This window comes from Mesocricetus auratus, unplaced genomic scaffold, assembly GCF_017639785.1.
Source record: "Mesocricetus auratus isolate SY011 unplaced genomic scaffold, BCM_Maur_2.0 Super-Scaffold_100676, whole genome shotgun sequence".
In the NCBI taxonomy this organism is placed as follows: Eukaryota; Metazoa; Chordata; class Mammalia; order Rodentia; family Cricetidae; genus Mesocricetus; species Mesocricetus auratus.
In genome coordinates this window covers 148,188,604-148,331,521 of record NW_024429266.1, presented here as the reverse complement: position 1 = coordinate 148,331,521, position 142,918 = coordinate 148,188,604, and the positions used below count along the sequence as shown (strand labels likewise).

The following is a 142,918-nucleotide window of genomic DNA, read 5'->3' as shown; positions in this document are numbered from 1 at the left end:
GGAATCCTTCAGTTGTGGATCCAGGGGTGGGAGAGCTGGAGGGTTGCATTTCCATTTACAGCATCTCTGAGAGCAAACTGGTTGGATTTTGACCACCAGACTTTTAAAAAGTTATCTATTGATCCTGTGTCCACTGGTCATTCATCAGCACTCACACGCTGTATATGTCTGCCTTAGGTAAGAGAGGGCCAGGTCCAAGGTCGCCTCTGACAGCGGCCAGTTACTACCCTCACTCTGCTGCAGGAATTCCCGTCATGTGAGCCTCTTTCTTTGTGGCTTTTAAATCCTCCTCTCTCTCACCCAGCCCAGTGGTAATTGTACTCTCTCACTAGTCTCCAGGGTCCCCCTAGAATTTCATTAGAATAAGAAATGAAAATGTAAAAAGACACACGTTTTTGTGCGATAAAGCTATGTGGGTCTAAAATGTACCTACAAACATAATTTATTCAAAAACCTGCTGTTTGTTTATACTCTGTTCTTGCCTCCAGTACCCCTTGCTGCCCTCTTTCTCCTTGTCTCAGTTGGAAGCAGCCTTGTTGCTTTCTCCTATGCTGCCCCGAGGCTTTCCCTCCACTCTGAGCCTGTGTTCGCTGCCATTTCCCATCCATAGAGACACAGACTCTTCTCCTGAGCAGTGACGACATGGATGCCTCCTTAAGATGATCTTCCCGGGTCACTGAGCTTAGAACCAGGGCTCCCACATACTTGAGTGCATACCTGCGAAGCAGCTCCCTAGAAAGGGACATTGCAACCCTGGGACTAGCACTTCAGAGTTCTGCAAACCTGCTGTAGTTTAAGGACAAGGCTGGAACCATGGCTCAGAGCTTTAAGGTGGTCTGTTATGTAATTAACCAACTTTACTATTAAACAGCATTAAAAACCATGGCAACGTCCAGACAAGAGTGTGACATGGTGCGGAACACTGCCTGTCCTCCCTCCCTCCCTCCCTCCCTCCCTCCCTTCCTCCCTCCCTTTCTTTTATAGGTGTTTCTATTCTCTCTCTCTCTCTCTCTCTCTCTCTCTCTCTCTCTCTCTCTCTCTCTCTCTCTCTCTCTCTCTCTCTCTCTCTCTCCATACTCTTGCCCTGTGGCACATGGCTTTAATCTCAGCACTCTTGAGGCAGAGGTAGTTGAATTGTTGAATTTCTGAGTTCTGGCCATCCTGGTTGGTCTACATACAGAGCGAATTCCAGCACAACATGGCTAGGACTACACAGAGAAAGAAACCCTGTCTCAGAAAAAAAAGGAAGAAGGAAAGAAAAGAAACAGGTCTTTGCACATCCCAGGCGTTTCCAAACTTGCTGCTGAAGATGACCTTGAGTGTCTGGTCACCCTGCTTCCACTTACTAATGCCGGGCTTTCAAGCAAGTACTTCCATGAGGTGCCAGAGATTGAACTCACGACCCTCTGCTTGCTACACACGTTCTTCACCACCTGAGCTACACCCCCAGCCCCTCTTCTGTGTTTTGTTTTATTGACAGGGTCTTACTGTGTAGCCCTGGCTGCCATGGAGATCTGCCTGCCTCTGTCTCCCCTGGGCTGGGATTGTAGTTGCCATTTGCTTCTTTGTGACATTTTTCCCTAAAACACATTTCCTGAACATCTTGAAAAACATATATAATTTAAGCAGCAGCTGTAATCTTACCCGGCAGATGGTGTTACTGTCATATTTGGAGCATATCCCCAAGCTTATTGTCACATTTTATGGGTATCATATTACTTTTTATTTTCTGCTTGACATTTTTATCAAGGGCAGATTTCACTGACTTTATATTTTAATATCATTAAATAACTATAAAGTATCCCATCAACTCATAAACATAATGAGTACTGCTTAAAGGATTTAAATTTTAATTACATGTATGTGTATGTAGACTTGTGCATGTGTGAGTGCAGGCTTCACATAGTCCAGAAGAGGATGCGGGTCCCCTGGAGCTGGAGCTGCAGGTGCTTATGAACAACCCGATGTGGATGCTGGGTACTGAACTCAGAGCCTCTGCAAGAGCAGTAAAGTTCTTAGTTGCTGAGCCCTCTCCCCAGTCCCGGGTTCTCTTTTAATAGGTTGTAATTTGTCTAGGATTTTATCATTATAGGTAGTAATTATGAAGAAATCCACATGCGTGTATGAAGACTATATACAGAACTCTTACAAATAAATCATTAGAGAAATAACCCAGACTTTAAAATGGTGAAAACAAGGCATCCGGTGCGGTGGCACAAATTCTTAATACAGCACTAGGAAGAGGAGGGCCAGGGGTTCAAGGTCAGTCTACACTACATAGTAAGAACCTATTTCAACACCCCTCCAAGCATCTCCACCCCCCCAATTCCCCTAAAATGTGAGAAGATAGTTTGCCAAAGAAAATATATTTGGGTCAAATAAACAAATATAAATACACCCAATCAGTTACCCAGGACATACAATAGCATTAAGAAAATGTTGCATAGCCACTAGAATAGATATTTTTTACTTTTATTTATATTGACATTTATTTATTGATTGATTCATTTATTATTGAGACAGGGCCTCACTATGTAGTCCCAACTGGCCTGGAATTCACAGAGACTCATCCTCCTCAGCTTCCCAAGAGCTGGGTTGAATATAGGTACTGCCATTGCCAGCTTAGAATGGCATTTATTTATTTATTTATTTATTTATTTATTTGTTGTGTTTGTGTGTATGTGCCAGCATGTTTAATGTTTGTATGGAAGTCAGAAGTCAACCTTGGGTGTTGTTACATAGACACTGCCCACCTTGTTTTTGTGCAACGTTTTACGTCTTGTACAGCTTTGCTGAAATGAAACCTGGACATTTAAAATGGGGCACCTTTAGAATATACATTAGCTCGATAATTCTGAGCTTCCAGATTTTGGTTTTTAGTTTTTTGTTTTTTTAGTTTTTTTTGTTTTTTTTTTTTTTTTACTTTTTTGGCTTGTGCCACTGCCCTGAAGGAGAACTTGAGAACAGATTGGAAAATTCAAGAAGACACAGAGGGCTCAAAGAGTGCGGGGGATGGTGTCAGGAACGCGGTCTGGTTTGGGAAGTGTTATGAGGTTGAGTTAATTAGCCAGGCACAAAGAGAGAAGAGTAAAAAATGGCGATAGCCAAGCAGAAGGATGGGAAATGAGAGATGGGAATTTTGGCAGGTTCCATTTATGTGTAGGAGAGGTTTTTTTCCTCTTTATTCTCTTGTCTCTCCCCTTTTAGAATTATTATTATTGTTATTATCATTATGTGTTGGGGAAATCTTACACACCATGGGTAATGATCAATCTCGATTGTCAACTTGGTGAGAACCAAAAAGCATCCGGAAGAGGGTCCTCTGGGCGTGTCTGTGGGGTTCTCCTGTTTGGGAGAGGGCCCTCTGGGCGTGTCTGTGGGGTTCTCCTGTTTGGGAGAGGGTCCTCTGGGCGTGTCTGTGGGGTTCTCCTGTTTGGGAGAGGGTCCTCTGGGCGTGTCTGTGGGGTTCTCCTGTTTGGGAGAGGGCCCTCTGGGCGTGTCTGTGGGGTTCTCCTGTTTGGGAGAGGGCCCTCTGGGCGTGTCTGTGGGGTTCTCCTGTTTGGGAGAGGGCCCTCTGGGTGTGTCTGTGGGGTTCTCCTGTTTGGGAGAGGGTCCTCTGGGCGTGTCTGTGGGGTTCTCCTGTTTGGGAGAGGGTCCTCTGGGCGTGTCTGTGGGGTTCTCCTGTTTGGGAGAGGGTCCTCTGGGCGTGTCTGTGGGGTTCTCCTGTTTGGGAGAGGGCCCTCTGGGCGTGTCTGTGGGGTTCTCCTGTTTGGGAGAGGGTCCTCTGGGCGTGTCTGTGGGGTTCTCCTGTTTGGGAGAGGGCCCTCTGGGCGTGTCTGTGGGGTTCTCCTGTTTGGGAGAGGGCCCTCTGGGTGTGTCTGTGGGGTTCTCCTGTTTGGGAGAGGGTCCTCTGGGTGTGTCTGTGGGGTTCTCCTGTTTGGGTGAACTGAGGGAAAAAGGCCTGGCCACTGTGGCAGCCGCTGTTCTCTAGGTTGTGACCCTGGACTGTATAAGGAGGAAGGGAGCTGGGCACAGGCACTCATCACTCTCTGTCTCCTCGCCCCATGGGTGGACACAATGCAACTCCAGCTCTGCTGTGTGACTCCCTGCCATGTGGACTGGGACTCGGAGCCAAAGAAGTCCTTCCTCCCTTGTTTCCCAGGTGTTTATCACAGAGAGAGGGAGACACCAGTGTCAAACTCTGCTTCCAATGCTCCGCTGAGCAAATCTCTCTCTCTCTCTCATGCATGCACACATGTGCGCTCACGCACAGACACACAGAAACACACACACACAGAGAAATAGAAATTAAAAATTAAGAAAAATAAGATCTGTGAGAGCCTCGTACAGGCTTCTCCCCAGGTGCACACCACCATCCGCTTGACCCCCACCATGGAACAGGGGGATCAGGGCAGGCTGGACCCTGGCAGTCAGGCTTTGAAGTCTTGCTCTCAACTTCCCCATTCTGTTTCCGCCCACATCCTTTTCTGAAATTTCCAGTGTGAGTATTATTGTGAGATTCAAATGGAGAAGAAAAAAAGGGAAGGAAAGCAGAGGAGCCCCGTCTTGCCATTTCCGTATATTTATACGTGGAGCTTCATCCTGTTTCTAGTGGAGAACACTTTCAGTGTCACACACCCTGGGTCTGTCTCTTGCCCCTGTCACTCATCCGCCCCTGGGAAGGAGCCATTCGCGTAAGGGTAAGCCTAGGTCAAAGGTCACTCATGCTCAGTGCTGAGCTGGCAATGTTGAGTGGTGGCTCTGAGGCTGGGGAGGGACCCTGAGCTCTCCATGAGCCCCCTCCATGGTGTGAGCGCTCCACTAGACTGGATGCCAGGCTCCCAAAGCAGAGGAACAGTTTGCAGAATTCCTGAAAATGCAGCCTTCCTCTCCACCATCTGTTCTGTGCTGGCTGTAGCCACAGGACACCCACATAACACAGCCACACGGGTCAAGCTCCCCGCTGTTCCCAAACCTAGATTCTTGTCCTCATTTGGGACTCTGATAAGGGAACATCGTACTGGCTGCTTTTTTCATAGCTGCGACCAAATGTCTGACAAGAAGCAACTTAGGAATTATTAATTTTCCCTTCCTTCCCTCCTCTTCCTCCCTCCTTGTTCCCTCCCCCTCCTCTCTCTCCTTTTTTTTTAAGATTTATTTATTTATTATGAATATAACATTCTGCCTCCATTTATGTCTGCATGCCAGAAGAAGGCACCAGATCTCATTACGGATGGTTGTGAGCCACCATGTGGTTGCTGGGAATTGAACTCAGGACCTCTGGAAGAGCACTCTGTGCTCTTAACCTCTGAGCCATCTCTCCAGCCCCTCTCCCTCTCTTCTTTCTTTGACAAGATCTCATGTAGCACAGGCTGGCCTTGAATTCCCTATGCTTAGGAGGATGGCCTTGAGGTCCTCCTGCCTCCGCCTCCCAAGTCTGGGGTTCTAGGCAGAGGCCACTGAAGCAGATATTTAGGGAGTTCATTTTGGCTTACAGTTTCGAGGCTGTATAGCCCACCACAGCAGGAAGGCTTGCTGGCAGGGACATAAGGCCATTGATCACATTGCATCTGAAAGCAGAGGATAGGCAGGTAGTGGGAGTAGGCTGCCCACTTCCCCCAGCCGGGCTTCTTCCAAACAGATCCAGCAGCTGGGCCCAAGTGTTCAAACACAGGAGCCCTGGGGGGTCACCTTCACCTTCAAACTGTCTGCCTTGCACAGGACCAACAGAAGGAGGTTCTGATGCAGAGAGACCCTCACATCCCACTGCCTGTCTTCCAGAGGAGAAGAGGGTGAATAAAGATGGTGTCCACCTCTGTCCCACAGCAGTGCCCAGCGGATGGTTCAGATCAGACCCCAGGTCCAGATCACGTTCCTGGCACCCTTCTTCAGAGGCACTTTTCTTCAAGGTTGGCCTTCTCACAGGGCCTGGCTCTTCTCTGCCCTGTGGTGGGCTGTGCCCAGGCCTGGGGTCAGTGTGGACACACAAATGGGCCGTGGTAGGCATGCAGGAGAGAACTGAGCTTCCCTAGAAGGGGCTGGCCTGTTGTCAGAAGAAGGAAGGGTACCATGAGCACTTGGGGCCCACACAGGATTCCAGGTCCAAACACAACCACAGTGCGGGGCAGCCTAAGACAGGCTATCAGGCCTCTGAGCAGGAGTGTAACTGAGCCTCCAGCCTTCTCCAGCACCATGATGTGTATGGTACACAAGTCCATTTACACCACCCCACGACCATGTTTTTTACTTAGTTCTTGCTAATGATGTCTCTGGAGACACATGACTTTTTTCTTAGGTGGAAAAACAGGAAGATGAGGATTACATTGAGATACTACCCCTGAACCCATCTACAGTGTGCCCCTTGATGCCCCTGTGCCACCCCATGAGTCACAGACTGCATCTGACATCAACACCTTGCTTCCTGGGACCCAGGCAGAGCTGAGAATCCAGCCAGACTCCCCCTGAACTTGTGTTGCCTATTGGGTCCTAGGCAGGGGAGACTGCCTCACTGGGGCTCTTTGTTTGTAGTTAGATGGCCTGTAAGGCAACCATGCTTCAGCCTGAGCTCAGTAAATAGCCAGGTACCTGGCCCAGAGGGACTTGGGACACCTGGTGAGACGCTAGCCTGCCCTGGACACTAGGTTCAAAATCATCGCAGTGTCCTTGATCTGCTAGGGCTTTTCTACAGCGCCCCCTGCTGCCCATTACTTTTATTTATTTTTATTTTTATTTTTACTAATTTTGCGTCATGGCTCCCTGGTCAGTTCTGCTTATGAAGCCTAGTGGAGTCCCCTCCTCTACAATGACACAGTGAGACCAAGTAACAGATACAGACAGACTCTGGAGAGCTCGAGATAAGAGGATCAAGGCAGGTATGGTGATCAGAACGCCTATAATGCCATCGTTTGGCAAGTAGAGACAAGAGGATCAGAAGTTCAAGGTCACCCCCAGCTACAAAGAGAATTCAAATGATGTGCTACCTGAGGTCCTATCTCAAAAGAAAAAATAGGAGGAGGAGGGAGGGGAGGAGAACGAAGAGAGTTATATAGATACAAGAGACCATTGTAAAGCCAAGAACTGTCTCCCTCATCCTCAAAACCTGCCTGACAATTGGCCCATTTCAGTGTCAGGAACACATCTAAGATATGCATAAACTCTGCTGTTACAACTGAGTTTTATTGAGCCTAGAGAACTGTTAATAACAGCATCTACTGTGTGTCAAATGCTTCAGTTGTCTTCAAATTCCTCAAAGATGGTACCAATGAAAGAGCCCAGGGAGGCTTCAGCCTTTCCCATGGTCACCTAGTCCCTAGAAATCCAATAATTAAATCTATGACCCTCTGACTCCAAAACCTATCTACTCCATGCCTAAGGGAACAGGATGGGCGTGGAGTGCACAGTTGAAGGCGGTTGTTACTGCTATCCGAAATCACTACTTTTCCTGATAACTGCCCTCCCATTTATCCAAGAACCACTCACTGAAAAGTAGAGTGCCCACTATCCCTTCCCAGGTCCAGAACGCCGGGCCAACACCTGGCTGATGACTCTAGCCACTGGTCACAGGTCAAGCATCGGGCTCATGGCTCCTCCCAATTCCCCAACAAGACCAAACTCATAAGCTGAGGCTTCCTGGTGTTGTGGAATATTACTTTAATTAGTGTGTTACATTTGTTTGTGCTACTTTTGTTTGACATGTAAGGGTGTGTCTTTAATTGTGTAAAGATGTATTGCCTCTGTTTCACCTTGCCTGTCTGAGGCACCTGATTGTTTTTAATAAAGAGCTGAATGGCCAATATCTAGGCAGAGAAAAGATAGGCAGAGCTGACAGGCAGAGAGAATAAATAGAACTCTAGGCTCGAGACAACGAGGGACATATGGCAAGTGCCGTCTTCTCAATGATTCCACCAGACTGGCTAGACTGGCTGCTCAGGGATGCTCCGGTCTCTCCTGCCCAGTGCCGAGGGTACAGCCTCATCCCACCACGCCTGACTTTTCCATGTGAGCCCTCAGAATCAGACTCAGGACCTTGTCACCCTGAGCCACTTCCCAGCCCTTATGCCCCCCTCTTACTGAAGCTGTCTGTGTGGGTTTTCACTCTTGAAGACTGAGAGTCCTGGGAAACACACACTGCTGAGCAGTGAGAATGAAGTGAGTCAGGGGTTTGCCAAGGCAACCTGCAGAGAAGTGGGGGCAGGGGGGTGGAGCAACTGCTGACGGTTCAGATGCCTGGAGCCCAGCCACACAGCTGGAGAGAGGGAAGACTCCATCAGAGAAAGGACAGTGGGGAGCCGCCAGGAGTTCACGCATTGATGTGACCTGATCAAATTTGCAATTCCGTTCTTGTTTTTAGTTGTGTGTGTGGTATGCGATGAGACAGGGTCTAGACATTTAGCCCTGGCTGGTCTGCAACTAACTACATGGACCAGTCTGTCCTCAAATTCGCAGCAATTCTCCTGCCTCTGCCTCCCAGGTAGTGCGATTACAAACATACACCATCAAGTCCAGGCAAGACAATGGATTTATTGACAGTGACCTTGAAGTTTTGACCAGGCTAGTGACCCTGAAGTTTTGACCAGGCTAGAGAAAGCCAGACTGGATGCCTTTAGGACTTTCCTTACCCTTCTGCTTGGGTTTTCTGTTTGTTTGTTTTTGTTTTTTCCCCCAGTACCAGGACTTGAACCTAGTGCCCCAGGAACGCTAGGCAAGCTGTCTACCACTAAGCTACACCTCCATCCTGCATCTTGCTACCTGTGATTCCTCAGCCTCCAGCCTTCCCCTCACCCCCCCCATCCTCCCTTTATCCAGCTCATCTCAAGTGCAACCTTCACTGTGACCTACATCTCTGTGGCTTCATGATAAGTGACAAGCAGGCTGAGGAATACGCACAGTTCACTAGATCCCATCCCTCTGGGGCGGGGGTACGGGAACTAACTGGAGTCTTCCTGTGAGAAAACTGTAAGTAAATGGAGTAGTTTTCATCATGGAGATACTGACCAGGGCTATGCTCAACCAAGTCTCCCAAAGCACAACTGGGCATGAGTCGTGTGCTCGGTGTTTCGTAGCAGATGTCTTATGTGACCCCAAGTGTCGTCTCACCATGGGACCCCACTGTGGGAAGACAGCGCATCACATTCCCCAAATGTCTAGCTCATGCTGTGAGTGACACAGAAGGACCTTGCTTGCTCTGTACATGACAGAAGAGCAATGTCCCACCCTCATCTGCTGCTGAGGTCTGATGCCCCAAGAAGGTCACTACGGGAAGGGAAAGCACAGGAAGATGTCACCCCTTTCTGACGTTTGATCTTCCTAACGGTCTCTTGGAAACCCTTAAAAGGGCTTTAAGACTCTTGCTGGGAACTTTCTCAGTTCCATGTTATTTCCTTGGGAAATTCTTAGTCTTGATCAGAGGAGGTCACAGTCTCTCTCTCTCTCTCTCTCTCTCTCTCTCTCTCTCTCTCTCTCTCTCTCTCTCTCTCTCTGTGTGTGTGTGTGTGTGTGAGTGTGTATGTCTGTTTGTGTGTGTGTGTGTGTGTGTGTCTTGTTGCTGTGACAGATGGAACCCCGAGACAAGCTTTCGTCTACAGAGTTATGTCCCCATCTCTACATTTTCTAACCATTGACAGTTCTCCACTGTTAGCTATTGGCAACAACTGGTTGCTGTTACAGTGCCCATGAGGCAGGCACCCACTGCAGGATGGGTAAATAGTACTGTGTCTGAGCAGATATGTAGGTTACCAGTGTTGCCACTGCACCATGGAGGACAGAGCCTCTTCTCAGAACCAAGCTCACTGGGGAGTGCTTCCTGGGAACAGAATTTCAATTCCAGTAGGAACTTTTACAGTTAGGACGTGCTCTTCCGAGGACTAGGGGTGGGGTTAGGGGTGACCACAGTCACACAGTTCTTCCACCTGCTGGCAGCGAGTACAACACATCTTGGGATATTTCAGAAACGCATTGGCAGGGAGGGATGGGGCTGGAAAGCCCAACGGGGACCAAAGCGTGCACGCATCCCAGCCACAGAGCTATTCTTTTGACAGGTACAGCCATGGGGAGCTTCTGAGTAAGGCTGTGACAGGTTCATGTAGGCTTTGTTATTGTGTTGAGACAGGATTTCAAGCATCCCAGATTAGCCTTCAACTCCTGATCCTCCGGCTGCCACCTCCCAAGAGCTGGACTTACAGGCCTGAGACACCACAGTCAGCTAAGTTTGTTTTCAAGGTTCCTCTGGTTTGTGGTGCACACCCACCCAAGGGTGCCAGGCTGGAGTCAGGAAGTCTTAGGTAATAGCATACACTCAGTCTGGCTGCATAGGAAAAACACCTGGACTGCTTCAAAGTATCGTGGGGAAGCGGCGCTGACATCATCCTCCCCTGTAACTCGGCAGGGATGATTATTACTGCAGTCAGGCTGAGGACTGCACTGGAGCCTCTGGAAGACACCCCAGCAGCTAGTGAGAGCTTAGCAGGACCAGGCTAGTCAGCAGTTGGGGTCGGGGAGCAGGGGGCAGGGGCGGGCCCCTTGATAGCTCCCGGCTTGTCTGTTTTCTCTGAGCCACACTACTGTTGGTCCAGCTGTTTGTGTGCTTGAATCTTTTGTCCGCATGCACATCTGTGCATCCTGTGAATCTCTGGTGCCAGTGGAGGCCAGAAGAGGGAGTCAGATTCCATGGAGTCAGCTTACATGTGAGCCAGCATGTGGGTGTGGGGAATTGAATGCAGGTCCTTTGGAGGAGCAGCCAGTGTTCTTAACTGCTGGGCCACCTATCCATCTGTTTAAGTTTGCATTTATTGCCAGGACCAAAAAGTCGGTAGACTAGGAGCTGAAGAGATGGCTCAGTTGTTAAAAGCACATACATACTGCTCTTATAGAGGACCTGGGTTTGGTTCCCAGAATCCATGTCAGGAAGCTCACAGCTTCCTCCAACTCTAACTCTAGGGGATATAATGCCCTCTTTGGTCCTCTGTGGGCCTTATACATGCATGCGCATGAGCGCGCGTGCGCGCGTGCGCGCGCGCGCGCGCACACACACACACACACACTACTGAAAATAAAGTCCTAAGGAAAGTTAAAAATGACAGAATAATTAAAAGCAAACATTCATGAAATGGAAAAAGAAATGATAGAGGGATTCAGCAAAAAATGACTTGGGGGGAGAGGAGAGCTAAGAAAAAATCAACATATGTAGTAAATATACTAGCTGCAGTAAGAGCTGAGGGAGACTGGCTCGTGGGTAGTAAGAGGTTCTTTGCTGGAGAGTGAGACGGGACAACAGCCGTAAAGATCAGCTTCTGGACTGTGAGCTCGGGAAAGCAGGCATGTTCTAGATGACACAAGGCAGGGTGCAGAAGAGCCAGCATGTTCTAGATAACACAAGGTGGGATGCAAAAGAGCTGGCATGTTCTAGATGACACAAGGCAAGATGCAGAAGAGACAGCATGTTCTAGATGACACAAGGCAGGATGCAGAAGAACCAGAATGTTCTAGATGGGTCAGGGAGGGGTCCGACAGGCAGAGGTGACTTGCTCCAGTCTCCACTGTTCCCTCCTAGCCTGGGAGCATCCATCCACGAATACCAGGCACTTAAGAAATGTCACCACAAATGAACACACCCTCCCTGTCAGTTCTGAAGTGTTTGTCCATGAATTCAAAGTGTGACATTTTCTACACTTTTGATTTGTCCAGCTCCACACTGAAGTCTATAATGAGAAGCTGTGCAGTAGCTATTCCCCTGGAACACAACACTGGGAGTTCCCAGGCTTTCCCCCCACATCACCTGAAGGAGACCGTCAACACCTATGATAGAAAGCTAAATTTTAAAAATTAATTGCATTTATGCATTCCTTATGTGTAGGGGGGAGCATATATGTGTAGGTGGGATTGGGTTCTTCTGTTATATGGGTTTGGGGATCAAACTCAGGTGATCAGGCTTGGCTGCAAGAGCCTTTATCCACTGAACCATCCCACCCACACAGAAAGCTAAAACTGATGGTGCTTGTTGAAAACTATCTGTAAGAGCACCATAAACCTATGAAGGCAGCAGTGTCCTTTGTGTCCCTCTTTTAGGAATATAGGTTTGTGGAGGGGGTGGGAGTGGCTATGGAAATTCTAAGAGGAAGATTGTTGCAGTACTAGGGCTGCAGGCAAGGCAGTGCAGGTTGGTCACTGTACAAGAGCTCCTGGCAGAGATTTAAGTTTACCAAGCTCCACGCATGTAGGGGCTCTGTCTACCCACACCAAATACTTTCCAGTGGCATAAATGCATGAAGAAGTTGGCTTTAAGGGAGCGCTTTCAATTCTCTTTAATTTCAAAGTGTTTTTTCCCAGGATCCTGCAGCACAGCTGGAATGTCACCTGCGGAGAAACCTGAGCTCTGGGAAAAGGAGATGAGCTCATTGCTCTAAGTGGCGCCCATCGCTGCAGTTTCCTCTCTGGTCACTAGGTGGCCGCACCGACCAGGCACCAGGGAGGAGGGTGGGAATTGAGATTACAAACTGCAGGCTGTTTTAGGGAAAGGACACTAGCTTTGCTGGCTCCGCAGCACACACCCAGCAAAGCTCTTCTTGTCCAAGAATCCAGCGGTTGTTCGGTCCACGAAGCTGATGTCTCAGCTGGTCTCCAGTAGATGCCAGAATCCGGAAGAAGTAAGCTCTAATGCCCGTGAAGGGATGGACTTGCCAGCGAGAGCAAGCAGGCATAGAGAAAGATTCCTTCTTCCCTGTCCTACATACCGGCTTCCAGCAGAAGGCATGGGCCGTATTAAAGGTGGATCTTCCCAACTCAAAGATCTGGATTAGAAGTGGATCTTGGGACACACATTTGTTGGGCTTTACCTGATGTTGCTATGCTAGGCCTGGTACAAGTCATACTCTTAAGAGCAGCATGTGATAAGTCATTCCAGTCTCACACGAGAAATACCGGCCCCTCTCACTTTTGACATTCTGGTGTGTGTGTGTGTGTGTGTGTGTGTGTGTGTGTGTGTGTGTGTGCCGATCCCACCAAACCTCTGGCTTACATTTGTCTGAAGACTGGTGGAGAAAGTTTTCTTTCCCGGGCCATTTTGAAATAATGTAAGACTTTAGTAAATAAGAATATTAAAAATAAATGTCCAGAGCCGGGCGTGGTGGCACACACCTTTAATCCCAGCACTCGGGAGGCAGAGGCAGGTGGATCTCTGTTAGTTCAAGGCCAGCCTGGTCTATCGAGCGAGTTCCAGGACAGGCTCCAAAAACAATACAGAGAAACCCTTTCTCGAAAAACCAAAAAAATAAAATAAAATAAATAAATGTCCAGGAGATCGAAGAGATGGCTCAGAGGTTAAAAGTGTGTATTGCTCTTCTGGAAGACTTCACATAATTCCTGTCAGATGACTCACAACCTCCCATAACTCCAGCTCCAGGGAACCTGACATCCTGGCCTCTGCAACACACACATACACACACACGCACACACACACACACACACACGTTAAAAAGATAATAAATCTTTAAAAACAACTTTCCCGGGGCTGGAGAGATGGCTCAGTGGTTAAGAGCAGTGGTTGTTCTTCCAGAGGTCCTGAGTACAATTCCCAGCACCCACATGGTGGCTCACAAATGTCTGTCACTCCAGTTCCAAAGGATCTGGCACCCTCATACAGATATGCATGCTGGCAAAACATCAACACACATAAGATAAATAAATAAATAACTTTAAAAACAACTTTCCCACACTGCAGATGTAGCTTAGTTGGTAGAGTAATTGCCTGGGGAAGGTGGTACACACCTGTAATCCCAGCTGAGGTACATCCAAGCTCTCTGAGAATTTATTTCTAAAATTGGTCATAGGATCAGCAAGATGGTAAAGGTCCTTGCCACCAGGACCCACATAGTAGGAGGAAACTGACTCCAGATTGTTGTTCCTGATCCTCACTTGAGCTTTCCAGATAAGTTAGTATTTTTTATTTTTTAAATGCTTGCATAAGAAGAGAATAGCGAAGAAGTAGCTCTCAGTGGGGGTTATCTTGTTCCCTGTGACACCACGGCACTGCCTGGAGATACATTATTTTTGCCACAGCCGGGGCATGTTGTGGAATAGAATATTTGTTTAACTATGTAAAGATGTGTTGCTTTAGTTTATGCTGCATTTGTTTAATTATGTAGAGATGTGTTGCTGTTTCACCTTGCCTGCTTAAGGTACCTGATTGATCTAATAGGAAGCTGAATGGCCAATAGTTACGGAAAGGAGGGATAGGCAGGGCTGGTGGCCGAAGAGAGAGGGGGAACCAGCCAGCCAGGGGCCAGCAAACCAGAAACAGAGGAAGCAGGAAAACAGATAGACAGTGTGTAGATGAGGTAAACGAGCCTTGGGCAGCACATAGATTAATAGAAATGGGTTAAGTAAAAAAAAAAAAAAGCTAGCTAGAAGCAAGCCGAAGATAAGGCTGAACATTCATAATAAGTCTCTGTGTCATGATTTGGGGCTGGAGGTCCAAGCAGCCTGCTACAGGGGCAGAGACGCTGGCATCAGATGGGTAGTCAGGGATGCTGGTGAATACTCTCCAAAGGCAAGATAGTCTCCCAACACACCCACTAACCCAACCAAGGCCTCTCCAGTCCAACCCCAGTGTGGATCAAGTTTTTCCTGTACTCATCATTTTTATTCATTGTTCATGGATTTTCATATTTCATATGACGTCATGATCTACAACGACATTTTCATGATATTAAAAGTTAGTCTTAAAAAATGAATCTTTATTTCTGGCCCATGAATCAAATCTGACATTTCAAAAGCTTAAAATAAGGGGTTACCACTGTCGAGAGAGAATTCCTCATCCAAGCAAGAGACACCAGTTTTGTTCAAAGTTGTCTGTGTTACCAGTCGGCCTTGGGGTGAAGCAGCAGCTCTGTGATATAGGCTGCAGCCATGTGTGGATGTGTATTGTTGACACGGGCACAGTCATATCCGGGACTCCGATGCCTCAGCCCCGTGGGAATGGGGAGCCTTACGAGGGTGAGGCTCGGGGAGATGGCAAAGCTTTCCTCAGGAGTCCAAGTGAATGAGTGAGCAGTGTGTGCAAAGACTAGCAGCCGAAGCTTCCTCCTCCTCCCTGATGCTTAGGGCTGAGGCTGCTCACCTACAGAGATCTTCTACCCAGAGTACAGTATATAACCCTTCCCGAGTGCTGTGCCTAACAAACCTGCTGAGGCTCAAGTTGCTGCTGTAGTGGACACCCTCATCAGAATGGGGGTACCTCTCCTTATCCCAGCTTACTTGTGTGTATGTCTCTTCTTTGTTCTCTCTGCCCCTGGTCAGGGTTCCAGAATCCAAACCACAGGGATCTTCAGCTTTGTCAAAGAAAAATATCCAACCAGGCAGTGGTGGCACATGCCTTTAACCCCAGCACTGGGGAGGCAGAAGCCAGCAGATCTATGAGTTCCAGGCCAGCTTGGTTTAAAGAGCGAGTTCTAGGACAACCAAGGCTACACAGAGGAAAATATCCAAAACTGCTGGTAGCAATGCCTTTAATCCAAGGATGCAGGCAAGTGGATCTTGGTGAGTTAAAGGCCAACCTGATCCACATAGTGAATTCCAGGCCAGCCAGTGCTACACAGAGAGTCCCTATCTCCAAAATGAGGATAAAAAAGTATTTCTCTTAGCTTCTGGGAAAACGGCAATGACTGGGTCTTAGTTATCCAAGGTTGAAGTGGTTGGTTCCTTCCTTTCCTCTTGCATGGTCACTTTTAGACTTCCCATAGACTCCCTGTTTACTGGACACACTCAGACTCACCTGACCCCAGCAGGGTCCCACCCTACAGCTCAAGGTGAAGTCTCTGTACAAAAATAAGCATTTAAAAGATGGATTATTCAGCCTGTCCTAGGTCTGAACTATTGTAGCCACTGGCTTAACAGCTGAACTGCAGTCACTACTTCAGGGCAAACCATACCCACCTGGAGCATTTGTGCAAACAAATGAGGCCACGTTTGTCTCTATAGTCTGGACTCGTTTTCATAATGATGGCTGGATTCCCAGGGCCTCGTATGTAGCTGCAGCTCAGCAGCAGGAGAGGAGTGAGCTAGGAGAGCAGGGGGGCTTGGTCGAAGTGCACTTGCCTAGTTTCTGTTGCTAGGATAAAAATAAACCTCCCAAAAAGCAGCTTAGGGAAGAAGGAATTCATTTCAGTTCGCAGGTCAAGGTTTTAGCCCATCACTGTTAGGAAGTCGCAATGGCAGGAACTTGAAGACAACTGGTCACAGCGAGGGGCAGAGAAATGAATGCACAACCATTTGCTTGCTAGTTTTCCCGCGCTCAGCTTGAGCTCCCCACCCTGACACAAGCCAGGACGCCCTCCCCCGTGTACAGAATGTTGCCACCCACAGTGTGCTTTCCCATATCAGACTTATTAAAACCGCATGACCACAGGCTAACCCAATACAGACAATTCCTCATTTAGACTTTCTTAGGTGACCCTAGGTTTTGCCAAGTTGACAACAAAAGTTAGTCATTCCAATTAGCATGCCCAGGCCTGGCTTCTGCCCCCCAGCACTGCAGCATAAACAGAAGAGCAAAAACAGTTCATAGGTAGAGGGACAGTGCTGTCCTTGCTGGCTGTCAAACTTCCAGGTAGGGAAAGGGGCTGGGCTGGAAAAGGGGCATGGTGGTGCAAAGGGCAGGGTAGCCCCCTTGCTGAGGGCAGCTGTCAGCAAGTGCAATTCATTTACATAATCATCAAACTTTGCTGAGGGGTTACTACAGTGCAACCTGTGGTCTCCCCTGGGTGAAGCAGGTTAGCTGAATTACAGCAGGTCATGGCATCCCAAATAGGTTTTTGTTGTGCTTTTGTTGTGGGTTTTGTTTGTAGGTGAGGGATGGGCAGAAAAGAAAAACAAAGTAGCAAATGCTGCTTTGAACTTTATCTTCTGGAGTTGAGTTCAGTGGCACAGTGCTTGCAGGGCATGCACCTTACCGCCAGCAAATCAAGTTGATTCCTGGGGAGGTAGGCGTATCTCATTGGCAGAGCCCGGAGTCATCGTGTGCAGGGGCCTACGTCCCGCCCCGAGCACTACACAGTCTCTGTAGATTATCCTTGCTTGCTGGTGGGCACTCACCAGCAATCTCTGATATTTAAGGATCCTGATGGAGAATGAGGTTGGGGAAGGGTGTGTGCACGCAAACCCGGAAGTCCTGAGGTCTTGATACTGGGCAGTGAAGAACAGTCTGCTATATCTTCTTTCCAACAGCAGGGGCGCACGGGTTGCTGATTATTACAGCACCTGTCAGCAAACATGCTCACTGATGACTGCAGTGCTGGGTTGAGCTTCAGGGTGCTTGGGGAAGCCTGGCTGAAGGGAAGTTAGCTGCCACACCAGGTCTCCACAAAGCAACCAGGACCTTCTCATTCCAGTCAGAGCGGCATGAGGCGGAGGAATAGCAGGAGGTTGGCTCTGGTCACAAAAGGCACACTTCCTCTGCCACTGGACCTGTGGAGGAGCTGCTCCAGACAGAACAAAATTCCTGTCTGATATAGCTCTGGCTGTCCTGGAACTCACTGTATAGACCGGCCTGGCCTTGAACTCGCAGATTTGCCTGGCTCTTCCTCCCCAGTGCTGAGATTTAAAGTGTTCGTCTCTGCTCTCAGCTGTTTCTTGCTTTTTATGAGATTTGAACCGACACTTCAGCATCCCTAACATACCGCTGTGACATGTGACAGGACACACTGTCACTCCTAGGGGACTGATAGTTTCATGGTTCCCAGGTGGGCTGGTGTGGAAATTAGTGTGAGCTACAGAGAGGAGGTGGAAGGCAATCTCTCTCCCTCCCTCCTTTCTCCCCCTCTCCTCCCCCCTCTCCTTCCCCTCTCCTTTCCCCTCTCCCTCCCCCTCTCCTTTCTCCCCCTCTTCTTCCCCCTCTTCTTCCCCCTCTCCTTCCCCCTCTCCTTTCCTCTCTCTCTCCCTCCTTCTCTCCCTCCTTCCCTCTCTCTCCCTCCCCCTCTCCTTTCTCCTCCTCTCCTTCCCCCTCTCCTTCCCCCTCCCTCTCTCCCTCCTCTCTCTCTCTCCCTCCCCCTCTTCTTCCCCCTCTCCTTCCCTCTCCCTCCCCCTCTCCTTTCCTCTCTCTCTCCCTCCTTCCCTCTCTCTCCCTCCCTCTCTCCTTCCCTCTCTCTCCTCTCCCTCTCCTTCCCTCTCCCCCCCTCTCTCTCTCCCTCCCTCTTTCTCTCTCCCTCTCTTTCTCATCTCTAAGTTTTCATTTTATTAATCCTGTTATTAAAAATTCACATGAAAGTCAGGGAGATGACTCAGTCAAGAGTGCATACAGCTCTTGCAAAGGACCTGAGTAGGGTGTTAGGAAGTTAGAAAACACTGAAAGACCACCCGACTCTATCCAGTTGTAATTAGCTGAATTGTTATTTTTATGCTGTAGCTGTACTCAGTTTTCATAGTAGAAGTTGGAACTGAGGCCCAGCTTAAAGGGGCGTCTTTTGAAGGCAGGTCACAATTACTTTATTCCTGTCAAATTTACAGCTAGGTGAGGAACGGCCTCACTTCTGTCCACAACAATAATGGAGTTTACAGAAACCAGAATACGCAGTTAATCATCTCTCAACAGTTTTAAAATTCTGGGGAGGAGGGCAGGGAGTCAGAGTTGCCAGGGGCTTGCTTGTCTTTCATGAATTTAGAATGGGTGTCTAGCACAAAGTGAAGTATTTCTGAGCCATAGCAAGTGCTCAGCACGCTTGTCAGGAGACTCACAGTCACCTCAGCTCCAGGGATCCAACACCATCCTCTGGATTCTGGGAGCCCCTGCACTCACGTGCACATGCTTGCAGACTTGCACGTTCATATAAATAAATCTCTTAGAAATCCACACAGCCCCCGACAGGCACCGCAGCTATGGGGTCCTTACTCTAGCTTTTGGCATCCACACTGACCTTCAGAGTCCCCGACCTTCTTCACACTGTCCCAGTCTCCCTTTCACTTTTTTGTGGTGTCACTTCTGTCCTGTAAACCCATGTATGGATTCACTTTTCTTTCCGTAATCCAAGAGATCGTGAGCCATGCCAAAGCCAGGCACCTCGCCACCACCATAAGAACCCTGAAGCCAAATGCAATCATGATGCTCATGTGGTCTTGCATGTTCTGGCTTTTTCTTCCTGAACTCCTGTCTTAGACTCAGTGTTCAGAGTCTCTAGACGTGCCGTTGCGTTACTGGTAACAATGAATACTGATGGTCGGGGTGGGGTGGGTAGATGGAAGCTTTATTAGGGTGGCAGAGACGCACAGTGGATAAGGGCAGGAGAGGTGGCTCAGGGGGTCCAGCACTTGTTGTTCACGCTTGAGGACCGGCATCTCAGTCCACACAAGAGCTGGACAGGGATGTGTGTGCTTGTAACCCCAGCTCTGGGTGCACAGAAACAGGCAGACCTGGCAGCTTGCTGTTCTGTGAGAGACCCTGTCTCAAAAAATAAGGGGAAGAGTGACACAGGAGAAAACAGATGTCACCTGGCCTCCACAGTCACATCTGCACAGCACACACACATACACACACACACACACACACACACCACACTATGCACATACACAATACGCATACAACATAGTTTTATTGTTAAATTTTTATTTTCTTTAACTGTGCCCAGAATAAAAGGCCACAGTAACAGAGTTTAGAATTTATCAAATTCTTCTCCAAAAGTCTTACAAGGTCATTTAATTCCCCACAGAGTCATGCCTATAAGGCAGGTGCTACCACTGTTCCCCTTATGCAAGTGAGGAAGTCTCCGTCCAGGAAAGACAAAAGCCTTTCTGACGGCTGCCAGAGAACATTGGAGCATGAATTTATTTTTTCAGTTCTGGGTGTTGAACCCACAGTCTTTTCCCATGCCAAGGCAGCTCTGTACCACTGAGCCACATCTCAAGATCTGTTTTGGATGTTTCTTTTTCTCTCCTAAAAAAAAAAGGCCGAGGGGCGGTGGTGGTGCACGCCTTTAATCCCAGCACTGGGGAGGCAGAGGCAGGCGGATCTCTGTGAGTTCGAGGCTGGGCTGGACCGACAGCCTCCAAAACAATACAGAGAAACCCTGTCTCGTAAAAAAAAAAAAAAGGCCTTACTATGTAGACCAGGCTGGCCTGGAACCCACTATATAGCCCTGGCTGGCCTTTAAGTCACAGAGATCCACTTGCCTCTGCCTCCCAAGTGCTGTGATTAAGGGTGTGTGCCTTCATGCACAGCTGAGGTTTCCTTTGAAATAAATATTTTATCAGTTTTTGTAAGTGTCCTGTAGATTATGGTCTCTGGCTCATAACTATTAATTTTACTTTATGAACAGGGTCACTCATATTAGTTCATGCCTTTGGCCTATTTCATCCACACAGGATAAACCAGAGGCTGTTTAAACTGACTTCTTCATATTATAAAACTTTTAAAAAGTTACTTCCACTTTGTGCTATATTTCTTTGTCATCAACTACCTCCTCCCTCTCCCTTCCTCCTCTTCTACCTTTCTTCCTTTTTCAAAATAATATTTTATGTTTAATTATGTGTGTGCATCTCCCTCTCTGTGTGTGTGTGTGTGTGTGTGTTTGTGCACACACGCGCATGCTCAGGTGTGTCACAAGAGGGCATCATATCCCCTAAAACTGGAGTTTCATGCTGCTGATAGCTGCCTGAGGTGTGCCTAGAATCAGCCTGACTCCTCTGCAAGAGCAGCGCCTGCTCACAGCATTCCAGGTTGCTTCTTGGTTTCTCTAAGGCAGAGTTGCATGTAACCCAGGTTTGTCTCAAGCTCAGTATGCAACCAAGGATAACCATAAACACTTCATTCTGTTCTCTTGTCTTCACTTTCCAAGTCCTGGAGTTCACTTTCATGTCTGGCAGGTGTTACATTGTCCAGATTCTAGAATTTTCTATTGTGCATGTGTATTTTTTCATGCTTACTCATCCTTAAAGGTGAAAGTTTTAAACATGCCTTGCATTTGTTCCCAAACAGGATGATGTCATTCTTTCCTGGCCCCTGCCTGTCCTTGTAGATTCTGCAGGAATCTTCCTCTCATGTTTTAACTGTAGCGTGGTCACCTTCCAGCAGCCTAAGCATTGTTTGGAAAATGCCATCCATAGAGGTTACCTCTGCAAGGTTCCTCTCTATGCTTTGTGAAGCCACTGTCCCTGGGAGCCAAAGGCTGCCTGGCCTCTAACCTTACTTCCTGGCTAGTAATCAGAATGGTTGTAGCTTGGCCATTGTCCCGGAACGTTGAAGAAGAGGATTGTCACTCAAGGTAAAAATCCTCTCTTCATATGCCTGGTACCATTTCAGTGACTATTGGAAGAGAAGACTTAACTCTGACCCGAAGTGTCCTTCATGTGGAGGTGTTCTAGTTGTCCTCAATACAAAAGTTATCCTAGATTTCATGGTGCGAAAAGGTCATTTATTACAATTATTTTGTTTTTGACATAGGGTCTCATGTAGCCCAAGCTATCCTCAAAACTGATATGTAGCCGAGGCTGACCTAGAAGGTCTTGATCCTGCTGCCTCTACCTCCCACATGCTGGGATTGCAGGTTACACCATTATGCCTGACTTGTTGTTAATTGAGGAGCCAGAGCCAGTCAAATCTAGTGCCTCACACATGCAGGCAAGCACTCTGCCATGGAGCTGTAGCACCAGTCACACATGTCACCCATGTCACCACAGCACACAGCATCACCACCTGGGGACCAGTGTACAGATGCAGGAGCCTATGGGGGACATTCTCATTCAAGCCAACACAGCCATCTCACTGCAACTGCCCATAATAATGTTTTTGACGCCTATGAAGATATCTAACGCAAGCCGAGTTAGATGACTGGCTGGTACTGTATATGGACAGTGCTGTGCCAAGTGGCTGTGAGAGATCCCAACTCAACATTTTTAGACCCCTAGTGACTAGCCCATCACAGAGTGACTTGCCCTTCTGCCCTCTCCTGAGAAACCGGAGACCTCAAGATAAACTTAAAAGATAACACTCCCTGATCCAGGAACTAGCTCGCCACATTCCTGCTCAATGTTTAACTGTACAATGCCCAAAGAATGCTTGCTTGAGATAACCTGTTAAGACATAAGCTATCATTTAACTTCTCATCCTTTATGATGTTTGCCTAACTCCCTGATTTGGTTTTTCCCTTTTAAAAACCCCCGACTGCAGCGACTAGGGGTCAATCTCCTTTGCCCCTGCAAGAGTCATGAGCTTGGCCCTGGTGCACTGGTTCCCCGAATAAACCTCGTGTGCTTGCATCAAGAACGGTCTCTCTTGAATTATTGGGGCATCGGCTTATCCCGAGACTTCAGTGAGGGTCTCCCCACTCTGGGGGTCTTTCAGCTGGAACACAGTAAGTCTTGTAGAAATGGTAGCTTGTCCCATGAGGTACCTGATTTTAATTATATGCACACCCAGTTATTCATAGGCATAAAACGGTGAATAGATTTTTTTCTATAAAAGTTCATTCAGAGGACACAGTTTAGCTTACTGTGAGTATACCCAAAATTAGTTCAGGATAGATCAACTCCCTGCATCCCTTACCCAGATGAATCCTGAAATATGTTTAAGTAAAACTAACCACGAAAGGAAGTTGTTAAAGGTTGCTAGGGAGGAACAACTTATTCTGTTTGAAGTATATGAAACCTGAAGTCTGATGTAGTGATGGGGAGGGGTGTCCATTGTTAAGAGAAGGGTGTGTTTATAGCCCAAGCTAAGTGGAGGCCCAGGTTTCTAAATTATCCCTAATCTCGTCTGCCTCAGGGCCACACCTAGCTTCTGTATGTTCTGCCTCTGCAGGTGGTCCTCTTCATCTGTGAGTTCACCGCTTGTAGAAATTATATAGTTTGTAGTTACAGACATATGTTCCTTGTTCTTGTTTCCCAAACGATACAGAATAGCAACTATTTACACTGCTCCTTGCAGTATAAGTAATCTAGAGATGGCTCACATCCAATGGGAGAGCAGGTTTAGGTATACAAATCCGTATCAGCACAAACAGGGTGAGGCAGGGGTATTACTATTTTGAGATAGGTTAGGCCACATAGTAATGTAGTGACCAGTGCCCCATTTTAGCAGCCATTACAGGCTAACATGTACTTGTATGACCTTGCCGCTCCTGTCCTGGTCACTAAGGTCAGATGCCCTCCTCGTGGCAAGGAGCCAATCAAAAGTTAGCTGGTGGGGCTGTGCTTTACGACTCTGGGTGTGCTTTATGGACAGTACACAACAGTGAGGTACAGAGCATAGCAACCGCCCTGGGAGGGCCTATGGGCCATAACAATCAGTTGACCAATCAACACAGGGCAGGTCACCCAAACCTGGAAGCACACCAATCCTGAGACTGTTTCATACCCCTAGACACTCCCCTTACGCTGCCCTTTAAGGTCCTTGCCTCAAGGTTGCTTGGGGTCTTTCTCCAGCCATCTGCCATGATGGTGGGGTGAAGGGCCCGAGCTAATGGAGTTAGCTCGTTAAACATCTACAATAAAAGACTCTTTGCTTTTGCATCAAAATGGGCCTCTTGGTGATTTTGGGGTTCAGAATTTGGCCACAACAGTAAGACTATGTTCCGACAAAAAAAAAAAAGAAAAAGAAAAAGAAAAAAAAAAAGAAAAGAAAAGGCAAAAAACAAAGATAGGCAAGGAGACACTGCGCTACATGCAGATATTATGCCATTGGAATAAGAGACTTGGAGGACTGGCAAGATGGCTCAGAGGGTAAAAGGGCTTGTCCCCAAGCCTGATAACCTGACTTCAGCCTCCAGGTCCTATATGGTAGAAAGACAAAACCAGCTCCTGCAATTGCACACACAGATAAACAGGCAACCAAACTAAATAAATAAATGTGATGAAATAAGGGAGGCTGAGCGTGGTGGCACATGTCTTTAGTTCCAGCACTCAGGAGGGCAGGGGCAAGCTGATCTCTATGAGTTCAAGGCCTTCCTGGCTTACATGGTGAGTTCCATAACAGTCAGAGCTACAAAGTGGAACCCTGTCTCAAAAACATCAAAATAAACAAATAAGTAAAATAAGGGACTGAGAAATCAAGAGATTTTAGTGTGACCTAGGTTCTGGAGAAAATCTCATGAGAGACTAGAGGATGATAGCATTTCTTTTTTTTATTAATTTATTTTTTACATTCTAATCCCAGTTCTGTCTCCCTCCTCTCCTCCCGATCCCCCCACTTTCTCCCAATTCCATCTCCCATCTGCTTCTTGGAGAGGGTAAGGCCTTCCCTAGGAAGTCTACTAAGTCTGTCCCATCATCTTCTTGAGGCAGGACCAAGGAACCTCTCCACCCCCCACACCCATGTGTCTAGGCCAAGCAGGGCATCTCTCCATAAAGAATGGGCTCCACTAAGTTTGTGCATTAGAGTTAGGTCTTGGACCCACTGCCAGTAGCCTCATATGTTGTCCCAACCTTACCATACCATTGTCACTTATACTAAAGGAGTCTAGTTTGGTCTTTTTATTTATTTGTTTTTGGTTTCTCAAGACAGGGTTTCTCTGTGGCTTTGGAGGCTGTCCTGGAACTAGCTCTTGTAGACCAGGCTGGCCTTGAACTCACTGAGATCCTCCTGCCTCTGCCTCCCGAGTACTGGGATTAAAGGCGTGTGCCGCCGCCGCCGCCGCCGCCACCACCACCACCACCACCACCACCACCACCACCCAGTGTGTCTAGTTTGGCCTATATGTCAGACCTGAGTCAGTGATCTCTCACTAGCTCTGGTCAGCTGACTCTGTGGGTTTCCCCATCATGGTCTTGACTCCTTTGTTCATGCTATTGCTTCTCCCTCACTTCAGTTGTACTCCAGGAGCTTGGCCCATGGTTAGTTGTGGATTCTGCATCTGGCTGCATTTCCTAATGAGACTATTTCTTAATGCTCCCTTCTCCCTTCTACTGAGTTTCCCTTTACAATTTCAATTTATTTATTTAAATTATGCATTTATTTATGTGTGTGTGCTCCAATCACAGCATTCGTGCACATGGAGGTCAGGGAACAACTTCCAGGAGTCATTTTTCTTTATCATGCTGGTCCCGAAAATCCAACTTGAGCCATCAAGCTTGGTGGCAGGTGCCTTCAGCTAATTCATCTCACTGGCCTCTTTTGTTTTCATAGTTTTTAATTTAAAAGATCTTGTTCTTTAAAACATGAAAGATCTGGTTTAGTTCCATGACTACCTTCTTAAAGGATGTCTATTCTACTTTTATTCTAACTTTATTTCCCAGAGATTAGTGATTGATCCTCTGAGTTTTCTTCTCTCTCTGAGTCTGCTTCTTCCCAGCTCCTTCCTTTCCTGTTTGTGTGTTTTGGGGTGTGTCTTTCATGTTAGACCCTTCCATTAAATTCTGATGGCCTTCACCTGCTCTTAAGCATGTAAAATTTAGTAAAGCAAAACAGGAAACCTACTTAAGTTGGGATTTTAGATGAACAGCAAATAATGTTTAGCATAAGTTATCCCATACGGAATTTAAGATTTTTTATGATATACAAATATGCTATACTTTGTAAAAAATGTTTGTCATTCATCTGAAATTCAATTTTTTTCTTTTTTGAAATAGGGTTTTATGTAGCTCAGGCTGGCTTTGAGTTTGTTATGTAGCCCAGGCTGGCCTTGAACTTCTGGTCCTCCTGCCTCTGCCTCACAAATGCTGGGATTACTGGCAAGTACCACCATGTCTAGCTGAAATTCCAGTTTAACTAAGTGTCCTAGATTTTGTTCAACCATCACACAAGCAAGATTAGCAGGCAGCCTGCCCTTGTAAGTGGGTGGAACTTGACAGCATGCCTTTATTAACCTTAGCATCGCCTTCAGTTGCTCTCAGTAACTGATGCCAGTGTCTTTATGTTTTTCATTTTAGATTCCCCGGAGTCTCCAGCCTCCCTGCTTGGTGGGTATAATGCCTGCACCAGCGTGTGAGGCACACTGAACAGGAGCAGTTCGATATTCACCATCTTAATGTCAATAGAGTAGCCCTAGGCTTGTGTACATCTCCTACCCTAGATTAAACATGGCCATATGCTCTCTCTCTCTCTCTCTCTCTCTCTCTCTCTCTCTCTCTCTCTCTCTCTCTCTCTCACACACACACACACACACACACACACACTCAGCAATGGAGACTAAAGTGGAACCATGAAGCCAGGTGGCCTTAGTGACTCTGTGTGTAAAGATCACAACAGGCGTGTCTGAGCTCCTTGCAGCCCTAGGCAGTTAGTTGCTAGATCTCCTACAATGTTCTTTCTAGAAACTTCCACAGGAAATCTGACTTTGGGTTGAGATGACTTATGCAGGTTGCCACTGGAGGTCAGTTTTCCATGTTTTGCCATAGCACCATACTGCCCAACACACACTGAATCTCCAGGTTGGTGACTACAGTTATCCGGCTACTCCAATCAGCCTTCATTGATGCCATACGGATAGAAAGCGTTGGGCATGCCAAGCCCAGTTCTGTCCAAATTCAGACCCACAAGATCATGAATTACAATGAGACAGAAATAAAGTGGTCATTGTTTTAAATCACCAAGTATTAGGCTGCCTTTGACAACCAGACACCCCGACCCCAAATACCCTTCTCCTACCCCTTTTGGAGAAGGCCTTTCCAACCTTCCAGCCCTCTACCTGGGTGAAAGAGGAGAGGAGGAGACAGAGAACACCAGCTGCTACCTGAAAAGATTCTGAGGAACCGCTTGACTTCAGTCTTACCTGAAGATCTACTTTCAGAGGCACCTGGTATGGCTGAGTCCTTCAGAACTTGAGAAATGAGATTGCATTTCATGCTGCCTCTTGGCTTTCTTCTGGCACTGGACTCTGCTTGCTCAGGCTGGCTAGACATTTGTCACCTGGATTTCTGCTTCTCAATTTCCAGAGGAGTTATATTGTTACCTTTCCTCTCTTGTTCCCTTAGCTTTGAGAGATGTTTATTTTTATGAAGTGCTGGGGGATTGAATCCAGAGTCCTGTGTATGCTTAGCGTGTATGTTTTACCACCGAGCTGCATCCATAGAACTGCTGAAAGTTTTGTTGCTGTTTCTCTTCTTTGAGACAGGGACTCCTGTATCCCAGGCTGGTCTTAAATTTAAGGAGCTGAGGATGACCTTGAATTCCTGATCCTTCTGCTCTACGCACCCCACCCCCAACCCCCCCAAGTGCTGGGGTTACAGGCGTGTACCACCAAGTCCAGTTTTGTTGTAAGAGTTAAAAAGAAAAAAAAACTACACTTGCTTTTGTCCAACTTCAAGAAAAACCTGAAGTAAAAATTATGTATTCATTTTGGTATATTTTAAAATGTGTGTGGCTATATTGTCTGTATGCATGTCTGTGCCCCACTTGCATACCTGGTGCCTGTGGAGGCCAGAGGAGATTGTTGGATCATTGGAACTGGAGTAACAGGTGTTTGTAAGCCACCTTGTGGGTACTGGAAATTGAACCTGGGGTCCACTGGAAGAGCAGCGCTGTTCTTTTTATATTTATAAAAACTATTATTTTATTTTATGCTTATGAGTGTTTTGTTTGCAAATATGTTTTGCATCCTGTGTGCCTGGTTATTCTTCCAGAAGACCTGGGTTCAATTCTCAGCACACACATGGCGACTCACAACTGTCTATACTCTACTCCCATGGGATCCAATGCTGGTGTGCAGACATACATGCAGACAAAACCTACATGCATAAAGTAAATTAATATATATCCATATACACACACACACACACACACACACGCATACATATTTTTTAAAGCCTCTGTCTGTGCCACCCCCACCCCACCCACCCCAGAAGGGTAGCACTTGGAAGAAGGGGCAGTAGGGGTCTGTGGCCTGGGTGCACTTGCTATAAAGGTCGCTTAGTTGGGTGCCAACAGCAGTTGCTAGGTACTAAGATTACTCTCCCCTCCCCTGCACCCAGTTATTTTTAAAAGGATGCAACAGCCTTGAATCTTCCAGAAGTGAAGTATCTTTATTTTGTCCTTCCTACTACCTTAGTTAATTTTGTCTCCTCCCTTTGCAGAACCTTAAAAACGTTTTGGCCTTCACACATGACAGGACAGGCCCAAGTCTAGATCACTTGTCCCCTCCTGAACCCGAGCTGTTAACCACACAATAAGCCACCTCCTCCAGCTACATGTTGCTGATATAATTTAATGTAATGACCATGTGGGCTTTGGTTGGCTGGATAGCAAACGTTGCTCAAAGCAACCCATTCTTTGTTACATGAAATTGGAGGTTGCCTGCAGAGCCACAGGCTCGGTTCTTCAAGCTTTCGTGCCACCTGCTGCAAGGGGTGTGTGCCCTGACTGGGTACACAGGCGTCCAGCAAGGAGAGAGAACCAGACTAACAAGCAACCAAGCAACTTTGCAGTAGGGAGTTCAGCGGGAAGGCAGGAGCTTTGTACAGTGCCTAATACCTGCCTCCCTGCACCCTTCTTAGGACTCTGGAGACTGCAACTGTCTTTTTTAAGGGAGGCGTGGAACTGCTAGGACTTTTCTGAAACATTAATTGTAGTGTGGGAGAAGGACAAGGATTGTACCCTCGGATGTCATTGTTAACTTTTCCAGCCAGTCTGGTCTGGGCGTAGTGACCCCTCCTCCCCCGGGCGCCCGGCTGGAGCGCTGAGGCTGAGGCCCAGGTGGGCCGTGTGACCCCTGCAGCACCCGAGGCCGAGATCCTGGGACTGGGGACCGGAGTGGGGTCTGGCAGTGCAGGGTCAGGGTCCTGAGTGGGATTTGGCGGAGCAGGTTGTGGGGGGGGGGTCAGGGTCCTGAATGGGGAAGAGAAGCCGAGTGCGGGATCCGTGGCCAGAGCCGGTGCCTCTTAGTGCAGGGGGAGCCTGGCGCGACTCTAGCTGTGCTTGGTCTGGGAGGTACTTTTCATCCCTTGGGCATCGGGACAACCAGGAACTCCGGCTCAGTCTCCACCCCAAGACGGGGCGGGTCCTGTCCGCCCGAACGAACGAGGGTGTGGCAGCCGCAGTACACTCACTGGCTGTCTCCGCGCAAGAGGTAAGGGGCTTGGGCCGGGGTCCAGACCTCTGCTGTGGGCTCTGGGCTCTGGGCTCTGGGCTCTGGGTGTGGGTCCTAGGCTCTGGGACATTGACCTAGGCTCGGACCTGGAGATCTAGATTTGATTCGGGGATCCTGGGTTCGGCCGCAGGTCCTAGGCTGGGGCCTGGAGACCTGAACTTGATCCCAACATCCTAGGCTCGGTCGCAGGTCTTGAGCTCCTGCTTTGGAGTCTGGGCTTCAGCAAGCTGTCCTAGGCTGTGGCTGCGGGTCCTGAGCTCAGGGACTGTGTGCTGCGACCAGGTGCGGTTCTTTGGGCCACCTGGCACTGCGCCCAGGACGCCTGCAGTCCCGAGTCAAGCCGGAGCGGCTACCTGGGAAGCGGTTGGAAGTAGCAGGCGGTGACGCCGCCGTACACAACACTGCCCAGCTCAGCCCACCACTCCTAGACCCCTGTAGTCCTTTGCTGAGTTCAAGTGCCTGGGAAAAACGACCGAGTTAACACTCGTTGAAGCTCACCCCAGCACCACTTGTGTTACCTTTTCTTTTTTTACAAGTAAGTTTGCTTTCTCTTATTCGCGAGGCACTCCTGCCCCCCCCCCCTGTAGCTAACGGCCTAGGCACAATGCCTGGCATACAGATCATCTTATTCTGAGCTGCGTGTCCCGTGTCTGCCTGTGGCTACAGTCTCACTCGGTCCTCAGAGCCTTGACCAACCAGGGACTTCGGCGCCTAAAAAGGGTGGCAGCTTAACACTCTGCTTGCTTGATGTGCACCCCAGGTGTGTGAAAGCTCCAGTTACTGGAGGAGCACTATGAGCTCTGAGTAACCGTGCCTTTCATTAAAACTGGGTTCCTGGTTCTCCAGCTGGTGCAGAAGGATGGATATCAGCCCCACTGCCCATCATTTCCAGACACCGGCTTTCTTAGATGGGAAGCGACTCTACCGGTGCCAGTGAATCCATGAGAACAGACAGAAGAATAAGTAAGGGGGCCAGAGACATACTAGTATTGATAGAGTGCCTCCTAGCATACCAGAAGACCTGGGCTTCGTCCTTGGCTCCGAATAAACCAGATGTACTCCTGCTTCATAGTGCTTCAGGACAGTTGGTAGTCAACTACTTGCAACTCCAGCTCCAAGGGATCTGACACCCTCTTACAGCCTTGGAGAACACACACACACACACACACACACACAATCTTTTTGTAAAAAACAGGAGAAGTTGGGAGCTAGTTTGGGAAGCGGTAACCACAGACTTCACCAATGGCTATCTTGTCAAAGTCAGTTAGAACAGGCTTTTGCTGATTTCCAGGGCATACTCGCATGTACACTCACCCACTGACACTAAAGACGCCACTCTTAGGTCAAGGGCAGAGTCCTTGCTTTTGTTAGGGATAGTGTTTTCCCTGAAAACAGCCTGGAGATTAGCATTCAGGGCAGGCTGCACCTGCTAGCCATCAGTACCCACAGGGTAAGCCTCTTGGCTTGAGTTTTGGAGGTCCCACTTTTTCCCAAACCAAGCCCTTGGGGGTTTGTTCTCATGCAGTTAGAGTATGGAGGGAGTTTAATAGGTACCATGATGGCCTTCTCAGAGTGTCTCTGGGTAATGGTCAGCCTACACTCTTTATTTCTAATTCTCTTCAGCCTGAGAAGGGCTCTTAACCTAGCTTTATAAGTGAAGAAACATGGCTTCAAGTCCTGGTCCTAATACTTCCCTAACTTCAGGGTGCACCAAAATCCCCTAGGAAGTCTAAATAATATTTAGAATCTTGCCCTTTTCTTGCTTGTTTCAAGACAGGATCTCATTATGTAACCATGGCTGTCCTGGAACTCACTATGTAGACTATGCTGGGCTGGACTCATCCGCCTGCTTCTGCCCCCCAAGTGCTGGGATGGATTAAGGGCGTGCACTACAATGCCTATCTTTCTTCTCAGCCTCCTGTGTGCTGGTTTTACTTACTACAAGTGTGCACCCTCATACTCTGGAGGATCCCTGTCCCAACTTCTGATCTGGTGTGCTGAATTGGGATCCCAGGGCCTCACTGTGAGAACATAGGCCTTACACACTCACACATGAACGTGCTCGCTAAGCTGAATGGAGTGAGAAGGCATGACCTTCCATGGGACTCTGACCTGCTATTACACACTCTAGGTGATGTACAGGCTAAAGTCCACGTGAAGAGGAGCACTCTGAACCTCCCGGTCCCAAAGGACAGTTCCCTCCACACTATACAGTCAGTATAGTAGAGCTCTGATTAACAACAGGCATTTCTCCCTCCAAGCTCAGTTCTGGGGGGGGGGCGTATACACAGGAACATGTGTGCTCATGGAAGCCAGGGGACAACTTCAGCTATTGTTCCTCGGGTGCTGTCCACCTGTTTTATTTTGAGACAAGGTCTCTCATCGTCTCACTACCAAAGCCAGGCTGGCTGACCAGTGAGCCTCCCCAGCAATGGGATCGTAAACACACCTACCACATCTCATTGCTTAAAAATACAGTTTCTGGGGGGGACGCTGTCATCCTGCTTACAAGACAGCACTTAACCAGCTGTACTGTTACTGTAGACCCTCGATGCAGTCTTACAGTGCTCAGCACTTCTAGGCATAGCTCCAGCTCAAGTTTTCTGTTGTTAACATGACTGAAGCTGAGCTGGATTAATACACTCTGCTAACTGCCTTAAAAACCAAGGGTCTCCTAAGCCTACTGTGGGTTACATGGGGTATAATTCCATGGTGTCTGGTTGTGTTTGAATCGAGCTGTGATTTTGCTGTGGGACCCTGAAACACAATTTTTGAAGAGCATTTTCTAAACTTAAAGATTCCCATTGCTTGAAGTCAGTAAATTGCTGTACCACCTCCGGAACTTCTCGTAAAACATCTGTGAATGTTATCGCCGCCATCAGCATAGGCAGAAATGGTCACTAAAGGTCAGACTGTAGGTGACCATGTAGAAATCCCAAGTGGGTTCCTCTCTGCCCCTTCCCTAACAGAATCTGAAGGATGAGATGCCAGAGAGCAGACACTTTCTGGCCCATATGGATGTGTTCTCCGTGTGAAGGGACCCTCCCCCTGGAGAGGGACCATGTGGCATTGCTATCAGAGGCTAACATGGGGTCTCATTCTCCTGCTTCACTCATGCCTGATCTCTCCCCTAGAGAAGGCAGCACAGCCTTTACAGGAATTGGGCCCCAACATCTTCCTCTCAGGAAGCAGAGGAACAAACACATTTTTGGAAGTTTTAGTGCCATCGTCTGCAGGTGCACCTTTCTGAGTCTCATGAGGACCTATTGACTCCGTGGTTCTCATCCTTTGTAGAGGCGCACCCCTCACCTCCCCACCCCCACCCCCTGCTATGAGAATATAACTGAAGTCATCTGTCCCTTCTTGAGAAAAATGAACACATACTTAACATTCTTCACAGAGTTTCAAGAGGCTTCCAAATACCCTTCTGAGACCAGGCAAGGATGTTTGGAGAGTACCTGAGGATCATGTGAAGAAAATTTGATAGCATTTATCAAAATTTTATAAGAAGACATTCTAGCCAGGTGGTGGTGGTGCACGCCTTTAATCCCAGCACTTGGGAGGCAGAGGCAGATGAATCTCTGTGGGTTCGAGGTTAGCCTGGTCTACAGAGTGAGTTCTAGGACAGCCAGGACTACATAGAGAAGCCCTGTCTTAAACAACCCCTGTCCCCCAAAGACATTCTGGCAACTTCGATTCTAGAATTGCACTTGGGATGTGTGTGGAGCTGTGGGCAACAGTGCCAATGTTGCAGGCTTGCTTTAGGAACAGAAAACTCTTATCTGTAAAGGATGGAGTGAGTGACAGAGCATTGGCAGCGCACGCAGCCCTGAGCTACACGAGAGCTAGTGTGATGGAGGAGTATAAATTCTGTAAAGTGAAGGATGTGATGATTGCATGAGTATGGGGAGCCAAGGGGCTGGAGAGGTGCTCAGAGGTGAAGAGCGGGTGCTGCTGGCACAGCAGACCAGCATGCATGCCAGGCGGCCTCCAACAGCTCCAGGGGATCTCTTCTGCCCTGCACAGTGTGCTCTCTCTCTCTCTCTCTCTCTCTCTCTCTCTCTCTCTCTCTCTCTCTCTCTCTCTCTCTCTCTCACACACACACACACACACACACACGTAAAAAATAACAATAAATCTAAAAACAGAAAAAATAAAGAGTAGCACACAAAATTAGTATTAGTGTTGTTAGATCTGACCAAGAAAAGAAAAGGGGGAAAACCCTTTAGATTCCCACACTAGATTGAACAAGAATAAGAGACAGTAGATTTACACTTTTGTGTGTGTGGGGGGTTCGTTGTTGTTGCTTTGGTTTTGGTTTTTTGGTTTTTTGATTTTTTCAGACAGAATTTCTCTGTAGGTTTGGAGCCTCACCTGGAACTCTCTTTGAAGACCAGGCTGGCCTCAGACTCACAGAGATCCGCCTGCCTCTGCCTCCCGAGTGCTGGGATTAGAGGCGTGCACCACCACTGTCCGGTGGTTTACATTGTTTAACGTGCCCTTTTCGGTGTTTACAGCTAATTTGATAATTTGTGAAGTCAAGTGAAAGGGAAATAGATTGTAAATGTCTCCAATCTCTACAATTCTCTGAGAGTTAATCTTTCCACTTGAAGGGTGGACAGATCCACTCTCTTCAGTTCCGCAGTGGAACATTCTTCCAGGCCCACAAGCTCAACTTATCAGCTCTCACAGGCAACAAAGTAGTGACAACTGAAGGGAAGTCACCGCTGAGAGAAGCAAGGTGACAAAACAGCTCCAGTTGCCAGAATACATCCTGTTGCAAAATCCCGAGGTCAATTAGACAGGAATAAAGTGAAATAATACCATTTCTGCCTGTATGTATGTATGTATGTATGTATGTATGTATGTATGTATGTGTAGATATATACAGAAGCTGAACGTGTATCTTAACTGGTGGAGTGTTTACCTGGTATGTGTGAAGCCCTGGATCTCAAGGGCAGCACAGAACAGGTATCCTGGCACACGCTTGTCATCCAACATAGGGGAGGTGGAGGCATAAGGTTCAAAAGTTCAAGGTCACTCTTTTCTACATAGAAAGTTCAAAGGCTACATGAGGCTCTGCCTCAAAATAAGTAAATAATAAACAAATATTATTTGTTTACTAGTATTTGTGTTATCTTTCCTGTGAATCCTGGATATGTGAGTGTTGAATTTTCTGTGACCCCTAAAAGAATCTCAACATCTTTTAGAGGAATTATAGGTTTTTCTTCTCCTCTTCCTCCTCTTCCTCCTCCTGTTAGTATTCAGGCATCTGTACTGGCCTGTCCTTGGATATGTCCTCAGGGGCAGTCACTAAGAGTACCACCTGTGTATATTCTCTACGTTCTCTTTTAAAAGGGCCCTGCCCACCTCCCATCCTTCTCTGTCTCTGTCTCTCTCTCTCTGCCCCTCTCCTGCTGCTCCTGTCTCTGGAGGCCAGTATTCCCTCCCTCCTTTCCCCGTTTTACAATCCTTTTCCTCTAATAAAATTCCCCTCTGCTTGAACTCTGTTGCATGGTGTCTTTCTCTCTCTGACTGCTTTTCTTAAATTACTACAACTACTACTACTACTACTGAGAGAGTCTCACTTTGTAGCCCTGGTTGGTCTGGAACTCACTACATAGACCAGGCTGACTTGAACTCACAACTATCTACATGCCTCATTCTCCTGTGTGATGGTATTTAAAGTATGCACTACCATGCCTGGAAAATTCCCCCTCTATGAAAAAAAATTAGTTGACACTAAACTAGAAAAAAGGATACAATTTGGGGAATTACATGTGCTTTGAAAATCTAAAATGTCTTATCACTTGGCCACCTCAAGGGGGTAGAAAAAAATGGCCACAGAAACTCGATCCTGGCCATCTTGAGTATAGGAAATCTGAGCAGGAACTCTTAGTCTCAGAGGATTTATTGATAATATTTAAGTCACCTTCCAGTGCTCTTTTCAAATGTTATGTTGTTCTAAGGTATATGGAGGTAAGTGTGTCAACACAGATAGTTACTGGATTATTTAAAATTAATAAACCATACAACAACCGCCTAGTTCTCCTGGGCCAAGAGCAAATTTTTTTTCTTTTTGGTTTTTTTTTTTGAGACAGGGTTTTTCTGTGGCTTTGGAGGCTGTCCTGGAACTAGCACTTATAGATCAGGCTGGCCTTGAACTCACAGAGATCCGCCTGCTTCTGCCTCCCAAGTGCTGGGATTAAGGCATGCGTCACCACCACCCGGCCAAGAGAAAATTTTAATGTATGTATTTGAAGATTATTATTTTCTGAGTGACTTCCACTCAGAGTTGAATTTTTCCTTTGAGATAAGGTGTCATGTAGCCCAGGTTGGCATTGAATTGTGTATCCCAGGTTGGCCTTGAACTACTGATCTTCCTGCATTTACTTCCCTAGTGTTGGGTTACAGTCATGTGCTACCACATCTGGTTTTATTATCAAGCAGTGCAGGGCATTGAACCCAGGACTTTGTGCATGCTGGGCAAGCATTCTACCAACAGAGCTGCACGTCAACTGCCTTCTAGCTTTTGGGAATGTGCCATGTAGTATTAATATCTACAGTTATACAATCCACACTAGAACTCCTCATTCTGTCTAACTGTAGCCCAGCAGCCACTAATGAATCTCTCTCCACACCCTACTCTCCCTTGCCTTCAGCAATCACCTTCTACTCTCAACTTCTATGATTGCACGTTTCATATTCCACATGAGTGAGGTGGTGTGGTGCTTGTCTTTCTGTGTTTGTCTTAGTTCAGTGACCTCCAATTCCATCCAAGTAGCTGTGAATGATGGGGTTTTCATTCTCTTTATGACTCACAGCACATACTGTATGTATTCTTTGGGGTTTTGTTTTGTTTTGTCCATCAGCTGATGCATGCTGAAGTTGGTTCCATCTCTTGTCTGTTGTGAATAGGGCTGCAGTGTCTTCTACACCCTGATTCACTTCCTCTGAGTTATACCCGCCAGTGGGAGGGTTAGGTCATACAGAGGAGTTCTGTTTAAATTTCCTGAGGAACTTCCACACTGCTTTCCATAGTGGTTGTAGCAATTTGCATTCCCACCAACCCTGTGCAAGGACCCTGATGCGACATTTTGCTTGCACTGGCTGTCCTTAGTCATTTGGACAGTAGCAACCTGTTCTAGGGGCAAGTGAGATCTCTAGGGTTTTAACCTGGTTTTCTCTGATGATTGGAGATGTTTAGTCTTCCACACGACACCCTGGTAGGTTTGGCCATTCGAATGTCTTATTTTCAGAGGTAGCTATGTAAATTGATTGCCCATGTTTATTGGAGGTTTTTGTTATTTTGTTTAGTTTTTATGGCACTGGAGGTTGGACTAGGGCCTCTTAGATGCTAAGCAAGAACTCCACCATGGAGCCTCAGCTCTAGTCTTCTCAGCTCTGGAGTCCTCAGGATGTCTAGTCAAGTGTCCTAATGTCACTCCCTGTATCTAAGATGAGTCGGCAGGAAGCCACATTCACCTGTCCAGGCAAGAAGTATGCTCTATGCCTGACTCTCTTTACCCTCTCTACCAAACCAGGATACAATTCTGTCTGGCCCATCTCTTTACTATTCCTCAGAACTGCTTCCCATTGTTATGTCCTCTCTCTGGCCCTTATTACTTTTCACCAAAGCCACCTCAGCTCTTTCCTAACCTGGGCCAGAGTGATAGTGATTAGAAAGCTGTTTTGTTCGTCACTACCACCCTCATCCTACCCAGAATTCCCTGCAGATACCCCACTGCCCTGGGATAAACGGCAGCTTCTGCCTTTGCCTCCCTCGCCCTCCTAACACACACAAGCAGATGTGAGGCTCAGCTCTCCACTCTGCCATCAGCGAGGCACTCTGCCTGTGTCCACCTAGCAGACAGACACCCAACTTTCAAACTCATCCACTCCAGTGAGGGCAACCAACCTGCTCCAAAGGCAGATTCAGTTCAGCACCTCTTAGTACCCTGCACTTAAGGGCTCAATAAGGGTTTAAATGGGTAGGCCAACTGGCATAGGCAGCAAAGTGGAAAGGGGTGTGTTCTGTCACATACTGAGGGTGTCCAAGTGTTCCAAGTGGTTTTTTGAAGTATATTGTTTCCAAGGACAAGCTCTCCCGGTGTTCTGAGTGTGTTATTGTCTTCCCTCCCTCCCACCCTCCCTCTTCCTCTCTTCTTCTCTTCTGTCTAACAGTGAGCCACAGAATGAAGGCACTGGGAAAATACACAAATCTTTGTTTTTGTTTTTCAAGGCAGGGTTTCTCTATGGCTTTGGAGACTGCCCTGGAACTAGCTCTTGTACACCAGGCTGGCTCAAACTCACGGAGATCCGCCTGCCTCTGCCTCCTGAGTACTGGTATTAAAGGCGTGCGCCACCACTGCCTGGCTGAAGCTAGGGATTTACCACAGTTGTTGAGTGTGGGCTAAGGGTTAGCAAAGGCCTGGATTCAATCCTCAGCATTGCATCAAAAACAAAATAAAAAACAATACTGGGTTATTTTACAACCAAAGTATGAACATATATAATCAATATAAAATTGTTAATGACTGCTTTTCAGTTTATGCTGATATTTTACGGTGATGACACATTTGAATTTCAATGTTTACTTGCCACCAGAAAAATTTACTGTATATTTGGATTTCATAGTATTTACAGTTTTATTATCAATTCGCATTCTCAGAATATTTTAAACATACTTAAGATTTTTGTAGTAGCTAAATTAAGTGTCAAAAAGTTATTTCATGAGCTGGGCATGTAGCTCTGTTGAGAGAGCCTGGTACTCACAGAGTCCTGGGCTTGATCTCTGGCACCACATAAAGTGTCTGTAGTTAGGCACGCCTGTGACATTAGCCCTGGGGAGTCAGATGTGGAGGACCAGAGGTTTAGGGTCATCCTTGGCTATATAGTGAGTTGGGTGCCAGCCTGGATTGCATAAGACTGTCCCAATTTTTAAAAAATTTCCATTAAGCATTTAAAACCTCGTTTTAAAAAGTGCTTGTCTTCTCCAGAAGAATTTGATTTGAACCAAAGGCCTATGACTTTGAGAACTGCAGGTGTCCTGTATCAACTCCATCACTTTCTCTTTATAGTGACAATACTGAAGCTTCTGTCGTCTGTCACTTCTACATGGGAACAAGCTTCCATTTAAAACTCTTAAATATCAGCCAGGCATTGTAGTGCATGCCTTTAATATGAGCACTTGGGAGCACAGGTGGATTTCTGTGGGTTTGAGGCCAGGCTGGTTACATAGTGAGCTCCAGACCAGCAGAACTACACGAAGATACCCTGTCTCAAAAAAAATAAATAAATAAAAGAAAACAAAAATATATATACATATATATCCACATTTGCCTTTTTTAGCTAGAAAATAATTTAAGATAACTAGAAAATTCAAATTGCAAATAAGTACCTTGTGCTGTCTGTCTGTGAACCATATTCAAATGAACAACATTAAATATTGCTTACTACCTGGGAATAATATTCAAATTGAACAAAGCTGCTGGTACCAATTAGTAGTTACATGTAATACTAGACAGGACATGTTCTGCCTGGCAGGTGCTTTGTGCATGTGGCCAAGGTAAATTTCAGTCCTGCAAGAGCAGGAAGTAAATGCATTGTAAAATGTAAATTTAATGCAGAGGAAATTCAATCAAATTGATTCAGACTTTAAACAGTTACTATGTAGTTGTAGCTGCAACATCAGTTGCTCAGTAGCCACACGTGGTTCATGGCTACCAGTAGCCCAGTGCAAGATGAAGAGACTGGGTCAGCAAAGTGCCCAGTGCCATCCTGTGTGCTGACACCCGCTCTCCAGCAGGGGAGGGCTGTTTGCAAGAAGCCTGCTCTAATACTCAGTTTCTACCAGCTGAAACACTTACTGACAAGCAAAATAGTCCAAGCGATCCTCAAACTTATAGTCCTTGCTGCCGCAGTCTCCTGAATGCTGGGAATGGTTTGATGGGCATGCCTCACCACAGTCACTATGCAGTTTTCTCTATGTTCCTCTCTCTGTCTCTGTCTCTGTCTCTGTCTCTGTCTCTGACTCTCTCTCTCTCTCTCTCTCTCTCTCTCTCTCTCTCTCTCTCTCTCTCTCTCTCTCTCTCTCTCTCTCTCTCTCTCTCTCTCTCTCTCGTGTGTGTGTGTGTGTGTGTGATATATATTTATATATATGAAATCCCAAGTCTGTCCTGACTTCATGGCTTCCATCCCAACACCTCCTGTTGGGTTTGGGATCTAGTAGGGCCAGTCAGTCACCGGTGTCACCCCTCCTCTCTCGCATTTTCCACATCTGTCCTCTGTAAACTACTTTCAGTCCCTCTCAGCTCGACACAGCTGCCTCAGGTCAGTCCTGCTCCTTCCGGTTTTGTCAGGAAGTCTTTTTCTTAGTCCTGCCTTGAAGAGATTCAAATACGAAACAGGGGGAGGCTTCGCCATAAATAGCAAAGTTCCCTCCGTGACTCAGAAAGCCACAGTGGAAGGCTGGCCACTTCTGTTCCGTGCCTTTCTGCCAGACTCAGCTTGAATTCCGGAAAGATTTAGGAGCAGAACCCCACCCTGGCCCACAGGGGGTGTGGCTGACGGAGGTGCTGCCCACACAGCTGGCTGGATCTGAGGTCCTTGGCAGAGCTGAGACCTCAGAAGGTGTTTGCTCTCTGCTCGCTTTCCGCCTCAGTCTGTGGAAGAAAACACGCTGCTTCCCCCTGTTCATCTTCCCTCCTGGGCGAATGGCGGTGGCCAGGTGGCCGCCTCTACAGCCTGAAGGATAGGGCCACAGAACACCTATGTCGCACTTTGCGGCAAATGGAGCCGAGCAGAGCATCTGGAAGCCCGGTCACAGTCACGTGCTAGCTTACTGCGTCCTGGAAGGGCTGCACTGTGTGTATGAGTGTGTGGGGCCAGAGATGGAAGTCGGGTGTCTTTTCTTTGCTCCCCACCTTGTTTTTATTAACAGTGTGTCTCACTGAGCCTGGATCTCACTGATTTATCTAGGCTGACTAGCCAGGGAGCCCCAGGGATCCTCCTGCCTCCACCGACCCCTGCCCCCAAGCTGGGATTACAGGTTCACTGTCATGCCCTTTCCTTTTTATTATTATTATTATTAAACATTGGTGCTTGGGGATCTGACCATAGGTTTTCGTGCTTGGACAACAAATACTTTGCCCACTGAACCATCTTTCCAGTCAACCCTCCTGTACTTTTAAAGATACTTTTTTTTTTTTTTGGACTCATGTAGCCCCAGGATGGCATTGCCGTGCATCTAAGGATGACCTTGAGCTTCTGATCCTCCTACCCCTATCTCTGTAGCACTGGAATTATAGGCATGTGCCACCATGCCTGGCTTCAAAAAGCAACTTTTAAAATTGTATGTGGGTAAGTGATGATTGTATATATCTGGGTTACAAAGTGATGCTGTGGCTTATGGGTAGATAGCAAATAATTAAACCAAGCCACTTGGCATATCATCACTATTACTTCTCTTTGTGTGAGAATGTTTAAGATTCATTCTCAGTGAATTTGAAGTATGTGGAGTTATTTGTCACGTTCACCATAATGTATAGTGACTCCAATATAGAAAAATCCTGCCCTGTCTTCACGGAGGTACTGGAGCCTTTTGGGGCCATCATTGCTCCATTCCCAGACTCCTGGCTCTAGTAACTACCATTATCCTCCCTCAAACTGTCCACCCTCCTGCTGCCACTTCCTGAATGCTGGGATGACCATAGGTGCAAGCCGGCAGGCCCTGTGCACTCCCTGTGTTTTGAGTCCGTATGTACTGTCTGTCTTTTTGTGCTTGGCTTATGTCACTAAGCACAATGCTCTCTTCTTTGATTTGTCATCAAAGTGACCACATTATCTTCAAAGGTAAAAAGCAGCCCGGTAGGTATTTACTACATTCTTTGTCCATTCACCTGAGGATAGACACTTAGGTTAATTTTGTAATCGGCTGTAGCGAGTGGTGCAGACTTCTGTTCAACATCCTCATTTTCAGTCTTTTGGATTAATACTCAGAAATGAGGCTAGATCATGATATAATTCTGCTTTGTTGTTTCGGTTTTCTGAGACAGGGTTTTTCTGTGTAGCTCTGGCTTTCCTGGAACTTGCTCTGTAGACCAGGCTGGTCTTGAATTTACATTCTGTTTGGGGTTTTTTTGGGGGGTACGTGCCATGCTGCACGTCAATTCTCTCCCTCACCATGTGGGTCCTGAGGCTGGAGCTCAGGTCATGAGGCTTGGCAGCAAGTGCCTTTACCAACACACTGGTCTTAACAGTCCCAGTTAGCATTTTAAGGACCTCCATGCCACTTCCCATGACTGCTGAGCCGACTGATGTCTGTACCCCCGTTACACAGGATTCCCTTTTCTTCAAACCTCCTGTACCCCACTCTCTCACTTGGATTCAAACTATTCTATTATCCTGTGTTACCAGGATTTTGTAAAGAAAGATAGAATGATTTTGATCTCTTGGGGAAAGATCATGCTAGAGTCAGGTATCTGAGTTGGGCATGGAGATACACGCCTTTAGTCTTAGTGCAGGTGGAGCTCTGTGAGTTTGAGGCTAGCCTGGTCTACATAGTGAGTTTTCAGACAGCCAGACTGTGTAGAGACCCTGTTTAAATAGAAGGGTATGACACATAAAACGTGGGATCTGAATGAAGATCCTATCACTCCCATGCAAGTGACCTGGGACCCCATGCTTGATTTGTCTACAGTGTACATGATAACACCCACTTCTCTAGATCAGAGGGACAAATAATATAGACTTGATAAAATATGTTATTTAATGCAACTCCCTCTTGTTCCAGAGAACAGGGTGTGGACTGTGAGCCCAGCTTTCCTGATGCCTCAAGCCTCTCAGCAGTAAGGAAGCTGCTGTCACCTGTAGGCCTGAGGGCAGAAGCTGGTCGGTGACACTGGGGACGCTTGGAGAGTCCTCACCAAGAAGTGTAGTGAGATAACTTTCAATGGCCTTCAGGATTTTTGCTTTAATGATAAATTATCCTTGATCAGACGAGGCATGAGTGTGCACAGGGTAGACACACATTCCACTAATGTTGACAGAGTGACTAGGTGTGCAGGACCCCACAGTGAGACTCTGGTCTGTCTCGGAAAGTCTACTTCATGCTTCTCTTGACACTGGCTGGAGAGGGAGTGGCTTTCTCTGCAAGTTAAAAGGTAGAACCGTTCCTTGTTTGTTTGTTTTTTGAGACAGTTTCTCTGTGTAGCCCTGGCTGTCCTGAAACTCCCTCTATAGATCAGGCTGGCATTGAACTGTACCAGGTTTTTTTCTTTTGGGACACCAATCTGCTCCTAAATCATGACACAGAAACTTTTTATTAATTATGAATACTTTGCCTATCTTAGGCTCATTTCTGGTAGCTCTTTTAACGTAACCTTCGTTGATTTTGCCTCGGGGATTTTTACCTTTCTTCCTTTTGTGCATCTTATTTTTACTGTTTCTCACGTCTGACTGGCAGCTGCCTGGCTTCTAGTCCCAGGTGTGTCCTTCTCCTTCTCCCCTCTCTTCTTCTCCCTCATTCTTCAAGAACCCAGATTTCTTCTATTTATTCCCTCTGCCTGCCAGCCCCACCTACCGCTCTCCTGCCTAGCTATTGGCCGTTCAGCTTTTTATTAAACCAAGCAGGTGCCTTAGGCAGGCCAGGTGAAACAGCAATGCATCTTTACATAATCAAATACACATCCTTACATCGTTAAACAAATGCAGCATTAAAAAAAAAGTAACACACCTTACATGGTTAAAGTAATATTCCACAGCATAAACAAATGTAACACATTTTTACATAGTTAAATTTTCCACAACATCAACTCAGGGAGATCTGCCTCCAGAGTACTGGGACCACACCCACCTAGGACAATTTTTTAAGATCTCACAACCACCACCAACAAAACGATGCAGCCAATCTGAGTTTTAAAGGTCTCCAGTCCTTATGTATTACTGAGAGCTGTTGAGAAAGGGGCGGGGAGGAAGAAAGAAAGACTAGGAAGCACTGTGATGATTCCAGGCCTAAGAATCCACGTCACTAGCTACATTTATAAAGTTTGTTACAATAACCCCTGCTGTGTCCTATTTGAAACTTATGCCTAGCAAAACAGAGGCAAGACATTTAATAAGGTAAAGATTGAGCTAAACATGCAGGGCCCAACCAGTTTCCCTGACAACCACTATGCCATGTTGGCTCTTTTTATTTTAGTAAAATGTTAATTTTTTTCTTTTGCTTCTTAATACAACACAGAACTTAGCCCAGTCAGCTTTTACTATTGTGGCATTCCAATCAATCTGAAATATTTCAAACAGGACAGAAGAAGCTGGGCTCAATTGCTCATGCCTGAAACCCTAGAACTTAGAAGGCTGAAGCAGAACTGTGGAGAGTTTCAGGTCAGTCTGGATTACATAATGAATTCTGTGCTAGCCTAAGGTACAAAATGAGACATCCCCTCCTGCTCCTTAGAAACAAATAAAAAACACCAAGGGAACTAACAACTCAAGCCAAACAGCAGGATGAAGGGAGGGCTTTATCCTAGAATGGTCACAGGCTTACTGTTGACCTAAGATGGTTACACAGCATAGCTAATCCTCAGTTTTTGTCTTAGAAAATGAAGATGATGATGAAGATTCCCCAGGCAGATGGGAATGTAGAAGCCCATGTGATCAATGTTCCCAACTCCTCCCTCTGCGGTTTAGACAATGGAGACGTTAGAACAGAGTCCAAACTTTGATAAAAGTGTGAGAAGAATAGAGAAGGCGTAGGGAGGTTTAAATCATACATAAAATAATTGCTTCTCAATCTGTTAGCTAAGGGTAGTATAAACTGTATGTGATTTGTGTGCTGGAGATTGTGGATTGATACTCTTGTTGTGTCCCATGCTGCTTCAAGTGAGTGTCCAAGTTTTAGACACAGCATTGTATGCAGAGACCTGACGTGTCTTACTCAATTGCTCTCCACTGTATTTATTGAAGAACTCTCTCTGTCTCTCTGTCTCTGTCTCTCTGTCTCTGTCTCTGTCTCTCTCTCTCTCCTTCTCCCACCCCCCTCCAGAGAGCTAGGATTATAGACAGACTGCCCTGCCTACAAGACTTCTGTGTGGGTTCAGGGGGTCTAAAGTCCAGTCTTCAGGTTTGCATGGCAAACTTTTGTCCACTGAGCCCTCTCCCCATGCCAATCTTCCTGCTTGTTAGAGTTTCAGACTGCTCGAGTGGCATTAGAGCAGGAGACTCCATTTGAATCTGTGGGTACCCAATGCTGGAACTCAGCCAGGAACAATGACCTCCTGTAGATTTTATTTAATGAAGGTTTGTTTCTAAATTCACATTCACATAACTTATATATATTCTGTCTTTGAGTAAAGGGTTGGAAATACCTGTGTCCCTGTCTCAAACCCATCACTCCAATGACACTTGTCTCATGAAGGATGTACCCTCTGAGAAAAAGAGTAGATGGTCACTGTTGTCCTTCCACGTCGCTGGCAGTTTTGAAAACCTTCCTAGTTGGGTGGTGCCTGCTTACACTCTTCACTAACCCAAAAACCAGAAGTTAAATCTGTCCTTGTGGGCTGTAAAATGAAACTGTGTTCCAGTGAAGTGAGTGGGTGAGTCACTTGCATGTGACTTGCCCAGAGAAGCAAGAATGTGCCAGAGTTAGAACATGGAGCAGACAGTCCATTCCTGAAGAAGGCTTGAGTCGTCTGTCCTGGCGTGTGGGTCACCTTTCCTTGAGACAGGAAGACTCTATCATAGAGACTCTCTGCAGACTGTGAGAGGAGCTTGTGTGTTGATCGGCCATTCTCTTCAGATTTGCTGACGTCTTCCAGCTGGCCTGCTCACATGGGCTGTTCTTGCTGGCATGATGACTTTGCATATCTGCATTTTGATGTTTGCTGATTTTACTGTCTTATGCTTGGAGTGGGGGTGGGAGGGGCACATCTATTTTGCCTGTTTTCAGGGAGGAGGGAACCTCAGGCTATGGGCTTTCGTTTTGTTTGGATGCTTTTGGGGTCACTTGACTGCCTCAGAAATGTGTTTGTATTTTTCCAGAGCAAACGCTGAGGCCTGGCTGCTCATTTCTTTTACTGTCTTTGTGAGAGTAAAGTTTTTGAAACCCCAACATAATTCTGAGCCACTGAAAACATGGTTCCATAGTTGATCTTAGGGAATTCTGGGCAAGCCCTCAGAAAGAAAGGTCCAAGATATCCAGGAAGCTGAGAGAGCAGTCTATGCCACCCACAGGGAATCAGTGGGCATTGTAGTGAAGCTTTGGGAGGCCGCCCCTCTGGGATGCAAAGACGGCATTATCGTGTGCCACTAGGAAGACCTGATAATTCCGGCTCAGAACTTGAGAGCAGCCCGTCATGGAGTGGAAAGCAGCTGGAGCAAGAGGCAGCGGGTCACTCAGAGTCCGCAGTCAGGAAGCAGAGAGAGACGGACGCTGACGCTCAGCTCACTGTCTCCTTTGTGTTCAACCCAGGACCCCAGGCTGTGGGATGTGCTGCCCACAATTAGGATGCATCCTCCCCTCTCATTTAATCCGGTCTGGAACCCCCTCACAGACATGTCCAGAGGTTTGTCCCCTAGGGGATTCTAGGTCCTGTTGAACTGACAGTTGAAGTTAGCACCACACTTTACTCTCTGCTGTTTTTCTTCCCCCCTTGCCAAGAGTCTGCGCCAAGAGCCTTGCTAGGAGCCCGACACGGTTTGGAAGCAGGTTGGTACACTAGTTCACATTATCCACAGCCCTGAAAGAATCAAAGGCAGTAATTTCCACACTCTGTTATCTACGCATACACACACACACACACACACACACACACACACACACACACACACACACACACGGCACTGGTAAAGAAACACCACAGTTGTCTTAAGTAGATGGACCTGACGAGCATGCTGTCCACAGCTCCACATAAACTGTCTGCCCAAGACTCTGTCCTTGTTTTCCATCTTACTAAACTATTCCTGGCTCCTTGAGCGGTGACCCTCAAGATTCCCAGAGGGCATGGCTCTGGCACTTCCCATTCATTATGGAGTAGGAAGCTGTGGAAAAGCTCCTAGTCCAGCCCCGCCCCTTTGGGAGCTGCCCTCCTTCCCTGCCCTCTCACTTGCCATCTGCTCCTAACTTAAGTGATAGCAACAGCATGTGGGTTGAGCTCCCGGTGAATCTCCCTTTGGGAGGAATGCACATCCGGATACCTGGGGGGGGGGTGGCACAGGACAGGGGCAGGAGGCTCTGCTCGTGACATTTGGTGTTGCCTTCATTCATGTGTGTTTCATTCACCTTGTTTATCTTTCAATTACATATTTATCTGTTTTGCCCATATGATATGTGTGTGTTTGGGCACACGTGTGCCCCAGAGTGAATGTGGAGGTCAGAAGCTGCCTTATGGAGTGTGTTCTTTCCTTCCGGGGTGTGTCCCAGGTATCAAACTCAGGCCATCAGACTTGGCAGCATGCACCCTCACCCACTGAGCCATTTGCTATCACTCATTCATTTTATTTAAAAATAACCATTTAGCGATGCACTTCCCAGGTTGGGAATGTAGCTCAGTTGACAGAAAACTTGGCTAGAGGGTGCATAGCTCTGGGTTTAATACCCAGTGCTCATAAACAAACCATGGAGGTGTACACCTGTAACCCCAGCATGTCCAAGAAGGAAGTAGGAGGATCAGGAGTTCAAAGCCATCCCAAACTACATATGGGCAGCCTAGGCTAGAGATCCTGTGTTTTAAAAAAGAGACATGCACTGGTGGTGCACACCTTTAATCCCAGCACTTGGGAGGCAGAGGCAGGCAGATCTCTGTAAGTTTGAGACCAGCCTGGTCTACAAAAGTGAATTCCAGGATAGCCTCCAAAGCCACAGAGAAACCCTGTCTAAAAAAACCGAGAGAGAGAGAGAGAGAGAGAGAGAGAGAGAGGGGGGGAGGGGAGGGGAGGGGAGGGGAGGGGGAAGGGAGGGGGAAGGGGAGGGAGGAAGGGAGGGGGAGGGAGAGGGAGAGGTATGCCCTACTCCATGAAATTTACCAACCCTGAATGAGGTATGACTAAGTCAAACTTTCGTTTTTAGCCTAATTTTTATCACTGCTGAATCCCGCCAAGCAGGGGCTGCACTTGGTGATAGACATATGTGGAGGGTGACTATCTGGATTATCATGAAGCTGGGCCTGAGTGGCTTGCATAGCCAGCCTAGCCATTGCTTTGTCTGCTGTCTTCTACTGACATTTACATGGAGAGAGGGACTGCCCACCTTTCTCAGAGTAACCAGGCCTCACGGTGGCTTCGCTGCCATCCACCAGACTGGTATTCCCTCAGGAAAATCTGCTAGTCTGACCATGAATATCTGCTTGATAGTTCCACAGCTATGGGTTTCTGATCAACACAAATGTGCACCTCTCCTCTGAATCATTCAAAACCAAAGGCATTGCCCCAAGACCGTTGTCCTTAGTGTCCATTTCAGTGAGGGTTCAGGAAGCTGAGGGTGCCCACCAATGAGATGAAACTGCTCTCCCTGGTCAGCAGGTTCTTGGCCCTGCCCTCCTCCCACATGTGAAGTCTGCAGAGCAGAGTTTTCATCACACTTCATCCCAACCCAGCATAACTTCCCCCAGGGGTAGCTCTGAAGTTCACAGCCAAGCTGCTTCCAAGTCTAATTCTTTAATTCAGTTTCCCATAGTGTGTGTGTCTGTGTCTGTGTCTGTCTCTTTCTCTTTCTCTCACACTCTGTGTGCGTGTGTGTGTGTGTGTGTGTGTGTGTGTGTGTGTATTTGTGTTCATGTGGAGGCCAGAAGACAAACTCTTGTGTTGTTCGTTTGATACTGATCTTGTAAACTAGGCTAGCTAACCAGTGAGCACAGGTATCTGCCTATCTCTGCCACCCTAGTGCTGGGATCACAAGTGAGCACCTCTTCATGCATAGGCTCTGGGGACTAAGCTCAGCCTTTGTGCTTACAAGACAACCTTCCCAGGCTTGCAAAAGTCTCTTGATTTTGTTTTTCGTTTGTTCGTTTTTGGGTTGTTTTTTTTTTTTTTTTTTTTTTTGATACAGGATCTCAGGTAACCCAGACTGGCCTGACTCTTAACATCTGGTATCATATAGCACAGAAAGGTGTGATATGGCCAACAATCCAATAGCAAGAAGTTTAACACATAAAAAACTAACACATTTATTTAATCAAAGTTTTATATGAGACTGAAAACTTCATAAAGGAAGACCCTGAACACCCAAGGAAAATTCTGAGTCGTTTTTGTTTGTTTTGTTTTTTTAAAGACAGTGCCCCACTGTGTAGCCCTGGCTGTCCTGAAACTCACTGTGTAGACCAGTTGGTCTCAAGCTCATTGAGATCTGCCTGCCTCTGCCTCCTGAGTGCTAGGATTTAAAGGTGTGTGCCACCACACTAGGCCTGGGGAAACTTCTGACTTTATGTTTAGGTTCTATGGAGAATGAATGGGTGTGTAGAAATACTACTGAACAGAAGGCTTGATCCAATGGTGGTAACCTGACCAGGGTGGGGGTGGGGGTTGGGGCGGGGGTGGCAGCAACACCTCTGTGGGATTCTTCTTGGACTGTGCATTCCTCTCCTGGGTGTTATGCAAGAGCCACTTGCAATGAGAGTCAAATAGTGTCAAACAAGTCAGATAAGAGAATTTCCCTATGGCCAGCTCCTATACAGAAATATAGGGAAAGGTTAACTCAACATTCTAGGCCCTGTGTCTTACTCAAGGGGGAGGGGGAAGGGCTCTAGAAACCTGGGAAAGTCAAAGGGCAGAGATCAGAGGGCAGGAGAAGGCCCGAAAGACCTGGGTTCTGAGAATGTTTCGAGGCCTTCCATTCTCCATAGTTAAGGGATTCTGCCTGCCAGTTGAGTGCCAGCCACCGGATGTGGGGATAATAGGTTCCCACACAAAGCCATTCTTCAGTTGGCTGCAAGAGGGTACCCTACACCTTAATGCTGTTCTAATATTGTTAAGGGCTGAAGGCTGCACTGCCCATTTCAGGTGCCACTCTCAAGCCCAGGAAGTGCTTCTGACCCACAGACAATAAACCAGGGGATCCCATAGTTCCCTTGTGTTTGATTGCTGAAGTGGCTTGCAGAACTCAGGCAAAGAGTTTGCTGAATGAATCACCGGCGCTTTAGAAAAGATGTATCTCAGAAGCAGGCCCAGAAGGCAGGTGCAGCGGAGGGACAGGGAGTTCCCATGTTCCCTCCCTTTTATGGGTGTCTTTTTAGAATCCATAGAAGCACTGGCCACACACAATAGCTCATTTCTGCCTCAGGGTCTTTGCACAACTCTTCCTCCACCTGGAAGAGGCCTCCTAGAACTTGGTGAGGCTGCCTGTACCCGTGAGTAGAGCCTTATTCAGCTGAGCTGAGGCTTTAGCTCAGTGGGCAGGATGCCTGCCCAGCATGCACTGAACCCTGGGTTCAATCCTCAGCACCAGTTGAACAGGGGTATGGGTAGGTCTGTAATCCTAGCACTCAGGAAGTGGAGCCAGGAGGGTAAAATCAAAGTCATTTTTTACTATATAGATGGAGTTCAAGGGCAACCTGAACTCTTCCTTCAGCTTAGATGGCATTTCCTCAGAGGTGCTTCTGGGCTGCATTATCAGGCCTGCTCTTTCCTGGTATCCTGACCATAATAACCTCCATGTTAAATACAAAATAGCAGTGAACCTGCCTCTGCAGATCTTAATGGACTCTGTTTATGATCCTGGACCCAGGCCAGAGCCTAGGTCAAAATGGTCAGAACACCATTTCTGCAGCACCAGATTTTAATTAAAACCAGAAGAAAGGAAAGGGAGTAATGTGAAGAAAAGGGAAGTGAGGATAAGAGACAGCCTGATTGGCTACAGTTCTCATCTGTCTTATCAGAAGCTGGGTAGAGCAGCTGCCTGCTGCAAGAATAGGTTCCTTGCGGGGGCTCTGGCCCAGAGGTTCCTGCATACTACGTGAGCATTCTACCAATTGAGATACATTTCCAGCCATGTTGTTTTGAGGCAGAGTCTCACTATGTCAACCAGGCTAGCCTTGACCTCACAATTCTCCTGCCTCAGCCTCCTAAATTCTGTGATCACAAGCATGTTCCACCCAGCTGATTCTACAGTTTTCCCCAAGCTCCCAGATGTCCTAATCATTGGTTCCAGGATGACTCTTTGGGTGTTGAGGTGCCACATCCATATGATGGGAACTGGAGGTGGTAGGCCTGTTTCTCACAAGGGAACCCCTCAGAAGAATGGGAGCACATAAGGGATATTTTTGCACACAAGCTGTCCTGATGAAGGAGGGGGCACTGGAAACTGAGACCAAATGTGAATATGTGATGTGTCAGTGAGGGAAAGTCCTTCTAGTCCTGAGGTGGTCCACTAAGAATAGCCTCCGGGAAACAGAGACCAGTGCTGGGTGGGCTATCAAGACACAGGGACATTTACACATATGTATGCAGACATACATGCAGACTCAGCATGTACACAGATGCAGGGACACACATGATGCAGGTACATACACACACATTCATACACATGCAGGCACATGTGCACACATCCTGGGCAGTCCTGAGTGCTGTAGTTTCCTGGTTCGGATAGCTTATCCTTTCTCAACCCTCTTCTGACCTGCAGTAGTGTACAATTCAGAATCTCTGTCTGTCCTGAGGATCAGTTACAGCACTTCCCCTCAGCAGAACAGCAGCACAGGTGTAGTGCACACCTCCAAACACAAAAGCAGTTAGGAAGCTGCTGTTGGCATAATAAACTCAACTGCTCAAATCTCTTTAATTATTAGCCTGCTCCCGGAGTTCAGGCTCCTCCACAGGTGACCTTTTGATGAATTCATGTATCATTTCCTCTTGGCTCAGCTTCATGCAAACACTGTGCCTTAACTAACCATTAATGCCACATCCCTGGTCACAGTAATTTCTGCTTTTTTTTTCTCAGGAGCTTCTGCTGGAGTGACTGAATTCTCAACTTGACCTACAGCCATGGTAAGTGCCTTACTGAACCTGGTGCCTGCCACAGGCAGGTACAGGATGTGTACTTAGGGACCAGTGGCTTAAACAAGGCTTTGTTTGTTCAGTAGTGGGCAGGGAAGATATAAGGCAGGCAGACAGGCAGTTTCTCTTTCTGTCTCTCGTCTCTCTGTCTCTCTCTGTGTGTGTCTGGCTGTCTCTCTGTCTCTTTCTCTGTAGGGTCCCTCTACATAGATCTGGCTGTCCTGGAACTCATAAAGATTTTCCTGCCTCTGCCTCTCAGGTGCTAGGATTAAAAAGGCGTGCACCACCTAACCTGGCTCTTTCTTTTTCTTTTAAATATCATTTAGATTTATTCCAAAGTGGTAACTTGACCCTGAAAATTCAGTTCTCAGACTCCCTCACATGTTTGATGTCCAGAGAATATAGAAACAAGTGATGTTTTTCTCTCTGCAATACAACTGTTTTAGAACAACTATCCCAATTCAGAGGAAAGCCATTGTCTACTCCCAGCAGGGGGTCACTGGGGACAATTCTGTCATCTTAGGCTGACCAAGAGGGATGTTTCCTTTGTATTTTGTGGAGGTTAGAAGACAATTTTGTGGAGTTAGTTCTCTCTTGTCTTTACATGGGTCCCTGGGATCCAACTCTGGTCGTCATGGGGTAGATGATAATAGCCCTATACTTGCTGAGCATCTTGAGCCCGGCCTGGAGAGATGCTTCTTAGTCCCCGCTTGCCATCCGTCCCCTGCTCACAGCTGCTATCAGATTTCTTGGGACTTGGTGATCTGGTCTTCGGCACAGGCCTGAGCTTGGGTCCCTTTGGGAGTTCGGTGAAGTTAGCATGGAGGTAGAGGCTGGGCCTTTGCGCTACCTCAAGCTGGTCATCTGCTCTCGACATGCAGAGAGGTTTCTGAGTTGGCAGATGACTGAGTCAGAATGTGGACCTCTCCCACTTAGCACTGTTTTTCTCCAGTGTGCCTGGTGGATGTGCCTGCTGTCCTCTGGAGCTCAGCCGTATTCATCGTCTTATCTTCCGACCCTTCTCATCTCACATCTTCCTATTCCTGTAATCACCATAATGTTTCCTCCATTGTAGCATGGCCCCTGTTTCTAGTGTTCATGTGTCATTTTTCCTATGTGATTGTCTTAGATAAGGTCACTATTGCTGTGGTGAAACACCATGACCAAGACAACTTGGTGAGGAAAGGGTTAATTTCCCTCGCAGTTCCACATATAACAGTTCATTATCGAAATCAGTGAAGGCCCTACTCAAGTAGGGCAGGAACCTGGAGGCAGGAGCTCTGCAGAGGTCACGGAGGGGGCTGCTTACTGGCTTGCTCCTCATGGCTCACCATGTTTTCTTACAGAACCCAGAACCACCAGCCCAGGGATGGCACCACTCATAATGGGCTGGGCCCTCCCCCAACGATCACTAATTAAGAAAATGCCTTAAAGTCAGATCTCATGAAGGCGTTTTCTCAGTGAGGTTCCCTCCTTTCTGATGACTCTAACTTATGTCAAGTTGATGAAAATATCAGGACAGTGATGTTTCCTTTACTACCACAAGCTCTCCTGGTGTAGATGGACACCACCCCTCCCTATCTTCCCTGAAAAGATAATTGTGCTTTGTGACCTGGCATCTAATCAATACAGACACTCATAAAACTTACAAGGGAAAAAAGCTCCTGACCTTTCCCCTAGAATAAGAAAGAGTTGCTCATGATGTTAATAGGTAAATGGAACCATCCTGGCCAACTTCTCTATCGATTCTTCTTGTTAGACATTAATTTTCATCTTATAACAGTGTCATCAGCAATGCAGTTTAAACTTGCACTCGGTGTTTGAGAACCACCCAAAACTTTCAATACCAGAATTCCAAAGAACATCAGGAAACATTAACTCAGGAAGCTGAGGGTGTGACCTACCCTTCCATGGCTGCTGTAGCAAGTGCCACAATCCAGGTGACATTAAAAAAAAAAAAAGATAGCAGAAATGTTTTGTTTCATAGGTCTGGAGGCCCAGATTCTAAACCCTAGGTGTCCACCTGGCCCATTATCTCTGAACCTCAGAGTGTGGAGACTCCTCCTAATTTAGCACGTCCTCTGTCCCCCACCATGGGGTTTTCTGCATCTCCAGGGTGACACCTCTCATTGTCATGCTTGATGGCCGGTCAGTCTCTGCTGGCCTGGATGTATCCGGGCTGAGAGACCCAGACTGGTCCCAGCGCTGCTGCCCTCATGCTTCACTTCTCCTGAGGGTATTTTAACAAACCCCATCCATGTGCATTTTAGGCTAACCTCTAGACTTGCCCTGTATGCTCCTGGGAGCTTAGCATGACGCCTGATAGTAAACCTTTTGAGAGGAGAACTTCTAAAACCCCACACCCATCATGTCAGATACGGCCATCCTCCCTCAGTGTCCCCTCTAGATAAATGACACCACTCTCACAGTACTGTCCAAAATCTGAAGGCCATCTCTGATTTTTTTTTCTGTCTCCACCTCCACATTAATCCATCAGCAGGTTCTGTTGTCTTTGCTTGAAAATGAGTGTGCCGTCTGACAGCGTGAGTCCGTCTCCTTTATTCTGCCCTGCCCAGCATCACACCTCACCTCACTCTCTGGTCTCTAACTCCACAGCAGTATATTCTGGGCTAGTGTCAAACTCTGTGTTATCAAGGACGGCCTTGAATTCCTGGTCCTCCTGATTCCTAGAACCATAAAACCGGGCATGTTGTCTCATACCTGGTATCCCAGCACTTAGGAGCCGGAGGCAGAAAGGTTGGAGGTTCAGAAAGGTTGGAGGTTCAAAGTCATCCTCATTTCAAGGCCAGGCATCCTGGCCTAGAGACTGTCTCAAAAAAGAAAAAGGGAGAAAAAAAAAGAAAGGAAAGTATGTATATGTTATATAATTGTGTGTGTGTGTGTGTGTGTGTACATCTTGGGGTGGGGCAATAGCTCAGTTGAGAACCTGAGTTCAATCCCCAGAACCCATGTAAGAAGCAGGTGTAGCAATGTGCACTGGTAACTCAAGTAGAGGCAAAGACAGGCAGACCCTGGGGCTCGCTGGCTAGTCAGCCCAGCCAATCAGTGATCTCATTGAGACCCTGCCCTGTCACAGTGAAGAGCTCTTGTAACTCTAGTAGGATCCCGAGTTGGGTTCCTAACACCCACATCTGGCGGTCCACAACCACTTCTAACTCCAGCTCCAGAGGACCTGATGCTGTCTGTGGGAATTCGTGGACACCCAGGCACAGTACACATAAATTTTTAAATTAAAACACAAGATGGAGTAGTTGAAGTAACACCTGATGTCAATTTCTGGCCTCCTCATGCACACATACATTTAAAAATAGCTGTCTTTACCAGGAGGAAATTGCAGTTGTTTGCTGGACCTCAACCACCTCTGCTGCCCCCTCTCCCTGGTTCATCCGTCTTAGATGTTCTTCATTCAATGCTTTAAATCTTAAAGATGAGCTTTTGATATTTCCCCCTCCCTTAAAATCAGTGTGTTAACAGGGATACCAGAGGCGGGGCCGGAGCTGCCGAGAGAGGGATTGTCTTCAGTGACCCCCACGCCTGCTGGTGGCTAACCAGCTTCCTTTCCTTCCCATCCCTTTGGTTAATTACTAACTCACACTCAATTTTCTGTCCTGTTTATCTGCACTTCCTCCCACCTGCGTTGTTTTGAAGCTGATTGCAGATATCCTATCTTCTACCTCTGAGTCAGCTGTACAAAGGTAAACCTCTTAAAATGTAATCTGCAGCCACAGCGCCATTGTCAGACAGGAGAATCTCACAACTGACTCCCTAAGTCATAAAATGTCAATTGTCCAGCTGTCTCCTAACTGTCGTCTTTCCTTATTCGGCTCCTCCATCCAAATGAGGTTCGACTCTATGACTTTATTTTTTTTTTTTTGGTTCTGTTTGGTTGGTTGGTTTTTGGTTTGGGTTTGGGTTTTGAGACAGGGTCTCGTTAGCCTAGGCTGGCCTTGGACTAGGTATGTGGTTGAAGCTAGCCGTGTACTCTTGATTCTCCTACTTGGGTCTCCCAAATGCTGGGATGACAGGCATTCAGACTATTCCAGCTGCTGCTGGTTGATGTGTCTTTTAACCTCTTGACCTGTCACTCCTTCCACCTCTCTCTCCCTTGCAAGTTTATCAACTGGAGAAGCTATAGGATTGGTTTGGCAATTCCTTGTGAATTATATTTATAGCTAATGCCTTTGCTCTACAGACTTGAACTGATTGAATTCATGCTTTCCTCCCCTTTTTGGGAAATTACATCACAGGAGGTAGTGTGTTTTCTTCCACCAGCTTCTGGCTCCTTCAAAGCTTGTGACAGCCCCAGGGCCTTTGGGATAGCGTTTACTTTGGGATAGCACCTTCCCTTCATTGCTGGTGTGGCCAAGTGCCTCATATGAGCCATCTCTCAGCCTAAATGCCAGGCCTTCCTGCAGTCCACCAGGACTCTGCTTACTTTGGGACACCTCTCCTACCATGCTGTTTACGGGATGTGTATTTGTTGATGTGTTCACTGTCTGTCTTCCTCGGAGAAGGTGGCAGCTCTACCAGGGAGAAAGCCTTCATGGTTGCTGCTGTCGCCCTGGCACCTGAAGTAGAGCCTGGGACCTTGAATGAAAGGTCACTGTCAGTCATGCCATTTTCTGTGCTTTCAGGCAACCAAAGGAGGAACTGTGAAAGCTGCTTCAGGATTCAATGCAATTGACGATGCCCAGGCCCTGAGGAAGGCCATGAAAGGACTTGGTAAGTATCTGAGTGTGAACTGTCCTGAGTGTGGGATGTCCCAGTCATGAGGAGGGCACCATGGGCACTGATATTTATGACTAGGTCCTCTTTTAGGAAAATACATTGGGGATATAGCCAGGGATGTAGCTCAGTTGGTAGAATGCTTGCCTAGCAGGCCCAAGGAAGGCCCTTGGGTTTAGTCCCTGTACTACAAAACAATAGCAAACAAACAAAAATGATGGAAACATTGTCTACTCAAGGCAATTTGGATGCAGTGTATTACTGGTTCTGTTACTATAACAAAATACCCAAGATAATTACCTTTAAAAGGGGATCACAAGTCCATGGTTGGAGATATCAAGTCCATGATTGACTGGTTCATTGCTTTGGAGCCTATGATTAGACAGCACATCAAGAAGAAAGTTAATTCATAGTACAGTTAGAAGAGAGAGAGAGAGAGAGAGAGAGAGAGAGAGAGAGAGAGAGAGAGAGAGAGAGAGAGAGAGAGAGAGAGAGAGAGAGAGAGAGAGAGAGAGAGAGAGAGAGAGAGAGAGAGAGAGAGAGAGAGAGAGAGAGAGAGAGAGAGAGAACAGAGTGCACTGCACTACCAGCTGCCCTGGACACAGTTCTGCCTCAAGGCTCTTCTAGTTGGACATGTGGAAAGAGACACGTCCTCAGTCCCTAAGAATCTCTGAGATTTGAGTAAGGACACTTGGTTCTCAGTCTTTCCACCACAGATTCATTCCCTTAGACTGTCTAACAACAGCGACCAGAGTGGCAGGTGTTGGTCAGTCTCCATTGTATTAGCCTAAAGGCAGGGGCTTCACAGGGCCTATTGGCTTTTAACCCCAAGGGCCTGCTCATGAAAGGCAGGGTGTGGAGGAGAAGGGCTAGCGGGAGGTGAGCTGACTTTCCCAGGCTGTCAGAACCGGTGAGAGGCAGGAGGCTGGGAAGCCACAGGTAGGCAACCTCTGGCCATCAGATTTCACCACAGGGCAGGTCTAAGCATTGTGACCCTGCCACCCATCTCTGAAAGAATGTTGCCTTGCACTTATACACCCTTCTCATTTTCCTTTCGTTGTAAATAAAGCAGAAAATAGGTAGACCCCACCATCATTTTCAGTCTGCTTTTAATTCTGTATATTGTAAAGACAGCATAGTCCAGAGTGTGCAGCAAAGTGTTCAGAACTCCCAAAGCAAGAATCAGGAGACATTTGGCACAGCCAGGCCTTTTCCATGGCCTGCTGGTGTGGACTGATGAGGTGAGCTATTGAAGGAGGCAAGTCCATAAAGCCTATTCCTGGTGGTCAGGGACCCGTGGGCACTTGCTAGCACAGCCGAGAGTGTACAGTAGGGCTGGAGTGGCTCATCAGTGAAAAGCGTGTACTGTTCTTTCAAGGAATCCAAGTTCCGGTCTCATCACCACATCAGACAGCTCCAGGGGTGGAAGACTTTTGCCTCTGCACACACCACACACATACAACATGCACATGTGCGCACACATGCACAAAACTTAATAAAATAAAATTTAAAACATCAGATGGGCCAGGCAGTGGTAGCACCACCCTGTCTCAAAAAACAAAACAAAAAGCATGGAATGGGCATGGGAGCTAGGATTGTGTCTCAGCCGGTAGAGTGCCCTAACCTGCACAAAGTCCTGGGTTTGATCCCCAGTAAAGGTGGAGGGTAGGGAGTTCGAGGTCGTAGTAGTTTGAAGCCAGGTTTGGATGCATGAATCTGTTTTTTTTAAAAATGTGGTTCAAGGAGAGATCACCTTTCATGTGGGGCCATCAGGCAAACATTGGAGGTGTGGAATTTGAGATGCCCTTGGAAGGTGGGTGGAATTTTAATAAATAATGAAGAGAGAATGTGTTTCTGGAAGTGAAGTTGAGTTTAGAGAAGCCACAGTGAAAAGTTGCAAGGCAGGAGCCAGCCAGCCAGCGAGAGCTTCCTGAGATGGCCAGTCCTAAAGGGCGTCCTCCGGCTACCGCTGAGAAAGTCACCAATTGAATCATAGCCCTGAAAGGGTGGCCCGGAGGCACTGGCCAGGAAACCACAGGCATCAGAATTAGGATGCTAACTGGGGAGGCTCCAGGAGACCCGGAGATGGACAGACTGGTGATGAAGCGTTCAAGAGAGCCGCCAAGAGTGCAAGCGGGAAAAGCAGAGCAACCCAAAAGCAGATTTGGAGCTGGGCGTGGTATCCACCTGGAATCACCACCCTGGGGAGGCAGAGGCAGGATTGAGAGTCAAAAATCAGCCTGGGCTACTTAGGAAAGCCCCAAACAAGCAAGCTTATTAATCTGGCTGCCTGCTCTCCTTGTCCATCCATATATACCCCAAAGACCGGGAGACTGCGGGTACCCAAGATGGCAGCCCCGTGTGACCCCAGCTGACCACAGGGAGCCTTGTGAGTTTCTGAGCAGGCAAGGGATGAGCTTTGTTTTTCTTGTGGAAAAGATGAACTGAGCTAGAATGAGAATTTAGTGAGAAGGTTTTTACAGGCCTATGGGAAAGTCTTGAATTCTTGTGGTAATGTGTGGGTCAAAGCAGAGTGTGGGTTCAGCAAAGGTTGTGGGGCCACACTTTGCATGGCTTGGGAGAAAATTTGAATCTGGAGGAAGGTGGGGCACTGTTTTTTCAAAATCTCAAAGCTAATTTTAGGATTCAAAGCAGGAAGGGCTCCTCCTCCCAGCTTCAGAAGAGCTCTGAAGTTTGGATCTGAGAGTCCTGTGGTCCTCCCTCCAGCCTCTCCTTCCTGAATATTTAATCTTGTGATTCCCCACACATTTAAAACTTTCTCCATGAAGTACTTTAGTAGAGCAGTTTCTATGCCCCCCCCAGCTGTTTCTTCCAACAAATAAACAGAAAATTCTTCAAACACACTAATATTGAGCCGTGAGCAAGATGAACTCCTCCTGCCTGGGACCCCCACCAGACTGCTGGGTGATAGGGTGACTCAGGTTCTGTTTTCTTAGCAAGCATTCAGCCTTGGTGAGGTAACTCCAGTGGCCACAGGGGAGACCATTTTCTCATGCCAGCAAATCATGACCCCCTGCTGTCTCCATCTTGTCCCCAGGTACTGATGAAGATGCCATCATCGGAGTCCTGGCCTACCGCAACACTGCCCAACGTCAGGAAATCAGGACTGCCTACAAGAGCAACATTGGCAGGGTAGGCCCAGTTTCCCCTGATCTTAGGGGGACCAGCATGGAAGCAGAATCCCCGCCCCCCCAACTCCCATCCCCCACCCCTGTCCCAAACTAGACTCCTGAAGTGACCCAGTGCTTTAGGACTATCTGTTAAGTTAGGGGTTTCCAGAGTCTAGGAAGACTGGGAGAAGAGAGGAGAGGTAACAGGTATAGGGGAGCAGCTTGACGAGAGGGTAACTCCTGAGGCTCTGTAGCGTGGGAAGGTGATTGTGGGTAACAGTTAATCAAATACCTCACAACAGTGGTAGAGAGGATTTGAAATATCCCTAACAAAGAAATAACACCTGAAGCCACAGGTACGCCAGTCGCTTTACTTGATTATCACATTGTGTACAAGGATTGAAATATCACATGGAGCCCCATTAGTATTGCAACAGCTGTGTGTCAATGAAAAATAATGATATAAAATGGTGGCTCAGTGGGTAAGGGCACTGGCCCCAGAGCTCGATGACCTGAGTTCAATACTTAAGACCCTCCTGGTGGTAGGAGAGAACCAACTCCACAGAATTGGCCACTGACCTCCACATGTGAGGTCTCTCACACACTCACACACACACACACACACACACACACATATATAAAGAAACATGTGAAAAAATTTAAAGGATATTTTTGCAAAACTCAAAGCAAAAACAAGGTTTCCCCCATTTTAGGGAGCTGTTGACGCACAGCCTCATGGCCAGGCTGAGTCACTCCCCACCCAAGACCTCACAGGACTGTGGGTTGTGTGCTCAACCAGAAGTGCTGTAGAGCCAGGCACCTGCAGAGCCGTTTGGACCTAGTTCACGATCCCTGACTGAAATACTTAGAAGTCCATCCAGTTTGCCTTCTCTGTGCTTTCCTGGAATTTAGCACCGTGACTCCTCTGTATAAATGCACGTTTACACAGTCATCCCTTTGATGAACTTCAATTGAGAGATCGTCACACTCCAGAGTGGGGCTTTCTGTGTAAATTCACTGTTCTGTATAAACTCCCTATTCACAAAGCATGCTTTAGATTTTGCCGGACTCCCACACCCCTGAAGACTCCTTCACTAGAATTGTTCGGCCCAGTCTTTCCACATCAAAGCATTCCCAGCTCTTGCACTTATTGAGAGCCTCAGCCTGAGGAAACAGCCAATGAGCCTCTCTGTACATCAGTGCCCAGTGACTTCACACCCAGGGCGCCTATCTGTCTTGGGAGATGTCACAGCCAGGAAGACTGAGGCTGCTTCTCACAGATGGCTCCTCGCCGCTGGGCAAGGGTGGGGAGGGATGGGCAGGGCAGAGCTGATTAGCTGCTTTCCAGAGCATCTGCAGGTGAGCTCCAGGCACTCCTGTAGGGAATGGGACAGAGTGTCACCAACTATCTCCAGAGCGCCATAAACTGTTCTGCATCAAGTGAGGTGTGAACTGTACATCTAACTGGTGATGCAATCTGCATTGGGCTTAACCTCAGAACTCAGCTAACCTATGGTAGTCCGAGGTGACCAATATTAATGGATGGTCTGACTTCATTCCTTCACTCATCCATTCATTCCATATTTGTGGGTTTATCATAAAAATCTGCATGATATATATATAGTATAATGTATAATGTATATTGTATATATTATAATCCCAATGAATGGGAGGGGACAGGGGGTCTGTGGGTCAACCAGCCTAACCTACTTAGTCAATGAGCTCCAGGTTCAGTGAGAGACCATGTCTCCCAAAAAGAAGATAGAGGGAAATTGAGGAAGACACCAGACATTGACAACTGGCCTTTTCACACACACTCATGCTTATGTATGCACACCCATACATACACAAACACACACATACATGTACCTACACACAAACATGTACACACACACAGGTACCTACATACAACATGTACACACACGTTGTGTGTATGTATAGACAAAAACAAAAATGTGGGGCCAGTGACATGGCTTAGTGAGTAAAAGTGCTTGCTGCCAAGCTAAACAGGCTGAGTTCAATCCCACAGGGTAGAGAGAACCTTCTCCGTTGGTTGTCCTCTGACCTCCACCTGTGCAATGCAGCACAGCTCTGCACACAAATAAATGGATGTAATTACAAATTAAAAAGAGAAAAACAGCTGGGTGGTGGTGGCGCATGTCTTTAATTCCAGCACTTGGAAGACAGAGGCTGTGAGTTAGAAACCAGCCTGGTCTACAAGATCGAGTTCCAGTACAGCTAGGACTACACAGAGAAACCCTGTCTCAAAAAAAAATAAGAGAGGGAGAGAGGTTGTTTCAAAAGTAAAGTTTAATGAGAACAACAAAACAAAAACAAAGTTTAATGAGAAAGCTGGCATTGTTTTACAAATCGCACTGAAGTTTGATTTAATGGGAAATGGCCACTCGCTCCTTATTTGCTGTACTGTGTGGTTTTGGTTGAAGTCAAATAAAATCTTGTCTTAGATAGCTGGAAAATTGGGCAGTGTTTTAACAGCCTTCTAGTGTGACTGTGGATACGCAGAAATGTCAAATGGCCTAAGAAAACACCACTGCCTGCTTTCAGGAAGGTGACAGCACAGACAGAGTCTTGGCGCCCAAGACATCCTTGCGCCGTAATTAGAGAGGGGCTGGCATGAGAGACAACAGCAGCTAAAAGTAGGCACCTTCTTCTCATTCAGGACCTGATTGATGACTTGAAGTCAGAGCTGAGCAGCAACTTTGAGCAGGTGATTGTGGGGATGATGATGCCTACCGTGCTGTACGACGTGCAGGAGCTGCGCAGGGCTATGAAGGTCAGTGGTCCTCTGCATTGGCATCCTCGGTGCACATGCTGGTGTGCTATCCTTCAGAAATGTAGCCAGCGGAGCCGGAGAGGTGGCTCAGTGCCTAAGAGTGCTTACAGCACTGGCAGGACTGTAGCTAGCTTCCCAGCACACACTGGGCAGCTCACAACCACCTGTGACTCCAGCTCTGGGGACCTGACATCCTCTTCTGGCCTCCTTGGACATGGGACTTACAGGCTCAGACCCACACACACATAAAGTAAAACCTAAAAAACGAGACAAGAGCCGGGCGGTGGTGGCGCTCGCCTTTAATCCCAGCACTCGGGAGGCAAAGGCAAGTGGATCTTTGTGAGTTCGAGGCCAGCCTGGTCTACAAAGTGAGTTCCAGGACAGCCTCCAAACCCTGTCTCGAAAAACCGAGAGAGAGAGAGAGAGAGAGAGAGAGAGAGAGAGAGAGAGAGAGAGAGAGAGAGAGAGAGGGAGGGAGGGAGGGAGGGAGGGAGGGAGGGAGGGAGGGAGGGAGAGACAAGAAACTATGGCCAAGCCCTTTTGCGATGGGGAAGAAGAAAGGAGGAGAGACAGGTTTTTCCCTCTTGACACCCTGAAATATACATGGCAGATGTCATTAAAAAATTGTTCACCCCCCCAAAAAATTTGCTGAGTCATTTCCTCCTTCCTGGGCCTGATGAAGAGGGTGCCAGTAGAATCCAGGCAGTCTTATGCTTCCTCTATAGCTGAGCTGATTGGCAGCCTTGAATCTGAGATGCCAGTATGGTTTCTTATCAATAAATACACCTTGTAGAAGGTTCTGGGCTAGGCTCTGGGGAAATGGAGGTAACAAAGTTTTGCCAGAACATCTGACCTTCTGACCCTCAAAGAAAGAGAGCAGAGGTCAAGGAAAGAGCAGGACCACAGACAGCAGAAACTGCGCCTGACTTGCTATGACAAGCGACAGGTGACAACCAGGCTGTACAAGCGTGTGCTATTATGAATAATGATTATGGGGAACACACTGGGCTTGGGCAGACCAGTTAAAAGTTAGTAGGCCCTGCTCCTGGACCCTAGTGGGCTGGCATTACACCCTGCAGCTTCATAGCTACATTCCTCGGAGTGTGGAGCTCAGTTTTTAAGTTGTAAACTTAATTGTATTATTTTGTTTGTTTAACTCTGCATAAAAATTGCACATTAACTTGACACACTGATTCACACAATCCTCATCTCTGGCCTCACATTTAGGGAGCTGGCACAGATGAGGGCTGCCTGATAGAGATCCTGGCTTCTCGTACCCCCGAGGAGATCCGTCGCATCAACCAGACGTACCAGCAGCGTGAGTAGCATCCTCCAGTGTAAATGAAGTTCTTAATTGGTCTAGGTAATAAAAAGCCAAGTCAGATATAGAGGGAAATGCTGAGAGATCAGAGAGAAGGAGCAAGCCACAGCACACCTTACCTCCTTAGCATCTCAGCAGACAAGAGAGTGGTTTCTTCTTTCTCCCTGCTTATATCCTGTTTCTGCCCAGCTACCTCACTTCCTGTCTGTCTATACAGACCTCCAGACCTCTATGGTTATCTAGTGGCAAGCTCCATTCTCTAACCCTTAGACAGGCTTTGTTTGTACAAGCAAGATATCACCACACTCCAGGCCCTGACACAGGTTGCCTATGACTTGAAAACAAGACTGGTGACTTATATGTCATCTATCAGATTATGGTGGAGTTTTCTCTCCTTTATTTTACTTTTTATCCCTCAGTTTTCTGCCATATATATGTATCACCCACCAGGGTTCTAGGGATGGGCCCTGGAGTCTAGAGCTATACCCCAGCACAAGAGTTCCCTGTGTTTTCATAGTTAAAACGTATCACTTCTGTAGAGAAAACAGTCATGCAGTAAGGACTGTTGCTCAGGGTTCAGGGGCTGAGTCTAAACTGTGAGAGTCTGGAGTTAGCCCCTGACCCTGAAGGTTTTGGATTTAGCCCCCTAACCCTAATTTCAGCCCTGTAGGGGTTCTCTGTTATCACCACAGCCAGAAGAGTAAGGGGAGGCAAGAAGGCAATTTGGCTCAACACGACTAAGTAGGCAGTGTTGGTTCAAACTTTGACCCTGAGTCATTTATTTTAGGAATATTTAAGCACAGCACAATTTGATGAAAAATTTCCTGGTGATAATTAACCCAACCCTGTGTGTACAATAAAATTTAAGATATGACTACATTGAAACTCTTTGGAAAGTATCTGTGATGCCTTCCATAAAGATGGGTTCTATAGATTGATTACATGTGACACCTCCCATAAAGATAAGTTCTATAGATTGGCAGGCTCCCAATAAGGGTCTGGGAAGGATTGAGTATACTCTTTTCCACACAGACAGTGCAAAGTTCACCAGGCTATTAACCATGTCTGCTCCCAGATTTCTGGGTTGATAACAGGTTGAAGGAGAAATTCAGTGGGTTTTTTTGTTTGTTTGTTTGGTTGGTTGGTTTTGTTTTTTTTTATGACAGGGTTTCTCTGTATTGCTTTGGAGGTTGTCCTGGAACTCTCTATGTAGACCAGGCTGGCCTCAAATTCACAGAGATCCACCTATGCCACCAATGCCAGGCTGAAATCCTGTGTGTTTAATGCTCTTGGTCACCCTAGTACTTATCTGTGAGCATAAGAACCTCCATGCCTCCCCCACAACCCCACCTAGGGTTGGAGATAGCCCCTAACCTTGGCATGTACCCACATTGGCTTCTGGTGGCTATAAAGAGTGTCATTCTTCAGAGAGATTTGTTAGAACCTCTCTGGAGACCTCTGTCCTGTGACACTGATAATCTTCAACAGCTTCTGTAGCAGGCTTTTTCTTTCAGGCAACCAACCAATTCCCAAATCATGACACAGAGACTTCTTATTAGTTACGAATGCTCAGCCTAGCTTAGGCTCATATATGGCTAGCTCTTTTTCTTTAACTTAAATTAGTCTGTTTCTCTTACTCTACATTTTGCCTTAGGGTTTTTCTGTGTCCTACTCAGTGGCTGATGGCTGGTGACTGGTGGCTGCCTGGCTGGCCCCAGGCATTTTCATCTCTTTCTCCCTCATTCTCTCTCTAATTCTAAATTTGTCTTCCTACTAATTCTCTCTGCCTGCCAATGCTGCCTGTCCCTTTACTGCCTAGCTAATGGCTGTTCAGCTTTTTGTTAGACCAATCAGGTGACTTGGGCAGGCAAGGTGAAACAAATGCAACACATCTTCACATAATTAATCAGATGCAGCATCATCAAATGTAACACATCTTTACATCATTAACAAGGCAGCAGAAACAAATGCAACACACCTTTACACAGTTAAAGTAACATTCTGTAGCAGAAACAAATGTAATATATCTTTACCTAGTTAAAGCAATATTCCACAAGCTTCCATTCAGATATATACAGAGCAGAGTCTCAGACAAAAGGAAACCAAGGAGGACTCCAGCCCTGCCTTCTTGATCCGCATCATCTTAAAGAGACAGCCATAGCTCCTGTGAGGTCATATTTACTAGGTCATATTTACTGTTTGTTTTATTGTTGCCATTTTTATGAGTTAATTAGCTTCATTAGAATTGCTTACAGGAGCATTGGTGAACAGTTACCTACAGGATCATGGTGAGGGGTTACCTACCGGAACATGGGTGAACAGTTACCTACAAGATCATGGTGAGGGGTTACCTACAGGAGCATGGGTGAACAGTTACCTACAGGAGCATGGGTGAACAGTTACCTACAGGAGCATGGCTACCTTACTGATGATTACACTACTGAAGGAATTGCCACCCCTCACCCAGCAACCATTACCTACGTATAAACTCTCAAGGAGGCCTAGGCCACACAGAGTTCCGATTTTGAAAACCTCACATGGGGTAGCACCTTGGTTTAAGCTTTCTCCAGTGAGCGTGCTGGCTTGGAGAGACAGAGCTTGCTGGAGGGTGACAGAAATAGGCAGATTTCTGTTCTGATGTATGTACCATTTTCAATGTCTTGGTAGAATATGGAAGGAGTCTTGAAGAGGACATCTGCTCTGACACATCCTTCATGTTCCAGCGAGTACTGGTGTCCCTGACAGCGGTGCGTGACTTCCTTGGTCGCAGCTTCTGATAGAGGATGCTGGGTTGATTGAAACATGCACCGTCCTTTACCTGCCCTTCATCCTTTCAGCCTCCTAAACATGGGCATTCCCCAGGTGTCGTTCTCGGGCTGCTCTGTTCCTTTATCTTATTTCCTTTAGAGACCCTGGCTAGTCATGCATGCCCAGCCATTTCTTCTACTTTAATTCACTGTTCACATATCCCAGGTTCGCTCCAACTATTACAAAATGCATTGGGTTACAAGGATATGGAGAGATAACTTCCTGTGTTTTAGATGTTTATATGATGGCAGGACTGGAGAGGTTGAGAATGCTTCTTGCTCTTGCAGAGGACCTAAGTTAAACCCCACACCCACATTGGATGGCTCACAACCGCCGGTGACTCCAGATCCAGGAGATCAGTCACCCTCTTCTGGCCTCTGTAGGCTCCTGCACACACATGACACACACATGCACAACACACACAATGCATGTACTTTTAAAAAAATTTTTTTAAGAACAGTCTTCCAAACTGGAAGGCAGTGCCTGTCTATCATTCACTAGTAACCCTTCAGGGGTTCCCGTGGCCCTCCAAGCTGGAGCCTGTGTATTTGGCACTGGCATTGCATCAGTTTTGAAAACTCCACCTCAAGTCTATCTTGACCAGTGGAGACTTGCTAGTTAGAAGGCTGAGTCAGCTGTGTCAGTGCAGGGATGGGGCTGGGAGCGGGGAGAAAGATGTTAATGCTTTTCTACTGAAAGAGACAACTTTGCAACATCAGGAGTCACAGTGGGGTTCATGCTCCACTAGGAACATCTCCAGGGCATAGATCCAGGCCTTGGTGACACAAGACAGCAGTCCTAACTCTCTAACCTGAAGATCCAGCTTTTATTGCATCTTGTCTCCAGGCCTTCTGTCTTAAGAGCACCCAGGGTGGCAGGGATGAAGGGAATTACCTGGGTGATGTCATGGGTGCTCACTCTCGTCTGTTTCACCCGCAGGGTGGCAGGGATGAAGGGAATTACCTGGGTGATGTCATGGGTGCTCACTCTCGTCTGTTTCACCCGCAGGGAGGCAGGGATGAAGGGAATTACCTGGATGATGGACTTGTGAAGCAGGATGCCCAGGTTAGTAGACTTCAAATTCCTTCTTGCAGCTTCTTCTCTAAGACAGGCCTCACTTGGTTGGTGGGCAGCCTCTTCTACTTCAGGGTGTATCAGGCTGAGGTATGATATGAAAAAGACTCCCATAGACCATCTTCAATCATCAGGGTTCTTTCTGGGGTATGTGGGACTTGGGGTAGCTCAGGTCACTATCTACACTCCTGGATTCTCCTTCTCACACGGGAGCCACACGAGGATCCCAGAGAATCATCCTCTCTCTCTCTCTCTCTCTCTCTCTCTCTCTCTCTCTCTCTCTCTCTCTCTCTCTCTCTCTCTCTCTCTCTGTGTGTGTGTGTGTGTGTGTGTGTGTGTGTACACAGCATGTCCACCTTTCCAACCAACAAAATAAAACCGAGCCAGCTCAACTCTTAGAAATTTTAGCCCTATTTGCCCGGGTACTGGTACATCGTTTTTGGTGTTTAGACTCATGCTTTGTTTGGTACCAGGACCTGTATGAGGCTGGAGAGAAGAAATGGGGGACAGATGAGGTGAAATTCCTAAGCATCCTCTGTTCCCGGAATCGGAACCATCTGCTGCATGGTGGGTACCTACCTCACCACCTCTCTCAAACTCTGCTAAAATGGTTGATAGCCTTAAAATTTTAAGGTTAATTAATGTTATGTGCATGAGGTGTTTTGACTGAATGCATGTCTATGAACCAAGTGTATGTCTGGTGTCCTTGGAGATGAGAAGAGGGTGCTAGGTGCCCTAGAACTGGAGTTACAGACAATTGTGCTGAAAAGGGACCTGAACCCAGGCCCTCTGTAAAATAGCAAGTGCTCTCAGCCACTGAGCCATCTTTACAGCCCCTGATAACCTTAAAAAAAGAATAGCTTTCTGGTAGTGGTAGCACACATCTTTAATCCCAGCACTCTATCAGCAGAGACAGGCTGATCTCTGTGAGTTCAAGGCCAGCCTGGACTACAGAGTGAGTTCCAGGTCAGGCTCCAAAGCTACAGACAAACCCTGTTTAAAAAAAAACAAAAAAACATATTTTTCTTTGGCAATGCCAAACATGTATATAATGTGTCTTGATCCTAGTGTTCCCCCAGTTCATGATGACCTTTTCCCCACCATGATACAGAAAACAAACTGTTAGATTTTTACTGTGTAAATGTAGGAATCAAATGATATGAATGAAGGCAAATTTTGAAAGATTAGTTTGAGTAATTGACATATATGCAACACGTTTGTAATAATTTAGCATTCCTTATCCCAGGAAACCAGCCTTCCTAGTTGGTCCTTTCTCTAGCACAGCCCTGAAACAGTCATTTCTCATTACTTACATAAGAAAGCAAATTACCTGAGAAACCAAGTTAAGCAAGTGTCAGTTGATATTTATTTCTATTTAACATCACTGATAGATTTCTTCAGGGGTTACGTGGAGTAAGATGAACTGTGCATAATTTCACTTCTTATTTCCTTTGTGTGATGTCCCTAATTTGCTCCTGGTAATTTCTAGACTTTGCAATGTGTTTTTAACTGCACATTATAGAACATTGTTGTCAGGCTGAGTCTTCTTATAAACAGTAGTAAGGACTCAATAGGGCAGTTCATCTTCTAGATGAGCTCTTTAGACCTTCACAGGCATCATAATTTTATAAACTGCCATCTCCCTGTCAGAGGCATGGAGTTTCAGATCTTGTGGGGAATTTGAGGAGAATGGGTTTGCTAAATTGAAAACACAACCTAACTGCAAAGTTTGACACATTTACAAGTTGTAATTATTCTAGATATTCCTTAGTGGTAATAATAATAATAATAAGACATTATTCCTGCCCATAAATCATACATCACCATGAAACTTTGGGGCTTTATGCTTTCTTTTATTGGCTCCCTTTGCCTGTTTACAATGTGCGCTCCCCCTTGTGGCAGTTTCCCAGAACTGCAGGCCCTGGGAAGCATTTACTAAGAATTTGTAATTCCATGTCTGTAGTTGAGCAGTCAAAAATTACCTGTTCAGACTGGGCGCCGGTGGTACATGCCTTTAATCCCAGAACTCAGGAGGCAGAAGCAGGTGGGTCTCTGTGAGTTCGAGGCCAATCCAGTCTACAGAGCTATTTCCAAGACATCCAGAACTGTTAAATAGAGAAACCCTGCCTCAAAAAACAAAAAAATTACCTGTTCATAAGTTACCAAGATATTATTTTAAGTATTGTTTAGGTAGTGTAAACTGAATAATCTTGTCACCAACCAACAATAATGGCCAGACCGAAGAGTTTGTTAATAATTTTCTGTCTTGAAACTTTCATTCCAATTTGTAGCGGGGGTCTGATGAGCTTCTTTGATTCTGGACAAATATACACCCACAAAAAGGAAGCAGGAAGGTTGAGTCAGGGGAAGAATAGAGGAGAGAAGGATGAGAGATACCATAATTGAAGGAGTCATTATTGGTTTGAAGAGAGATCTGGCACTAGTGAGATTTCCAGAGACCTACAAGGATGACACCAACTGGCAATCTAACAATAGTGGAGAGGCTACGTTAAATGCCCCTCCCTGATAATGTGATTGACCACTTCCTTATATGCCATCCTAGAGCCTCCATCCAGTGGCTGAAGGAAGCAGAGGCAGACACCCACAGCTAAACACTGAACTGAACTTCTGGAAACCAGTTGCAGAGAGGGAGGAGTGATGAGCAAAGGGGTTAAGACTTGGCAGGTGAAACCCACAGAATCAGCTGACCTGAACAAGGGGGAGCTCATGGACCCCAGACTGATAGCTGAGAGGCCAGCATGGGACTGATCCAGACCCCCTGAACCATGGGTGTCAGTGAGGAGGCCTCGGCATTCTTTGGGGCCTCAGGCAATAGATCAGCATGTATTTATCCCTGACATCCAGATGGACTTTGGGAGCCCATTTCACAAGGAGGGATGCTGTCTCAACCTGGACACATGGGGGAGGGCCTAGGCCCTACCCAGGATGATATGACAGACTTTGAAGATCCTCCATGAAGGGTCCCACCCTCTCTGGAGAGTGGAGTGGGGATTGGGTGGGAGTTTGGGGGGGAGGGTTGAAAGGGGTAGGGGAAGGGGAGGGAGCTGGGATTGACATGTGAAGCAAGCTTGTTTCTAATTTAAATTTTAAAAAAAGAAAGGAAGAAAAAAAAAAGGAAAATAGAAAGTACCAGTGGCTCCCAAGAGTGGAGGGAGATCTGAAACCCTTCGAGAGAAGAGATCAAGGTGCTAAGCTGCTTTCAGCATGCACCAGTCTGGCTAATTACCGAGCTCCAGGTGCAGTGAGGCGAGAGCTATCTCAAAAAATACAGTGGTGGGCTGGGGAGATGGCTCAGTGGGAAGTGCTTGCTAGGCAGGTGTGAAGGCCTGAGCTCAAATCCCATACTCCCATGTGAAAAAAAGCCAGGTATTGCTGCATGTGCCTGTAAGCCCAGCATTGGAAGGCAGGGGCAGGTGGATCTCAGGAGCTCACTGGCCAGCCAGCGCAGCTGAAATGGTGAGCTTCCAGTTCAGTGAGGGACCCTGTCCTAAAGCAGTCAGACGGTGGGTGAGGGAGGAAGACACCAGTAACCTTCTGTGGCCTTTGTATGTATGAGTGCAGGCAAAAGGGTACATTCCATATTAATTAATTAAAATCAATGAGAAATAAGAAGACACCTGACACCAACTGCTGGCTTCCACATGCAGGCACACACATTAAAACACACTACACCATACCCCACACGATTTGTTTTGAGACAGGGTCTCACTGTGTAGAAACTCACTTGACTGGCCTGAAACTCACTACGAGACTGGGCTCAAATTCAGAGATCTTCCTGCCTCTGCCTTCCAAGTGCTTGTTTCAAAGGTGTGCACCACCTCGCCTGACCACACAAGATTAAAAAGAAAACCATCTCGTTGGAGGGCAGGCCACTCTGAGGGGCACTGTCAGGCCAAGCTGATGATGTGATTTGCTGGACATTGGTACCCTTTGAATGACAACAGTGATAATCACATGGATGAGGGGAGCAAGACAGTATGCCACTAAGGAGATAAACAAAACAGTTATCTGTTCTAAGAAGTCTCTGGAAGAAGAGAGGGAAACATTCATCACGTTCAAAAATCCTTTGGCAAAAAGCAAGAAAAAATTAATTATGTGAAAAATCTATTACCAACTGTTACCAGATGTGACTCAGTCTTGAGGAGGCTGAATTGTTCTCATCTTAATGAGTCAAATGGAAGAGGCGTACATAGGTGACATTTCATGTACTCGATGCTGGCCTTGATCCCATATGACTGAGGAACTGCCAACTCTGCCTTCACCTGCCAAGTGCTGGGGTTACAGGTGTGAGCTAGCAGGCCCTGTGTGCTTCGACTAGAAGAAAGCAAATGTACCCAAAGACTCTCCCAGTTCCTGATGTTCTCCAGAGATCTCAGCACTCTTCCTCCTAGTGGGCCTGGTCCACCCGTCCACCTGCCTGGCTCCTCAACCACAGTGCTAATTGGTTTCCTTCTGAAATATGCCAAAAAATTAAGTAGCATAAGCTTGTTAAAACTTGTTCGTTATCTCCATAAATTTTAGTTTTCTGTATTTAAACTTTTATTACACTTATTTATGTGTTTACTTATTTATTGAGAGAGTGTGTATGTGTGTTATATGTGCTTGTGCCCACATGCATGTTTACACGTGTATGGGTATGCAAATGCCACAGATCACAAGTAGAAATCAGAGGACAACTCGATCAAGTCATTTCTCTTCTTCCAATATGTGGGTTCAAGGTCATCAGGCTTGACTGTAAGTGCCCAGTTTTCCAAATCATATTATCTTGTTGTTGATTTTAGTGTTTGATGAATACAAAAGGATCTCACAGAAGGACATTGAGCAGAGTATTAAATCTGAAACATCTGGTAGCTTTGAAGACGCCCTGCTGGCTATAGGTAAGCTGGTGACCCACAGAGTTAATTCTGGTGCCATCCCTCCTTAGTATCCAGATGTTGTCACAGAGATACAGAACTGTATTTTTCTGAAATTAAAGTTGTTTCAATTGCCAGGCGGTGGTGGCGCATGCCTTTAATCCCAGCACTCAGGAGGCAGAGGCAGGCGGATCTCTGTGAGTTCCAGGCCAGCCTGGTCTCCAGAGTGAGTTCCAGGACAGCCTCCAAAACAATACAGAGAAACTCTGTCTCGAAAAACCAAAAAAAAAAAAAAAAAGTTGTTTCAATTACTGAGGGTACATTCTAGAATTTCCAAAAAAGGATTATCAGAAAGTTAGCCAGGCTGGTCTGGAACTCCTGGATTAATGTGATCCTCTCACATCAGTCCCCAAATACCTGACCCACAGCCTTGTGCCACCATGCCCAGATGATTTTCCAGAACTGTTTTTTTTTTTATTTTTTATGAGTATTTTGCCTGCATGTATGTCTGTGCGTCACATGTATGCAATGCCTGTCGAGCCCAGAAGAGGGTGCTGGATCCCCCGAAACGGGAGTTACAGAGTGCTGAGAGCCACAGCATGGGTGGTGAGAACTAAACTGGGGTCCTCTGTAAGAACAGCCAGTGCTCTTAACCATTGAGCCATCTCCCTAGCTCCAGACTTTTCCTTTTCTAGTCTCATTCAATAGCCCAGCTGGCCTTGAACTTATAGCAATCCTCCTATCTTGGCTAGGAGTACAAGGATCATAGACATGAGCCACCCCATCTGGCTGTTCTACAACTTCAAACAAGAAATATTTGCAAAGCTAGATGTTGTGCACACCTGTAATTCCAGCACTTGGGAGGATGAGGCTGCCCTGAGGATCAGTAGTTCAAGATCATCCTCAGCTGCATAGTGAGTTCAAGGCCTCCCTGGGCTATGTGAGAACTTACCTGAAAAAGCAAAGCAAAAACAGCTATTTTATATGACCCAGCTGTTGTTGTGCTAGGGAGCTTGTTTTTCCTTTGGAACTTTTCTATCTTATTATAGGAGAAAGACAATGCCATGCCAGCTGCATCTGGCAAGTCAATGGGTGGTTGGGTTTAATAACTGATTTTTAAGTTTTTTTTTATTGCACCAGTGTTTTGCCTGCATATATGTGTGTATACCATATGCATGCCTTGTACCATCAGAGATCAGAAGAGGGCTCAGCTCCTTTGAAACTCACAGGCAGTTGTAAGCAATCATGTAGGTCCTGGGAATTGAACCCCAGTCCTCTGCAAGAACAACAAGTACTCTTAAGCCCTGAGCCATCTCTCCTACCCCCTAGTAACTATTTTATATGACAGATGTAGTAATCATTTTGAAACTATGAGCCACCCTTGCTTTAATGGCCTTCATTAATGACTTCTCCAGGAACTTGATGAGCTGAGGATTCTGGGAGAGAGCCTGGGGCAGACTCTGTTCGGGAAGGGCCACTTGCCTTAAACGGGTCTAGCAAAGCAATCAGGAAATAGTTCTTGGGACTTTGTAGAAACCGTGAATAACTGTCAGCTTTCTTTGTTCTTGGATATTTTTCTGTAATCCTTCACTCTTCTTTTCCTTTTATGGAAATAGAGATCCCTCACTAAGAGAAAGGAAGTGCTCCTGGGGATGGGAGTGGGCTAGCGGGCAGGAGAGTGGCCTGTGCTCATTCTTTCGCTTGTCTTCTCCACAGTGAAGTGCATGAGGAACAAGCCTGCATATTTTGCTGAAAGGCTTTATAAGTCCATGAAGGTAAATGGCCTTGTTTTTACTGTTTGGAAGATTGTGGTTTGCCACCTGAATTCAACCCTGGAATGGACTCCGTGCTGTCTCACTCCCTGAATACTGCGGCCATTTATGCGGAGTGCTATCCTCTGTGTACTTGTGATGTGTGGAGCCTTGCTCCCAGGGCTTTACACATTGAATTAATTTACCCCCACAACAGGAACAGGGACACAAACTGTCCTGTTTTACAAGTGGAGAAACTGAGGCATACAGTTTGTTTACACTGTTCATGGAGGGAGGAGTGCCCCAAGGAGGCAAACTCTAGCTTCAGAGCTAGGTTCCCAAGCCTGGGCTAGATCCTGTGCAGGCAGCTCTGCCAGGAACCCCAAGGGGGACAGGAAACCTGGGATTTTGTTGCTATTCTTCTGAGACAAGTTCTCGTGTAGCCCAAGCTGGCCTGGAATTTTCTATGTAGCTGAGGATGGCCTTAAACTCCTGATCATCTTGCCTCAGCCTTTCAAGTTCTGGGATCACAGGCCTGTGCCATCATGCCTGGTGGAGAGTCTTCGCTCTTGAAGAAAAACCCAGCATGCAGAAAACACCAACAATAAGACAGAATGAAAGACAGCAACTCAGCATCCTACTATTATAGGAATGCAAAGGAGAGAGTGTAGCTTTCCAGTATTCTTAAGGGAGGATTTGAAAAGAATATATGAGGAAATTGGACCCAGGCATGCTGGCACACACCTAAAATTCCAGTGGGAGGCTGAAGAAGGAGGACTGCTTAGTTTGAGACCAGTCAGGGCTATACAGAAAGACCTTGTCTTAGTAAGAAGAGAGAGAGAGAGAGAGAGAGAGAGAGAGAGAGAGAGAGAGAGAGAGAGAGAGAGAGAGAGAGAGAGAGAGAGAGAAAGGGAGGAAGGAAAGGGGGAGGGGGGGAAAGCAAAAACAGCTTGTTCTGTTTAAGTAGAGCCTTAAGAGAAGCTTTACACAGGGTGGGGGAGGGGTCAGTAGATGATGCTCGTGCCTGAGCAGCACAGAGCATGTCTTTGGAAAGGCCCAGCAGTGTCTTCTGGTCAAGCACAGAGTGTTCTAAAGGTGAGCTGTGCCGAGCCTTGCATCCCAAGTTAAGTCATGAGGATGCTCCTTGGGCCTCCCAGGTCATACAGCAAAGGACACTGCGGCAGAGTCACTATTGCCTTGTCTTGTCTTGCTGGACTACAAAGAGCATCACCTGATGCAAGATCTTGCTTCCTCCCTCAGGGCCTAGGCACTGATGACAACACCCTCATCAGAGTGATGGTGTCCCGAGCAGAGATTGACATGCTGGACATCCGGGCAAACTTCAAGAGGCTCTACGGGAAGTCTTTGTACTCTTTCATCAAGGTAGGACACCACAGTGAAGACAGAGCCTGGCCTTGGTGTGCAGCCCACTGGTTCCTTCTGCCTTAGCATGTCATTCCCAACAAAGGTGGCCCTCTGCCTCAGCGATCCGGGTCCCTCCATTCTCATGGTGCACAAGTTTGAAGCATTTACCTTCTAAACACAGTAATAAGTTCATGTGGTCCCAAACAAGGATAAAATTCTGGAGCAATGATTCAGAACTGCTTTGAACAAAAATGTGTAGTGTAACGAGCCCTAACACTTTAAGTAATTGACCTGTTCAAGTGAACACAGAGTGTGGCGATGTCTCACCCTCTGACCTCAGTCTCAAATATCCTTCTACCCAAAGGCTAGAATACCAGGGGCTGGAGTTAAGGGCTAAGCAGTTAAGAGAACTGACTGCTCTTTCAAGGGACCTCAGTTCCATTCCCAGAACCCACATGACACCTCACAACCACCTGTAACTCCACGGGTACTGCATACATGTAGTACACAGACATATGCATAAGCAAATTACCCAAACACAGAAAATAAAGAATAAAGGAAAAATGTGTGTCAGCAATAACCTCACATAAGTTATTCCAGTATTTGATATTATGGTCTTTGAGACAGTAAGACCTATGTCTATAACTGGTGTGCACCCCATTATTTGAGGTCTCAATTGCTTTATTATTTCTCTGTTTCTTCCCTCCGAGGTCTTTCACATGCCTGCCTTATGGCACCCAATCAATGGGGAAACAAATTGGACAAAAGTTGCATGTTCTCATTTACTTTCTGTTGCTGTGTAAACACCAAAAGCAACTTAAGGAAGACATAGCTTATTTTGGTCTATCATTCCAGAGAGGGGAAGGGCTGGCAGCAGGCAGGGGAGCAGGAAGCCGGTTGGTCACATTTTATCTGAACTCTGGAAAGAGAGTGAGCAGCAAGTGGAGCGAGGCTACAAAACCTCCAAGCCTGCCGCAGTGACCTATTTCCTCCAGCAAGGCTGCACCTCCTAAAGGCTCCATGACCTCTCCAAACAGCACCACCAAAAACTTGGGGACCAAGTTTTTAAACACATGAGCCTGTGGGGACACTTCTCAGGAAATAACCCACCATGAATTCCTATAATCTACATGTTTCTCACACAAGATGCTTGTAAGGAATGGAAAGGTGCTCATAATTGGTCACATGTTCTCATGTGAATACCCTCTTCTCCACAGCACTGAGTTCTGTGACCTGTGAGGCTGACAGTAACTGTTCCCCAGGGTGACTACTTCCTCCTTAGATCCTTGCATACAGCAATTGCAGTCTCTTGTGTTTCCTCATTCTTCCTCTGAATATGGAAATCTAATGAATACGTGTGTGTGTGTGTGTGTGTGTGTGTGTGTGTGTGTGTGGTGTGTATGGTGTGTGTGGTGTGTATGGTGTATGTGTGGTGTGTATGGTGTGTGTGGTATGTATGGTATATGTATGTGGTGCATATGGGGTGTGTGTGTGTGGTGTGTATGGTGTATGTGTGTGGTGCGTATGGTATGTGTTGTGTGTGTGTGTGTATGTGTGTGTGTTGTGTATACATACTAGCTCACACTGAGGACTGAACTCAGGGCTTCAGGTTCTATATCACTGAATTACATTCTCAACCCTTAAAGAAGACTTTTAAGAGAATGACTTCCTCCCTGCCTGGTAATGATGGCAGAAGCAGCTGAACCTAGAATACTTTGCAGGGCCAGCAGGGTCTGCTGGAAGTGTGAGAAAACATCCTCCCTCCTAGCCCCACCTGTGTACTGTTCTTTACTTGGTACCAGACAGCCAGGAGTTCTAAGGTGGCGTGGGTGTGGTGAAAATTGACTCACCCCTCACAACCCTTCATTAACAACTTCGCTTCTTTAAGAAGCCTGGAGAGTCTCATAAACACGAAGCTGAGACTAGTTTCTGAGAAGCTTGGTTTGCCTACACAGCAAACTTCTCATCCAGATTTGAGCTATGGATTAAATATTAAATGCCCTGGACCATTCGAGAGCTGCTGTTAAGGAGAAAGAGTGTCGGGCATGGGGACACAGGGCTGGGGGTGGATGGCTCAGTGGGAAAAATGCTTGCCATACAAGCATGAGGACCTGAGTCTGGTTCCCCAGCACTCACATAAAAGGAGTAACAGCAAGCATTGATTACCCCAGTGCAGGCAAAGGCCGAGACCAGAGGATCCCTGAGGCCCACTGGTTAGCTAGTTTTGCCCAGTTGGTGAGCTCCAGGTTCAATGAGATAGATATCTCGTCTCAATAATGTGAAGTGATAAGAGAAGACACCTGATGTCAGTCTCTGGCTTATAACACACACAGACAGACAGACAGACAGACAGACAGACAGACAGAGACAGAGACAGAGACGGAAGAGCGAGAGACAGAGAGAGGAGAAAGGAGAGAGGAGAGAGGAAGGGAGGGAGAGAGGAGGGAGGAATTGAGAGAGTAAATTGTCACAAAGCTTTGGAACTCCTGCGGGTGTTGGTTAGTTGTCAACTTGACATGAGCTAGAGTTATCTGCGAATAGGAAACCTCAGCTGAGAAAATGCTCCTACCAGATTGATCAACAGGCAAGCAAGCCTGTGGCCGTTTTCTTCAATGATAATTGATATAGGAGGTCCCAGTCCACTGTGGACTGTGTCATCCTTAGGTAGGTGGTCCTGGGGGGCATAAGAAAGCAGGCTTAGCCAGTCATGGGGGACCAAAGCAGCAAGGCATCGTCCATGGCCTCTGCTTCAGTTCCTGCCTCTAGGCTCCTGCCTTGAGCTCTGCCTTGGAGTCCCTCATTGGACTGTGACCAAGGGTGTATATGCCAAGTAGACCCTTTCATCCCCAAGTTGCTTTGATTATGGTCTTTATCATAGCAATAGAAACCTAACTGGGACAGCTCCACAAGATGACAATGACAAAAATACTATGGCAATAAGTAACTTTAATGCATACTTATTTTTTCACAGATAATGGGACAAATTAATAATATATCCCTTTTCATTTAGACAGATATTAAAATATGAACTCTAAAATCAGAGGCTCCAACTGTTTTAGTGCCCAATAAGAAGCAACCCAAACAGATTTATTGAGCTTGGGGTATTGCTTGCTTAGCGTGTACACCAGGCCCTAGGTTCAATCCCCAGTGCCCAAATTATAAATAAAGAAAAAATAAATAGGAAAACTACAATATATTTATTAGCTCATAAAAATTTCCATGTAGAAATTATAGGACCTCTTTGGAAGGCTATTTTGCAACTCATATGAAAAGTATTAGAAAAATCTACCATTTTAATCTAATAATTTTCCTTTTATAAAAAGTTTTTGAAGCAAATTATGAGGAAAATTCATAAAAACTCAGCTTCAAGGTGCTTTATACAGCAAAGTTTGCTAAAATAAAATATTAGAGACCACATAAACATCTGATAATGGAGAGGGAAATGTCCTGTAATCATTAAATGATATTGTAATAAAAAATCAGGATAGTGAGGTTGGGTGTTTGGCTCATTGGTAGAGCACTTGCCTAGGATGAGGCTGGCCCTGGAGTCTGTCCCTGGGCACCACCAAAAATAAAAAGAACAAAATAAGGGCATAGATAATTACTGTACTACAGTCTCATCACATAGAGATATACATGCACACAGAAAAGACTGGGGGCTAGGAACATGTCAGAATGTAAACAACAGTGATCCATAGGTCATGGGGTTATGGGTGTTCCTATGCTCTTCTTTTAAGCGCTTTCTTAAGAACACAGAGCAAGTATTATTTTTAGTTTTAAAAGTTTATGTATATCAGCATATATGTTTGTAAATGTGTATGTATGTATGTATGCATGCATATGCCTCATGTATGCAGTGCCCAAGGAGACTAGAGGAAGGGGCCAGATTCCCCTGGACCTGTAGTTATAGACAACTGTCAGCACCAAGAACCAAGTTCAGGTTCTCTGTGAGAACAAGGAGCGATCTTAGTGCTCAAGTCATCTCTCCAGCCCTAAGTATTACTTTTGAAATAAAAAAACATTTTGTTGAGGACCTGAGAAAAATCTAGCCAAACTTGCAAATGAATTTAGGTGGTTTTGAACTGTGTAACCATAAGAACCACTTAACTTCAGTAACTGTGCTCTCCTTTCTCCCAGGGCGACACTTCCGGAGACTACAGGAAGGTCCTGCTCATCCTCTGTGGAGGAGATGATTAAAACAAACCCAAGACAGAGGCTTCTTAATGCTGGTTCTTTTTAACTTCATTTTTCTACACTGCTATTAACATTATCTTAAATGCTTATTTCCAATTAAAACGCCTCCAGTTGCCTCCTCTGATCCAGCCTGTGTTATTATCGTCTATAATTAGTCATTTTGATGTCTTAAACCTGCTCTTTCAAAGCTTTTAAGACCTAAATGGAGATTTAGAATTAGAAATTAAAATGTGCTCCATGTCTTTGACAGATTATTTCCTCATGTGTGTTTTGCAGAGATTGAATGCACTAAATCCTCTTGGATTTTCTTTTCAGTAAAAAATTTTACAGAAGTGGTTCTCTTCCCTGGGTAGCCAGTTATCTCTTCATGGGGGACCCTCGCATCTGTTTCCATCCGGTTTCCTATTTTACACAGCTGTAGATTGAAGTTCTCACGAGCCTCTTTTCTTTAGTTTTGTCTATCATGTTAGCTAATAGTTACGGTGTTTGGTATGGCAGACTTCATCTCCTGCATTGAAACTACTTTCTCCCGAAGAAGTGTAGCAAAGTCACCAACTCATCAAACAAGTTCAATTTCAAGTGTGGTTAAACAGAGCTCGTGTGTCTGTTCACCACACACTGAGCATTCGACAGTCTTAGGGTTACTGTCCTAATCTTGCTCCAAAGTGATGGGGGAGAGTGAGGTTCAGTCGAGGTTGTTCTGGTATGTATGCTCTGGGTTTTGGCTGACCTGAGGAATTTTTTTCTTCTAAAAATAATCTCTTTAGATTGTTGACTTGATTCCTACGGTGCCTTTTTGATCTTATAATCATTCAGAAACGGTGCTTGCATATTTGGAATTTTGGGTTGTATACAACATGAGAATTTTTTTTATTAAAAATGGAGACTTTAAGCCGGGCATTGGTGGCGCATGTCTTTAATCCCAGCACTTGGGAGGCAGAGGCAGGCGGATCTCTGTGAGTTCGAGGCCAGCCTGGTCTACAATAGCTAGTTCCAGGACAGCCTCCAAAGCCACAGAGAAACCCTGTCTCGAAAAACCAAAAAAAAAAAAAAATGGAGACTTTAAAGGGATGTGTGTCCTTTCTCTGGTTTCTGTAAGACCAATGTTTACACTGGGGAGGTGGAACTGCTCTCTCTGGCTACACAGCCAGTGTGAAGCCATCCCGAGAACAAGAGTATCTCAAAAAAGCAAAATAGGGGCTGGGGAGATGATTCAATGAGTAATCATGCTTGATGCTCAAGCATGAGGAGCCGTGTTTGGATCCCTGACACTAATGTGAAAGCCACATGTAGCCAATGAGTGTATGCTTGTAACCCCAAAGCTGGGATGTGGAGATGAACAGATCCCAGTGGCTCAGTGGCCAGCCCTTATAGCTGAATCAGTGAGCTTCAGGTTCAGTGGAAGACCCTGTGTCTGATGATGATGATGATGATGATGATGGTGATAAAGAGGATGTAGAGAGTAAGACACTGATAACAATTTCTGGTTTCCACATGGGCACACACAGGCACTCTCGAACACACGCCCATTCAAATAAATAAATAATAAATAAAATGACATTAAGATAGCTTAGTGAGTAAAGGTCCTTGCTGCCAATCCTGACAACCGAGACTGACCATCTGAGTTCAATCCCCAGAACCCACATCGTGGCAAGAACAAGGAATGCACCTCTCTCTCACACCAAAATAAACAAGCAAACAAAACAACAAAATCATTAACATTTATGTATGCCAAACACTACTCAATGATATTAAATAACATGGTAGCTTGCTCTCTGAAAATGAATGACATCCTATTCTACTCAGTGGGACACATAGTAAATGTTACACTTAAGGCCAGAGATTTAGTTCAGTGGGATAAAGCTATACCTTGCTTTTATTAGCACCACAGAGGACAAAAGCTACAGGCGTATAAAGAACACACACACACACACACACACACACAGACCCTTTTGATCCTTCTGTAATGGGCACCGCACTTTGGTGTGGGGATCACCAACAACATACCTATGTGAACAGTCATTGCAATTAGCATAGATTCAGAAATCAATGCCACCACCTCAGGACTGTGGAATCTCTACTCCAACTTCATTACATTTTTGAGCATTATGAAGTTCTTGGTGTTGGTTTTAGTCGACCTTCAAGTGATGTCTTAGCCAGAATTTTAAAAACAAATTTCAGAGGTTGGGACAGCATTTTGTGACTAAGTGAGTTCAGTGGACTGAGTTTTTCTTGTCTTGAGGTGTAAATTCAGAGGAAGAGGAGAAAGTCACAGTTTTGTGTTCATGATTAGCTTTTCGGAAGTCCTACTGTGTAGCTCCTTAAGGTCCCAAAACAATGTCATTTCAGTCACCAATATAATGAGTTAAAATTCCAAGTGTGATTTCAGACTTCTTCCCTCCTCTTTCTCCATCATTCCTGCCTGGGTTGTAGCAGCAGGGAGGAGAGAGGAGGGGATTAGGTACGTTCTTGCCTGACTGCCATTGCTGTGTGGGTGGAGGATAAGTCCTGTGTAACTGTGGTAGGTTCTTAGGGACATTCCCATGTGTCACCTCAGTAATTCACCACCAGGGCACCATTCACCTGGGGTTCCTTAGGCAAGACCAATATGGTTCTGTTTTACCGTCTAGGAATTTAGTGACATTTGGAGTCACCATGTCATAGTCTACTTGTCCATACACCAAGGCCTCTTGGACAATATTTAAGATGAACTCATGTATAAGTTTTGCATTTTGTGTATGCCAGTATATTCCCTTGTAGTCGCCATTCTCTACCTCCAACTTCTACTTCAACCTGGCTCAGCTAAGTGCCCTCAGAATTTTTCAGGGATGGATGGAGCACAAGTCCTCAGTGGCCTACAAAGTATATATACTGCCAAAAAGGAATACAAATGGTGCATCGATGCAGCCAGTTCTGGGAAAAATTTGGCAAGTTGAAAATTTCCTAGAAAATCTATTTCTGGGGATCTGCTTGATGAAGCTTTTGGGTATAATGTTCATGTCTGTTCTGAAAGCGCATTAAAGTAGAAATAACTGACGCCTCCCCCACCCCACCCCCGTGAGGAAGTAGGTAAATCATGGGTCTTACCATGAGTGGTGACAATAACTAAATATCTAATCCAAAGTATAGTTTAAGAGAGGAGAAAGGTTCTGAATCATAGGTGTGGGAATGTCTGATTCCATTTAAATTATATGTCTGAATGTGGAGCAGAAGAGCATCTATGGTTACGCGTGTAAAGACACGCACAGATATGGCATGGAGAGGGCAAGGATGTAAGCAGAGTGTGGGCACACAAGGGGTTTTCTCATATTTTTATCATTCTCCATTATATTCAATAAAACTGGGGGGGGTAAGGAGAATCAAAATAAGTGTGATAAAATCCTAAGCCCGTAGTGGGTATATTGCTCTATTTGAAATATTTCACTATAAACGTCTTAGTTTGAAAAGTATAGAAGGCCGGCATGGCAGTAGCTCACACCTTAACTCCCAGCACTCAGAGGCTGAGGTAGGAGGACTGCTTAAGTTCCAGGCCAGCCTGGGCTTCGGAGTGAGACCCTAAAAAATAAATTAAAAATAAATCAGGGGCTGGGATGTAGCTGAATTGGTAGTGCTTGCTTAGCATTCACGAAGCTCTAGGTCGGATCCCCAGCAATTAAATAGGCGGCGATGTGACATGCGCCTGTAATCCCAGTATACAAGAGGTAGACACAGGAGATCAGAAGTTCAAGATCATTCTACATAGAGTCAAAGGTCAGCATGTAATACAAGACCCTGACACAACAAAATACTAACCAAATCAAAACACGGCAGAAGAAAGGAGCCAGGAACTGGAGGCTGGCTGCAGCTCCAGACTGAAGTCTCTCAACAACTTTGGGTGAAGGCAGTCTAGCTGTAGACAGTCGGTCTCAGAGCCCGGAAAGGAAGCAAAGGCTTCGATGACATGTCCGTGCACAAACTGACTGCACAGAGCTGAAGAAGACCTCGGATTCGAGGAGCCTTACTGGAAGAATCAACGACAGGAGACCGCCAAATCCATCGTACAAAAGCACACAGCACCCATGCGCCTCGGTTAATTCCGGAAGTACTGAAAGTTCACCCTCAATCGGGCAGAGCTCACTGGGGGGCGTGCCCGACGCCCGAGCATGCGCGATCGTGCCGAGCGGGCTCCGCCCTCGAGGCTAGTCGCCCCTCCCCTTCCGGGGGCTCGCCGCACACATGCGCCTTGCGGCGCGCGCTTTGTTGCGAGAAGGAGGGGGCGAGGTCTTGAGGAGCCGGCCGGCTGAGGCGCTGCGGGCGGGGCGGAGGATGGAGATGACTGCGTTCTCAGTGACGGTTGGGGCTGCGCGCGAGGCGGCGGCGGAGTAGACGGTGGGGCGTCAGGCATGGCAGGGCGGCCCCTCGGCGCTCCCTAGGCGCCGGAGCTATGGGCGCGCTAAGTAGCCGGGTGCTGCGGCCCGCGGGGCGCGCTGATCAGCCCGAACCTACGCCCGGTTCTGGGGGCGCGGCCCGCAGGTCAGATGCGGGCGAGGATGCGGCCCACGGCTTCTGTTACTGTCCCGGCGGCCGCAAGCGCAAGCGCAGCAGCGGCGCGTTCTGCTACTGCCACCCGGACTCCGAAACTGACGAGGACGAGGACGAGGGCGACGAGCAGCAGCGGCTGCTGAACACGCCGCGCAGGTACCGAACGCCCGGTCACCGGTGCCCTTGACGGGAGAGTGCGGGGCGGCCGCGCGGCGAGGGTCGGGGTGGGAACTGAGCGCGTGCGGGGCAGAACTGGGGCCAGAGCGGGAGCCGGCGCGTGCAGGGCAGACCTAGGATCAATGCGGGAGCTGGGCGTTTGCACACAGACCTGCGGTCAGTGCGGGAGCTGGGCGTTTGCACACAGACCTGCGGTCAGTGCGGGAGCTGGGCGTTTGCACACAGACCTGGAGTCAGTGCGGGCTGGACGTTTGCACATAGACCTGGAGTCAGTGCGAGCTGGACGTTAGCACATAAACCTGGAGTCATTGCGGGCTGGGTGTTTGCAGACAGACCTGGGGTCATTGCGGGAGCTGAAGAGCCCAGGGTTCTGCACATTACCCAGAAGCTTCCTGAATGTCAGAGCCTCAAGCTGAGACTGAAAGGACTAGCCAGAGCTTCCGCAGACCCCAAGTGGGCCTTTGCTTTCTGAGTGGGTAGCCACAGGAAAACTTACCGTGCATCCACTAGCCTTCAGTCAGTGTAGAGAGGAACATGGTACTGCCTGGTAGGGATACCTCTCTGTGTTGTCCACTTGATGGACCAGTGAGTGATTGCACGCGTGAAGATGGGCAGTACTTAATTCCCCCGAATTAAGAACAAAGTCTTAGTAGATTCTGCTTTGTTGAGGTGGGCTGTGATCTGTGTAGGTTGCCTAAGATTTTTGAGGGAAGGGTTGGAAAAAAAATCATTGCTTGTGAAGTAGATGTGGTTTACACCAGAATGTATTTTTATATAAGGAATCTGCTTGCTCATATAAGGAATCTGCTTGCTCTTTTTTCTCATTTCTCAAGGTCATTGTTAGCATCACACATGTGATTTTTCATTAAAATTTTTAAAATCTTATCTGCTCAGTATTTTGCATTGCATTTTAGTTGCCAAAAATGTATAGGTGCTAGAGATGTGGCTCAGTGACCCAGCTAACATGTAAATATCACAGGTAGAAACTAGATTAATATAAATATAAAACCCTTTCATTAGGGTTTTATGTGTGAATGTATTTACAAGATGGATGCACAAAAAATATTATTCCCACTTCATAGAGTTCCACAGATTTAGCCCAGCAAGGCGGTATAAGCCTGTAATATGTACATTCTAATGGCCTAAGCAGGAGGATCTTAAGTTGGGCCAAATAGTGAGTTCAGGACCTTCCTGGGCTATTTGCAGAGACCGTAGACAGAAGGAAGAGGAAGGAGTGGCTGGGCGTGTTGAGAGAGAGCACAAACATCAAGACCTAAGAATGAGCACAAGTGCGGGGCCTGGCTCTTTCTAAGACTATTTGTACTTGTGTGTATGTCTGTATGTGGGTTTGTGCACATTCCTGCAGAAGAGGGTGCTGGATTGCCTGGAGCTGGAGTTACAGGAGTGTGTGAGCCCCCTAGTATAGGAGCTGGGAATTGTACTTGGATCCTGTGTGAGAGCAGTATGTGCTCCTCACCACTGAGTCACCTCTCTAGCCCCACAGTGCCTGCCTTTTGTGCACTTACTCACTATTAGAACTCTTTGATGAGCTGACCGTATGTCACAAGTTATGCATCCTTCTTTTTATGGCCTTAGTGATTTAGCCACTCCCACTTCCTTTTTGGTAATTATTTGATGTACCTGCCCCATCCTTTCCAATCTACATCCCACAACCCATCAACCAACCACTCCATGAGACTTCCCCTCTCATAATCCAGGGCCTTGTCCATTCTAAGTAAGCACTTGACGGACAAGCTATATCCCAGCACTATCTTTTTCATTTTTACACATGCATATATGTACAGGTGTGCTTGCTTGTGGAGGCTAGAGGTCAACACTGGAACTTTCAATATTGCTCTGCACCTTAACCTTTTTGAGACAGGGTCTCTTTACTAAACTGGCGGGTCACTGATTGGCTAATCTAGCCAGCCAGCAAGGTCCAAGGATCTGCCTGGTTCTGCCCCTCTACCTGCCTCATTGGAATTACAGATGCTGGCAGTTCCACCTGGGTTTTTATTTTTTGTTATCATCAGTCCCCCCATCCCTGCTCACCCCCATCCAAGTCAGGTCTTTTACTTGAAAAGAACTTTACTCTGTTGACTGAGTAATCTGTCCAGCCCCTGTTTGTGTGTTTTTATTTAAGGCATATATATATATATATATATATATATATATATATATAGTTAAGTCTTTCTTTTTTTTTAAATCCAGTAAGACAAAGTCTGTGCCTTTTGATTAGTATGCAGACCATGTATGTTTAATGTAATCGTTGAAACATTTTTTTAAAAGAGAAACAGTAATCTGTACAAGGAAATTTTAATATAAATCTTACTAACAAAGAACAGGAAATTAACTATTAAGAACAAAATATAAAGAGAAGAGGTCTTAAAAAAACAAAGTACAAGAATAGACCCAACATTGAGGCATATACCTAAGGTGTTAAAATTCACACTGTGCTGCATCTTGTCCACAGGTTGTCTGTAAAAAATGGAAATGTAAAGCCAAGCAGGGGTGGTTCATGCCTTTAATCCCAGTACTCAGGAGGCAGAGGCAGGTGTGTCTCTGTTTCAAGGCCAGCCAGCTCTACAAAGTGAGTTCCAGGACAGGCTTCAAAAAAAAAGGGGGTGGGCTAGTGAGCAGTGTGTATTAGGACTGTGTAAAGGTCAGTCACTGATGTCAGACTGTAGACAAGGCTTACAGATCGTACCTCACAGGCCTAATGCCAATTTTCACCTTTTGGAGGAACAAACTGTCACTTATCCCAGGCTAGTTTCTGGTCTAGCCTCACACTCAATATAGTAGTGCTGGGATTCATGGTGCTTCATAGATGTTAGGCAAGCACTGTGTCATCTGAACTACATCCTTAGCCCCTGAAACCTTTTCTTACCTCCTGCCAATTACTTCCAGTTGGGCTGTTTCTGTTGTGTTTACATAAATATCTATGTTTATTGATGTTTGGGGAAGGCATGGGCTACAGTACTTGTGCAGAGATCAGACAACTTGAAGAAATCAGTTTTCTACTAGCACCATGTGGATTTTAGGGTTTGAACTCAAGACTTCAGGTTTGGTAGGCAAGGCCTTTACCTACTGAGCCATCTCACCCCAGCCCCCACCCCCTTCATTGCCTCACTGTGTAGCTCTGGCTGGCCTGGAAGTCACAGAGATCTTTCTGCCTCTGATCCACCTCCCTAGTACTAGATTTGAAGTCAGTGCCATCATGCCTGACCTGGCCCCCTTTCTTTTTTTTTTTAAAGATTTATTTATCACATATACAGTGTTCTGTTTACATGCCAGAAGAGGACATCAGACTGAATTATAGATGGTTGTGAGCCACCATGTGGTTGCTGGGAATTGAACTCAGGACCTCTGGAAGAGCAGTCACTGTTCTTAACCTCTGAGCCATCTCTCCAGCCCCGCCCCCTTTCTAAAAAAGTTTTCTTACTGTCCTAGAGATTCTAGCTGCCTTTTTTTTTTTTTTTTGCCTCCATTGATAAAATGACAATACGCTTTCATCTTGAGATTTTCTCAATCTTTTGAGATATCCATGCATGGAACCCATCTTTGAACCCTAGACCTCCTACAGGGTCCCACCCTTTTACTCCAGTCTGGGTCTGCCCACTTCTGATTATTATAACTTGGACTTTGACCCCATCTCTATGAATGGACTGTGGTTTTCAGTAGTTTCTCCCTTTTCTTTCTCATTTCAGTGAACTACATCTTCAAGTATTTTCTCATGAAAAAGTGGAAAATGATCATTTTTGCTTGTATAAATATAAACTTAGTCTCGGTTTATTTTGACTCAGGTTATGATACTTTATATGACTTTTCATATCTGTAAACATCTACTCTTTATAATTTTTATTTTTGAAATTAAAATATAATTACATCATTTTCCTCCTTTAACCTTTCCCCTGCTTTCTCTCAAATACATGGCTTCTGTTCCCTCTAAATATATAAGACAACCTGTTTAGTCTGTATAATGTTGCTTTTATGAATGTGATTTGGGGGCTGACCACTTGGTATTGGATAGATAATCTATTCAAGGGCTCTTTCCCAGGGAAGACTATTTCTACAGCTCTCAGCGTTTCATAGTTGCCTGTAGTTCTTCTAGAGTTGAGGCTCAGTGACATTTCCCACTTCCGGGTTATTGTGTCTGTTGGTATCTTTTCAGGTCTTGTCTAAGCAGCTGTGTTGGTGAGACTTCATCTTTGTAGCTTCTCTTATATTTCTAGGAGACAAAAATCTCTCAGCAAACTTCCTGTTCCTCTGGCTTCTACAATCTTTCTTTCCCTCTTTCTCTATGATCCCTGAACCGTAGGTGCAGAAGTGTGTTATAAATAAACATCTATTCTGTTTTTTAAGTTATTGGATTTTTATTTGGTGTGTGTGTGTGTGTGTGTGTGTGTGTGTAAATGTGTGTACACATGCCAGTGTAGAGGTCAGAGAATGGGAAATTGATTCTCCCATTTCACCATGAAGATTCCAGGCATCAAACGTGAGCCCTGAGGCTTGGCAACAGGTACCTTTATCCACTGAGCCTTTGATGATACTGGTTCATTGTCTTCTAGCCTTAAGTATGGACGAAGATTTTGACCCTGGTCTAAATCTATTTTCTTTTTAGGCGACCATAGTTTTTCTCCTCTGAACTTTTGAAAGTCTCCCGCCCCCTTTGGTGTTTTAGAATATAACGAAGGCCTCTAATTGTGAGTTTTTTGACAGCTTGGTAATTAGTGAATCCTGACAATCCAGAAAGACTCAAAGGCTTGTCTTTAAATATCTCTGTCTTGTTCTGAGTAATCCTTTGTCACTGCACCCCATTATCATTTTATAAGCACAGTCATTTGAGAATCCTAGGCATATGAATATACATTTTAAAAAATTCCTTCTGTCCCTGTGTGAGTTTCCCTCGAATCTCTTGCTCTCTCTTTTCTTTAACTTTTATGTTTAGTGGTATTTCTTCTAATTAGTTCCTACTGTCAACTTGACATCCCAGTGTTATGTGAGGGAGTCTGAATTGGAACAGGTCTTGATGCATGTGGGACATTTTCTTGATTGCTAATTGATATTGAAAGGCTATTCTTAGTTGTTAACTCAGCTACATCTGGAGTTAACTAAAACTTTGCAAGGAGCTAGGTATGCCTCTGAGGGATTTTTTTTTTTTCCGAGACAGGGTTTCTCTGTGGCTTTGGAGGCTGTCCTGGAACTCGCTCTGTAGACCAGGCTGGCCTCGAACTCACAGAGATCCGCCTGCCTCTGCCTCCCGAGTGCTGGGATTAAAGGCGTGCGCCACCAACGGCCGGCGGGATTTTTTTTCTTAATTACATCATTTTAAGTGGGAAGACCCACTTTTAATCTTTGATTTTAATCTTGATTTTTTTGAGGTAGGAAAATATACCTTTAATTTGGGCCATACCCTGTGGACAGCCTCATGAATTGAACAACTGGAATTTTGGACCTTTGGCTGTTAGATTAGCAGGACCACAGCCTGTAAATTACTCTAATAAGCAACCCCCCCCTCTCTGTGTGTGTGTGTGGGTGTGGGTGTGTGTGGGTGTGTGTTGCTGAGATTTGAACCAGGCCTTATATATTCACATCAATTATAGTTAAATATCAGTTTGCTGCAGCAGTATTGAATCTTCTGTAGCACCAGTTTCTTTGTTTTTCAAAACTGGATTTCTCTGTGTAGCCCTTGCTATCCTGGAACTCTGTAGACCAACCAGGCTGGCTTTGAATTTACAGAAATCTGCCTGCCTCTGCCTCCCTAGTGCTGGGATTAAAGGCCACCACCGCCCTCCTCATAGCACTGGTTTCTAAACAAAGAAATAAGCAAAGTGTACTTGCTGACCTGACTTTGTTTATTGAGCAAATAACTTAATTGATTTAGAACCAACAACTTGTAAAGGGTGGCTGGAGAATCTCCCTCCAGCCTCACTTGTCTGCTGTTATTAAGAGCGCCACTGCAGCTTCTGTTGTGTCTTTCCCTCCTCGGTGACACAGTGGGTAAGTTGGATCTTACAGAAACAGGACAGAAGGAAACTTAACAGTATATGAAAATCAATGAAACGTTGCATGTTTTAGTGTGTTGGAATTGGACAGAACCTGGGGATGCTAGTGCTCTACCACTGAGCTGTTTGCTTATATAATTTTGTGTTTTCTTAACAGGAAAAAATTAAAGAGCACATCTAAGTACATCTACCAAACGTTGTTTTTGAATGGTGAGAACAGTGACATTAAGATCTGTGCTCTAGGTGAAGAGTGGAGCTTACACAAAATCTATTTATGTCAAGTGAGTATTTCACTGTGTTAGGCACTGGGGAGCTGCTTAGAGAAGCTTGGGCTCTCTGGAGTGTGTTCTGCTGTTTGGTTGGATTTCATAGTGAGCTATCCCCTAGTGAAGTATCTACTGGAAGGAAAGATAGTGGACCCTTTGAGTGAAAGCTGGTCTCAGCCTGCAAACCAAGTTTTGAAATTCTTGGTCATACTACCCACTGTTGTCAAGAAGTTTTTTGTAGTGCCTTTTGCTGGAAAATGGAAGAATATCTGTTACATTCAGGTTAAGATTATTAAATTTCTTTTATAATGATTTGAATACATTTCTCTGAAATGTTGCTCTTTGTAGAAAGTGAATGGGAAGTTAAAATGTGCTCCCTTTCGTAGAAAATCCAGTGGAGTTAAAGACAAGACCTGCAAGTGGTGATAACATTTAGCTGATGTTCCTGTTGGACTTTTGTGCTAAAAGTTTTTCTGTCAGTATTTCACCCTTCAAAATGGCTCAAAATTTTCAAAATAGAACACAATGTGGCTCTAAGAGCTCAGTTTTTCTTTTTAAATTATTTATTGGGCCTGGAGAGATGGCTCAGTGGTTAAGAGCTCTGGCTCCTCTTTCAGAGGTCCTCAGTTCAGTTCCCAGCAACCACATGATAGCTCACAAACACCTGTAATAGGATCTCATACCCTCTTCTGACCTACATGCAGACAGAGCACCCATATGAGAAAAAAAATTTAAAAGTGATTTATTATTATTTTGTGTGTGTCTGGACATAGTTGCCATGGTGGGTATATGTGTCAGAGTACAACTTGTGGGAGTTGATCCTCTCCTTCCACCAGTCCTGGGAATTGAACTCAAGTTGTTAGTCTTGGCAGCAAGTGCATTAACCTCTGAGCCATCTCTCCAGTCCCTCCTCCCAAGCCCCTCAGATGTTTTATTTCACTCATCTTTCATCCATTCAGTGTGCTAGACCTTGTGAGATCTTACCCATGGATTTGGTGCTCCCTTCATTGTCAGAGAATAATGGGCAATAGAGCTAAAATTTTCCAGTGAAGATGTTTAGAAAGTAATTTTTTCCTTCCACATGTAATTAGATTTCTTTTAAGAATTTGTTTTTATTTCTGTCATTTACAATTTATGTATTTATATGTGGTTCTGTGTGTGGGTTTGTGGAGTGTAGAGAGAATATGATGCCTGTGGAGCCTAGAAGAGGGTGTCAGATTCCCTGAGGCTGTAGTTTCAGGCAATTGTGAGTTGCTTGATGTGGGTCCAGGGCAATGAACTCTGGTCCTCAAAAAGGGCAGCAAGTTCTCATAACTGCTTAGCCATCTCTCCAGTCCCTCCTCCCACATTTAAATCAAAACTTTTTTTGGGTTTGTTTTTGTTTTGAAATGGTTTCTCTGTGTAACAGTCCTGGCTATCCTGGAACTCACTTTGTAGACTAGGCTGGTCTCAAACTCACAGAGATTCACCTGCCTCTGCCTCCCAAATGCTGAGATTAAAGGCATGTGTCACCACTACCTGACTTTAATCAACTTTAAAATTTATTTTTGAACAAGTTTAATTTGATTTGATGACTATAGTCCAGAAATTTTTAAGAAAGGAAGGAAAGATATCCTTTTAAAATCTCAAAGAATTTAATCTGTGTCTATTTTTTGAATCCCTAAAAGAAAGCAGTCTTTTACTGACTTAAAGGTGAGGTGGCCTCTGTGAGACTGTATTAGTTATCACTGAAGTCTCACAATCCATGCCAGCACCTTCAGACAGAAAACATTGTCTGTGTCCTTGTTATGGGCCATGGTGAACAGCTGGCCCTGTGTATCTGCAGGTTCCACAACTTCAGATGTAACAACTCTGTGTTACAAATATTTGAAAAAAAAGACACTTGCATCTGTACTGAACATGGAAAGCTTTTGTCAACCCCTAAAAACAATGTGATTATTGTATATCATTTACATTACATTAAGCACAACAAGTGACCTGCAGGATGCTTAAAGAGTGTGAGAGTCTATGCACAAGTCAGAACGGAGCCGGGGTATTTGAGCATCTGATTTAGTGTTGACTGTGTTCTGGAGCCACAGATGCAAACAGATGAGCATAAATTCTGAAGAATGTTATATTTTCCTCTATTTTAATCATTTATATATTTTTGATCTGGAATAAACCTTTAATTAGTTAATATTTGATCCATTCTAAAGTCCTCCAGTGCTTTTTATGAGGAATAGGTCTGGCAGGTAATGATAGACTTTACCCATGTTGGAATTCAGAAGTCATTGTGGTCACATAACACTAAATTGTAGGTCTTGATTTCTTTGGGGTACATCATTTCTGTTCTGATCTGGGAATACTCTGGATCCTTAATCACTGTGGGACCACAGGAAGATGTTACTAGTTTGAGGAAGACTTGTTCCCTCAGCTCTCCTGAGTACAAAATAGTACATCCACTGTGCATAGTGATGTAGGGTCGGGACTCTGATAGTAGTTAAAAATCTGGTTTAGCGCCGGACGTTGGTGGCACATGCCTTTAATCCCAGCACTTGGGAGGCAGAGGCAGGCGGATCTCTGTAAGTTTGAGACCAGCCTGGACTACCAAGTGAGAGTTCCAGGACAGCCTCCAAAGCCACAGAGAAACCCTGTCTCAAAAAACCAAAAAAAAAAAAAAAAAATCTGGTTTAGCTGGGCATTGGTGGCACACGCCTTTAATCTCAGCACTCAGGAGGCAGAGGCAGGCAGATCTCTGTGAGTTGGAGACCAGCCTGGTCTACCAAGCGAGTTCCAGGACAGGCTCCAAAACAATACAGAGAAACCCTCCTGGGGGGGGGGGGAAGAATCTGGTTTAGTTTTGCAATATATCAAGTTGAACATTGATTCATTCTACCTCATGGTGACTGCATTTTAATTTGTAGATGTTTCAGTGCTCCTTTTATTTTGAAATGGTATGTTAGATTAGTTTTGAATAGGTAGTTTCTTGGAGTTAGAAATGAGAAAAATATTTGGAAGACAAAGTACTAGCTAATCATTGACTTTTTTTTTTTCTAGTCCGGCTACTTTTCTAGCATGTTCAGTGGTTCTTGGAAAGAATCCAGCATGAATACTATTGAACTGGAGATTCCTGACCAGAACATTGATATAGAAGGTATGATCTCCATAATTATTAGTATATAAAATCATAAGAACATAACCTTACTATTCTTTTCATGAGGAATATCCTAGCTGTATAGGCTAGAGAAGAGTTGTGTTATATATACTGGAAGGTGAAGATTTCCTGTTAATTTACTCCGTAGCTTATCTGTCTGTCTCTCCTGTCTCTGTCACAAGAGTCCAGTCAGTCTGCTGATGTGTCTTTGTGGATGTGAAGGATATGGGAAGAGAGAATAGAAAGTATGACTACTTTTTAAAATGATGTATTGAAGGTTGGGAATATAGTTACGTGTTAAGAACAAGTTTTGATCTCTAACGCCAAAAAATAAAAATAAGTAATGTGTGAAGATCTTTTATGGAACAATAAACATATGAATCATGTAGTAGGCTATGTCAGAGCTCAAAGGATCTGTGGCTGAGGAAACAAGGCCGGGGAGTGGGTAAGGGGCTATGAAAACAGCTTAATGAACCTCTGTGCAGACCATCCTCTCCTGTTCCTATCCTACTTCTCCTGCTCATCTCATTTGACAGACTGAGTGGAGAAACTCAAGGCCTGCTCCATAGGCAAAGAAACGTGAGGTGTTTACAAAGCAAACTGAAGAACATCCATGAGAGTGGCATTGGAGGAGGAGCAGTCGTAGATAGCTGTGAGGAGCTGGGCATGAGTCAGCACAGATATGGCCAGGAGTTAAACTCAGACCTTAGTGGCCTGGTGCCACTGTAATACTGTCACTGTGAGGCAGGAGGATTGCTGTGAATTGGAGACTAGCCTGAGCTACATAGTGAGTGCACTCCTTACCTACTCCCCTAAAGAAAATGCTGTCGTGAAGTGGTGGGCTGTGTACCTACACTTAGTGATTGGTCTACTCAGCAGTTCTGACAGTGTTCCAGGATGCCTTAATTCTAACTCTGACCATGTTAAGATCAGACAGAGAAGAATGTGACAGAGTGGGCAAAATCCTTTGCAGCAAGCACTATCAAGTATTAATACCATCAGTAATAATGGCTGCCATTTCATCTGTGACGCTTCTCTAGGAGCCTCACCCCTGCAGGTTGCATTTCATTGCATGTGCACTTTTGCTTTCAGCACTGCAGGTTGCATTTGGATCACTGTATCGAGACGACGTCTTAATAAAACCCAGCCGTGTTGTCGCCATTTTGGCTGCAGCGTGTATGCTGCAGTTGGTGAGTATGCCACCACTCAGCAGTGTCACAGTGCCTGGTATACCTTGGAGCACACCTCCAAAACCGAAGTGAAATTCTGCTTCTACAGTCTTTAAAACAAACTGTATAAACATGTCATTTGTTTGAAAATACTGACCAAACACTGTTAGTTAAATTGAGGGGCTTTGTTTGATCCCTATGTGAAGTGGATGGGAGCTATTTCTGGGTAGCTTCCTTGATGTGTAATTATTTGGCAACATTCACTTGACCACGTTCCCCTGCAGACTTCTGTCCATCAGTGACCTCACTGCTAAGCAGATGGTTTATCATCCGTAATTTAGTTCATTGGGGTCAAAGAAGCACTGAGTCTGTTGTTTAAGCTTCCTAATTATGATATCATCCTTTGTAAATGATGTGTGTCATCCAGTGACTATATGTTGCATATATTGTGCAGTGTGTGGGACTTGGTGAAGGGGGCCAAAGAGGATGAAGATGTAGTCCCTGAACATGGACAATCTGTGTGTGCCTTCAAGGAGCTCACAATACAATGAGGGTCAGGTGAGAGGTGAATACATAGCCCAAAGGTCCAAACAGTTACCCAGTGTTAAGAGTATAGCATAAATGCCTCATGGGTCTAGTGAACTTGTACAGGCAGGAAGGGCTGGTTCAACCTAGCACCCTCATAGGACACTGTATTCTAGATTGAGTTTGACGGATGCCTAGCTTGCACTGTGTGAAAAGAGGGGAAAAACAGCATTTTGGACCATGAACAGAAAGACCTAAAATGTGAGAGGATGGAGGATTAGAGAAGCTAAGTAGACTGAGTTTCCAGTGTCAATTAAATAGAGTTGGAGGACTGGCAAGACAGCTGAGCCTAAAAAGGTGCCTGCCACCAAGCCTGACAATTTTCCCTTGGACACACATGGTAGCAGGAGAGAACTGAGTCCCCCAGGTTATCCTTTGATCACAATGTGCATGCTGTGAAGTGTGTCCCACCCCTATTCATGCAACATAAATAAATAAACATCTAAAATATCCTGGTATGGTGGTACGCATCTTTAATCCCAGCATTCAGGAGACAGAAGCAGGCAGATCTCTGAGGTCAAGGTCAGCCTGGTTATATAGTGACTTACAGGCCAGCCAGAGTTACATGGTAAGATTCCATCTTAAGAAACAAAACAAAAAAAATAAATAATTTTTTTTTTAAAAAATGGAGAGAAATACCAAACCCAGCACATGAAGGTTCCTCTGTACGTTATGAAGTTTAACTTTCCCTGTGAGCATCTTTGGAAGATTTTAATAAGGAAAAGACAGTTTCTACTTTAGGGTGGCTGAGGGTGCAGCTCTGTGGTGGAGCACTCACCTGGCTTATGCAGGGCCGTGATGTGTGGGGTGGATTCTCAGCCCCACACCAAAATGACAGAAGATTATTGCAAGTACAGCGTTTGAAGGAAAGTGAGAATATTAGAGATACAAAGGTACTGCAATTGAACAAATGCCTTCTAGATTAAAGTAGCAGTAATAACCACAGAGAGGAAAAGGCTCCCAAAGAGGAAGTTGGGAGTTGGGGGATTTGCAGCAGTGAAGTTGAGGTGTTAGGAAAAGAAGGTTCTAGAATTGAGGCAAGTTCAAAAGCCAGTGAGTCAATGCTGTGCTTTAATTTAAGCTTATGTAGTTTGACTGGCAGATCTATTTAAAGTGCTAGTTATTAGCTTGTTTATTGTCCTGGTTGATAGTATCTTTTCAAGTATTTTTATCTTTCCAATACTTACTTTGAATATATTCTCTAACTTTGGTCTTTTTGGATTTGTTCTAAATCTGCTTTCTGCCTTATTTTTCTAACTTACTAATCCTAACTTAATAATATAGTTGCATGATGAATATATTTCAGAAATCTGAGTGAAAAATGACAATATACTTTCTTTACATAGGAGGTGCTGTATTTGAAACCTGTGTGAATCTTTTACATTAAAATTTTAATATGTTATTTAAAACTGTGATGTACTTGTTTAGAGGCATCTGTTGAGTATTGATGGTGCTTTAAACTTTACTGAGCGATGTTGTATACATCCATATTATTTCTTTGTCTATCCTGTGTCTTGATTAGCTGACTGTGTAAAGAGTTCTTAGATTAATAAGAGCAGGAAAAACTTATTGTAAAGTGCTGTTGGAGAACTTTGCAAACAGAAAATGAGACACGCAGCATCTCCTTCCCTGTCGCTGTGCCTCCCCTGCCCATTTCATTCTCAGTGCCAGGTGCTAAGTGGGTACTTGCTAGATTCTTTTTTCAGTATTTCTATTGAAGTTAGAAAAAGCTTAGGCTTGTTGCACTTCAATGAGTTTTCTTCCATCCTTCCTTCTGTTCTTCCTTCCTTGCTATTTTGATTTGTTTTTACTTTTTAATATTTGGAAGCACATACGAGAGCTTATTTTCTCAGGTGAAATGGCCTTTCCAGTGCTTGTTTATATTTACAGGATGGTTTAATACAACAGTGTGGTGAAACAATGAAGGAAACAATTAATGTGAAAACTGTGTGTGGCTATTATACATCAGCAGGGACCTATGGATTAGACTCTGTAAAGAAAAAGTGAGTCACTTTTCCTATTTTTTCCCCATCCCACTTCTGGGAATTTGGTTGTTTTGGAGTTTTACAAGAATGTAATAAGGAATTAGTGGGGTAAAGAATAGAGTAATAGAATTTGTTACTCTGAAAACTTGCTTTTCTTCTGGACTAAGCATTGAGTTGCTCAGAGTTGACACTGTCAGTGACCACAGCAGAGCTGAAATATGCTCATACAGCTGTGGCCATCACGTAAGGCCATCACTTTAGGCACCATAGATGTTATACTAATACAAATATGGGCAGTTTGGCTCCTGAGAATTACAGAACTCATTTTCTGCTTATACAGAAGGTAATGTCTTACAAGGTACTTAACTTGTTAATGAGAAATGATACTAATATTAAGGGAATATCCCATAATAACTACTGACTAAAGCTATACTAAATTTCATCACTGAGGTAAAAACTTTGAGCATGGCCTAACATGATTAATATCTTGTCTCTAAACTGTAAGACATCAGTGAGTTAGCAGTTCCAGATAAGACAGCTAACCGCACTTTACCCTCAGGTGCCTGGAGTGGCTGCTGAACAACCTGATGACTCACCAGAGTGTGGAGCTTTTCAGAGAACTCAGGTATGTGGGTTCCAAGGAACTGCACAGCAAATCACCCTAAAGGGTCACTTTCCACTCGCTCAGGTACTCCAGAAACTTTTGTAAAATACCAAGAATATTTTGAGCACCAGGCCTACTACACACACCTTTAATCCTAGCACTTGGAAGGCAGAGGCAGGTGGATCTCTGAGTTAGAGGGCAACTTGGTCTACAGATCAAGTTTCAGGACAGCCAGAGCTACATAGTAAAGACCCTGTCTCAAAAAAAGAAGATAAAGAAAAAAGGGCAAACAATTTAATGAAAGGCATCCTGACTATATACACAAACTGAATAAGCTCTGCAATCTGTCTTTGTTGTAAATGATAAAATGTACATTGTTGTTTTAACAATTGTAATAGAATGTACCACTCCTCTAAGACTATTAAGACTTTCAAGTGCTACCTCACTTCTACAAGCTTATAGAGCTTCAAAAGGGATAGTTTGGCTGGGCAGTGGTGGCACACGCCTTTAATCCCGGCACTCAGGAGGCAGAGGTGGGTGGATCTCTGTGAGTTTTGAAACAAGCCTGGTCTACAGAGTGAGTTTCAGGACAGCCAGGGCTGTTACACAGAGAAACCCTGTCTTGAAAATCCAAAAAAAAAAAAAAAGGAGCGTGTGGGGGGGATAGTTTGAAAAGTGTTTTTATCATAGAACATGATTTTGAAAAACAAATCAGAACATGTTTTAGGAGGAAAATGGGTTTTTTTGGTTTTTGTTTGTTTGTTTGTTTGTTTTTCAAGACAGGGTTTCTCTGTATTGTTTTGGAGGTTGTCCTGGAACTCGATCTGTAGACCATGCTGGCCTCGAACTCACAGAGATCCGCCTGCCTCTGCCTCCTGAGTGCTGGGATTAAAGGCGTGTGCCACCAACACCTGGTGGAAATTTTTTTTAATAATTTAATTTTCTATTTTATTTGCATTGGTGTTTTTCAGGCATGTATGCCTGTGTGAGGGTTTCAGACTTGTAGTTATAGACAGTTGTTAGCTGCCATGTGGGTGCTGGGAATTGAACTGGGTCCTCTGGAAGAGTAGTCAGTGCTCTTAACCACTGAGCCATCTCTTCAGCCCTGGGGAAAATGTTTTTTAAAGACTTATTTTAGTGTAAGGTTGTTTGCCTGAATGTATGCCTATCCAGGAGTCCTTAAAGAACAGAAGAGGGTGTAGGATCCACTAGAACTAAGTTAAAGATGTTTGTGAGCTGCCATGTGGGTTCTAAGAAGCAGTAAGCACTCTTAACTACTGAGCCACCTCTCCAGATCCTATTTTAAAATTTTCATGGAACAATAGATGACTCAGAGGATGGGGATACTTATAAATAATTTTTAAAAAGCCTGTTGACCTGAATTCTGTCCCCAGATCCTCAAGGACCAGTCCCTAAGACTTGTCCTATGACTTCCACATACATGACATGACCTGTGTGTTCTCTCTCTCTCTCTCTCTCTCTCTCTCTCTCTCTCTCTCTCTCTCTCTCTCTCTCTCTCTCTCTCACACACACACACACACACACACACACACACACAGAATAAAATTAAAAACAATATTTACTGAACCTGATGAAATTATACTCATAGTTAGCTTGGCCCTTTGAACTGTATCTACTTATCATTCACTCTTCCTCTCTTCTTGATGTCCCTAGAATATTAATGATACACCACTGAGGGGTGTGAATATTGCAGTTTGATTGTGCTGTGTTTTACACTGTCAGAGGGTTCCTCTATCAGTGAGACTGAAAAAATATGGATGGAAATGATATTTTTGAAGGTTCTAGGGTATAACTGTCATAAGTGTGAAGTTTTTTTTGTTGTTGTTATTTGTTTTTTTGTTTTTGTTTTGGGGGGTTTTGTTTTTATTTTTGAAACAGGGTCTCACTATATAGCTCTGGCTGCCCTGGACCTCACTATGTAGATCAGTCGGGCCTTGAACTCACAGATCCACCTGGCTCTGCCTATGGAAGCTGAGATTAGAAGCATTTTGATGAAAAAGAACACAACAAAGGTTTTAGTGTGTCATGGCTTCTGAGGTAGGAGAGATGTTAGAGATCTCACTGAACTTTGTTAAAAAGAAGGTATCATAGAGGAGTCATCTTAAAAACTTGCAAACTTTTCTGGTTAAAGGAAAGGGAGAGAAAAAGAAATAGAGTGAGCAGCCAATGACCACATTTCCATTCTAAATTTAAACTACTGTACCTCTTCATCTTACTCTGAGAGCAATAAAAGTTGTTTGTTTTTGGGACACGGTCTCACTGTGTAGCCCCAGCTGTTCTAGAACTCACTGTGTTCATCAGGCTAGCCTTGAATTCACAGAGATCTGCTTGCCTCTGCTGGAATTATAGGCATGAGTTACCATGCCTGACTTAAATGTATTTTCTGACTAAAAGTTCTTTCTTTTAAGCATAGATGTTAAAGTTACTTTGATTACTATGTGCTAGTGTATTGGTAGCATGCTGATAATCTTAGCACTGAGAAGACTGAGACAAGAGGATGGCAAGTTTGAGAACAGCCTGGTCTATATAGCAATTTCCTGCTTCAGGAAAAGAAAAAAGATTACTCTGAAGATGCAGCTGTTTTAGTGAACTTTAAATCTGGTTTTTATTGTTGTTGTTGTTTTGGTTTTTCGAGGCAGAGTTTCTCTGTATTGTTTTTGGAGGCTGTCCTGGAACTCGCTCTGTAGACCAGGCTGGCCTCGAACTCACAGAGATCCGCCTGCCTTTGCTTCCCCAGTGCTGGGATTAAAGGTGTGTGCCACCAACGCCTGGCCTCTGTTTTGTTTTTTATTTTTGCATAGAAATATGTAAGAGAGGAAGACGAGGTGGGGGTGTGTTTACTCAGATTCTTCAGTGCTTTTCCAGTGTCCGTGAATAAATTCAGACTCTGCAGATCCTTCACAAGCCAGTGTCAAAGTTCAGAGACTCATATGAGATGGAGTGCTAGTGAAGGTGCTCTGTCTTATGATAAAATTGCTGTCATTTTTATCCCATATTTTATTTGACAGAGAATCAAAAGTTTTTAGGGCCAATAAGATAGCTCAGCAGGTAATATCAGTTGCTACACAGGCCTCATGACCTGAACTCTACCCTGAACCTGTGGTAGAAAGAGAGAACCAAGTCCTGAAAGTTGTCCTCCAACCTCCACTTGCACACTAAGGCACATGTGTGCCTGCACTCACACATATCACACACACACAAATAAAATTTTAGAAGTTCTCCAGTCTTTTAGCTGTATGTGAAGATAGGCTCACTCCTTTGTTTTGTCTTTTCCAGTATAAACGTCATGAAACAGCTGATTGGTTCATCTAACTTATTTGTGATGCAAGTGGAGATGGATGTATATACAGCTCTTAAAAAGGTATTGGTGTGTATATACAGGAATATTACTTCGCTTTGCTCCCAGACTGAAAAGCTGTAAACAGGTGCCCAATTAGGCAGAGGAACTACACGTGCTGCTTGGTTTACAGTGGGTTGTGTCTTGGTAAATCCATCATCATAAACTGAAAATACCTAACCTACTGAGCACCACAGCTCAGCCTCACCCTTCTTAGATGTACTTAGAATGCTTATTTAGCCGATAGCGGCCACATCACTTAACCCAAGACACTTGCATCATTAAGTGTTGTGTGACTCCTGTAATTTGTTCATTTCTCTCCTGAAGTGAAAGCAAGTGATCCTTGGTGCGTTTCTCTATCACCACAGGTGCAAACCCTCAGTCAGTCCATCTGGCCATCTCAAGCAGGTGGCCCTATGCCCTAAGTCTTTATTTAGATAGGGGTTCAGACTGTCTTAGTCACTGTTCTATTGCTGTGAAGAGACACCATGATGAAGGCAACTCTTAGAAAGGAGAGCATTTAATTGGGGGCTGCTTACAGTTTTAGAGAGTTAGTCCATGGTTGTCATGGCAGGAGCATGGCAGCAGGCAGGCAGGCAGACAAGCAGGCATGGTGCTGGAGAAGTAGCTGAGAGTTTTTGTCATTATCAGCAAGATGAAGGCTGAGAGAAAGATTGGGCCTCTGGTGGACTCTTAAAACCTCAGAGCCCACCCCCATTGACACTTTGAAAAGGCCACCTCCTAATCCTTCTCAAACAATTTCACCAACTGAAGACCAAGCATTCAAATAAATGAGCCTGTGGGGGCTGTTCTCTTCCAAACCACAACAGTGACTTGGGTTTGCTTTATTTTCCTGGAAGCAGGACCTCATTCTGCATCCCACACTTCTGCCAATCCTTCTGCCTCAGTCTCTTTTGTGCTGTGATTACATTTAGGTGCACCTAGCCAGCTTCTTTTTCATCCTTTTGACGGTTTTAGGTCTAATTTTGTTTCACAATTGAAAAAAAATCAGCTTACTCTGATGGTTGGCAAGGGTTGGCATCTGTACTCAGGCAGGCATGCTTGAGGCAGAGGCCACTGCTCTTGCCCCACTGTGTCATATATGGTCCATTGTCCCTGTGCAGAATGTAGTGTGCACTTCACAAAGTCACAGCATTTCTGTGGCGATGAGACTAAGGCTGCTAGTTTTCTTCAGGGAAACTTAGCATTTGAAACAGTGTGTTTGGGAGGTCACACTTTTACCCGTGAGCTGCACTGGCAATTGTTCTGCCAGTGTAGCTTCTCCGATAGCAGGAGTGATGGGTGCTCATTCTGCCAGCGCCATGCTTGTAAACACTCAATACATATTCCCTTAGTGGCCTGAAGGGAAACACTCCATAACACTCTGGTTGCAAATGAAGAAGTTTAAACCCAGAGAAATTAGGTGATGTATTCAGCTCCTACATGACAGTTGGAGACTGAACATCTAAACTCTTCACTGTTTGTGTCTGTGTCAACATCACAGAGTCAGAAATTCCTCTTCCTGTGTTCACTTCTGCAGTCTTATGATCTTGCATCATATTTAGTGTTACTGATTTGTTAGTAATTAGACTATGTTGGTACAGAATTATCGATGTGCTATATATGTTAAAGCTGAAGGTGCTTGATCCAGTAAGATGTGCTTGCAACTATTATATGCACTGAGTTTTTATTATTGGAGCTCCATCTCGTGCCATGATAACTTGAAAGCTTTAATAGACTTCTTGCAGTTTCTTGTAAAATGGAAATTTTAGCTATTATCTTGGGCTGACAATGTAGCTCAGTTGGTAGAGTGTTTGCCTAGCACGTTCAAAGCCTTGGGTTCAGTTCCCAGCACCTCTTAAACTAGTGACTCCCAACCTCCCTACAGTTCATCATGTTGTGGTGACCCCCAACCATAAAATTGTTTTCATTGAAGCTTCATAACTATAATTTTGCTGTTGTGTGTCATAGTGTAAATATTTTTGGAGCTAGAGGTTTGGAATAGGGGTTGTGACCCACAGGTTGAGAACCACTGACTTAAACTGAGGATAGTGACACAGGCCTGTAATTCTAGCACTCTACAGGTGTTTAAAGTTATCCTCAGCTACATATTAATTTTAAGGCCAATCTGGGCTACATGAGACCCCATCTCAAAGAAAATTTTTTTAAATAGGACTGTTTGAAAATATAATGGTAAAGTGTTGAAGCCTTATAATTCTTTTATTATTTTTTTCTAACTAGTGGATGTTCCTTCAGCTGGTGCCTTCCTGGAATGGGTCTTTAAAGCAGCTTTTGACAGAAACAGATGTCTGGTTCTCAAAGTGGAAAAAAGGTATACTGAGAATCTCATACACACCCTTTTTTTTTTTTCTTTTAATGATGCTTTTTAAAAAAATTATTTGTGTAACAGCCCTCGCTGTCCTGGAACTAGCTTTGTAGACCAGCCTGGCCTTGAACTCACAGAGATTCACCTGCCTCTGCCTCCCGAGCACTGGGACTAAAGGTGTGCACCACCACTGCCCGGCTAATGACACTTCTTAAAATCAGGCCTTGGCTTTCACTTACAGACTTGGCTTTAGAGCAATTTCCTACTTCAGCCTCTATTCACAGCAGGAAACTGAGTGCTGAATGAGGAAAGACTCCTGAGCTGTTGCCATGTTCTGACCCCAGAGCTACCGTTCTCCTGTTGTCACCAATTCATCTTGGGAATTATACTTGTTTGATGACCAGATTAAAAGCTATGCCCCAACCCATCTCTCAGGCAGTGTTCCTGATGGGGCCTATGGCCGCTGCTGTGCATCACTAACTGGAAGTAGATGCAGAGGAGATGTGGGATGTGCACTGCTCAGTGTGTAAGCAGCCCTTCCTGGGGCTAGAGGCACAGCTCAATAGTTGTTAAGAGTGTGTAAGTTCATTCCCAGCCCACATCAGGCAACTTACTACAGCATGTTGTATCCTCACAGGTCCTTCTGGGTTCCTTGGGAAGGGGAGGGGGAGAGAGAGAGAGAGAGAGAGAGAGAGAGAGAGAGAGAGAGAGAGAGAGAGAGAGAGAGAGAGAGAGAGAGAGAGAGAGAGAGAGAGAGAACTTCCTTGAGTACACCTCTCCTACCATGCTGCCTTGTAAAGTCAACCACAAAAATAGAAGGACAGCACAAGGACATAATTACTACCAAAATTAATTTGAGAGATTTTTCAGAGTTACTCTAAGGTTTCTCACAACCTAAGTTTGTAAGACTGTTGAAATCCTTGAAAATAGCTTACTTGCATTCAAGCAGGCTCTGTGTGTGTGTCCATAGAAACATTTAGTAAAACAGCACATTTGACAAGAATGCTGTTTAATTAAAACTTTCTTAATAGACTTTGAAGGGACGACTTTCCTTGAAACTGAACAGGGAAAACCGTTTGCGCCCGTGTTCAGACATTTAAGGCTACAGTACATTATCAGTGATCTGGCTTCTGCAAGGATCATTGAGCAGGATTCTCTGGTACCTTCAGGTAAGGAAATCTGATATGTTTGTGATTTGAAGTCATGTTTTTCTGATTGTAGCATTTCATACTTGCATAGGAACGAACAGTAAAGAAACCAGGAAGTCGTCCTTGATCCTATAAGGTATGTATCTTTATGCCCACAGAGATGAGCATGTAAATAATGTTCCTGTGCTCACATTTCATACTGCTTTCTCATGTCATATTTCATTACTAAGTACCTGCCACAATATTTAAGTGACTAAGAAGCATTTTACAGTAGTGTTTTGATTAATTTCTCTACTGAAGATCAAGCTCAGGGCTTTGTACTGCATGCTAGGCCCTAGCAGTAAACTGTAGCTTCAGCCCTAGCCTGAAGCATTTGATTCCTGACTTCTACTAGTGCTGCTATTAGAAGCCTGCAACCACACTCTTGGCTCTGGGCATTTCTCAGATGGTTAATCAGCGCACTGTTTTGGATAATAGCCTGACAAATTACTTTTGATGTATTTAAAATGTATCACTGCTCTTTCTATTAGTTGCCCTTATATTTGCTTAGTTTCTGGTTTTTCTTATTTTGAATTCTTAAACATGTTGAATCAAGTAAACAAGTATTTATTTTTATAAGTCTGTTGTATTTGTAACAAAAAGTCTGTTGTATTTGTAACAAGTTGCATTTAGTAGTGTATAAGCACACTAGGGCATTTGCCTAGCATGTTCAAGACCCTGGTTTTGAAGCAAACTACAGCAAAAAGGAGAGAAGAAAAGCAGGATACTAAGCCTATAGTAGTTTTAGTGTGTACTCAACACCAGGCAGTGATGTAAATTAGATGCCAAAGCTATGACAGAGCCTTCGTTAAGGCTCTGTAGAGATTTATTCTAATTATGTATAGGTTTGTGTCTTGTATGTGTGCATTTGAGTACAGGTGCAGGCTTTGGATTCTTTAGAACTGAAGTTACAGATGGTTGGCTGTGGGTTGTCTGATGTGGGTGGGGAACCAAACTTGGGTCCTCTGGAAGAGTAGCAAGTACTCTTACACAGCCCTCTCTCCAGCCTCATCTTTATGGATTGTTAAGTTTAGAAAACAGTTTGATATGATGTACTTAGGAGTGTCTGGTACAAGTGGACAAGTTTTTTGTCTGAAAGGCAAATTGTATAAACATCTGGAGTCTGAAGCATTTTATTTGTTAAAAAATTAAATAGATTTATGACTAGATTTCAGGGTTTTTCTTCCTGGTGTGAAATGATATGAACAAATTTTATTCTATCTTATAAATATAAACAAATACAAAGTTAAAATTAAATGTCACCCTGTTGTGAAGAGGCAGAAAATGCCATGTTGCTCCTTGGCTGGCATATGCTCTCAGAAGGAAACTGAGGACTAGAGATACGGTCGGCAGAGCTCTTGAGTGCCGTGCACACAGCCCTAGGTGCCATCCTCAGCAGGAGGGGGGGTTTTCACTTTAGGTTGAGTTGAGGTTCGTTATTTCATGAGATCAGATTTATCAAGGTCATCTCATCAAATGTCTTATTCTGTAGCATGTTCCTCTTCTCTCATCCCTTCTTATCACCATGACTCTCAAACCTTGCTATATTTTTTTTCTGGAGTCGGGACCAACAAAATCTCAAAATCATCTGTCTCCTCTCTGCATGTATTTAGTTGTACTAAAAAGAACCTAATATTTCATCCTGGTGACCTAGGGCCAGAAGGTTATGGCAGTCACAGTCCTGACCCCTAATTCTTCCTCTACATCATAGGATTTGGATGCTTGATTCACCTTCTTCCTTCCTGACCAGTCAGTTTTTTTATATGATTCCTACCTTCTCATCATTTGACCTTGGCTCGGGAACATTTACCTTTGCAGAACATTATGCACTTATCCCCCCATGGAAGTGCCATGGACTTTGTTTAGCAGAATTGCTCTGCATCAGAAGTTTTCAGACTTTTATCTCACCTGCCATTCATTGCCACATTCCCTTTTCACAGCCCCTGTCTCTGCAGCCCTCTCTTTTCTGCTGGCCTGTGGAAGCTCTCCTGTCTTTCATCAGCTCCTGGCAATCTTAGATTTCATGTAGATGGTGATTGGTTACACACAGTTGCCCTTCCACTAAGTAAGGTTCAAAGCCAGTGAAACCTTCTTTGTTCCACACCATTGCCCTGGACACTCCTGCTGCAGAGCACTCCACAACTGGACAGATAGCTTTCCCCGCCATAATGAAATGTTATTACATATATAACTTAATAGATGAAGAAGCCATAGTTAAGTTCCCCAATACATAACTTTATTAAAAACTAATAATAACCAGGTGGTGGTGGTGCATGCCTTTAAGCCCAACACTCAGAAGGCAGAGGCAGACAGATCTCTGTAAAGTTCAAAGCCAGCCTGGCCTACAGAACAAATTCCAGGACAGCCACACCTACACTGAGAAACCTGTCTCAACCAAAATAATAATAATAAAATAAAATCTGAAAACACTCTTAGGAATGATGTTCATGATGGAGTCAGTATGCCACAGGAGGAAACGAAGTGCCAGCAGAGCCTGTTTTCTCTTCTGGAAAGGAGGTCACTCTTAAGTCTGTGAGCTCAGTGCCCTTTACCATGTAGAGAGCAGAGTCACATGGTTCCTGTGTGTTTATAAAGCAAGATGCCTGCTTTGTAAGTTGCTGTTTTAAATACAAGTTTAGAAATAAGTTTCACCAACTACTTGTTAATTGATGTTCATACTTTAGAATGGCTGTCCTCAGTTTATAAGCAGCAGTGGCTGGCCATGCTCCGGGCTGAACAAGACAGTGAAGTGGGGTAAGTATGCTGTGTTATGTTACTGGTTTTGCAGTGTGGGAGGCTGAGCCTAGGGCCTGGCATGTACTAGATTGAGTGCTCTACCACAGAGTCCCCAACCCAGAACAAATAGTAAACCTTGCTATGAATTTTCATTGTATTTTTAGTGGAGCTACTTAGGAATGGGTGTCCAGCAAAACAGGTAGGAAAGAGGACTGGAGGGAAAAGCTGAAAACTACTGGACGATTTTGAGAAGGCCTGTGAGCATGAACCATGGGACTTAAGAGACGTCTTCCAGGCAGAGCCCCAGCAAACTGAAAGCTGCAACTGACAGTGTCAGCCTGGCGCTGCAGTCAGTGCTGCCTCAAGTACTGCTACTGTCAGGCATGCAGCAGACATGATGTCATGTGTGCATAGGCTGTTTTTACCTCACATGATTGCCATGACTTTTTAAACACATCCATTCACATACTTCGATGTTATTTAAACTGACACTTTTAGAAGGTATGCTTTTTGTATTTATGTACAGATAAAGCTCATTTTCATATTGTGGTATGATGTCAAATTATGATTAATAAATAGGTTTTGAAGGTATTTGCATTATGTGAATTAAAGCCTTTGGGTTATAGCTTTACAAAAGAGGCCTATGAAAATGTCCTGGAACTCACTCTGTGGTCCAGGCTGGCTTTGAACTCACAGAGATCCTCTTGCCTCTGCCTCTGAGTGCTGGGATTAAAGGCATGTGCTGCTACTGCCCAGCAATTTTCTGTCCTTTTAAACTCAGTTCTTTCTTTTCAATTACTAGTTGCCCATTTTCTATGAGTACTCATGACTCTTGTATCATTTTAGGCCTCAAGTACTCATGACTCTTGTATCATTTTAGGCCTCAAGAAATCAATAAAGAAGAACTTGAGGGAAACAGCATGAGGTGTGGTAGGAAGCTTGCCAAAGATGGCGAAGTAAGTGTGGCTGTGGTCCGTATGTTCTCAGCTTGCCGAGGAAACTCTCTTACACTCTTTGCTTTACTTTCACGTGTTTGCAACTTTTCCTAATACGATATTTTAAAGTGTGTTCGCCATGGCACTCATACTACCTCAAGAATAAATAAATCCATGTTCTTTGAAAGTAGTTTAAGTGTAAGAAAGCAGATGTCTGGAGCTCCTGATCACTAGAATGTCATGGCTTGAGAACACCTTATTTGCTCTTTTCTGCAGCTTGATGTCCTGAACCAGGGTTACAGCCACCATGCTCAGTCTCACTTGAAGCCATGAAACTTGGATTCAGAGTCTAAACGGGAAGCTTGAAAAGGTCCCTCTGCAGGAGAGAAGTTGAGACTAATTGTGTGGGAGGTGTTATGTAGTCTTAGTGAGGTTCTGTTTGACAGTTACCCTAACTCAAGTCGTCCGTGCCTTTGCTGCTTATATAGGACTTGCAGATGTGGGAGCAACAGAAGGAATGTTTGCTGCTAACTCTGAAGAGCCTGCGCTCTGATGTTTTAAAATCTATCTGTGAGCCATTGATTATGTAGCCCAGCTTCATCTTTTCAACCTTCAGGTTCCAGCCTAGTTTTCACCTGGTTCTTTTTTCCCCAAATTTATCTCTGCTTCACGCTTCAGAGGTTGTTTCATGCTTGCCTGCAGGGCTGAGGCATGACAGAGAAGGGGTTGTCTTCTTCACTCCTCGTCTTGTAGCTTCATCCCTCAGTGACTGCAGCTCCTTCAAAGCAGATGCATTGGGTGCAAGATCACCTGCTAGCTGTCCTGTCACTGTCACCCTCAGAACTCAGTCTCCTCCACGGCGCTCTTGGTCACAGGCTGGACAGTATCAACATCTGTATCCTGACCTTCTTTGCCCAGTGATCTAGTGTTCTACCAAGGCATTCACTCGCACTGATGACATCACCTTCAAAATCTCCATTTCAAGTATCCATTGCAACTTCGACTTTTCCTTTCTCTTTCTAGCTCTCTGTTCTAGGACTTGAACATTGTTTTTACCCCCACTGAGATGTACAGTTAGTCCTTTTTCCTGTCACCGTTTTTGTCACCCCCTACTTTTTTACTTGACTTATATTTTGCTCCACCTTAAAACCATTCCCTTGTTTATATTCATCTACTTTTTATTTTCCCCATTTGAAGCTGTGAGACTCAACAAGTTCCAATTCCTATAGACTCTCAATGAGCACTTAAATCAGGCTGAAAGTCCTTTAGAGGTCTATCTTAGTTAGGGTTTCTATTGCTGGGATAAACACATGACTGAAAGCAACATGGGGAGGAAAGGGTCTATTGTTGTTGTTGTAGATTATAGTCCCATCACTGAAGGAAGTTAGGACAGGAACCTGGAGGCAGGAGCTACTGCAGAGGTCATGGAGGCTGCTGCTTACTGACTTGCTTTTCATGGCTTGTTCAACCTGCTGTCTTATACCATCCAGGACCACCATCCCAGGGATGGCACCACCCATAAGGACACCTCCCACACTGATCATTAATCAAGAAAATGCCCTACAGCCCCATTTGGTATGGGTATTTTCTCAGCTGAGGTTCCTTCTCAAATGACTCTAGCTTATGTCAAGTTGATGTAAAACCAGCCAGAACAAGGCCAGAGACAAGCATCTTTCCCAGTGGGTCTTCCTTAGTGTTATAACCATGAACATCACCCAGGTCTGTGGTGCTACAGAGTAAGCTGCCTACTTTTCTGCAGTGAACATGTCCTCCCTGTCTGGAGTGACTTCTCACCTTATGAGGGTCATACTGTTCATCTGACACTTACATGGTACCATGCCTTTCATTGTGGAGTCTGTAAACCTGCATTCCAGCAATCTGCCTGCCTTCTGGGTCTGCCACTGTGCTGAGCTGTCTGTCCTGTCCTTGTCCACCATCTTGATTCCATCTTTTTGTTTGTTTGTTTTTGTTTTCCAAGACAGGGTTTCTCTGTGTAACCCTGGCTGTCCCGGGACTCGCTCTGTAGACCAGGCTGACCTCTAACTGAGAGATCCACCTGCCTCTGCCTCCCAAGTGCTGGGTTTAAAAGTGTTTGCCCCACTAACTGCTGACATAGAGTCCATGTTTTTTAACACGGAGAAGTCTGCAGTCCTCAACTCCCATGCTGAATCATCCACGCTGCTCTTCAGTTGACCTTCTAAAGTCTCCTAGACTCTTCACTTCCTTAGCAATACTGCTGGAACTGAGGTTCAGTTCTTATCCCTGTCTATGCTCAGTCCCATGCTCTCTCATTTATTCCCTTGACATTACAGCCTGTCTGCATAAATGCCTCTTGACTCCCACTAGGCATCTTTCTCAGATACCTAGAGCATCTCACATAGAGCATCCCTCGGTTTTCCCCAGAATTCCCTACCTGGTCACAGCGCCTCTGTTCATCTGCCATGTATGCTCCAAACGGCATTTATATGGAGGCCTAATTCTTTCCTTCCACTCTTGGTATCCATGAGAAATCCCTCAAGAGTCAGTCCTTAAAATGCTCAGCCCAGGTCACCATCTATCCTACCTGGGCTACTGGAGGATCCTCACAGTATATCATTTCCAAATACAACATAAAAGTTTACAGACTGTTCCCAAACTCACTCTTATTTTTTTTTTTTTTTGCATCATGTCTCACACACAACAGCAAAAATAGTGTGAAAGTGTAAACTAGATCATGTTGCTTCCTTTCATAGAATCTTCTCTTAGTCTACTATACTCTCCCTTACCAGGAACTAGACTGCCTCTGTGAATCCATCTCCAATTCCTGTCCCTGACTGCCCTGACCTAGCCGTACAGCTCTTCTCACTGTCTCTCAGATAGGCCAAGCATGTTTTTACCTGCAGAGCTTTGGACTTACCCTCCCCAGCCAGATCCCCAGTCTGCTCCTTGGCCCAGTCTCCTCCCCAAATCTCCCTGGGCTCCTGTACACATTGTTCACCAGGCTCCCTAGTTGTGAGTTTCCTGTTCTCTGTGTCACTCTCCTGACCTCTTTTCTTCTGTCACACATATACCCATCCCTCTGTCTGCCATGTGAACACTCAAGAGCATGCTATAAATTCTACTGGGGCAGAAGCTTACTGACCACTGTGCCTCACTCCCTGGAGTTGAGCCTGGTATATAACAGATGCTCAGTACACATCAGTGAATACTGAGTTTACTGTGTAACCCAGGGTGTGCCTGCCTTTCCCACACTGCCTTACTCCCCTCTGATTAACTGGTAGCTGTGGAGATGGTATCTGGAGTGGCCTTCATGTGTCTGGTGATTGGTTGAAACATTTTAGAGAACTTCTGAGCCTTGTATACAGATGCCAGGTACCCAAGCTGTTCTTATTCAGAACTGCAGTGGCAGGGCTGGTTCCCTGGGACAGCACTGCAGTGTGAAGGGAAGTGGAGGATAAAGCTTGGGAGTCTGGCTATAGAGGGTGTCTCAAGGCCAGGGCTGTGTTTGGAGCAGAACCATATGGGAGAAGCACTGGCAAGAAGTGCTTTCCCTTGCACATACTTGAAGTGAAGGGGAAAAACAAAACAATACAAAAAAAAAACCCTTTTTTTAATGTCTGACTTACTAATGTGATGATCTGAAATGAATCTTTTGTTTCTCTTAGTACTGCTGGCGGTGGACAGGTTTTAATTTTGGCTTTGACCTCCTTGTGACTTATACCAATCGGTACATCATTTTCAAACGCAACACACTGAATCAGCCATGTAGTGGATCTGTCAGCTTACAGCCTCGAAGGAGCATAGCATTTAGGTAGGATGACACCCCTACTTCCTACACCACCGGGAAGGGTAAGAAATATAATGAATTGGGCAGTGGTGGCGCACACCTTTAATCCCAGCACATAGGAGGCAGAGGCCGGTAGATCTCAGTGAGTTAGAGGCCAGCCTGGTCTACAGAGTGAGACCCAGGTCAGCTAGGACTGTTACACAGAGAAAACCTGTCTCAAAAAAACAAAAAGCAAGCAAACAAAAAGAATGAAATGAAATGAAATCTTGATCACCAATGTAGGATTTGGGTAAGACACAGTGTATGGGAGCTGAGAAAACTTCATTTCTTTGAACACATCTCAGTAGACAAGAAAAGAAGGTCTTGAGTGTCAGGATAAGCAGCTAGAGTAGGAATGATGAACAACTTGATTCAGGACTTGAAACTGTCACCGTGTTACATCCCTAGCAAATAAAATGTGCAAACTAGAGTAAGTCAGATGCTCTTGGAAAGCACCTGCCGGGCATGCTGTGTCCACCTCTTCCTAGAAGTAAACTGGCATTCATTTCCTGGAGATGGTGCTGTGGACTGGCAGGAGCAAGTAGTTGAGTGATGCTATCTATTTTCAAGAATCAACTCAAAGGGGCCAAGCATGGTGGTGATGTCTTTAAACCTAGCACTTGGGAGACAGGGGCAGGCAGAGGTTTGTGAGTCTGAGACTATTCCTATCTATATATGTGAGTTCCAAGACAGCCAGAGCTATGTAATGAGACCATTGCAAAACAGAACCTCAAAGGGATTTTATGTAAGATCTAAAGTTGTTGACGTAGTTGGGAGATGACATGGGGCAAAGGCTTGATGACATTTGGTTTGGTGTAGCCTTCTTTGATATGATGCACAGGCTCAAAAGTCTTTATCTAAATTGTAAGCGTGTGTCAGTGAATACAGGGAAAAGGCAGCTGCAGAAGGGGAGAGAACATCTGCAAGCAGACCATATCCTTGATGGGATTAGCATTCAGAGTACACAGCAGACCAAAAACTACAACTGAAAACTGCCAGGGAGGGGGGCAAAGATTTGTAGTTTTAGCCAAGTTTGAGACTAATTACATAGTCCCAGCTAAAAAGGATGGGGCAGGTGGAAAGATGGCTCCATGGGTAGTTGTCTTGCAGAGGACCCAGGTTAGTTCACAGCCCCACATGGTAGCTCACAACCATCCATAACTTCAGTTCCAGAGTACCCAACACCCTCTTGACATTTGTAGGCACCAGGTATGTACACAGTGCACATTTTTACTATAGCTGGGCAACTCATACACATAAAATAAAATAAATTTTTATGATTGAAAGCATGCAGATTAAAAGTGGCCAAGGCTGTGGCAGAGCAGCCATGGAATGTACATGGCTCTGATTTACTCCTGCAGACCCAGAAAAACAAAGCAGCAAAGAATTCGCCCAAAATTCCTCCAAAAGGCTGGGGAGGTGACTCAGTCAATACAGTGCTGCCAGGCAAGCATGGGGGCCTGCTGTCCAGCCTGCTTAGCCAAATGGGTAAGCGCCAAGGTCTAGAGGAAGGCACCCCAGATTGGCATCAAGCCTCTGTGTATGTACATATACATACATATATTCTCACAAACACACACACTAATTCTCCAAAGAAGATACTTAACATTGTAGTCATTGGGAAAAGTGAAATAACAACCACAATAAAATGCTGCTGCACATCTTTTATCCAAAGCAATAACAAGGATGGACATGGCTATAGAATAACCAGATTCTTGTCCCCTGCTGATAACATTGTACAAAGTGGTGCTGCCATAGCACAAAATAGGACATTTGCAAAAGCATAAACTAGTGCTTTATGGCCCAACAATTCTGCTTCTGAGTACATCCCAAAAGAGTTGGAAGCAAGGGCTTAGCTATTTATACTCTTAGGCTTGCAGCAGCATTGCTCATGGGAGCTGGACAGTAGAAGCTTGACAGATAACTTGATAAACATGGGTGGTGATGTACACATAGCAGAACATGAGTCATCCTTAAGAAGGAAAACCCGACAAAGACCCTGTGAAATGAGTTAAGTGTGTCACAAAAGAACAGCAATCCCGATTCCACTCATGCCTAAAATAGAAAAGTTTATGGGGACAGAAAGTGAGCTGGGTACCAGTTCTGGGGGAAGAAATATGAAGATTCCCTGCTTACCAGGGATGGTGTCAGCTGGAGAAGGTGGCATGCTCTGAGAATGAGTGTGGTGGTGCCATCGCAAAGAAATCAAATAGTAAACTTCCTGTGGTGTATGTCTCTCCACTTTGGAGTTACTTTTATATAATAGAATAACACAAATTAGAAATCTGAATGGAGTAGAGTTTACATTTTGAAAAGACTTTAAATTCCTTTATATAGGACTCACCTTATATGAGGCACACTCTTGTAATCTCATCACTCAGGAGGTAGATGCAGGAAGATCATGGTTCAAGGCCAGGCTGAGCTACATAATAAGACCTGTTCCTAAAAAACAATGGTTGGAGCTGTATCTGTGGTAGCATGTTTGCCTAGCATACACAGGGCCCTGGGCCTGGACTCAGTCCACAGCACTTATTTCTATAAGACTTCCAACTGGGCAGTGGCGGTGCTCGCCTTTAACCCTAGCACTTGGGAGGGAAAGGCAGATAGATCTCTGTGAGTTAGAGACCAGCCTGGTCTACAGAGCGAGTGCCAGGACAGGCTCCAAAGCTACACAGATAAACCCTGTCTCAACCCTGTCCCCCACCCCCTGGAAAAAGACTTCCAGGGAATATAGAAGGGGAAAAAGTAGAGTAAGGAAGGCTTTGTTTATATTAGTCTTCACTTTAAGAATTGTATTTTTTTTTCATTCTAGATTGCGATTGGCTTCTTTTGACAGTAGTGGAAAACTTATATGCAGTAGAGCAACTGGCTACCAGATACTGACACTTGAAAAAGACCAGGTGAGAGTACTCGTGTGCTTGTCGCTTTGCCGCACGGTAAGAAGATGACCTTAAAATGACAAGGTTGTTTGTTTTGGTTTTTCGAGACAGGGTTTCTCTGTATTGTTTTGGAGCCTGTCCTGGAACTCGCTCTGTAGACCAGGCTGGCCTCGAACTCACAGAGATCCATGTACCTCTGCCTCTAGAGTGCTGGGATTAAAGGCATGCGCCACCAACGCCCAGCTTAATGACAATGTTTTGATGTGAAAACGTATTGAATTTTTTTCAAAGTAAGTGAAAATATCCTGATCACTTCTGCAGAACTCCATTGATTCCAGCACTGCAGATCTGGTATCCTGGATCAAAAACATGAAACCCAAAATGCTGTATTAAAATCAGAAGAATTTTCAGCACCACAGGTGCATAAAATTACCTTGAGTCTGTTTGCATGAATGTATGTATGAAATACACATACGGATCTGTGTATAGACTTAAGATGTTCTAAAATCTGGAAAAGTACAGTCTGACACTCTGGTCTCAGGGTTTTCAGAATTTCAGAAGAGAACTACTCTATGCTTTGAAACAGAATGGGACCACAGAAACAAAAAGATCATCTGGTCATGTGGTAGTGGCTCACACCTTTAATCCAAGCACTCAGGAGGCAGAGGCAGGTGGCTCTCCGTGAGTTCAAGGCCATTCTAGTCTATAGATGGAATTCCAGGACAGCCAAAGCTGTTATACAGAGAAACCCTGTCTGAGGGAAGGGGGGGAGGGGAAGGAAAGAAAGAAGTCATCTGAGGGAAAGGGAGAGTTGACAGTAGGGACAATGACTTTGGGTATCATCACACAAAGCTGCATAGTGCTTGCTCCACCCTGTACCTGGGTCGTTTATTCCCACTGTCACTGCAGACATCCTGAAGATGCCTGACGACACTCTAGTGCTCCTGAGTAGGAAGGAAGAGGGTAGACATCCATAATACTCTCCATAGCATCTCATTTGTCATGTCATACATCCAAATGTATGTATTCATTTTGAAATGTTAGGATGAGAAAGTAAATTGTTTTCAGATACAAAAATTAGAGTGCTAAATGGTGAGGAGATTTGTTTCTTTTAAAAAGCCTACCACATTGGAAACCGTGTCCTGTTTTAGCAAAGGACTTAGAGCCCTTCCTACCTCCAATGGGGGAGCCAGCACTGAGGGAATGTGGAGAATCAGTAGCTGTGCCCTCACGTGCCCTAGGGAACCTGCCACCACAGTCTCACAGTGTGCACTTGCACCTCTGCTGCAGGTGTGGGAGGGCACAGCTCATGGCAGAGGGCCTGGCCTATGCGAGAGGGTGCTGAGTGCTGTTGCAGATCCCAGAAGAAGAAATAGATGCAGGCATGGCGGGTAGAATGTGGGAATGTCCTTTTCAACAGATGTGGGATGCGGTCGGTCCTTCGAATCCCTGTCTTCCTGCACTGAAATTCCCTGTTGATCCTGGAACCAAATGAACAATGTCTGACCTTACTTTCTATCTTTGTAAAAAGCAGCCAGAAAACTAAAAGACTGCAGGCCAAGTTAATCATACCTACCCATTTTATTTGCCTAATGTCTTTGTGCCTGCTGCATAGTGAGTTCTATCCACTTGAGCCTGTGTTAATGTAGCCTCCTATTAGAAGCACTATGGCACAGTGCTGAGGGAGAAGCCCCCAACCTCCCACCCCCCTCCAAGCTTCAAAGTTGAAGGTGTATGTGATGACTGGCAGCTCAGGGAATATTTGTGCTGAAAAAGTGAGCATAAGAATCCTCAGGTGAATACTTAACCTGGCAAGGGAGGTACCATTATCATGAAGGTGGTTTTCCCAGTGCGAGGCTTATCTGTTGCACTCTGCATGTGCAGATCCCTGTGATTTCCTCAAATGCGGAAAAGTCCACTGCATAATTTGTGATAGTGAGGGGCTGCTTTTGCGCTCAGGTGAATGAGATAGGGACAAGTGCTGGTCACTTTAGAACTGAAAGGAAGTAGGGAGAATTCAGTACTGATCGATCTGGTGTTATGGACTGCAGGTGAAGACTGAAGGCTTTTGGTTAGTTACTTATGTGTTTCCCATGTGTTACAGGTATTTGCACTGGAAGAAATAGAAAATACTATTATTTAGATCATTCATCCTTATTGGATAAAAGTTGTCTCTTAATGTTTTTGGGTTTTTTTGTTTTTTGTTTTTTGTTTTTTTTTTGGTTTTTTATGAGACAGGGTTTCTCTGTATTGTTATGGAGGCTGTCGGTCCAGCCTGGCCTCAAACTCACAGAGATCTGCCTGCCTCTGCCTCCCGAGTGCTGGGATTAAAGGCGTGCGCCACCAACGCCCGGCTCTCGGCCTTCTAATTACTGGTATTGCAAGTGTATGCCACAACTCCTGGCAGCCCATGCATTTTCTAGTGGCCATCCTGCAGCCCTCTGAGCAGCAGAGAGAGCACATCCAGCAGAGTATTGCATTCCTTCCAATCTCTTACTAGATGTGGAAAGTGAGTGCAGGACCTGGAGAGGTGACTCTTGCAGAGGACGTAGGTCCAGTTCCCATCACCCACATTTGTCAGCTCACAACTGTCTGCAACTCTAGTTCCAAGGATCAAGTGTCCTATTCTGACTCCTGAGGGCACTGTATGCATGTGCATACAGTCAGGCACACACAGACATGGGATAAATAGATATTTACAAAAAAGAAAGAGAGTACATATTGTTTTGGCTTTAATTTTCATTTGATCACTGGTGTAATCGGATTTTTGTTTACTATGTGACTTCCTGGGTAAACTGATGAATTGGAGGGCATAGATTTGGTTTCATTATAAATCTGTTTGTGTCCGTGTCTCACTAAGCCCTGCTGTCCGGGCTTAGTGAGACTTAAAGCTGCTTCTCTCCTGAAGCTTCCAGTGGAGGGTAGGTGGGCTATCAGTCAAAATGCAGACAGTGTGGGTTCCTTTGTCTGGAAGCAGGTCCCAGTATAGAAGGATCTATGGTGTGTGCTGCTGCCTTTGCAAGGCCTCTACAGCTTCACTTCCAGAGTGAACCCAGTAGGGGGCACTTCAACCTGCTGGTGTTTCAATGGAGACATACAGGGTGGAGTTCAAAGGTTTGAGGATGCTGGAAGCCATCAGTGTGTTACGGATTGGAGACCAGGAATTAATATTGCTTACCCAAAAATTGATGTGTCCATTTGGCTTCAGTCAGTATCCACTTCAGCCTTCTCTTTTCCCTGGAGTTAGCTCTTTGACTTAGACCCCTGATGTGTGATTTTTATCAGAGCCTTTGTTTTTGTTAGTTTGTTTTTTTGTCAGTGCACAGTTGTGTTTTTTTTTTCATCGTCAGTGTGCATGGCTTCAAAGATTATCATCAAGTTTGGTAAATGTGATGGAAAAATTTAGTAAACCTATATTCAGGTTGAAGGGACAGGTTTTGCTCAAGGCAAGGTGGCTCAGATGTGTGCTGACATTCCTTTGGGCAACACTGTTTTCCCATCTGCCAGTAAGACAATGTCCTCATTTTACTCTCTGAGATTTTACTGAATACCACCTTCCATATTTTAATAAAATTTCTACACACTTACCTAAATGTATGCTCTTAACCACCACCCCGCATACAAAAGTTGTACCCTTAGCAGTGGTAGCACACGCCTTAAATCCCAGCACTTGGGAGGCAGAGACAGGTGGATGGATCTCTGTGAGTTGGAGACCAGCCTGGTCTACAGATTACTTTCCAGGACAGCCAGAGCTACACAGAGAAACCCTGTCTCAACCCCCCCCCAAAAGTGCTCTTTAAGCCTTCTTTGGTCCCTAAGTTGATCTTCATGAAAGTTGGTGTTCCAGGCTCTATTTCTTTCTTTCTTTCTTTCTTTCTTTCTTTTTTTTTTTTTTTTTTTTTTTTTTTGGTTTTTCGAGACAGGGTTTCTCTGTGGCTTTGGAGGCTGTCCTGGTACTAGCTCTTATAGACCAGGCTGGTCTCGAACTCACAAAGATCCGCCTGTCTCTGCCTCCCGAGTGCTGGGATTAAAGGCGTGCGCCACCAACGCCTGGCCCAGGCTCTATTTCAACAGTGTTTACAGCATCTCCAAAATGTATAGAATAACATGACCAGTACCTGCAGTGTATGGGATGTCCCTAGGGTTAGGTGTAGAATGTTATTTCAGTGTTGCTTCTTTAAGGATTTAGTTGCTGTCTGGTCCTAGGACAGATCTGTGAAGTCCAGAGAGAGCCAAAGTATCAGTGTTTCCCTTGTGACTCTCACCATCTGTCTTGGGGAGGTTTCATGTGCTGAACTCAAAATGCTTTTGCATGATATGCTATGTACTCTGTTCTAGGCACAGTGGGGGATTTAGATAAGGGCAGCAACTGTACTTGGTGATGACAGCAGTGACTTACTACCTTACTCCAGTGATCTGCTGTACCAGTCTTAAAAAGTGAAACCAAGTGAGCAGCAGTTTGGTGTGCACAGGGGACTTGGCTGTTGGTTGTTTCAGGGGTTGAGAATTTAAACTGGAGCCTTGTGCACGCTGGACTCAAGGTAGAGGCGAGCTTAGAGACACTAGCATGTGCTCTGCCTCTGAGCTGTGTCAGCCTCTGTTTACTATATGCTCATAAAATATGCAAGAACGTGATAGAGAATCTTAGAAAAGGAAATAGCTGCCCCTGCTGAGTAGCTGACCCTGTCTGAAGCTTTAGTTCTCAGTGCCGTCCTGTGAGCTAGGGGTAAACAATGAGGACCGTTCAGGTCACAAGCTCACCCACTCATCAGTGGGCTGGAGTCTATAGTTAACAGCTGTGGTGAGTGCTGCATCCACACTGTTCTCTTTCCTTCATTTTACTCAACAGCTTGACATATATGTTATAAAATGTTTCTGTCTAGTTGTCATTAGACCTGCCAATCTGTCTTGTAGGAACAAGTGGTGATGAACTTGGACAGCAGGCTTCTGGTCTTCCCTTTGTATATCTGCTGTAACTTCTTGTACATATCACCAGAAAAAAGAACTGAAAGTCATCGTCACCCAGAAACCCCAGGAAACTGAGGCACTCGTCAGTGGGAAGAGGAGCACTTTGAAAACTGTAGAGGCCAGTTTAAAGTACTGGCCTCCTGCGCTCACATCCAAGGTGACTAACAGGGATGGGCCTTATTAACTTTATGGACGCTGCAGGAGATGTCCTCATCCTCAATATGTTTCTATGCACATATGAAAAAGTGTCTGTCAAACCATGTATGTTAAAAGGATATCAACTCTTGCTTTAACTTAGTATCAGTAGAAAATTGCTGTAGGTAAATTTCTCAGTTCTTTGCAACAAAATATAGATTTAATTTTGAGCTTGAATTTTGATTCTACCTAGTGTTAGTGAACTTCACTTTTTCATCTGTAAAGTTGTTCCTATTTTGTTAAGAGAATGCTAAGGGCATAGTTTGAATGGCCAATTATAAACGCTCTTTCAGTTGGTGCCTTTAAAGCTGTCCATCGATTTTTTTTTTTCAGTCGCTCGTTGAGTCTTCTGTTTAGTCTGAGACCTCTCCATCTCTGCCTCTTTTACCATCAGATCCTTTTCATGGTTTGGGAGACTAAGCTTAGCACCTTGCTTGGTTTGATCTGTTTTTGTTTTTTTATCTAAATTTAAGCATTTTTCCTATTTTTTAAGCTTTAACTTTCCTATAATTTTAATTGACAACAACAAGCGGCTTTAGGACTTGAAGTAAACTTGAATAAGAGAAATCGGTTTGATTCTGAGGGTGCTCCTTTGCCTTATGTGTGGTCTTGTCTGACACTGTGTTCTCTGTTATGAATTATTTATATACAATGCCACATTTTCAAACATTTCCTGTTCTCTAGTTGTTGGGATTTATGTTCAAAATTTAGTTGGGAATCTTATTTCCTACTTGAGCTCAGGACTTTGTAACCTCTGAACTGAGTGCCTTTGAGTCACACACGCAAACAGATTTCGTGATGAATGCACAGGAGGAGCTGGGAACAATGCGCTCGTGTGAAAACAACGTATTTGTCAAGAATGAGATGTGTGCGTGTCATGGTTTGTATATGTTGGTGCCTTGTGTTCATTGCTATTTAAAATTGCCACTCTCATTCCCTCCAGTCAGAGTAAGTGCTTTTGCGGTTGATGTATGTTTTTAATATGTTTTAAATTGGAATCATTTTTATGTATCTGTTCAAATAAAATGCTCCTATTTAAAGTGGACTCGAAAACCTCACCTGAAACTACATTCTCTTTTTTTCTGAATTTCTGTGTTTTTCCAAGTACTTGCTTCTTTGTGTTTGTTTTGTTTTAAAGCAGGATTCTATTAAAGAAAACAAAAAACAAAAAACAGCTGGACTGAATGACTGGAAGTCTAAATCTCAGCAGCTTCTGGAAAAAAGAACTAAGAATGTCACGTCTGCTGCGCGGCCTGTGTCCGAGAACGTGCGGAGGGTGTCGGGTATTGAAAACACAGAGACTCGTTCAATGATATAAAGAGAACTTTAAACAGGCTCCAAAAAGGTTCAAGAAAACCTCCTAAGAAAAGCTCCCACCAGAGAAGCTTCTGCTCTCTCCTCTCCCCTGGCTGGTTCTGCTCTGACACCAGAGGTGGATGTGTGTGGGTTTTTGAAGGTGCGGTTAGTCTCTGGACAAGGTCGAGGTCAGGGCGGTTTCCGTGGGAAGGCCTTTCCCAGGAACTTATTGTATCGTTTTTAGTAAACATGTTTTTACTAAACATTGTCTTACAGCTGCCTACTCCCAGGCAGAAGGGGAAGTGGGTCTCTGCTCAAGGTCTGGTGTTCCCACAATTCACCCCTTTTTATTTTCAAATGAGGCACTCCTGGCTTAGGTCAAGTAGGGTCACCCTCCCTTTCCCGTCTTTGGGGGACCTTGAACCCCTGTTTTAGGTGGGAGGGGTCTTCCCCACAGGTTGCCCGTCATCGGAGATACCCCAACCTTAAATCATCTGTAACCAACCTTTATGGCTATCGGGATTGCCATGGGCTAAGCTAAGCAATACTTGGTTAATTGTGGGAACACCAGACCTTGAGCAGAGACCCACTTCCCCTTCTGCCTGGGAGTAGGCAGCTGTAAGACAATGTTTAGTAAAAACATGTTTACTAAAAACGATACAATAAGTTCCTGGGAAAGGCCTTCCCACGGAAACCGCCCTGACCTCGACCTTGTCCAGAGACTAACCGCACCTTCAAAAACCCACACACATCCACCTCTGGTGTCAGAGCAGAACCAGCCAGGGGAGAGGAGAGAGCAGAAGCTTCTCTGGTGGGAGCTTTTCTTAGGAGGTTTTCTTGAACCTTTTTGGAGCCTGTTTAAAGTTCTCTTTATATCATTGAACGAGTCTCTGTGTTTTCAATACCCGACACCCTCCGCACGTTCTCGGACACAGGCCGCGCAGCAGACGTGACATAAGAAGCTTTGCCCCGAGGCAGAGGGCACAAGGCAGACTCAGCTGTGGGTCTGTGGCTAGGACACTTGGCTCGGTGGAGCTCGAAGCTTCAAATTTGGCTGCTTGGTTTTTTATTTATTTTTGTTTGTTTTATTTTTTGAGACAGGGTTTCTCTGTGTGGTGTTGGTTATCCTGGGATTCACTCTGTAGACCAGGTTGGCCTCGAACTCACAGAGATCCACCTGCCTCTGCCTCCTGAGTGCTGGGATCAAAGGTGTGTACCACCACTGCTAGGCCTTGGCTGTTTTTAACAAGCAAATGAACTAACAAAAAGCATAGAAAACAAAAAGGATAAGTTTTCACACAGGCAGCAGACAGGCTGAGCTCCCGAGGATCCTAAGCGCCTACTTCTAGCTTTGACTTACTGATGGGTTTTTTTCCCCTGGCAATATGTTGATAGAGTCACAAATTATCTTTGTTTTTTTCAAAATGTAACTACTTTGAATGGCTTCTCCCTCCTAGAATGGTAATGTGAAGATTTCTAAAGCAGTGAATTGGGCCAGTGACAGCCTAGTTCTGCCAAGTTCTGTTTGTAAGTTTTGTTTTCTATTGACTGTTAGGACTAGAAAACTAAACACCTTTAACTGTGCACCTGGCTTAATTTTCTCTCCCACTATTTGTTTTGTTTTCTTTCAGCTGCATAAGAAATCATATATATATATATGGATTGGCTATATATAGCCCAGTAGTGATTGTGCACTCCTTTAATCCCAGTGCTTGGGAGGCAGAGGCAAGTAGATCTCTGTTCGAGGCCAGCCTGGTCGACAGAGCTAGTGCCAGGACTACACAGAGAAACCCTTGCTCAAAACAAAACAAAAGAAATAAAAGAGCATACAGTACACAAGAGGCTGAGGCAGGAGGATCACAAGATCGTGGACAGCCTGAGCTGCATTGCAAGACACTGCTTTAAAACAAAAAACTACTATACTCCAATATATCCTTATAAATCTTGGGAAGTAAAGTGTGAATATATCAACAAGGAAGACTACCTGCTTCCTCTCACTGGCCAGGTTCTCAGCGTGTAAAGTGTGGGCAGCTTCAGGTGACTACTGGAGGCCACCTTGTGCGGAGGCTTTGTACTGCCAGCTCTTGCCATACATACAGCCTCTGCCAAGTTCTGTTTGTAAGCTCTGTTTTCTATTGACTGTTAGGACTAGAAAACCAGTCACCTTTAATAATTTCTTTGTTTTTTAAATCAGTAAAAAACAGTATATTGTAGTTTCATTCTGAATTATTACAGAGGCACATGAACACACACACACACCTCCTATCTTTTCTGTGGATCTGACTTTCATTTTAGCAAAATGGGCAAACTAAGCTTGTTTCTAACTTAAATTAAGAAAAAAATAAAAAGATGGGAAAACTTAAGTGAAAACTCCAGTAGTCACCAACTTTTGGGGCTAGATTTTCTTTAGAAAGACTCTCACTGTGTGGTCCAGGCTGGCCTCAAACTTAAGATCTTTCTGCCTCAGCTTTTCCAGTGTCTCTCGCTCCCCAGTGTAGAGGTCACAGGCTCGCCCTGCCCTGCTCAGTGCTCACTGGAGATTTATTTCCTTGTGCAGTAAGGTTGACAAGTGTGGTATGTAAGCAGCGATTAAGCCCCAGTGTGGTTGTTTCTAGAATGGTGTCCTACCTTCTCCTTTGTTGCTTTCTCACCACATGATGCATTCTAGCACCTTGATCCTAGACTCCACGGCCTCCAGAGTTACAAGAAAGAAATTGCTTTTCATCATAAGCTACCAGTCTCTTATAGTCAGCAGACTAAGACAGCCACCTAGGTAAGTCCTTACCTCCAGTCAGTCCCCATATTACCCCAAAGTGTTCTATTAAGAAACCCAATTAGACTTCTCTCCCACCCCTAAAACTGCAGAGGCCCCACATGTACCCTCAGTGTGCAGACACCTCTCCCCCAGCACACATTTCCCCTTGTCTTCTGGCTGATTTCTGCTTGCATCATTTCCTTCCGGAAGCTCTCTGCACAGCCTTTCCCCTCAACACTGGGCAGGTGCTCACCATTTGTGCCTTTCTGCTGTCATGTACCATGTGACTGCACTTCGTAGTGCTTCCTTTTCTGTATCCCTTAGATCTTCAAGCCCCCCAACTCATGTGCCGTTTTTCACTGTTCAGTCTTTGATATATAAGTATTCAATAAATGTGACCAGTATGACTGATGATTGTGACATTGTATTTTCTGATGTTTCCACACCTAGGGCATTGCTGAGACCAGACTCCTAATAATTGAGTCCTAGAGTGTCAGTGGACTCCCCTTTCACATGTGTATTTACACAGACCAGCCAGTCCCAAATTCACCTCCCCAACCACTTTTTTTTTTTTTTTGGTATTTACGAGACAGGGTTTTTCTGTATTGTTTTGGAGGCTGTCGGTCCAGCCCGGCCTCGAACTCACAGAGATCCACCTGCCTCTGCCTCCCGAGTGCTGGGATTAAAGGCATGGGCCGCCACCGCCTGGCTCTTTTCACTTTTTAAAGGTTGATTTATGTGTATGAATGTTTTCCCTGTATGTGACCGTGTATGTCTAATGTTACTCATTGACCTCCTGGAACCAGAGTCATGGGTGACTGTGAACTGAACCAGATCCTCTTTGTTTTGTTTGGTTTTTGGTTTTATGAGACTGGGTTTCTCTGTGTAGCCTTGGCTGTTATGGAACTCTGTCTATAAACCAGGCTGGTCTTGAACTCAGAAAGATCCATCTGCCTCTGCCTCCTGAGTGCTGGGATTAACGCCCAAGCACAACAAGTGCTCTTGGAACCATCACTCCAGCCCTTTAAATAAACTGTCAAGCTAGGCCAGTATCACCTGCTTTAATCATTCCAGAGCCAGCTACCATATGACACAGATCACTCTCCTAAGACCTTCTGGGATAATTCAAAAACTAGCTGTCTATTGCATGGTTTGGGGAAAACATAATGGTTAGTGTTGATTGTTACCTTGATGGTGTTTAGAATCACCATGGAGACAAATCTGAGCAGATGTTTTTGTAAGGGATTATATGTGTGTGTGTGTGTGTGTGTGTGTGTGTGTGTGTGTGTGTGTGTGGTCTATAGAATGACCTATATAGACTATTCTGAGTTACGTTCTTGAACTGTACCAAAAGGAAAAAGGCTGAACACAAGCATCCACCACTCTGCTTCCTGACTACAGATGTGGCCTGTAGCCAGCCACCTCAAGATCCTGCTGCCATGATAGACTCTTCTGTGAGCCAGAACAAGCCCTTGCTTCTTTAAGTTGCTTTTGCTAGCCATTTTGTCACATCAGCAGCAGCAACAACAACAGTGAAAAATAACTAATACAGACATGAGCTGAGCAAGCATCAGCTCAGGCCAGATAGGGCACTGACAACAGACCAAAGATGCTACCTGAGTCTAACTTAGTGAACCCCTGTGGTGGGATGTTTGTATACTGTGTGAAGATGTATTGCTGTGATTGGTGTAATAAAAAGAGCTGAATGGCCAGTAGCTAGGCAGGAGGTATAGGCAGGATCTCCAGGAGAGAAAGGAAGAGGAGGAGGAATCTAGGCTCCCAGGAGACACAGGAAGCAGGAAGTGCAAGATGGAAGAAAGGTAATGCCACATGATAGAATATAGATTAATATAAATGAGTTAAGTTATAAGAGCTAGTTAGGAACTAACTTAATCTATAGACCGAGGTTATATAATTAATGAGAAGTCTCTGTGTCATTATTTGGGAGCTGGCTGACAGGATAGAAAAAAAAAGCTGGTTACAAACCACAGTAGGTTTACTGGGGCTAATTACAGGAATGTGACAGCTCTGAAAGTTCTGCGTACAAGGAGTTCCCGGCACAGCTCACAGCCACACCCAGGAGACTAAGGAAGATTCCATCCAATTCAGAAACAACTACATAATTCCAAGTCAGCCCAGGTTACAGAGTGCAGACAGATAGAAAATACCCAGTTAGAAAAATCACAACACATTGCAATTCACCATCATAGCTGCTGATGAGATTGGATCTGCTTTCCTGGCAGAGCCAAAACTGCAACCCAATAGGGATAGGAAGGAGCCAGACCATACAAACAGCAAGCAGTGGATCATGGGGCAGCAGCCAGGACTCAGAGGCCTCACCAGACAGGCAATGTTAGAGCCTTACCTTGGACTTCCCAGCCTACAAAACTGTAAGGAACAAATTTCTGTTATAAACCAACTTGACACAGCTGGACAGACGAAGGAAATTCCACAGACGGCCTGTGTTACCACCTACAGGTACAATGCCTTTGCATTCCATGTTTAAATCTAAGCTGTTGTGAGGGAGTGGGCAGCAGACAAGGTTTGGGTCAAGATTCGCCAAATCTTTTGGTGAATTCTGTCACTTTTCCTACATTTTATTAATATGGTTGTGGTTTTTATTTACCATGTTATTCAGATTTTTGTTTTGATTTGTGTTTGATTTGTGTTTTTTAGATAGAAAAAGATAATTGCAGGCAGCTCACTAGAATTCCTATCGTGCTCAGTTATTTTATCGGGTTCCCTGCTGTGCTAACAGGTTTGGTTTCCTGACCCTGTTGTAGTAAATTACCACAGACTATTGGCCTAAAACAACAGAAATGTGTTCTCTCCACAGCTGAAGAGGCCAGAAATCTAGAACTTGGTTCTGTGCCTGAGTCCAGGGTGTCAGCAGAGCTTTGCTCCCGCTGCAGCTCTCCTGAAGAATCCACTCCCTCCTCTTCAGCTTCTTTTGCTGTCAGTCTGGTGTCTGCCCCAGCCACTGGAGTCTCAGGACCTGCTCCCATATCACCCTTCTCTGCCTTTCTGTAGAACTTCAAGAAGGCACTTAGGCCCCTCCTGGGTCACTGAGGGCAGCCACCTCAGCTGCACATCGTTACACACAAGGCAACATCCACAGGCTCTGAAGATGAGGACCAGGCTTCTTTGCTGGTCTGTTCCCTGAATAAGCCATCCTTTCCTTTTCAGTACGCTGTCCCCGTGGGTTCTGATACACTGCGCTCCAGCAGTGTTTTCACACTTGACGACTGTAATTTGGTGTCCTTGCAGACTGCTCCTCTTCTGTGTAAGTCCACACACCCTTAGGGCTGTCCTTGATCTCAGGACAATCTCCCGGACTCCTATGAATCATAAATCCCTCACCTCTGTCTTTATTTCTGACCTCTGCCTCAGATGTTGGGTTCTGGCTGTATTTATCCAAATGCCTGCCCCAAATATCTATTTAGATGATCATCATACTTTTCTTTCTTTTGTGTAAAGTGTGAGTGTGTGTGTATGTGTGAAACAGAATCTTATGTATCCCATGTATCTTTGACTGACCTCAAATTTGGTATGTAGACCAGGCTGGCTGGAACGTACAGAGACACACTTGTTTCTGATTCCAGAGTGCTGAGATGGAAAACAGTTGCCACCATTTCTGGCTTGTGTTCATCATGCTTAATAGTACACTAACGAAGTAGGGTTCAGGTTTCCCTACAAACTACAGTATAATCAGGTTCTCAGACTGGAGCAAGTATACACAGAAAGAGTGCTGAATTGATAGGTGGCACTGAGGGGTGAGAGAGTACCCCATGTTGCTCCTTGCCAAATGAGCCCTCAAATAATAAAGGAAGTACCCTTTCATTGCCTTCTCCGTGTCTTCCGTATGGACACCCGTCATGTTATGAATGTTGCAAACAGATCAGCCCTTACTTTCTCAATAAGCATTGTCAAAAGGTGTATACTCAACTGTTGAGATGGCTAAGCAGGTAATTGCTGGACACCATGCCTGTGTGCACATGTGTGTCTATATATGAGAAAACTTGGATTCACACCATAGTGTCTAGCACATAGCACAGTGGGCAATCCTAGCTCTTAGAAATATTATTCCAGGAATATCAAATTAGGCTGGACACCTCTTCTCTTACCACATGATGAAAATGCCTGTCACTACGTCCGTAATTGAGATTGCAAGCCTGTCATTCATCATCTCACCCTAATGCTGAAGTAGTACAGTGGCCAAAATTTTGCAGGCATTCAAAAAAACGCTTATTAAACAAACTTCTGTCATACTTCCCAGCCATTTCTGAGAGCCTGAAGATATTTCTTGAAGTGTTTTTGAAGAGTTCTAGAAGGATCAAACATAGCAAACATGGTGCCTTTTACCCTCTCCCTGGCTAAAAAAACAACAACAACAAAAACAAGAACAATTAAATAACATTCCTAAAGGTAGCCCCAAGGTCCAACAATCAAAATTCATTATTTGACTAATATGTACAATCAGGATTTACCAGCTCACCCTAGCACAGACTTACCCTTTTTCTCCTTAAAAGCTTACTCTCCAGAAACACCTGCTAGATGCTGCTGCTCCCCAACCCCCACCCCAGTAATAAATCTCCTTTGTGCTGAGACTTGAGTGTGTGGGTGTGTCCTGTATGGACTCTGGGGTAGGGGTGGGGTGTACGTCTTTGATCACCTGGAGCCACCGTGTTGCTTTTCTCTTACACCTCTGATGCCCACACAGTCTTTGGCTTCCTCTATTTCCCCTCTTCATTGTGGACAGTGACTTCAAGTGTTTATCCAAGAATATCCCGAAATCTTCTCAAAGACAGAGACTCCTTTGAACCCTCTCTTCCATACCTTGGCACATTTACGCCATAACCTCAAGAATATGGGAATCAGGTGGAAATTGTAGTTTAGTTAGGAACAGGTATTAAAAAATAAAAATGTATTATCTTTTCTTACATGATGACTAGTGGGACAAGTGTTTGCAAACTAAACCTAGCCTATTCCCAGCTTTTGACTCTGGCAAGACTAGCAAAAAGCACTAGTTCTGTCAGCAGCCTTTCCCATTTAGCACAAGGTCAAAGGAAACTTTTTCCTGTTTTCATGCGTCATAAAGCCTTTTCTTTTGAAGGTTATGGCAGTTTCTGGAGGGTTTTTTTGAGGGAATAGAACAGAATATTAGAGCCTTTCCTAGGGCTGAAGAGACAGCAGAGTGCAGGCGCCTAAGAGCACTTGCTACTACTCATGTTCTTGGTACCTACTGCCAGGGGGTTCTTTTTTTTGGTGGGGGGGAGGGATTGAGACAGGCTTTTCTGTAGCTTTGGAGCCTGTCCTGGAACTAGCTCTTGTAGACCAGGTTGGTCTCGTATTCACAGAGATCCGCCTGCCTCTGCCCCTGCCTCCAGAGAGCTGAGTGCTGGGATTAAGGCGTGCTCCATCACGGCCCTGCCTGCCAGGAAGTTCTTAACAGCCAGCTCCAAGGGATGCAAGCCCTCTTCTAGCCTCAGGAACACCACATACATACAAAAATAAAGCAAACAATAAAACTTCCGGCCGGCCGGCCGGAGTGGGGCGTTGGTGGTGCACACCTTTAATTCCAGCACTCGAGGGTCAGAGGCAGGCGGATCTCTGTGAGTTCAAGACCAGCCTGGTCTACAAGAGGAGTTCCAGGACCGTCTCCAAAACAATACAGAGAAACCCTGTCTCGAAAAACAAACAAACAAACCAAAAAAAAAAAAAACGAAAACAAAAAACCTCCCTGAAACTGTCATAGTAGTTTAGGACACAATCTCACTTTGTTATCTGAGAAAACATAAAGCTGACTTGCGACCTTTGGTGTATGCGTTTCTTATGAAAGTTACAAAAAAAACAAAAACAAAAACGGATTGCTCATGTCGTCTAGAATTCGTTGTGGTGCACGCTTTTAAACCCAACACTTGAAAAGCAAAACACAGGTGTATCTCTGTTTGAGGCCAGTCTGGTATACACAGCAAGTTCGAGGGCGACACAGTGGAACCTGTCTCAAAAAAAACACAACAAAAAAGAATTGGTGTAATCATTTTATACGTATGGAGAAACGCTGGGAGGAGGAATACTCAGCTAGGTGAGCTCTCCGTGAGAACAAGGAGGGAAACAAAACAAAACAAAACAAAACAAAACAAAACAAAAGAACCTGAAGAAACGGAAGCGACCGCCAGTTCCTCCTGGAATTTCAGGTCCTGGAGTTGCATCCGGAGCAGGACTTTTCGCCACCGACTTGCAGGAGCAGCCGGAACCCTCGCAGCACATCCCTGTAGGTTTCCAGGCGGTGTGCAGAAGTAACTTCCGGCATCTCCGGAAGTTGTGGAGTTGTTTCCGGGGCGGTCGGAGGAGAGGAACTCTGATGGGTCGTAGCCGAAGCCGCTCCCCGCGGAGGGGTGAGTCCAGAAGGTCTTGCGGTTCGGGAGGGTGGCAGGCGCTACCTGCGTCCTCAGCCCAGAGGGACCGAGAGAGTGCGGGACAGGGCGAGGCCGGGGTCTGCGGAGCTCAGCCCTGGCCCTCAAATTAGGGTTCCACAGTTCCTTCGCTTAGCTTCTGGGTGACCGTGCTTAAATCAACCCACCTTTCTTTTAGTTCAGTTCTCATAATCATCGTGGGGAACTTTTTTGGGTTTTCGAGCCAGGGTTTCTCTGTGTGACTTTGGAGGCTGTCCTGGCACTCGCTCTGTAGACCAGGCTGGTCTCGAACTCACAGAGATCCGCCTGTCTCTGCCTCCCGAGTGCTGGGATTAAAGGCGTGCACCACTAACGCCAGGCCATCGTGGGTAACTTGACCTTGAAGAGTTGATAAATGAGAATTAACGTCACCCTTCATAACATTCAGCATGTGGTTGCCCCGGCTCACAAATGTTTACTAAATGTTAGTGCCCTGCCCAGGTCATTAGTTGGAAGTGTTTAGAATTTGATACCGCCGTAGCCTAATTTCTTCTGTATGCCAGCCCCGGAGGGTACAGTACTGAGGTAGGTGTAAGGTGGAACTGTAGAAAACTGAGAGGGTTTCTGTACCCTTTGCCATGTTAAGGGATTAGAATCAGAATCTGTAGATGCTTAGAACAAGGCTCATCTTCAACTGGTGAATCTTGATTTTCTTACTAGACAACCAGAACCTCAAGCAAATTGAGCCCCTGAGTGCTGTAAATTTACAATAGACAGTGGATTTCTTTTTGGGGGAAAATAACTATTTTGTAGCATTATCCTTTACTTTGACCAGTATGCTACTTAGTACAAGAAATGGTAAATTGAACGTGTCAGGGAGGGCATGTCCTCATACACACCATATTTTCAAAACTTTGTGTTAAAAATATTCATCACAGCTGGGTGTTGGTGGCGCACGCCTTTAATCCCAACACTTGAGAGGCAGAAGAAGGCGGATCTCTGAGTACAAGACCAGCCTGGTCTACCGAGTGAGTTCCAGGACAGGCTCCAAAACAATACAGAGAAACCCTGTCTCAAAAAACTAATATCATCAGATAATATAGTTGAATATTAAGCTATTGTATAAACAGTAGAAATATGGAGCGATTTTAAATATCCCACCTTGCCTGACTTTAAAGTAAATTAAGTGAAATTATGTGTTGAAATGTTAGTAGTTTGGATATATAGGGGCAAAAAAAATTTTAGTATGATTTTTGGTCAATTTACTGTATGTAACCCAGTGCAGAGGTTGGTCTTGAACCATGATCTTTCTGCCTCCACTTCCCCAGTCGAGGTGTTACAAGTGTGATTTACTATGCCCAGGAATTACCTTTTGTTTGTTGATTTTTCATGACAGTTTCTCTGTTGTATAGCTGTGGCTAATCAGGAACACTGGCCTTGAACTCACAGAGATCTGCCTGCCAGTTCCTTCTGAATACTGAGCCACCAGCCTGTCTGACTTTTTTTTTTTTTAAGTTTTGATTGTGAAATAACTCTTATTTTGGTGTTTATATTAGAGCGTAGGCGGTCCCGGTCCACATCCCGAGATCGAGAAAGAAGGCGCCGAGAAAGGTCCAGGTCCCGGGAGAGGGACCGGAGAAGGAGCCGCTCAAGATCCCCACACCGAAGACGCTCCAGGTGAGTGTAGAGAACAAACTGGAAGTTTCTCTACAAAGCTGCAGAGAACCAAGAGCCTGGGAAGATGCCCTTAACTTTGCTTTTATAACTTAGAAGGGGGACTTCTAGTTTCATGAAATAGCAGAGTTTATTCACACATTATTCTAAAGCTAACATGTCAATTTACTCTTGTCAAATGGTTTAATTATGCTGCATAAGAGAGTAGTCTTTAAAAGGTGTTTACCTTTTATTTCCTATGTGTGGGTGTTTTGCCTTCGTGTGTGTTCAGATCCCCTGAAACAAGTTCCAGACAGTTGTGAGCTATAGGTTAGGTGCTATAAGTCGTCTGTCTCCTCTGGAAGAGCAGCTAGGGTTCTTAACCACTGAGCCGTCTCTCTAGCCCCATAGAGTTGTCTTGAAGAGCAATGAGAAATAATGAATGGAAAGCACTTAGCATGGTGCTTGGTAGAGTAAGAAATTCAAGTATGTAATCAAGAACAGGTGACCTTAGTGCAGTGGTAGAAATGGACTCTTCAAATAGTTATTTAGGAGGAATATGTAATTGTAAGAAACAAATTGTTTGTCATTACATTTGGAGGGGGTGTGTGGGTGGGTGGATATGAGAGGACAACTTAAGTCGCTTTCCTCCATCCTCTGCTTGGGTCCTTGGAATCAGGTTGTCAAGCACTGTTACCTCCAGAGCCATCTCAGCAGTCCCATTACATACAGACTTTCTGTAAAGTATTTTGTGTGTGAGAGAGACAGAGAGAGAGAGAGAAAGAGAGAGAGAGAGAGAGAAGGAGCATGTATGTATACCTGCATGCCTTTTACATGTATTATATGCATGCCTGTAGGTGCCCATGGAGGTCAGAGGGTGTGGAATCCCAGGAACTGCCGTGACAGGTGACTGGGAACCAAACCTGGGTCCTCTGCAAAAAGCAGTACTCACTCTTTGGCACTGATCCATCTCTCTAGTGCCTTTCAGAAACTTTGAAGGTAGATTTTCTGTCTCCCAAAACTTTTCTGACCTTGGTTGTTTTTCTTTCAACCATCAGAGTCCAGGCAGAACCTGCCTGCATCTGCTCTGCAGAATGTACTTTGGTCTCTGTGGTCTGGCTTCATCTGTCAGGGGCTCATGGGTAACTGCAGATCCATAGAATCAGTGGTTTGCATTCCTAACACCTTTACTTGATAAATACCAGGTCTCCGAGGCGACATAGATCCACATCTCCTTCCCCTTCTCGACTGAAAGAAAGAAGAGATGAGGAGAAGAAAGAAACTAAAGAAACAAAGAGCAAAGAACGTCAGATTACTGGTAATGATACTGGATAAACAGACTTGTTTACATAGTTTCATTCATGTGAAAAGTGTAAATTTGGCTGGGCGGTGCTGGTACACACTTTTAATCCTAGCACTCAGAGGCAGAGACAGGTAGATCTTTGTGAGTTTGAGGCCAGCCTGGTCTATAGAGTGAGTTCCAGGACAGTCAGGGCTACACAAAGAACCCCTGTCTCAAAAAAACAAAAGTGTAATTTTGTAAATATTAACCTTTTGTGGGATTCATTGTATGAATTTTTCTTGATAGATTTACATTTTATTTGTTCTCTGCTGGTGAAGTGAAATGTCTGCAAATCTGTTGCTCCTCTTTTCCTTTGTATATATGTACATGTCTGTGCATCCACACATAGAATAAGACTTCTAAAACTCATTTGTTTTTGCAGAGGAAGACTTGGAGGGTAAAACAGAGGAAGAAATAGAAATGATGAAATTAATGGGGTTTGCCTCCTTTGACTCCACAAAAGTAAGTAAAAGATGGAACCAATTACATGTTCTAGCTTGTTTGTCCCTTACACCTGTCACTAATACCTTCCACAGTCAACCTTATCTTGTTGTAGACAGTTTTTGAGGGTTAGACACATACGGAGGAAGTGCTAAAGTACATTACATTCAGGGAATCTGTAGCCCGGAGGATGCCGATTTTCAGGGCGGGCAGTGGTGAGGCAGACAAGGAGCAGATATGAAGCAGGTGCTGTTCTTTAAGTCAGCGTGACGACACAGGGTGCACAGTGCAGTGCGGGGACCAGCAACTGCTAGTGGACTGCCTGAGCCTATGCTGGGGGCTCTGGGACAAAACAGAGGGTTGTATGCCCTTAGCCTTGTTAGGGGATTAGAACCTACAGATCTTTAGATTTTTACTCTTTTTCAGCAGGGTTTCACTGTGTAGCACAGGCTGGCCTTAAACTTGAAATCCTCCAAATCTTCCTGCCTTAGTCACCTGAGGGCTGGGATTAAAAAGCAAGGATTTTAGTCACAATCACGGGGGGGCGAGACACGGATATCACTTAGCCCAGGCTGGCCTCAAACTTGTTGTGTAGTTGAGGAAGACCTTGAACTTCTGACTCTCTTGCCTCTACATCCCCAAGTGGTGAGATATATAGGCAGGCTGAGCTGTTGATAGACATCTGAGCTGGTTCTGTTTCCTGGCTATGAATAGTGTAGCCACAGACATGGATACGTTAGTATCTCTGTGATGAGAGGAACTTAGAATTCATTGCCCTGGAGTGGCATTGGTTTTAGTTGTTTGAGAAGCCTCCATATAGACGTACATATTCCCTACCAGTTTACATTCCCAGTAGCAGTGAGGAAGGGATTCCTTTTGCCCATATTCTTGGCAGTATTGATTGTTGTTGTTTTTTTAATCTATTTGTTTTGTTTTATTTTGTTTTGTTTAAATGTTTATGAGTGTCTTCACTATGGGTGTGTACTTGTACTACATGCATGCCTGGTGCCTGAAGATGCTAAAAGTGCATGTCAGACATCCTGGACCTGGAGCACAGACTGTTGGTATCTGCCATGTTGGTGCTGGGAACCAAACCAGGATCCTCTGGAAGAGCAGTAAATGCTCTTAATTGATAAGCCACCTCCCCAGTCCTTGTCATTTGGTTTTGATAATAGTTCTGACTAGGGTAAGATGAAGTAGTTTTAATTTACATTTCCATGATAATGAAAGATAAATGTTTATCGCCATTTGTGATTTTTCTCTTGGGAATTGTCTTCAGTTCATTAGCTCACTTATTGATTAACAAGGTTTTCTTCTTTCATGTTTGGTGTTAACTGTTGCAGTCCTGTGTATCAATTGATGTGAATACTCTTTTTCGTGTGTAGCTGTACGGATTCTTGTTTCTCAACTCTGTAGGCTTTCTCTTCAGCCTGCTAAGTTTTCTCCACCACAGAGCTTTCTTTCTAATATGTATCCCCATCTGCCAGTGTCTTGAATTATTTACTGTGCTGCTAGAGTCCTCTTTGGGAATTCTCTCCTGTAACTGTATCTTGAAACATTTTCCTCTCTATACACTTGTTCTTGCAGTGGTTGTGTAAACCCCATTTTGGAATTTAACACTATTAACATCTCAGCTTTTTGTCTTTGAATATCCCAAATCCTCTTATCTGTGTTAGCTTTGTTGATTGAGACAGTCAAGACTCTAGTGCTTCAACCTCCCGAGTGCTAGAAATCTGGGTGTACGGTATCCTCTTTCTTTTATTCAGAGTATTTTATAATATGGATTATTAATCATTATTAATGTACATCTAACAAATAACAATACTTACAGAATGAAGTAATTACAGTTTTATTATTCTTAGAATAGTAGCAAAGGAGCTTGGTTTTTGGTCTTTTTATTCCCTGGTTCATATTTGTAATTCCTGAGAGTTTTAAAGGTCTCAAGACACTGACTTCCTATAGTCAGAAGAGGTTTTCTTGTAAAGGAGACATTAAGTAAGCACTCTTAGATACTACTAAGTGCAGTGTAGCATAATATGAGAGCAGCTAGGGTCAGGGCTCTTCTCTGGTCTGCAAGATAGGTCATTTATGCACCACTGAGCCACAGCCCAAACATACATAGTTATTTTCTAATGACCCCACATAGGTATTAATTTAGTTTATGTGCAGTTGGCTTCATATCTACCAGTTTAAGTCTCTTGGCTCATCCATTTTTCTTTCTATTAAACATTCATAGTTTCCTTATTTTTACTAATGGGTAATTTTCTCTTCCAACATGTAATGTATGAGAATAGAGTTAGTAATATGCAGCTTTCCAAAAAATGAGTAAGCCTCTGGAGATTGAACTCAGTGAAAAGGTCAGCATAATGTTCCTTTGCAAGGCTAATCTTTCCAGATCCTGTCTACTGCCTGTTCCTGGGAGCTCAAGTGAAAGCACCCTCAGTAGTTGGTTCAGTATCACTGCTCCTCCCTGGAAATTTGAATAAAAATAGAAGTAGAAAATTAAGTCCAAATTGTGGCTTAGGAGATGGCTCAGTTGACAAAATGCAGACTGTGCAAGTGTAAGGACTTGAGTTTAGATTCTCAGAACCTACAACAAAAAAGCCAGTTTCAGTGGTGCACATCTGTAAACCCCCAAGTGGGACAGGAACAAACACAAATGGATAGGTAGATGCCTAGACCTTTTTGGCCAGCCATGCTAGCTAAACTCTTGAGTTCCGTGAGAGATGTGTCTCAAGTAAGATGAAGGACTGGTGAGCTGGCTCAGTGGTGTGTGCTGGTGAACAACATGCGCAATAAAGGTAAGTGCAGACAATTTTAAAGACATGCGCAATAAAGGTAAGTGCAGACAATTTTAAAGGCTGGGTGTGGTGGCGCACGCTTTTAATCCCAACACTACAGAGGCAGAGGCAGGTGGATCTCTGAGTTAGAGGTCACCCTGGTCTACAGAGTTCCAGGACAGCCAAGACTGTTACACAGACAAACCCTGTCTCAAAAAAAAAAATCAAAACAAAAAAATTTTTTTTAAGTGGAGAGTGCTTCAAGAAGACAACTAACATAGACTTCTGGCCTCTACATGAATGCACAAACATATATTTTCATGTATACCCCCATGAACATGCACACACACATAATACCACACACAAAAAGAAGGAAGGAAAACACTTGTCTTAGCTCCATTTCTAATGTGTGGACTCCCCTGTATACACCTTCAGTGGTAGATCCTTGGTTTTAGCCTAGTGCACTGTGCAGTGATGTTCCACACCAATAAGCCACATTCCTAATGGAAGAGGGTTGAAATTGTGCCAGCGTGTTTTGTTGCACTGGTTAGTTAGTGACTTTCATCGAGCTGTTGTTTTTCTGAACTTCTGAAAGTACAGTAGCCTAGTCCCTGAGAGCACAACCTCCATCAAGAAGCTGCAGCCTCCAGCCAGATGAGATAACACATGCCTGTAATTCTAGCACTTGAATAGAGGAATCAAAAAGTTGAGGTCATCCTCATTTACATATTGAGGCTGGCCTGGGCAGCTGGAGTCAGTCTCAAAACTAACAGACAAGCAAAAAACAACATGGTGCAATTTCAGGAGAATGAGCACAGTGTCGAAGGGTAACATATATGGTGCCTCAGAGAAGGCACTGTTGACATTGTTACTATTCAAGAATTAGAAAAGACAGTGGTGCTGTCAGCAGCTGGGTCATTTGAATTAGGCTTGACCAGTGGACAGCTCCCAGATAGCTAAAGGCTAGATGGGGACAGGGAAGGCAATTTAGACATGAGGAACAGCATAGGCTGCATAGAATCTGTACCACAGAAAGGAAATGCACCAGCTTTGGAAAAGCCAACAGCACCAGCTCAACTTGTACCTGCTCCAAGTTCCAATTCCTGGTGTAAATGTCAAAGAGTCATCTGAGCAAGAGATGGGAATTGAACTTGTAGAAAATTGTCCCAGCTTGATTTGAGAATATTACAAGCCAAGTATGTGACTATGAGAACTTTTATCTCATTTCAAAAGATTCTCTTTTTTTTTTTCCATTTTAATGTTTATGTGCATTGGATTCCCTAGAACTACAGTTATAGACAGTTATGAGCTGCCCTGTGGGTACTGGGAATTGAACCTGTGTCCTTTGGAAGAGCAGCCAGTGTTCATAACCATTTTGCCATTTCTCCAGCCCCTCAGAAGATTCTTTGAAAGAAGTTAGAATCTGCTTCTGTTTTCCAGCATGCCTGGTGCATCACGTGAAAACTGAATGCTTATTGTTTTTGTTTGTTTTGTGGTGCTAAGGATTGTGCATGCTAGGCAGGTGCCCTACCACTAAGTACATCCCCAGCCCCACATGTTTGATTTTTGATTGCTGTATTGATGCTTAGATGTGAGCAGAGTTGTAACACTTGAGAGTTCATGGGGTGTCTTCTAGGGCTACCTGTTCTTCTTTGAATGGTTCTTGCCTCTCAAAATGTCCTGCAGTATTACCCCTCTGTGATCCAGGTATTTAATGTGGCCTTTCTGTTTCTCTGCAGGGGAAGAAGGTGGATGGCTCTGTAAATGCCTATGCCATAAACGTGTCTCAGAAGAGGAAGTACAGGTATGCATGGTCCCTATGCCGGGTTTGTACTTAACTTCAAATTAGTTCCATATTTGCAAGAGAATTTTGTTACATGTTAATTGTGTGTGTTTAGGAAATATTGAAATTTTCCATACTGTTTGCACATGTGTGCTTGCTTCCTCACTTGGGTATGTTGGGGCCTAGGGTGTGTGTGTGTGTGTGTGTGTGTGTGTGTGTGTGTGTGTGTGTGTGTGTGTGTCGATTTTTTGAGATAGCTAAAGAAAACCGTGACTTAATGCTTGGGTCTCCACTGCCCAAATGTTGGGATTACAAACTTGTACCACCAAGATTGGCTCCTGTGAAATACACTGTCTTTGTTGTTTAGATTCTGATGTATTAAATTTCCTTCTCGTGTACATGTAAGCAAGTAGCTCTGCCATTATTGCCTTGAGGCAAGGTCTCTGAACTAGACGCTAGTATTTCTGCTCTCCCAGCTGGCATTATAGGCACACAGGGCTATGCCTAGCTTTTTTCATTCCTCATGCTTGGGAGTCAAATGCTCTGTGTACCCCAGGCTGAGCGTGAACTTGGGAGTCAAATGCTCTGTGTACCCCAGGCTGAGCGTGAACTTGCAGGCCTTGTGCCTCCACCCTGGTGCTGACGATTGTAGGCGCGCACCACCATACCCAGTGAAGCACTTTAAAAGGTGGTGTTAGTTTGAATTCCTGAAGTATGTTTTCATATTTTTAAAATAATCCCAAATTGTTAAAAAAATATATTTCTCTTTTTATCATAGGCAGTACATGAATCGAAAAGGCGGATTCAACAGACCTCTGGATTTTATTGCATGAGACTTGAGGTGCTGGAGGATTTCCTCCCCCTTCATCTGGGTCAGAGAGTATTTTATATTTTGTATTTAATACACCTCAAAACCGGATCTTTCTTATAAAGTAAGGAATTCTTATTTATGACACCCAGTGTATTTACTTTCATCAGGAGGTAGGTGACACTTTTTAAGGTGGTGTCCCTGCATTGGTTGCAGCCCGTTTGTCTTTTTCCTTTGAACCTGTGTGTGTTTTCTTCTTGGATGCTTATTAGGAATTCTGAAAAACTGAAAGTAACTTAGATGTGAGTTTCTCCAATAAAACAGTATTTCCACCCATTTTACATTTATTTGACAAATATCTTTATTACTAGATTAAAGAGTCTCCCTAGACATTTCCTTTTTCCACACACAATTTCTTTTGTTTTTGTAATCCAGGCTAGCCTTGAAATTGGGATGGTCTCTCTGCCTCCATCTCCTTGTTGCTGGGATTATAGATGTATCACCATGCCAGTTTAGATTTAGCTATCTTGATTCTTGGTAGTTTAAAAACCAGAAGAAGGATAAAGTTAGTTTTGGATTTTTTTATATTCCTTATTTCTCCCCAAAATATCGTTTACTGTGTTCCCTCAGTAACAAAAGCAATACACGTTTGCTATAAAAATACTTAGGAGAACCAGACAGCAAAAGAAAAGCCAAAACTCCTCTGCAATCTACTCCAGAAACATTTTGTTGTTCATCATTTCATGCTCCTATAGAAATGTATTTCTTTACTCCACCCATGAAATAATATGTAAAATGTACATTCAGAGGTCAGGTGATGGGGGCACACACCTTTAATCCCAGCACTCAGGAGGCAGAGGCAGGTGGATCTCTGAGTTCCAGACCTGTTCTCCAAGAGCTAGTTCCCAGGACAGTCTCCAAAGTGACACAGAGAAATCCTGTCTCATCAAACAAACAAACAAACAAACAAAAAATGCATGCATCCCTCCTCTAACCCTTACCTCATTTACTATGAATATTTTTACGCTCGTATTGTTTAGAGATAATGGCATCCTGTGGCTTTTTAGTTGTACTGTAATTGATCGACCTTTTTTGATACCTTGAGAAGAATATCTAGTAGCAGGTTGCATGTCCACTTAGAGACAACCCATAAGTGCATAAAGGTGTTTTTATATGTGTCTGCTTCAAGGCTTGTCTCTGCTTTTAGCAAAGACCTCATTGGACAGAGAATGTAAAGTCCTCTATTTTATTGTAATGAGCTGTGGTTATTTCAGCCCCTATTAATGTTAATATTAAGATTATTTCTAATCTTTTGCAATTTAAACAGTTCTGCAATTATGCTTGTGCCTCATGATTTTGTATTTCTTTAGCTGTGTCTTTAGTGCCCTTATTAATTTTTTGATTGGCATATAGAGTAATGAATCTTGTTGGACATTTTCATGGTATATATCATTCTGCTTATTTTAATTCACTCTCCCCATGTCTGCTTCTTCTTGTTGGTTTCTTTTGTTCCCCAACTAGTCTTCCCTCTGCTTTCATGTGATGCATATTCCAATGCCTTCTCTTCTCCCTTCCACCTTCTCAAGAGCTCTTCCTCCCTTTCTGTGGTCCATTTTATTACATTCATGACCCCAGTCACATGTATGTAAACATGTACTTAAATTTAAATCTAGATTTCACGTATAAGAGAAAATATGCGGTATTTGTTTTAGTCTATCTAATTTTACTACGCATAATGATCTCCATATCCATTTTGTTAGATTTTTAAATCTGGAAGGAGATGGGGGGAAATATGGTCAGGACCTTTTCCTGCTGTCTTCCAGTGGCACACTTTGTGTGAGATCTTCTGTTTCCAAATATCTGTGTGTTGGCATGCCCAGGGCTTTGTCCTTTGACCCTCTACCTGCACTCCATGTGACTTTAAATGTCTGCCATATGGCCTTGGGCGTGTCTGCCAGATTGGACCTCAACTAAGCTGAAACCGTGCTTGTGCCTACAGCATCAGGAACCTCAAATGTGAAGGTGACCTGCGGCCTTGCTTCCCTGCTGCACTCTTCCCTGAGACTCCCCCATTTTAGTTGATAGCCATTTCATTCATTCTGACGTGTTCTGGGGTCATCCTGTGTGATGCATCTGATTGACTGGAAAATCCTTTTGGAATGCATTTGGCCACTGCTTACCACCAACACCAGTCCAGGCTCACACTCTTGCCTGGACTACTTGGACTACTGCAGTAGCTCCAGACAGGTTCCTTCTCTGTGCTCTTGCAGCCTCTTTACTGTCCACCCCACAGCAAACATCCCGCAGGCTCCTGGTTTGGGTGATCATGAAGTAAAGTCCATGTTACCGCAGTCTCCGGCTCCTGTGTGACCTGTACCCACACCAGAGCGCACTGCACTTGGCCACATCTGCTCTGCTTATTGATAACTCTTCTCTGAAGCCAGCCATGTGCCTGCCTCGTCTTCCCACTCTTTCTCTTCCTCTGGAATGTTCGCTCTCCTAGATGTGTTCATGTCCCTTCTCTACTGGAATAAGATGCATAGAGCATAAAGCATACTCTTTTAAAGTTGACAGTAGTTTGAGTGTGTTAAGTTAGGCAGGCATCCAACTTCACATACAGTCTTTCATCGTCCCTCAAAGAAACCTTGAATTCCCTTTGTACTCTGTCAACTCTTTTTTTTTTTTTTTTTTTTTTTTTTTTGGTTTTTACGAGACAGGGTTTCTCTGTATTGTTTTGGAGGCTGTCAGTCCAGCCTGGCCTCGAACTCACAGAGATCTGCCTGCCTCTGCCTCCCGAGTGCTGGGATTAAAGGCATGCGCCACCACCACCCGGCACTCTGTCAACTCTTAATGCTCCCACAACTCACCAGCATGTGCTATGCCTGCTGTGGGTGTTTCGTGTAAATGGAGTCACATACGGTTTTGTCTGGCTGCTTTTACTTGGCATCATCCACATCGTGGCGTGTATTAGTGTCACCTTCCTTTTTATAGCTGGCTAATACTTCATTCTGAGGTTATACCATGTTTTTGCTTATAATTCAACAACAGAAGGTGGGCATTTAGGTTGCTTTTGCTTTTGTAAATAATATTCCATGGACATTAGTACACTTTTGTATGAACACATTGATATTTTATTTATTTTTTGAGACAGGGTCTTTCTCTATGTAGGCCTGGCAGTCCTAGAACTGGAACTCACAGAGATCTGCCTGCCTCTGCCTCCCCAGTGTTGGAATTAAAAGCGAGCACCACTGTACCCAGCTACAATGAACACATTTTTATTCTCAATTCCCTAGTCTATCTATGTAGAAGTAAAATTACTGAGCTATATAATGACTTGTTTAAGCATATCCATTCATTCCCTTACAGAGTAGGAGGGTGCCATCCCTGCTCTCCAAGCCCGCCTCTACTTATCTTCAGGCACTTAGTACAAGCTAATGTCCTCTGCTTTTACCAGCTGGCCCTTCCACTCTGAGAAATGGACCTTGCCTTGTTTGCTGACTTGGCTCCAGTCCTGTGGAGTGCCTGGCACCTTTTGAATTGGAATGTAGTGCTGTCAGCTTTCTCATTAAGCAACTTCTGATTTTTGTTTAAACCATATAATATTTGTTTTTCGAAAGTGTCTAAGACATTAACTTAAATAGGATTGATTCCCTTTTTTAAAGTTACCGATTTTTTTCTTTTTCTTTTTTTGAGACAGGGTTTCTCTGTGTAGCTTTGGAGGCTGTTCTGGAACTTGATTTATAGACCAGGCTGGCTTCGAACTCACAGAGATCCACCTGCCTCTGCCACCTG

General features: G+C 45.0%; 3 protein-coding genes and 1 non-coding gene across 6 annotated transcripts; all 4 read left to right on the top strand.

Moving 5' to 3' along the window:
• Positions 1 to 28,863: 28,863 nt before the first annotated feature.
• On the top strand, positions 28,864 to 79,286 carry Anxa4 (annexin A4). Of its 2 annotated transcripts, none has more exons than XM_040737206.1 (13): positions 28,864 to 28,976; positions 50,926 to 50,972; positions 55,637 to 55,724; positions 58,786 to 58,880; positions 61,539 to 61,652; positions 62,880 to 62,970; positions 65,641 to 65,720; positions 66,790 to 66,846; positions 67,329 to 67,422; positions 71,658 to 71,753; positions 73,446 to 73,504; positions 74,741 to 74,863; positions 78,983 to 79,286. In XM_040737206.1, the coding sequence occupies exons 2-13, from the start codon at positions 50,970 to 50,972 to the stop codon at positions 79,040 to 79,042; spliced, it is 960 nt and encodes a 319-aa protein (XP_040593140.1). In that variant the 5' UTR covers positions 28,864 to 28,976; positions 50,926 to 50,969; the 3' UTR covers positions 79,043 to 79,286. The 2 variants fall into 2 exon arrangements, with proteins under 2 accessions (XP_040593140.1, XP_040593141.1); XM_040737207.1 differs by lacking the exon at positions 28,864 to 28,976 and adding an exon at positions 43,358 to 43,382.
• A 4,027-nt stretch (positions 79,287 to 83,313) lies between these two features.
• On the top strand, positions 83,314 to 120,918 carry Gmcl1 (germ cell-less 1, spermatogenesis associated). 2 transcript variants are annotated; one of them, XM_005071111.4, is made up of 14 exons: positions 83,314 to 83,716; positions 89,900 to 90,023; positions 93,045 to 93,141; positions 94,234 to 94,331; positions 96,786 to 96,898; positions 97,440 to 97,505; positions 100,782 to 100,866; positions 103,084 to 103,174; positions 104,200 to 104,337; positions 107,040 to 107,109; positions 107,972 to 108,047; positions 111,671 to 111,816; positions 114,644 to 114,731; positions 119,625 to 120,918. In XM_005071111.4, the coding sequence occupies exons 1-14, from the start codon at positions 83,463 to 83,465 to the stop codon at positions 119,751 to 119,753; spliced, it is 1,575 nt and encodes a 524-aa protein (XP_005071168.1). In that variant the 5' UTR covers positions 83,314 to 83,462; the 3' UTR covers positions 119,754 to 120,918. The 2 variants fall into 2 exon arrangements, with proteins under 2 accessions (XP_005071168.1, XP_012969694.1); XM_013114240.3 differs by lacking the exons at positions 107,972 to 108,047; positions 111,671 to 111,816.
• Positions 116,510 to 116,668, top strand: LOC121137375. The gene has a single exon (XR_005874626.1). It is a non-coding gene; the product is annotated as a U1 spliceosomal RNA (small nuclear RNA).
• Positions 120,919 to 130,183: 9,265 nt separating the features above from the next.
• On the top strand, positions 130,184 to 139,467 carry Snrnp27 (small nuclear ribonucleoprotein U4/U6.U5 subunit 27). The gene is made up of 6 exons (XM_005071110.4): positions 130,184 to 130,322; positions 131,876 to 131,996; positions 133,178 to 133,290; positions 133,697 to 133,776; positions 138,275 to 138,339; positions 139,097 to 139,467. Exons 1-6 carry the CDS (start codon positions 130,289 to 130,291, stop codon positions 139,149 to 139,151), a joined length of 468 nt encoding a protein of 155 aa, XP_005071167.3. The 5' UTR covers positions 130,184 to 130,288; the 3' UTR covers positions 139,152 to 139,467.
• The last annotated feature ends 3,451 nt before the right edge of the window (positions 139,468 to 142,918 follow it).

What these genes read in the sequence shown, in the direction of transcription:
- Anxa4 (XM_040737206.1), top strand. An exon ending in GGCTTTATAAGTCCATGAAG is followed by an intron (nt 73,505 to 74,740) that starts GTAAATGGCCTT and finishes TTCCTCCCTCAG; the next exon opens with GGCCTAGGCACTGATGACAA. An exon ending in CTTTGTACTCTTTCATCAAG is followed by an intron (nt 74,864 to 78,982) that starts GTAGGACACCAC and finishes CCTTTCTCCCAG; the next exon opens with GGCGACACTTCCGGAGACTA.
- Gmcl1 (XM_005071111.4), top strand. Translation starts at nt 83,463, where the DNA reads ATGGGCGCGCTAAGTAGCCGGGTGCTGCGGCCCGCGGGGCGCGCTGAT. An exon ending in TATATACAGCTCTTAAAAAG is followed by an intron (nt 100,867 to 103,083) that starts GTATTGGTGTGT and finishes TTTTCTAACTAG; the next exon opens with TGGATGTTCCTTCAGCTGGT. An exon ending in CGAAGGAGCATAGCATTTAG is followed by an intron (nt 111,817 to 114,643) that starts GTAGGATGACAC and finishes TTTTCATTCTAG; the next exon opens with ATTGCGATTGGCTTCTTTTG.
- Snrnp27 (XM_005071110.4), top strand. Translation starts at nt 130,289, where the DNA reads ATGGGTCGTAGCCGAAGCCGCTCCCCGCGGAGGG. An exon ending in CCTCCTTTGACTCCACAAAA is followed by an intron (nt 133,777 to 138,274) that starts GTAAGTAAAAGA and finishes GTTTCTCTGCAG; the next exon opens with GGGAAGAAGGTGGATGGCTC. An exon ending in TCTCAGAAGAGGAAGTACAG is followed by an intron (nt 138,340 to 139,096) that starts GTATGCATGGTC and finishes TTTTTATCATAG; the next exon opens with GCAGTACATGAATCGAAAAG.